Source organism: Prionailurus bengalensis, chromosome D4 (genome assembly GCF_016509475.1).
Source record: "Prionailurus bengalensis isolate Pbe53 chromosome D4, Fcat_Pben_1.1_paternal_pri, whole genome shotgun sequence".
In the NCBI taxonomy this organism is placed as follows: Eukaryota; Metazoa; Chordata; class Mammalia; order Carnivora; family Felidae; genus Prionailurus; species Prionailurus bengalensis.
In genome coordinates, this window is record NC_057359.1 from 68,474,272 (window position 1) to 68,618,450 (window position 144,179).

A 144,179-nucleotide genomic window follows, 5' to 3' on the forward strand; every position below is an offset into this window, starting at 1 on the left:
ATCTGGCTCAGGGTATGTGTCTAGAATACAAACTATTTGTGAAGCAGGTATGATGCTGGTACCTGGTAAAAGCAGAACTTCTTTTCTTCTCTTTTCTTTCTCTTCTTCCTTCCTTCCTCCCTCCCTCCCCTCTTTTTCTTTCTTTCTTTCTTTCTTTCTTTCTTTCTTTCTTTCTTTCTTTCTTTCTTTTTCTTTCTTTCTTTCTTTCTTTCTTTCTTTCTTTCTTTCTTTCTTTTCTTTCTTTCTTTCTTTCTTTCTTTCTTTCCTTTCTTTCTTTTCCTGGAACTGCCATTGGGAGGTTACTGGCAACTTTTAGTTTGGGGAAGTTGAGAAAGCTCTCAGAGTCTTTGGAACAGAGTCCTTTTGTCTTTGGAAGTTTTCCAGGATTGGCCCTGTAGTTATGTAAACACGAAGCAAGTACCCACCCACTGTCCTTGGCGATAGCAGTGAGGTCACCATAAATCTCAATGCTGATGCTGCAGAGCAAGATGCCAAGTGCTCTGCCCAGTGATGTAAGTGGGGTATCTTCCGCCAGAACCATGCCCTTGAAGAGGGTGAGAAATGTTTTGCCTAAATGTGAATCTAGACCAGGACCACTGGTATACATAGTATTTAAAGAGTAAATGACACCAACTTTGTGAAATGTATTTTCAACTATTTGAGTGTTTTCAACACCGTAAAAAAAAAAGAAAGAAAGAAAAAGAAAAAAAAAAGCAACCACCCACACACATACACATACACACAAGACATTTTAAATTTTAAAAGATATTGTACACTTTACAGAGTTTACCAGTAAACACATACCACAAATATTTAACATAGAGTTTCAGAAACAATACTTACCCTTATTGTGTTTAATGCTGACATTTCTATATATTCTATGTCGCTGTTTTAAGGTTGGCTGTGTTCCACTGAATTCATATTATGACCTTTTAATGGATCATGATTTGCAGTTTGAAAAACTTCCAACTATTGTGATTGCTTTATATGGGTCCAGTGATCAATCTGTGGAATCCAAGAGATTTGGGGCCTTAGACTTTGAGGTTCAGGGACCTACAGAGATGACAACAATTTGCTTTAAAACACATCAACACAGCCAGTTAGTTTTAGCTTTTGCCCTGGGAGTAGCTGGGGCAGTCAGCTGGCATTCTGATGTGCACTCGATCCACCAATGCGTTTGCCATCTGTACCTCAATAGTCAAAGCTTTGCTAATTTGCACATGGAATGTCAAAAATGGGTTTTTATTGTGCAAAATGGTGTCCTGTTGATCAGCATTACAAATGTCAGAAATGGGCTCTCATTAATGAAAAGTATTCTTTGTCAAATATATTTCAATTTAAAAAAGGTTTTTAAAAGTTAAAAAAAAAAAACATTTGTAATAAAGCTATTTCCAGGAATGTGGAAACATGTATTCTTAATATGTAGACTGGATAAAATATCTCCACCCTTGCGCAGCTATCAGAATCCAGACAGCCCAGTAACTACACTAGGGACACTTGATTGCTAAAAGGCATGCACTCCAGTGTGTGGCCATCGATGTGGAATATCCTTGTTGTCTGATATTGACTGAAAGGGTGACAGAATCCTGCCTCTGCAGTCTTGGCTTTTGTCTCCAGTGAACAGAAGTTCATGCAAGGTGTTCATCAGACCATCCAAAAGGCCAGACAGAGGCTGTGACTTCATCAAGCTTCCAGAATAGATAGCCGTGACCTGTTTTGTGCCTGCCTGCTAGTGAATGTGTGTTTAGCAAATGTCTGCTTGTGTGGCAGAATCTGGGCTGAGACTTGTTCCATTATAATATGGTAGCAAGGTTATGTGGGAGTGGCAAACTGTTACCCACCTCAAACTTCTTTGTCTGACTAGTGTTATCTTTTAAAAAAATTTTTTTTTACATTTATTTATTTTTGAGAAACAGAGTGAGACAAAGCATGAGTGGGGGAGGGGCAAAGAGAGAAAGAGACAGAATCTGAAGCAGGCTCCAGGCTCTGAGCAAGCGGTCGGCATGGAGCCTGATGCGGGGCTCGAACCCACAAACTGTGAGATCATGATCTGATCCGAAGTTGGACGCTCAACCGACTGAGCCACCCAGGTGCCCCTGAGTAGTGTTATCTTTAAAAAAAAAAAAGAAAAAAGGAGGGGGGGCGCCTGGGTGGTTTAGTCATTTGAGTGCCCAACTTCAACTCAGGTCATGATCTCACAGCTTGTGGGTTCGAGCCCTGCATCAGGCTCTGTGCTGACAGCTCAGAGCCTGGAGCCTTCTTCGAATTCTGTGTCTCCCACTCTCTCTGCCCCACTCCTAATTGACTCTGTCTCTCAAAAATGAATAAACGTTAAAAATTTTTTTTGAAGCAACTTTAAAAAACAAAACAAAACCCCCAAAAGGGGTGCCTTCGTGGCTCAGATGGTTAAGTGTCTGACTCTTGATTACGGCTCAGGTCATGATCTCACAGTTTGTGAGACTGAGCCTCCCATCAGGTTCTGCACAGATAGTGTGGAGCCTGCTTGGGACTATCTCTCTCTCTCTCTCTCTCTGCCCCTCTCCCACTCGTGCTCTCTCTCTCTCTCTCTCTCTCTCTTAAAATAAATATATAAACTTAAAAAAAAAGCCCTGAGAGCTGTGATTACCAATTGATTAAATCCATCCAGTTCATAGGGCCCTTCCATAATTGCAAATCTATGTGAAGCATGAGGGACCCTCAGAAACAGGTTACTTTGGGGGAGAATGGTTGACAAATGTGACCAGCAGAACAGATCTATAGAGCATGTGAGTATTCTCTTGACTCAGAATTCAGCTGGTGACAAAGACTCAGCAGAGGAAGGGTCTTCAAAGGATGGAAACATATGATAATTTTACCTTATTTTTAAATTTTCATTTCAGAAGTCTGGGAGGAGATAATTTTATTTTTTTAATTTATTTTTATTTAAAAAATTTTTTTAATGTTTATTTTTTCAGAGAGAGAGACAGAGTGCAAGCAGGGGAGGAGCAGAGAGAGAGACACACACAAGAATCTGAAGCAGGCTCCAGGCTCTGAACTGTCAGCACAGAGCCTGATGCAGGGCTTGAACCCACAAACTAAGAGATCATGACCTGAGCCAACTGGGCCACCTAGGCACCCCATGATCATTTTACTTTAGATCACAAAAGGAAATAAGGCCTTATTTGGTAATCAGAGGCTGGGGAGGCCTGGAAATTCATAAGCCACATTTAAAATCGTAGTAAACAGTAAGAATGATTTTGTTGACATTCTACTCTATTTAAACCCTGGTGTTTTAGTTATGAAGTTTGCTTTCTCAGGATAATATTGTGGGAGGAAAAGTGGCAGGACCCCCTATGAGCCTCAGATATATTCATGCTGAGTTTCAGACCTTCCTGACAAACAAAGGGATAGGCCATAACTGAGGAGCAGTGAGGTAAGGGCTTTCTGAATTACAGGACTATTTGGAAGGAAGCTAGTGGGAGAAGGTCTGAAAAGTGTCCAGGAGAGATAAAGACGAAATGAAGGATTTGTGATCTCCCTTGTGTATCACTTGCTGGGCCAGCCCATGAACTAGGTCTGAGCTCTCTGGGCTGCGGGCAGGACTAAAAGGAGATGGGGGGATATTGCTCCCAGTGTCCTGGACCTGGGGAATTAAGTGTAACCCAGAGGGGAAGAGGGATCTTCTCTCCATCGCCATATGGATCCAACACAGAGAAGGTTCAAGGGATTACAGGGCCACTTAGAAGCTAGAGAGTCTGGGTCTGCATCTTGGGTATCACTTAGAGACCACAGACAACAGTGTTGTCACCCAAAGCCCTGCCATCAGCGATAGTGCCGAGACATGACCACTGAAGGGCTTTTCTGTTGGTGGACATGGACTGTATAAGCCAGAGAGAAAGAAATTGAGATCAGTTTCATAGGCTCCTTCAGTTTGGGACAAGAGCCAGAATTATTTGGTTATTGCCCACACTGAGCTCCATGATACCTATTTATACAAGACTTGAGGAAACTTGAGATAAATTTGAGGATCTCATTAGGATTGCAGTGATTATAGATTCTCCTTCAAAAATCGAGCCTGAGACAAGGGCTTGTGTATAAGCAGTTTATTTGGGAAGTGATCCAGGAAAGTAGGCCAAGAGGAAATGGCAGCACAGGAGTATATTATCCAGTTGGTCACTGCTGGGTTACTAGGGCTCGACCCACTAAGACCTTTTAAGGAGCCATATATATAATATGCCTCCATTATCCACCAGCTCTCATCCCCCATTAGAAAAGGGATGCCCCATTGGGCTTTAACTCCCCTGCCCTTTTAGGTTGTGCATGCCTGAGTGGGTCTCCATAGCCATCTCACAACACAGCATTAAAGAAGTCCCAGGGCAGAAGGCCATGATGCAGATGAAGTGAGGCGCTGTCAGAATATGTTTGCACAAAGCTAGCTGCTGCAGCAGGGGCTGGAGTAAAAAGGGGGCTGAGAAGATGTGAGGATGGTAAGTGGTTCATACCAAGTGTCTGATATTGTACATCTCTTGCACTGCTCACATCCACTCTGCCCTACATTAAGTCCCATTCAGCAGGCAGCATTCAATGTGGGGAGACTTCCACAGTCTCCACAAGGGACTTAATACAGGAAGCTTCCTGGAAAAAGCTACAGTCCCTAGTGCTGTAACTGGTGTTGCAGGAAGGGGTCTGATAGTGTCCATCTGCTACCAAGTGCCTGGCTCATACTTTCCCCATACCTTCATAAGAAACGGGTACCTTTATAAGAAAGGGAAATTGTCAATTATGTGAATTGGAATTCAATTTCAAGTAATAGACAACTGACACCAAATGGCTTAAACTGGAAAAGTGAACTTATTCAGTCATATAACCGAGCAGTCCAGGAGTAGATATGGATTCAGATGGGGCCCGAGGCAAAATGTATGTGGTATTGTTGCCATGGAAGAGAAGGGCGGGGGGGTGGGGGGTGGGAAATAGGTGTGTATTTCATCAATATTTAAAATGTTTGAGGGGCGCCTGGGTGGCGCAGTCGGTTAAGCGTCTGACTTCAGCCAGGTCACGATCTCGCGGTCCGGGAGTTCGAGCCCCGCGTCAGGCTCTGGGCTGATGGCTCAGAGCCTGGAGCCTGTTTCCGATTCTGTGTCTCCCTCTCTCTCTGTCCCTCCCCCGTTCATGCTCTGTCTCTCTCTGTCCCAAAAAAATAAATAAAAACGTTGAAGAAAAAAAAATTTTTTAATGTTTGCCAATATGATAAATGAAAAAAAAGTTATTTGCATTTCCCTAACCAATGCTGGTCTAGTGGTTGAAGTGGGATTTGAACACAAGCCAGCTAACCCAGAAATGCATATTCTTTTACCAATACCCTACGCTATACCTTTCACATAGGCTTCATTTGGAATCCTGAACTAGAAAAAGTCAAGAAAGAAATAAAACACTGTCTCTAATATCTATGAAGATGATAAAAGATTTAGAAACTTTACCTGGGAAAACTTAATGGAAATGGGAACTGTTTTTCTTATGGCTAAGTTTATAAAGGCTATGAAATAATGCAACGTCTTAAGAACTTTTAAGGGCCTTTTATTGAATGAAAATCATGAAAAGATTCAGACCCACTGGCAGAAGAGGCAAGGGACTGAACTGGGGCCAGAGGGAATCTACGTAGTCACAACAATCACATCTCTTAACAGAAAAGGTACAACACAGGGACAGGTGTAGTGGATGGGTAACTTGTTTGTCTACCCTCAAGATCCCAGTTCATGTGGTCCTGATGGAACTGTGAATAATGATGCCACCCTCCTCCCAACTCAACAGTGGTCACAATGACCAATGACTAATCAATATGCTTACTTCCCGGCTCATGGTGGATGGTTCCAAGATGAACAGGTGATATAAGCAGAGCTGGCGTGAGTGAAATAGAAACAGGAAACGTATATTTAAGGATATTTAAACATATACACCCAGGCCACCAAAAAAAGGTGGGCAAGAAAGAGAAAGGCAGAAAACAAAACAGAAGTATTATCAGTTAGCACATGGTTTTGCAGCGAATAGAAAATAGGATACCCAATAGTGCACGTTTTTTTTGCTAGTCCAGCAATGCAAGTCTGAGTGGAGTCCTCCCTAGGAGTTTGCTGCTAGAGTAATCGGAATACCTCTTTTCCATTAGGATTGATAACCTGGCAACTGAGGCCAGCAGCATCCCTAAATTTCCAAGTCATGTGAGCCAATAAATTTCCTATATTGCCTGAGCATGATTTGTTCAGATTTCTGTTTTCCAACAAGAAGTCCTCAACCAATATATTAGCTCACTCTCTCTCAAGTCTATTGGAGTTCATTCTTCTGAGTCTATCTATATGAAATGCCCTGTCTGCAAAAGGAGGATGGCCAGTTGCCTCCTCTCGAGATGGGTCCCCTCTCACCAGAGATCCATGGTAAGTATAATGGAAAGAGAATGCAGGATGAGTGTGATTCTCACTTCATAGTCTGGGAAGTACATTCATTGCTCCCACATTCCTTAAATATGATTCCAGAACACGTAGGTAAGAGGCATTTAAGTGATTTACAGTGTGTAACAGATAAAGCTATAATCCTTCCTCCTTTGTTACATGAGAAATGAAAAGTTGATTCCTTCTTACAATCATTCACACAAGCCAGATTCTGGACCAAGTTGTCAGCCGTCGTGTGATCAGCCAAAACACTGGGCTTTTTAAACAGTCCTTTCTAAGCCTCGTCCAGTAGAGCCAATTTATCAATCAGGATGTGAGCTGGAAGCAAGGCTGTGACGAATAAAGACCGACTGCAGCCAAATTTCTGAGAGCCTTTGTAACTTGGGCTTCAAGGGAGCAGAAAAAGGAGCTGAACTGAGTCTCTGATGCTCAGGTGTTTGGGGTCCATGGGGAAGGGGAGTAACATCAAGCCACAGTAAGAACGGCCACCATTTGTGGAGCTGCTTCTACATGCCAGGCAGGCTGCTCGTTTTATCCCACTTGATCCCCGCAAGTATGCTGTGAAGGAGGTATTTTTAATCCACAGATATTCACATGGAGACACTGAGGCTCATAGAAAAAAGGTCTGTCCAAGGTTGCATAACAGCACATGGAGGATCCAGAAGTCAAGCTCAGTTCCAGCTTGTCCAACAAGTGTTGGACACTTGTCCTGTGTGCTGCTCAAAAGCTTGTATTTTCCCTACACCATTATATGGCCAACTATGGTAGTGTTCATTAAACAGCTTTGTATTTAAGACATTCCTTCAAGAACTGGACTTCTAGGCAAGCCCTCCGAAGGAATCAAACCACACACACAATTATTACAGTATTGCTTGATCTTCTCTTCTAAAAGAATCCTCTTCTAGAACAATTGTTTACTACCTTGAAATGTTGCCTTATAAAATCTCAGTTCAAAGGCTGTGTATGTCCCAGAAAATAGACAGCTTTCTTTTTTGTTTTTGTTTTGGGTTTTGGTTTTTTTTTTTTTTTTTTTTTTTTTGCCACTGGCTTAACAGCACATTACTGTCACTCACAAGAAATGGCATCTTGATCTATGGTAAATCACATGATACACTCGTTTTGTATTCTAGCTCTTGCCCTAATTATATGTATCCTTAATTGAAATGTTTAGATGGTTGAGATGGAATCAGTTTATTAATTTTACAGCGTCCACAGATTTCCCCTCTCCCCTAGCCTGCCAAAGAGATCCTGTAATTAATTACTTGCCCAGTCTTTCTCTTCAGGAGACTTGAGAAAATAAAAGAATCCCTCTAATTATTTTGTACTTATTTGTGCTTCTGTAAACCTGACTCATCTCCAAGACAAAACCGCCTGGGACATAGCTTCTAGAGAGCTGCACAATAACACCTGTGAAAAGTTAGCAGGACACCAGGTACAGAAAGCACGTGTGCCTGGTGGCATGGCAAGGTGGGATGATTCCTGGAGCCACACCGTCCCTTATGTGCTCTTCACAGTGCTATCGGGGGATTACATGAAACAGTACACGTGAAAATTCTTTCTGAACTAGAAACACTGTGTAAATGTGAGCTGTTACAACCAGGCGGTGCGTGCAATGGAGATTACCTTTTGCCAGGGGTAAGCATTTCAGCTTATATAACACATTTCATTCCAGGAGCCCTGAGCCCTTGTAAATATTATCCCAAGAAATATCATTTGAAATAAAATGCACATAAACAAACAGAATCTAGCAAATGAAAGCATCCTTGATGATGAAACGATGAAGGTCTTCAATGAGAACATCAACATTTTGACATGCCAACACTCAAGGATGTCGCCACTCACAACACCTTCTGAGGGGAAAATCAATTCTCAACATGACTGTTTCCCGTCAGGGCTGTTTGGGTGAGCGGCGAGGAAGAGGGACACAGAAGGGCAAGACATTTTAAAAATATGAATTTTATTCCCATAGCAGTACATCGGAAAACTCAAATATAACTCCACAACTCTTTCAAGAGTTTCCTTTTTGTTTTCCGATGGTAAAGAGAGAGAGAGAGAAAATAAGCTGTCATTATCAGAATGATCAAACGCAGAGAGAAGAGAGGCAGAGGTAAGTAAAACACCAATTACAGTGCTGCCAATCTGTGTGAGTTGGGCCCCTTCCAAACAACAGTGCAAATGGATCTGAGGACACGAGGAAGGGGACGGAGGGGGTAGGGAAGAGAGAGCTGCCAAAATACAAGCCGGGGAGGCAGGAGGCGGATAGAAATCGCCCCCTGGTGCTCTGGCAACAGTTCAATCGGGCAGAGCCCTGTACATTCCCATGCACCAATTCCATTGTGTGTGTTCACTTGCGGATTTGGCTTCTGGCTTACTCTCTTTGTTTGGGTAGCTAGGCATGAAAAAGAATCATCCGCAACTAGAGCTCAACTTAATTCCCAATTCCTCTCTGGAAACTATCTGTTGGCGTCGTGAAATGTTCTGTGTAAAAGGCCATGCTTCGGCTGGTCAAAAGAGGAATTTCAGACCCTCCATCAGGGTCTTTGTGGATAAAGGTAATTCTTGGGGATTGACAGAGGAGTCTGTACCTCTGGAATAAACTGTGTTGCCCCAGCACCTCACTGTTCTTGCCAATGACAAACAGGAACCCCTGACAATTTTTCCTCTCTCCTGGCAAATGGGATGATGGCACAGCTGTTTTCTCTCTATAAAAAGACAGTCACTCTTCTCTGTCCCTCCAGCTTATAACAAAAGGTCAACTTATGTTAGTGATTGAACTACCATGTAGCATATGAAGAAACACAAAAGAAATTCACCAGGAGAGACGCTAAGATTTCTAATCATTTTATCCACATCCCAGCACCTAAATCTGAGTGTGATGCTCACCAGGTTTTGAATGAATGTAGGAATAGAAATTTGGATGAAATATTGTATTATCTGCTGTTTTCAGAAATCTTCAGGCAGGGTATTTTTTTCCCCCAAACTTATTTATTCATGGCACCATTTTTCTAAGAACATCCTCTGAACACACTAGATTATAATTTTTTTAAGTTTAAACATTTTATTTATTTCTTTGTTATTTTTAATTTACATCCAAGTTACTTAGCATATAGTGCAACAACGATTTCAGGAGTAGAATCCAGCGATTCATCCATGCAGGGTAATTTTAACCCCTGCCCTTTTTCCCCCTTTGGGTCAGGGAAGCTACCTTATCATATTATAACTGCTTTGATTTGTATCAAGTCCCTGTCGGGTTCAAGACACATTCAGAATTTCTCTGTGAGACATGTTAAAAACTGGAAGAAAGATCAAGTGAATGGATTTCTGGTAAACATGAAAGATTATACATGCAAATTTGTCTTTCCCTTCCCAAACTCTTCTAAAATAACAATAAAACATAAGAGAAAAAATAAAATATGAACCCACAAGGGAAGAAAAAAGGAGATGATAGCAGATTGTAAACAGTCACAGTATTTTGGGAATGGAAATCCAAGGAAAGGAAGGAAACGGGGCACAGGAGGAGGAGTCAACCAGAAGCAAACCAGTTCATGCTCAGAATCCCCAGAGTCATGGGAATTAAGGATGCCAGGGTGCCTCCAACGGCAGACATGCTGAATGGGTTTGAACACAGGACAATCAATTGCAAGGTAACTAGAAAACTGGGACCTGTGCTCAGGTGATCAATTAAGTTTGTTTCAGTAAATTTGGAATTCGCTTAATTAGAGGATAAAGTTAAAGTCATAATTAAATGCTCTACCCCAGAAGTGACAGATATTGCTCCTGCACGTAATATTAAGACCAGAACTCGTCACACAGCTCCACCTAACAACAAAGAAGGCAGAATGTGTCGTTCAACTGTGTGTCTGGAAGGGGAAGAGTGTTAACAGCAGAGCCACATGAATGACTACCCCAGTGCCCAGGAGAAAATTTGTATACATGTTATTCCAGAGATGCAAGAATTAAGAGTCAGCATGGAAAGAAGATGGAGGAAAAACAATTAGACATAGGAGGAGAGCCAAGAAAGCAGGAGTCATGGATGACCAGGAGGAAGGAGAGAGAGTGAAGAAGGAAGCAGGTGGTCAATGCAGAAGTTTCTGATAAAAGATGGACCATGCACAGGAAGGCAGACGGATTTAACACAAGAGGCACTTGAAGGCAGCACTCATTCCCTTGATGAATTTCTCAGGGTCACAATTACTGTCCCTCGGCCTAACTCTAACCCCACATCTAACCTTAATTATAATGATGCATACATAAGTCTGCCTTAGCCTGATATCACCGAACATTCTACATGTCTAATCAATTTGAAACCCCTTCCTCTGATTTCATTCTTAAAGGCAAACTTCTCCTTATGATTCAGCTTTCTTTGAAGGTCTTCCTTCAGTAAGGGAATGTGTTAGTCATAGCAGAGCATTTCAGACCACAGGTCAACTCCATTGCTCAACGGGGAAATCCAAAAACCGGCATTCTGCTTTTATACATCAGTGGGATAAACTTGGTATATATGAATCTCTCACCAGATGGTTCTACCCTTGATATGCAAGTAAATGTATATTTACAAATGTAAATATACAAATGTAAGGCCTATGAGTCTTATGTACAATATCTGAATTTTTCTACAGTGAGCATTAAGAAGGAAAAATCCAGGGGTGCCTGGGTGGCTCTGGTTAAGCCTCCAACTTTGGCTCAGGTCATGATCTCGCGGTCCATGTGTTCAAGTCTCATGTTGGGCTCTGTGCTGACAGCTCAGAGCCTGGAGCCTGCTTCGGATTCTATGTCTCCCTCTCTCTCTCTCTCTCTCTCTCTGCCCCTCTCATGCTCGCTCGCTCTCTCTCTCTCTGTCTCAAAAACAAAAAGAAACATTAAAAAAAAAAAGAATTTAAAGAAGGGAAAATCCAAGGAAACAAACTCCATGGGGTGCCTGGGTGGCTCAGTCAATTAAGCATCTGACTCTTGATTTTGGCTCAGATCATGATCTGAGGTCATATGATCGAGCCCCATGTCAGGCTCTGTACTGTCAGCACGAAGCCTGCTTTGGACTCTCTCTCTCCCTCTCTCTCTGCCCCTCCCCTGCTCACATGCATTCACACACTTTCTCTAAAAATAAATAAATATTTTAAAAAATAAATAAAACAAACTCCACGTTGAAGGAAGAGGAAGGAGTTAAAAGAATTCAAAGGAGGGCAAAATCAGAATAACAGGGGATTAGGAAGTAACAGAAACAGGGAAAGAGATACCATGAACAGAGGCCGCAATTTCAGAAACCTAAAGAGCTTGGTGGCCTCCTTATTTTTGCTGAATTTAAAATAATTGTTTACTAGGGGCACCTGAGTGGATCAGTTGGTTAAGTGTCAGATTTCGACTCAGGTCATGATCTCATGGTTCATGAGTTCGAGCCCCACGTTAGGCTCTGTCCTGACAGTTCAGAGCCTGGAGCCTGCTTTGGATTCTGTGTCTCCCTCTCTCTCTCTCTGCCCCTCCCCACTCACACCGTGTCTCTCTCTCAAAAATAAACATTAAAAAAACTTTTTTAAAGAAATAAAACAATTGTTTACTAGGCTAGGAAGTACGCGATTTGGCAAAATCTAAGTTAAGGTATTTGATGGTGGAGTGAAAATACGAAACTGAATATGTACCAGAAGCCAACGAGATACTAGATTTTTCTACTTCTAAAAATAGTTATGCTGGGGTTGTTAAAGAAATTATAAAACCAGATTATATATTGCATGACAATAGTATAATAAATTACAACATTATATTATGATGGAATACAACTCAGTCACCAAAAACAGATTGCTGGAGAGTATTCAATAGCACAGAAAAAAGATGGCCTCAATATAATGTACCATTGGAAAACAGCAGGGTTTTAAAATGTGTTCACATTCTCCTATGTTTATTGCAGCATTATTTACAATAGTCAAATTATGGGAACAACCCAAGTGTCCAAATTATGGAAACAACCCAAGAATCCATTGATAGGTACATAAAGAAGATGTGACACATAGAAATATATATATATATATATATATATATATACACATAATATGTATATATGTATTATATATATATATAAAATACATACATATATATATATATAATGGAATATTACTCAGCCATAAAAAGAATGAAATCCTGCCATTTGTAACAAAATGGATGGATCTAGATGGTATAACACTAAGTGAAATAAATCAGAGAAAGAAAAATACCATATGATTTTACTCATATGTGGGATTTAAGAAACAAAACAAGGAGAAAAAAAGGAACAAACTAAAAATCAGAATCACTACAGAAAACAGACAGATGGTTACCTGAGGGGAGGCACATAGAGGGATGGGTGAAATAAGTGATGGGGATTAAGAGTTTATCAAGATGAGCACTGAGTAATGTATAGAATTGCTGAATCACTGTATGTTAACACTGTATGTTAATCACCTGAAACTAATAGAACACTGTATGTTAACTACACTGGAATTAAAATAAAATAATAAAATGTGTGTGCATTATTATACCAAGTTTGAAAAATAAAGACTGGAAGATCTCAAAAATGAGTATAGAAGTGGTGGTGTGGTTATGGCTGATTTTTATTTTACTCTTTATACTTCCCTGTGAGTTTCAAAATTTTCTATAATGAACTTAGAATTCTTTTAGATATCGTAAATTACTTTTATAGAGAAGCGTGTTTCCATTAGCAACTCTGTTTTTCAATTATTTTTGTTACTTATATTGGAATTAAAAACTCGTTACATATATTAAATGTAACATTTTTAAATGCTCAGGGTATATATGTTCCCGACTGCTTTTAAAATGAAATTGGAATTAGATGGAATAAGAGAATTGAGACTGGAAAAGCTCTCTGAGGGTGATGGCAAAGGCGTGAAACGCCCTATTCCACATATTGCAAAATACTCACCACACAAATGGTAATCTCGTGGACGTATTTTGCTGAATGCAATACAAATAAATTAAAACCTGACTTTAGATTCTCTCGTAGATTTTAATATACATGCAAAAAGTTTCCAAGTTTCAAATTGAGCTAAAAGTTTATTTTTACATTATATGGAAATGAAATAGGCAAATTGATATTGAGTAAGATCATGGAGGAAATAGTCTACCTGCCTAAGAGAGTATGCTATTGTCAAATAGTGGAAGCATCCTTCATAGACTTACAGTACATGTGTCAATTAACAATTAATAGTCTAAGAACAGCTCTAAGCTCCATTTAATGATAGAGAAGAAATGGAGAGAGACTCCCCCCATCTGACGGTTTCTACTTTCTCTGCAATGACTCAGGCAAGATCATCTGAGAGTGAGGGGCCAGTGTGAAGTTCCAACGTCAAGGAAGGTGGAGAAGCATAAGGTGACTTTGCAGAGAATAGGACAGTGTGTCTACCAGAAAAACGTTACATTGCCATGACTTGAAGGTTGACTGTGGACTCACATTATTTCAGTGATACAAACTGAGTGGTCTCACTGAGCAAGCTGGACACATAGGATGCAAAGAGAAACAATTTTATTCTTCACCCCCAACTGCCTGTTTGAATCCTCTTGGGTCTACTACTCTTTCCAACCCTTCAGATGAGACATTAGAAAGACTTTTTTTTTTTAATTTTTTTAAGTTTATTTATTTATTTTGAGGGAGAGAGAGAGTGGGGCAAGGGCAAAGAGAGAGATGGACAGAGAACCCCAAGCAGGCTCTGTGCCACCAGCTCTGTACTGGTGCCACAGAGGGCTCAAACTCATGAACCATGAGAACCATGACCTGAGCCGAAATCCAGAATCAGACCCTTAACTGACTAAGCCACCTAGACACCCCAAGGAAGGTCTTCTGACTGTGATCATTTCAGATAACAAGATGTCCTCTGGTCATTTCATCTTCAAATCACAACCTCAATGTATAAATTAACATGCGTGATAAAACTCCAAACTTCATTGCACGCTCAGATATGCTTTAGACCAAAGGGCCTGCAGTGGTGACTGGGATATTCATCTCTATTTCCCCGTTAGTGCTACTTCTCCCTGACCCGCCACTCTGTTCCTCCACCATTTGACTACTACTGGGCCGTCCAGGGGGGAGCAGAGACAACAGAAAGGTAGAAGGGGGGAAGGCCTTATTTGATGGACACAGATACAAGCTGGTGTAGTTTCCCTCTGGCTCTGACTGTCATATCCAGATAACTAATTTATTCTTTCACAGGAGCATCCGCAGCCTCCTCAGAAGCTCCTGTGCTGCACCCTTCCAACCAGAATTCCTTGGTCTCAGTTGGTGCCTCTCCTCTAGGCCACCTACAATTCCCTTCTGCTTCTCTCTCCAGTGGAACCCCTGACCTCTTTTTGCTGAGGACACCTCACTGACTGCAGGAAGCCCTCTGGATCAAGATTCCTTTCTAAACAAACCACGCTCACATTCTCACCATCAGTTTCACATTTGGTCCCTACAAAAAGGCAGCTTTGGCCTGGCATACGCCAGAATGTGGTTATTTCCTAAATGCAGCCCTCTGCTGTGCTGACACACACTTTAGCCAGCCTCTCATTAAAGACTTTTTTCCCTAGGCATGAGTCTAATGTCTGTCTGTACCCCCCCCCCCGAGCTTCAAAAGATACCTATCAACAATGATTATGAAGCTCCCTCATGGCTGGGGGGTAAGTATGAGCGAGTATCGGATAGGAAAAACTCACAGCTCAAGGTCAGTGAAAAATAAAGATCATAAAACCTGTTTTCATACATCTTCTTTAGGAGTCATGCATAGGGAGGGGCCAATAATTTGCTTTGGAATGTGATAGCATTTGGCACCCTTGGTCCTGGGGCCTCAGGGAAAACTGGAACAGAGGGCTCTATGTTAACTTTATCTTCCCTCTGTGCAATGTTTCTAATATTACTCAGCCTCCCAGTTGAAGAGCAAGATGGCTGGTTTCGAATTATGTCAAACAGGAATGATGAAAATAGAGTGGCAAGGGGACTTGGGTCCTGGCATGGGTGACTGAATTGATGCACCCTGGAATAAAAGCTGGATAAGGAAAACAGTAAAGAAGGTCAGTGAACTAAAAGGCTCAGGAGGTTGGAGAGTGTAGAAGGCATGGTTGAGCAAACATTCTGGAAAGATACTTTTAGCAGTTGATTGGCTAAAGGGAATGAAGATGAGAAAGGGTTGAAGAGTTTGGGGTTTGCAGCCTGGCAGACTGGCCAGTGGTTACAGAACTGTTGGCAGGTGTAGAGTATTGCAGAGGTGAGCTGATTTTCAGGGCATAGTGATGAACTCCACCTTGAACCAGCTGAACTTGAGAGGACAATGAGACATCCAAGTGGAAACGTCACGGGAGGGCAGATGCTCAGAACAACAAGGTTCAAGATGTACCTTTCAGAGCCAGGACTAGAGGTATTATTGGGAGCCAGAGGACTCAACGACTTCCCCAAAGGAGAAACTAGAAGGCAGAATGCAAAGGTTGAGGACCACTAGGGAAATGTACCTTGTTAAAAGGAAGGGGTTTAAAGAGGACCTGTTAACAGAGAGGAAACAGAGCTCTCTGTCATCCAAGAGAAAGAGCTGCATGTGAGAGTCAAGCTAATCTGTTCTGAAGAGTACTTCATCCAAAAATACCTCTTCTTCCTCTTCCTTCCTAATTACCTTTATTGCCTGGTTATGCAGCTAAATCTCCTCCTACCTCTCAAGCTTGGTTTCCACATCCATAAAAGGAAGGTAATAATTGTATTTGCCTTTTAGGGCTGCGGTAAGGAGACAGTGAGGCAATGGGTGATATGCCTGGTGCAGAGTACAAACCCAACAAGTGTGAACTATCCTGATTATTGTCATGATTTGTCATATTTGCCTCTAATCAATGGTCACTCTTTTACAAGATAAGTATATCAAACTTATTTCCAGAGGGTTTGTGTTTTGTTTTGTTTTGTTTTTGATTTTTTGCCTCTCACTTAGCTCTTCCCTCTGATAAAAATGGCACTGGGAAGAGAGACTAATTCAAACGCCGAGACCGCTAATAGTCTGGCACAGTTAAATAAATATGCTGTCATTGTAATACTGGTTTGATTTTCAAGTCCAAAGTTCAGAGGTCACTATTTTCTCTTAGGGACTATGCCTGTGGTTTAGAGACATTGCCACCAGCTGATTGATGCTTGCTGAATTACGACACTTGTTTACTGTATTAGTTTTCTATTGCTATCTAACAAATTACAACATATTTAATGGCTTACAACAATATCCCTGTACTAGCTCACAGTTCTGTAGGTCTGAAATCTGGGCACAGCGTGGTTAGGTTCTCTGCTCAGAGGTTCACAAGGCCGAAGTCAAAGTGTCAGGTACAGTTCTCATCTGGGATTCAGGGTGTTCTTACAGGCTCACCAGTTGCTGGTAGAATTCAGTTCTTTGTGGTTATAGAACTGAGGTTCTTGATTTCTCTCTAGTTGGTTGGCTGGGGATGTGTCTCAGTTTCTAGAAGCATATCCTTTCCTTTGGCAGGTCACTACATAGCTGTATGCTTTCTTCCAGGCCAGCAGGAATGTTTCTCTCTCCTAAAGGACTCACCTGATTAGAGCAGGCCCACCCAAATAATCTCCTTTTTGCCATATAACATACCATAATCAATAAATTGATATCACATCATACTCATATGCTCTTCCCACATTCAAAGAGGAAGAGATTATACAAAGGCAAGGATCGCTGGAGGTGAACTTAGAATTCTACCTACCATATTTACCTAGGGAACAGCACTTATGTTTCAGGCACTGAACAAAGCATTGTGGGTACAAGGATAGATTAGATACTGCCTCTGAGTTGCTCATGCTCTAGCCCCACACTATCCAATACAGGAGCCCCTAGCCACATGTGGCTATTGAGCACTGAAAATGTGGCTAATCCAAATTATGAAGTGTCGTAGGTGTAAAATGCACACTGGCTTTCAAAGAATTAGTACCCCCCCAAAATTGTGAAATATCTCATTAATACTCATATGTTAATTACATATCAAAATGATAATATTCAGGATATCTTGGTTTCAATGAACTACATTATTGAAATTAATTCCATCTTTTCTTATTCACTATATTTTAGTGTCTACTTAAAAAAAAGTAACAAATGTAGCTCCCACTATTGGGCAGTTCTGGTCTAGACCAAAAAAAAAAAAAAAAAAAACAAAAAAAACCCAAATAAAACCCCAAGCACTTCCACCCATACCAGATGTCATGAGAGGAGAAGCCAGTGGTGTTCTGGGTACAAAGGAGAGGTCAGCTTTGGGAATGACAGTGCGAACAGGAAAGGCTTTGACTGTGTGGTTTCACATTCACAGCTGTAGACGAGGGAGAGTGTGCTTTTGCCCCAATCCCTTCCCAATATGTGGAAATTCTTTACATCGATTGCAAAGCAACTACTGCTAGTGACTTGTTTATTTTATTTATTTATTTATTTATTTATTTATTTATTTATTTATTTATTTATTTATTTTTACTTTTTTATTTTAGAAGACACAATTCGGAGTACGATTCTGAAACAAATACAAATGCCCAAATCTAAGCTGACGCTTTCCTAACAAACCTTTAACTGTTCTCCATCCACCTGGACCTTCTCCTTCTTTCACTTGGACCCCCACAGACAGAGCAACTCTCCCTCTGAGCTACTCTGTAGGGTCCGAAACTTCAAGGCTGTCATTGAGAGCAGCCAGTCTTCAAAAGTCCTCCCAGGCAGTGTTTCTCTGGTCTTTGATCTCACCAATAGAGGGCAGCTATTACCAGCTTAATTAGAGAGTAGTTAATACCTTCTTGGCCCTCCCAATTAGTTCAAAGAGCTCTCTTTGGCTTCCTTGACTTTTGACAAATCACTAAAAGAAATGTTGAAATGTGATCTGTAAAAATTTTTTTCTGTAATGGCTTCTTTTTCCAGCGGGAGATTCCCTTTCAGTAATCATTTTAGACTAGATCCCGCTTCTCAAAAAGACCCATGTAAATAATGTTTACTTTTGAGACAAATAGTTTTATGTGTAAATAGTTAATACCTGTTATGAATATGCTATGCATTAGATGTTGTACTAAGCATTTATATCATCTCATTTAATCTTTACAACTCAAAAAGGTAATAATAGTAACAATTATTGAGAGCTTGCTACGTGCTAGGTACTTTTCTAATCTTTATTTGTGATGAAGTTAATTTCAGGATTAAGTGAAATAAAATATGGTAAGTGCTAAGAACAATGCCCGGCACTGGGAGATGTGCTGAGTAAATGTTAACTAATTTTTAATCCTCACAGGGATCCTGTCTCTTAAGTATTATTATTATTATTTCTATTTTACAGAGAAATAAACTGAAGCTTGTAGGGCTTAAATTTGTTGCTTTAGATCAGTTGTTAAACTTTAGTGGGCACCAGAATCAACTGGAGGGCTAATTAAAACAGATTGCTGAGGGCCACCCTTGAACTTCTGCTTTAGGGGCTCTGGGGTGGGAGCCAGGAATGTGCATTTCCAACAAGTTCCCCAGTGATGCCATGACACTGCTCAGGGACTGCCTTGCTCTGGGTCATAGAGTTCAGAAAGACTTCACTCCAGCCATTCATGCTCTTTACCACAACTGAACACTCCCTCTTTGTCATCTTATATTAATGGAGCTTAAAGTATCTACAAATCAAGCTGATATCAGAATTTAGACAACTTCAAACAAATTATAAAATTACACCCTTTAAAAATTTTATAATCTGGGGCGCCTGGGTGGCTCAGTCGGTTGAGCGTCCGACTTCAGCCGGGTCACAATCTCACAGTCCGTAAATTCGAGCCCCGCGTCGGGCTCTGGGCTGATGGCTCAGAGCCTGGAGCCTGTTTCTGATTCTGTGTCTCCCTCTCTCTCTGACCCTCCCCCGTTCATGCTCTGTCTCTCTCTATCCCAAAAATAAATAAACATTTAAAAAAAAAAAAAAGAAAAAAAAATTTTATAATCTAACAACTGACCAAAGGCAAGAAATTTAAGCCATCCAACAGTATAAAATGGTTGACTCACACTACATATTGAGAAATCCTGACCTAAACAGGGCATCAACTCCCTTTCTAAGAAGCATGCCATTCATAAATCCTCATGAGGAAGGGTCTTTTGCTCACTTCCAGCCACCACATATGCTGGCAAAGATGAGTAATATCTTTTCTAAATATACACAGAGACCTTCCCAGGCAAATTATGGCTTCTTACAGTGGGTGAATACACAACACCTTCACATTCAGGGTTTTCTCCAGGGAGGAAAAGATGGCGATGGGATTGAGAAGAATTCACAAAGGATTTAGTCAGAATACCAATGTTTCTGTTCTTTAAGAAAAAAAAGTAAAACAATTCTGGCAAAATGTTGAGGTTAAAGCTGGTTGATAAGTACACAGATGCTTATTGCATTATTCTCCACATTTTTCAGAATCTTTGGACTATTTTCTAAATACATATTTTGAAAGGCCCTACGCTACTTTCTAGTTAGTAGGGAAAGCACACACAGGAAAACCAGACACAGCCCTACCTCCCATGATGACCACTGCCCCGTGAAGAAGGTGGTCCTGAATCAAACAATCATAGTGGGTGCAGAGGTACAGACAGGGCTGTTATGCAAGACTAAGGTTCAGAGTATGAGGAAGGCTTTCAACTCTCATACTTGACCTAGACATAGAGTCCAGGAATGCTACTCTGAGGAAGTGGAAATTCAGCGCTGTGCTGAAGGACATGGAGGTGTTACCTAGGAGCAGGTGGGTTGCAGCTCGGAGAAAACTGTGTGGGGAAGGAGCAAGGAGTTTTCAAAGGAATGAAGGCATGTCTGCGGGTCTGCAGAAAGGTGAGCATGCAAAAAGGATGACATGAGATGAAGCTCCAAACATGGACGAAGGCCAGACTATATTGAGGACTTCAGACTTGATCAGTGCGTTGTCAGAATGTGACGATGGTCATTTGGAAATAGGCTGAAACTGTAAATATTAGAGCCTTGGCTATTAAGCATCTGTAGTATAACAAGTGGTATACTGGCAAACTGGCTCTCCCGGTTAAAAAAAAAAAGTCCCGGTTGGAGTGTTTGCCAGTTTCTGTGGTGTAGATACTCCCACCATGCCTGATTTCAAGCCATCCACATGATGTTACAGAACACGGAGTTGGGAAGAGATGTGTAGACAGGCTCTCATGAGCTGATACAAGCCATTGTATTATATCTCAGTTCTAGACAAACTAAATAGAAATGATACTGTGTACTCTGGTATTAGTGAGAAGCAAGCCGGTGTTGGTGGCAGACAGAATGCAACCCATTTTTTCACAGAGAATATAAAACGTTCTCTTATTTTATGAAGGAAGTCACCAGACAAGTTTTGGATTTTGCCATTTGATGTAATCAAATCAGAACAAACTATGATTTCAATCTAACCTTGAGTTTATAAGCGTCATTCATCCTTTGTTTCCTTATGTGTAAAATGAAGAATCCCTTGAAGGGATAGAATCTTTATTTTATGAAATGAGGTCTTTTATAATCAAGATCTAATTTATGCTCATTAAGGGTTACAGCTTTCTTGTTTCATTGTCAGGGTATAGGGGAAGAAAAAATTAGCCATCTGCTTGCTAGTGGTTGCTGACTCATAAAATGAAATAGCCCCTCTTCTCTGTATGTCAGAGAATCACCACTGAGGCTGGTTAAGTGATTTCACTTTGCACTTTCAACACCTAGTCCTTAGACTACTAAGAGGAGGCATCTAATAGATCAGATACCTATATAACTAAACAAGCATTCTTTTTTTTTAAAGTTTTATTTATTTATTTTGAGACAGACAGAGAGAGAGAGAGAAAGCCCGAGTAGGGCAGGGGCAGAGAGAGAGGGACAGAGAGAATCCAAAGCAGGCCCTTTGCCATCAGTACAGAGCCTGATGCAGGGATAGATCCCATGAACTGTGAGATCATGACCTGAGCCAAGATCTAGTTGGACGCTTAACTGACTGAACCACCCACACCACCCCTATAAGCATTCTTTATATCTACAATATATTCCATCAGAACATGGGATTCATTCTACAATTAAAATTTTAGACACCTGATTTTCTAGAGCCACTCTAGGTGATGGCCTACTGTGTATGAGGTCCTTGGATGTGCCTGACTTTCTGAAGAAGTTTAAAAGAAAAAAATTCAGTGTTATCTCATGAATCCCAATTTGGTACACCATAGGTGTTTTCAGTACCTTTTATAAACCAGATTGTATAGAAAGTGAAATTTCCTGATTGTGAAGGTTTTTTTAAAGACTGCTCTGTAAGAGTGGTCTCCTTGACAGAGGATATAAGGCAGAACCCTCCAGTGTCATTGATGAGGCGCTACAATAATTTCCCTTGTAAAATATTCCTATATGATTCATTTATTGCATGAAATAAAAGTGAATGGTAGCACACGCTTGCATGGAATATCATTTGAAATCTCTCCAAGGACCTGTTATTACTTTAAAAACACCCCCATTACAATAATTTATCATGAAATCTTATTCGTTTGCTTCAAGGGCTGTACTTGGAGCCCCAAAGAACCACCCAGGGGCATAGGCCATGGACTGGCCATATTGCTCTGGGAGATCTTCTAAATTTTTATTATGGACATGAATTTTCACACATACTCCAAATTAGGGAAAATAGTAGAATGAATTACCATGTACCCATCACCTAGCTTCAATAATTGTCAGTTCACGGCTGATCTTGTTTATCTTTACCCCCATCCCCTTCCCGTTCATCCGACCCCACACTGAATTCCTGAGAGCTTTCAAAGGAAGTTAAGAATCTTATCCTGTGGCAATAACAACTACTCACTTTCCCTACTGGAGACTAGACTTTCTTGTAACCTCACAGTAAAAGTACAGCTAATCAAAGAAGGAATGAACACATTTTCCAAGGCATTCTATTGACATGCTCAGGGTTTTTCATCAATCTTATGAAAGAGGGTGACATCTTCAGTTCAAATTAAAGTGACTCATCAAGCCAGAGGGGTGGGTCACTGAGGACATATGGCACCTTCCAGTTTAACCAGCTTTTTGACTATGAACACCTGTATAGTCATCTTGCAATGAACCTCTTCCTGACCCATCTGTAATGAAAGACTCTGTTTACCTGAACCCTACCAGTGTAGAAAGAAATGGTTTCAATATTTATTGCAGGAATCCTCAATTTTTGGAGAGTTTGAGTTTAAATCAAATTCAAAAGCAAGTTCATACCTTTACTTTAGAAGTAAAGCAAACCATTGGAAAAAGCATTGGAAGAGAAAGAGAGACTGATTCTTTCAAACAGGAATTCTCTATCTATCAATTTTTCTTCAATAATCAAGCAGGTCTCCAAAGATGTATGTATTAGGGTGTTGTTCACAATAGATTGAGTATTAGGAAAACATTGAACACAATTATCCAACAATAGAAGACTGTGTAAATAAATCATGGAACACCCACACAATGGAATATTATGAAGCCTTAAAGAATGATGGGTAAATATTTGTGATTTTAATAGTAACAAAAATGTTTTCTTTAAAAAATAAATTGTAAAAAAAAAAGAAATGACAGGACAACCTACAGATGAAAAGACACTTAAGAGACATGTTAACCAACTGCAATATATCGTATCATCTTTATAAATTCAAGTGTGCACACACACACAAACACAAAAGTTGAGGAAATTAAACAATGACCATATATTGAATGATACTATGGAAATTTTTATGATGATTTTTTAAATGTGATAATAGTATATTATTACTTATTAAGTTTTGTATTCAGAGATGAAATGTTATATCAATGGTGTTGTAAAGCTATAGATGAAACAAGAGTCACAAAGTTTGAGGGTTCATTATACTCTACTCTCTAGTTATGCACATATTTAAAACTATGCATTATAAAACATATTTTAAGTTATAAAACAGGATATATTCTGTGATCCTATGCCTTAGTTGATTTTAGATATCTTTTCTCTTACTCTTCTACAATGAAACATGACTTAGCTTTTTAACACAGACATAACATACTTTTTGGAATAAATAATTTAACAACTTGAACTACTTTGTGTTAGACATTGATCACCCAAAATTTTCTGTTTTCCCACTGTTTCTAATATATCACTGAATATAATTGTTCATAAACTGTTAAAAATAACAATGTAAGACATTATTCTCTCAAACCAAAATTGTTGATCTTCTATTAATCTAAAGCCCTTATATCAGTTATGAACTCACTTTTCTCCCGTGGCCTGGGGGCAATTCATGCCTGAAGCAAGCAAAGAGCTAAACACAACTCTTTTGAAATCCTGGACTTACAAAGCTAGATCTTAATAAACAAAATAAGGAAGCAATTTCCTAACAGGTGAGTATAGAGAAAAAACAAAAACTTTATATAAATTATTTGGATAGCTTATTATTCTAGGGACAATTTTGCCTATATTAGTAAGAAAATGTGATTTTTCCAGGTACTAGTTTTGCTTTTGCTCTGATAGGGTGGCTAGATTTACTTTGGATACGGAAAAGTTAAGTCACCAAGAAACTACACTTTCAAAGTCCTACAAGAGGCATTTAAGCCTCAAGTGGGGCTTTTAGAAAGTGACTGTAAGCATACAAAATGGAATTAGGATAAATTAAATATGAAGTATTTATCAGTGTAGAGCCTCTGTTGAATAGCACGTTATGCTACATAACTTGCTCCTACTTTTAAAAACTAAACTACAGCTCCTGTGTGCAGGGAAGAAAGCAGTTTGGAAATTGGATTTTTATGATTCTGCTTGTGTCCCCCAAGGCTCCACATTCTTTAGCTGACTAGGAAATTCTGCTTTGCTTCTAGTGTTGATCTCCCCTCCCTGGCTCTCTCAACTACAGGCCCTGAACCCAATTTTAGGTAATTAAATTCTGTCTCACTCAAGCTCTTGAGCCCGAGAACATCTTCTGTCCAGAGTACATCTTCACATCACCAGAGAGCGGGGTCTGCAATGGGCCTTACTGCCCTGTCCTGTTGCCACATGGGTGCAGGGAGCAGGTGGACTGTCCCCTGACCCCTTCTCCACTAGCATTTCAGGTCATGTGTTTTGGTCTCCAGATTGTTCCTGGGTCAGCACCCAGAGAGAAGCCCTAAGTCTCAACCTTCTGACTATTCCTCTAGTAACTGCAGCCTGAGGGCTGGCTCCCTGCATAAGGGACCACCTGGAGCCACACTGCCCCCTGGTGGATGCTGTTCTCCTTAGGTGGGGGCTGAACATAATTCGGATTATGGGATATCCCTCAGTGGTGTGCTGACTGATAAGTTTTCAGGCATTTTACAAGTTGGACTGTTAAACACAGCCATTATTAAAATTTAAATTATATAAACATACAATTAATTTACATTAAAAGCAAAGGTCATAAATACACAAACTCATCACTTCTCAATAATCTTACTACATTTTACTATTGCCTGTGCTTGTGAGTTATTTACATCTTTTGTTATCCGGATGGTGGAAATTACTCCACTTATCAAATCATGGTTGAACTGTAACCACAGGTTGGCTATGGATACAAGAGTTCAGCAACAATCAGTGAAAACATTTAGTGAGAATCAATTGGCTATATGGAATTTAAAGGAGATTGTATGTTTTATTATTACTTATAAACTGTGTGCTACACAACCTTTGTATCAGTAAAACTTATAAATGGATATCATTTTGTTTTTTCCCCAGAGAGCTAATTGTTAACCATTTTGAAACATACTGCAGTAGCCTTTCCTCCCACTCAAGGCCAGCTCTATGGACTGATTAAATGCTGCCAGTTCTGTTACCTCCCATTACTAACTATGATCCAATAGAAGGTGGGACTCTCACATCCAACCCTCTCTTGTTTTATCTTGTCCAGGTTGAAGGACATCCACTGGCATAACACACCCGGACTCTTCGGTTCCTTTACACATTGCCCCCACTCCCACCCTGGGAGGTGAACTGACTTAGCCTGCTTGGTGAGTTTAGAAGGAGAAAGAAGTCACACGTGGCCTAGCTCTTGTTTCTGTTCCTTTTCTTAGGGAATATCCACAGAAGGCATCTTTCTGCACAAGGGGAAGACTGCCATGTTCTTGTGTGGCCTCAGGGTGATGAGTAAGTTGGTCAACTGCTAGAGTTTGGTGTGAGAATCCCACCTGCTCACAGATAGAAGCTCAGCTCTATAAAGCGGCATTGATCAGTAATGAGGGCCATAAACTGACCTCCACTGATGACTCCCTTGTCTTATTTCTCCTGGTTCAAAAATTGAATGGGGGTCCTTTCCCATCAGCTTTTGCTCCTGGAGTCCCAGAATGCCTCATGGCTGCGCCCATGTGTATTGGTATGCATAAGCCTTTTCTAAGATTTGAAAACTTGAATGGCAAATTTATTTGATTCCAATTCCTTTTATTACCAACATGTGTATGTGATAATAATAATGCTGACACACAATTGGGCACCTTTTACATGCCAGATATTGTGAGTACAAAGATAGACCCGGAAGAAGAAGTCTTTTACTGACCTAGAGTGTTTAAGTAACTTTCTCCCAAGGTCACAAAGTGACCAAGCTGGTTGTCTGATTGCAAAGCCCTTGTTCCTTCCATGATACTTTGTCTTCCTTTTCTCTCTCTCTCCTTCTCTCCTTCACCCATCCTTCTACTACCTTCCCTCATTTCCACATTTTCTAGCCCTTTGACACAGAAAACTAAGACGGCATTTGAAACCTCAGATTGCAGTATTTGTGTGTATATGTATGTATGTAGGTATGTGTGTGTGTGTGTGTGTGTGTGTATGTATGTAAAATCCTAGAAAATCTTACCCCAACAGCTGGCCTCAAGAACTTTGGCAGCAAGCAGAAGGAAAATTGTGGCTGTCTTTTTAGTATCCTCATCAGGTTTCTGATGAGGAATGTCCAGCATCTATTCAAGGTCCTGGGGGAAGAAGTCACAAAGAAAATCATGTGTGAGAGAGACCATAAGACTTCATCAAGCTGGGGTCTGTCCAGGCTTGACCTGGGGTGGGCTCTATGTGGAAAATGTAGCCTTTCCTTAAATGGAGTGTTTGCTGTTACTTCCAAATTAAGGTTTCTTTCCCTGGAGTCAATAGTTGTGTAATAGGTTCAGGGATTGAGCAAACAGTTTAAAAATTACTTGAGGAATGATTGAGAAAAGCAGGGGAATACACACACACACACACACACACACACACACACACACATTCTCAATGGCAGTAATATCACCCTCAAGAGGGTGAAAATTGGTTCTTGGGGGTCTCTTTAAATATAAATCACAGAAAATACCTATCTACATGCAGTACCTAACAAATACACAGTACATCTATGGTATTAACGTGTCATAGAAGGGATATCAAGAAAAACATGTCTAAAAAGTCTCCTTAGGGGAGCGACAATTTTTTCAATGGCTGAAAAGCACTGATGTATATAGAGCCTAGCAGAGTATGTGACGCAAGGTAGATATTCAATACGTGTGAATTGTAGTTGTTACTATCATGGTTAGTTGTTACTATGATTGTCCTACAAACTCACTAGAGAACTATGCTGTCCCATCATGGTCAAGGTGGAGAGGCGTGTGTACTGTGGCAAGATCCCAGACGAAGTTAGCTTAGGGTGGATCCTGAATAAGCTAGAGGGCCAGGGTTCTAGAAAATAAGCAGATTTTTGCACACCACTAGAGGACCTCTGGATGCCCCAAAACATCTGTTGAAGTGTTCAAATCCAAAGAACAAGGCATGGCACAGATGGCTGTAGGAAGTGTACAGGCTATCACAAAGCCCATTTAATCTTCTGGGGAAAGGAAATGCTCCCAAATTCCAATTCTTCCTGGCCACATACTCCACCACCAAGTTTTGTGCACTTGCCTTGTTGCTTCTTACAGAGGATCTGGCTTCCAGGAGACATTCAATAAATGAGTTAATATAGGGCTGGGGCAAATGTTGAGCAACTTGTCATGCATGCTCCATGCGCTCTGGATGATGGAGGAAAACTAAATAATGCAATGATTATTCTTAAAACCTATGTCTATGCTACTTTTAGCTTACAAAGTGGTTTCATACATAGTGTCTTATTAAACAACACAACTCTGTTGGGTCAGTAATCTATCCCCACTTGAAGGATAAAGCAGCTCAGGCTTGTAGAGGTCCCTTACTTGTCTTCTTTAGCTACCAAGAAACAAGTAACAGCAAGGTTCTTTTCTACTATACTACACCACTTCTAATAATCCTTTCCTACAGAGGAAGAGGACACATGAAATGGTAAAGCTATGGAGGAAAAGTCAAGCACTGGGACTTGGAGACCTCCTTATAAGGAATATGGTAATGTCTGTGAATTGACCCAATCAAGTCATGGAAGACAGGGTGTTATCTTCATGGAGTATAAATCTGGCCCATGGCAGAGCCTCCTGAGGCTGGTCAAAGTCATCAACTGCCAAGTTACAGGGAAATGAAAGCCCATCAAAATAGAGTATGGAAGCATCTCAAGATGATGTGAAATTTGGGATATAAAAGACTTAGGCACAAATGTTTAGAACAAAAATATGACATGAAAAGTAAATGACTAGGTACACACTTGGCACAAATTTTTATTTCAGGGCAATAGCTTCAAATGTAGGAATGATGGATATTTGACTAAGAATGAAGAGAATTTTTCAAAGACTGAAAAGAATGTGTTTAGTCAGATACCAATTCATCTGGCCAAAAGGGCTGTAAATGGAAAACAGATGGGAAGGGAGAAAAAAACACCTAGATAAAACTGAAATGTGTTTCCATGAATGACATTAAGGAGGGCTGGGAAGAATTTCAACAGTGAGGGAGGTGCCGAGTGATTCAATACGAAAACAATCAGGAAGGACATCAGAAACAAAATGTAGGTAGCAGATGTCCAGATATCATGCACAGAACATACATAAGCAAACAGCAACTTTGATATTAAGGCCCAGGGCAACCAACAAGACCTCACGGATACCACTGAGAGTTGGCGAGATGGAACAGATCCATGGGAACACAGTGATAGAAGGGTGTGCTGAGCACAAAGACCTGTTGGAAGTAGATGGGGCAGCACTGTAGGCTGTGACAACAATAGATTCAGAGGACTCCCTGAACACTTGGATGAAGATAAAAGAAGAGAGGGACAGAAGTGACATTTTCATGGAAGCAGAGCTGAGCCACATGGAGGAAATCCACAAAACTGGCAGAGCACACACAGTGGAGATAACATTTGGACCCTTGATTCAGATAAAAGCAGAGTTTTTCACTTTCCTTCCTACAATTTCATGTCCTACAGGGTATAGGAAAGAATAGAAATAATTGTGCTCTGATTCCAACCAATGGGAAGAAGCCATTCATCGGAATGGAAGGGATGGGAACCTGGAAAAATGTGGCCACATCATCTTCAAAGTGGGGCAAGACTGAGCTGGATAAAATGTGTACAGAGGATTTTAGGAAGCTAGACTTCAACACTTTCTTTTTTTTAAATATAGGCATAATTCCACAAGTTTTCAAAAGAAGACAAAACCAGGAAGTGCTCAGAAACATGACCCTGGGCAATTCCAATGAGGAGAAAAAAGGTGGGGAGATTCTTAAAAAAAAAAATCAAAGTGATGGCATAGAACTCTTTAAGCTACGATACAGATTAAATATTTAGAAACATGGAGGCAAATGGTAATGCTACAAGACTGACCTGGAATCACACAAATAGCAGGAATGTTAAAATCCTAGAAGAATCAAAGCACAAAGCATGCAAAAATGGTAAGGACCAGAGAATAGTGTTATGGGACCAAAGGAATTATGATGAGGGATGGCAGAAAGGTTGTATTGTTTCTCAAATGAGGTTATGTTCATTTAGGTTCTGATTAGCACTGTGATTTGAGGCTGAAAACACAAGTGTATGAGTATGGTGAAATCCAAGTCTGGGGAAAATGTTACTGATCCCTTTGGGAATCTAATCTGAGACCAGACGAGGTGGTCCACAGTCTGTGGATCAAGTGGCATACATTTGCCCATCTGCAAACTTTCTTCTTACTATTACTAACGGTATTTCAGCAAGTTGATCTTCAAATTATTGCAGAAGCTACAAGATATCATTCTTTTTGGTCAGAAGAATTTCCTCCAGTTCCATTCTCTCTTTTACTATCAGAGTTTTAAAACTGGATACATCGAGGGGCCCTTGGGTGGCTCCATTGGTTAAGTGTCCAACTCTTGATTATGGTTCAGGTCATGATTTCACCACTGTGAGCTTGAGCCCTGAGTTGGGCTTCCTGCTGGGTGCAGAGCCTGCTTAAGATTCTCCCTCTCCCCCTGCCCCTGTAAGTAAGTAAGTTACGTAAGTAAATTAATAAAACTAGAAACAACTAATTGAAGGCGTAACACTAACTAGCTACAGAAGGATAGTCCTCAGCAGGATCCTGTTTATTTCTGTAGGCCAAGGAATCTTAATTAAGGTACTCCACCTTTACCAATGAAAACTGAAATATTTGGAGTTTCTTAAAACTTGCCTGGAGTGGTTTCTCTTGAAAGGACTTGCAAAAATGAGTATCATCTTTTATAATAACTATGGAGTTAGCTCATAATCAATACACCATTTCTTTAAGCTTATTTATTTTGAGCGAGAGAGCGTACACACAAGTGGGGGAAGGGGCAGAAAGAAAGGGAGAGAGGGAATCCCAAGCAGGCTCCAAACTGTCAGCATGGAGCCCAACATGGGGTCCAATCTCACAAACAGTGAGACCATGACCTGAGCTGAAATCGAGTCAGGCGCTTAACCAACTGGCACCCCTCAATACACCATTTTATGAAGTTCAAGAAGAGGCAAAACTGATCTGTGAGGATATAAATTGTAATAGTGGTTGCCAAGATAGATGGAGCAAGGATAAGATGGAAAGGGACCCTAGTGAACTTGCTAGGATGATGGCATATTCTATTTTTCAACTGGAATGTTGATTACATGGATATATGCATTTGTCAAAACTCATCAAACTGTCACTGTATGTAATTACCCCTGTATAGAATACATAAAAAGAATATAATAAATCTGGGTAGTGAGATGAAGAGAAAAAAGAATGATTTTTCTATGATGACTTGACAGTGATTAAATGAAGTTAACACGGTCAAGGAATCAGAGAAAACTAGAGGCTCAGAACTTAAAACTTAGCAGTGCTCTTGAAGTGGACTTAGGGAAAAGCAAGTTTCACCAATGCCCGTGAGTTGTTAATTTCCCATTGGCAAAGTTTTCCAGATTGTGAAGAAATGGCATCACCACCTTTTGTCCAAGTACCAGTGGTTTACAAACTTCCATGCACATAAATATCACTGTGGGTGCTTGTTAAAAACGAAGTTTCTGGAGTGCCTGGGTGGCTCACAGTAGGTTACGCGTTCGACTTCAGCTCAGGTCATGATCTCATGGTTCATGAGTCTGAGCCCCACGTTGGGCTCTGTGCTGACAGCTAAGGAGCCTGCTTTGGACTCTGTCTCTCTCTCTCTCTCTCTCTCTCTCACACACACACACACACACACACACACACACACACACACAAATAAACATTACAAAAATTTTTTTTAAAATGTAGTTTCCAGGGGCGCCTGGGTGGTGCAGTCGGTTAAGCGTCCGACTTCAGCCAGGTCACGATCTCGCGGTCCGTGAGTTCGAGCCCCGCGTCAAGCTCTGGGCTGATGGCTCAGAGCCTGGAGCCTGTTTCCGATTCTGTGTCTCCCTCTCTCTCTGCCCCTCCCCCATTCATGCTCTGTCTCTCTCTGTCCCCCCCCAAAAAAAATAAATGTTGAAAAAAAAATGTAGTTTCTGGGTCCATACCTGGAAATTATGGCAAGGTAAATCTACGTTAGTGCCTAGGAACCTGCATTTAATAAATACCCTTGGTAAGGTTTTTCTTAATGTTTATTTATTTTTGAGGGAGGGAGGGGCAGAGAGGGATACATAAAACCCGAAACACTCTCCAGGTTCTGAGCTGTCAGCACAGAGCCCGACGTGGGGCTCAAACCTGAGTCGATCATGACCTGAGTCAAAGTCAGACACTCAACCGACTGAGCCACCTAGGCACCCCCCCCCCTTGATGAATCTGAACTACTCATGGACCTACACTTTGAAAAACACTTCATTTGATAATCAAATCATAAAACTGGCTACTACTTCCTCTAACTTCAGGCTCTCCAGGCAACATTCTGATAATAAGGCATTTTTCCATGCCTTCACAGAAAAAAATACGTTGCTTTACAGAAAACATGTATTCCAGCTCGTGTGACAGCACTCTTTCTCATTCTAAATAATAAATAGGCATTGGTTTTGTAGTTACAGTTTGGTGACCTTGGTAAATATTGACTTGCCCCTTATAAATGGATGTGCTTACCACGTGATACGGAAAAATTGTGCTTCTTGAATTGTGAGAAACAGAAATGTGATGTGTGCCAAATTTACTGAGATAAAGGGTATTTCCAAAAGTTCCTCTTTAAAGAATACCTATGCCTGACATCATTATGGCCGTTACGTTCTCTCTTTTTTTCTAATTAATAAACTTTATTCTTTTAGAGCAGTTTTAGGCACACAGCAAAATGAAGTAGGAAGTACAGAGAGTTCCCATATATCCCCTATCCTCCCCACCAACACAACGTTCCCACTGTGGACATTCTGTACCTCAGCTGTATATTTGTTATGTTCAATGATGCTACGCTGACACATCGTTATTACTCAAAGTTCATAGCATAAGTCAGGTTCACTCTGTGTCGTACATTTTAAGGGTTCTGACAAATGTTATGTTCTTTTAAGCCACTGAACTTAACAATAAGCATCTGTAAATTAATTTTTCATTCTAAACCTAATTCAATGGATTTTTCAATGATTTGTGTTGTGGTTTTCTGAGTCTAAATAAATGTTCATTACTGACATTTTGGAAAGTGGGAACATATAAAAAAAATTACCAGTTATTCTACCACTCTGGGCTCACCACTGTGAATATTCGAATTTTTTTCTTCAGGTCATTATTCTATCTTTATGTACACGTATTTTTTAATTTTTTAAATTTTTTAAAATTTTATTTATTTTGAGAGAGACAAGTCAGTGCGAGCTGGGAAGGGGCAGAGAGAGGGACAGAGAGGGAATCCCAAGCAGGCTCTGCACTGTCAGCACAGAGCCCAACGTGGAGCTCAAACTCGTGAACCGCAAGATCATGACCTGAGCTGAAACCAAGAGTCAGACGCTTAACTGACAGAGCCATCCAGGTGCCTCTAGATACATGTATTTATCATGGTGGTGGTAATGGTTGTTGTTTATTTATTTATAAAACTGGGATTATACTATATAAACATCTCCTAACATTGCATCATTGTATCATATTTTAATAATATTAACTCTCCTCTTATCTGATTTTCATCTTTCTTTTTGTATTTATCACCACCTTACATATTTGTTTGCCTATTTTTTGTCCCTTCCTGAATGAGTGTTCCAGGATAGTAGTTATTCCATGAGAGAGTTCTGCTCACTATGAAAAGCCAGTATCTATAATAGTATCTGACACACGTTATTCATATATATTTGCAGAATGAATGAATACATGAATGAGTGGCATTTTATTCTATCAGTAAATATGCTCCCAAATCATGATTTATAATGCTTAAGCAGTCATATACAATGTACCTTGTTGAATGCTCTCCTAGCATTCAACAGTAAGGCCACTTCCACCTTCCCATTTTTATTATTATAATTAATAATGATCTGTACATCTAACTTACAAAAGGGAGTTCTTTTTTCTGAATATTTTCCTAGGACAAATACCCAGAAATAGAGTTATTCTGTCAAAAGTTATTTAAAAATTTTTTTTAAGTTTATTCATTTATTTTTGAGGGAGAGAGAGAACAAGCAGGGAAGGGACAGAGACAGAGGAAGACACAGAATCTGAAGCAGGCTCCAGGCTCTGAGCTGACAGCAGAGAGCCTGATGCAGGGCTCAAACCCATGAACCACCAGATCATGACCTGAGCTGAAGTCAGATGCTTAACCAACTGAGCCACCCAGGCACCCCCCAAAATTATAAAAAAATCTCAAAGACCATTTCAAGTATTGCCAGCTTCCAAGAGTGTGTAGGGGACCAGAATATGCCACTCCAAAATACACCACTTTGGCATAAGGATTATTATGAGCTGGAGGCAAAACTGACAGAGGCAGAAAGAAGCCTACCTGGAGCTTCCCTTATCTAACTAAAAGCAGGAACTTCTGAGAAATGAGGACTGCCATAACTCACCTCTCCCAGGGAAGTTTTATAGCCATGAAAAGGACAGAAAGCCAACACTGAGATGGACCTCCACGAACAAACCTTACTCCATTAGTTTCCCCCAAATATTTACCTTCCCACAGTTGGTCACCCTTAGAAGCCTACAGCCCTTTTCCTTTTTCCTGTCACTTCTCTATGAATTTACTGTGCTTTGCTAAGATGCCATATAAGCCCAAGTTCTAACCACCTCTTTGAGTTATTTATCACTGAGTTCTCCTACATGTATGTGCAACGTATGTGTTAATAAAATTCTTTTGTTTTTCTCTTGTGAATTTGTCTTTAATTGGTCTAATCTGCAAGGGCCCAGCCAACGACCCTAAGATGGATAGAGGAGAAAAGCTCTTTTCCTTCCCTATAAGTGTAAAAGAGGAAACTGACACGACTTTTAAAGGCTTAGATCCAAATGGCACAGCATTACTCTCACTGATGTACTGGTTAAAGTCCAGCTTTGATATGGCAGGGACTATACAAGCACATGAGTGCCAACAAGCCTAGTTCACTGGGAACATTTATGTGCAACTATTACATCACCCTTTTTGGTTTCCCAGAGTTCTTACGGCTTTTCTTTTTTTTTTTTTTTAATATATGAAATGTATTGTCAAATTGGTTTTCATACAACACCCAGTGCTTATCCCTTATGGCTTTTCTTTTGATTGTATTATTTCAAAAAGATTTGGAGAAGTGAAAAAAAAGTATTCTTCATTTTAATTCACCATATTCAAAGTAGAAGTTGAGTATTTGCTTTGAAAATGGCTATGTACTTTATTTTTTGGTATTTATATTATTCTCTCTCTCTCTATATATATATATACATATATATATATATATATGTGTTATGTAATACATTTACAATACTCCTCATTCTTCAATCCCATCAGTATCACTTAATTGAAAAAGTAATTTTTCTTTGAGAATGAAATCCCTTAGAATAAGAATATATTAAATTCCATAATTTAAAAAAAAACATTTTTAAAATGCCTATTATGAGTTGGTCTTACAATTAAGATGCACAGTAATATTTTCAATTCAATAGTCAGTAACCACAAAGCATTTATTTTTTTTTAAAGCATATTGAGCTCTTATTAAATACATGGTATGTAAGGGATATAAACAATTATAAGATACAGTGCTGTCTTCAAGGGACCTTGCAATATGGAAAATTATCAAATGTAATAAAAATGAACATCTAGTATCCACATGCAAAAGAAGGAAATTGGCCCCTCTATAACACCGTATGCAAATGAGACTCAAAATGGATCAAAGACCTAAACATAAGATCCAAAACTACAAAACTTCTGGAAGAACACATAGGGGAAGCCTTCATGACATTGGATGTGACGATGATTTCTTGGACATGACACCAAGAGCACAAGCTACAAAAGGAAAAATACACTGGACTGCATGAAAATTAGAGTTTTGTGCATCAAAGTACACTGGTATGGTCTAAATGTTTGCGTTCCCTCAAAATTCACATGTTGAAATCCTGACCCCCAAGGTGATTGTATTAGGAGGTGGGGCCTCTGGGATATGATGAGATCATCAAGGCAGAGCCCTCATGAATGAGATTACTGTCCTGATTATAAAAGGGACTCCAGAGACAGCCCTCATCCCTACTGCCATGTAAGGACACTACAGAAAGACGGCCGGCCATCTATGTACCAGGAAGAGGGCTCTCACCATCCACTGAATCTGCCAGCACCTTGATCTTGGACTCCCCAGCCTCCAGAACTGTGAGAAATAAATTTCCTTTGTTTATGAACTACCTAGTTTGCAGTATTTTGTTATAGTGGCCTGAATAGACTAAGACAGACACTGTTAATAGAACTAAAAGGCAACTCACAGGAGAAAATATTTCTAGATCACTTATCTGATAAAGGATTAACATCAAGAATACATAAAGAATTCCTGTATATTGCTGTTGACAACAAAAAACACCCCAATTCAAAAATGGGCAAAGGAATTGAATAGATATTTCTCCAAAGAAGATATGCGAATGGCCATGAAGCAATGAAAAGACACTCATCACTAATCATTAAGGAAATGCATATCAAAACCACAATGTGATACCACCTCACACCTGTTAGAATGGTTATTATTAAAACAAACAAAACAAAACAGAAACAAAATGAAACAGAAAAAAAACAAGTGTTGGCAAGGATGTGGAACAATTGAAACCCTTGCGCGTGGCTGGCAGAAATGTAAAATGGTGCAGCCACCACAGAAAACGGTATGGCCGTTCTTCAAAAAATTCAACATAAAAGTATCACTTCACCCAGTAATTCTACTTCTGGTTATATACCCAAAAGGATTCAAAGCAGAGATTTGAATAGATATTGTACATCCATGTTCACAGCAGCATTATTCACAATAGCCAAAAGGTAGAAAAGAAAGCAAATGTCCATCAGATGAATGGAAAAACAAAATACGGTATATACCTACAAAGGAATATTTTTCAGCCTTGAAAAGGAGGGAAATTCTGGTGAACTTTGAAGAAATTATGCTAAATGAAATAAACGAGACACAAAAGGACAAATATTGTACGATCCCATTGATATTATATACCGAGAGTGGTCAAAGTCATAGAAGCACAAAGTAGAAGGGTGGTTCCAGGGACTGCGAAGGGAAGGAATGGAGAGTTGGTTACTGGGCACAGAGTTTCCATTTGGGAAAATGAAAAGGTTCTGGAGATAGATGGTGAAGATGGTTGCACACAATGTGAATGTGCCTAATGTCTCTGAACTGTACATTTAAAAATGGTTAAAATGGTAAATTTTGCTTTGCATATTTTACCACAATAAAAAAAATAAACATAGAATAGAAAGTGATAAATGCTAAAAAGGCACAAGTAACCTTTCCCTAGGGTTTTCTTCAGACATGGTATCTAAGATTTCAATCCTATTTCCACCCTGATTCTTCTTACCCGCCTGCCCACATCTGCTTTATTTGTCCTTATCACCATCTAATATTCTATAAATTTAACTTTATTTTTATTGTCTGCTTTCCTCCTTAGAATGTAAGCTCCATAAAGGTAGAAATCTTTGCCTAATTTATTCACTGCTTTATCTGCAGTGACTTGAACACACAGTAAATGTTCAGTAAACATTTGTTGAATGAGTAGACGAAGTGTTGAGGCAATTGAAAAGAGAGAAAAATAATTAACTGGGGCACCTGGTTGGCTCAGTCCATTGACCATCCGACTTAGGGTCAGGTCACGATCTCACGCCTCATGGGTTCAAGCCTCATGTGGGGCTATGTGCTGACAGCTCAGAGCCTGGAGCCTGCTTCGGATTCTGTGTGTCTCTCTCTGTCCCTCCCCCCGCTTGTGCTCTGTCTCTGTCTCTGTCTCTCTCTCTCAAAAATGAATAAACATTAAAAAAAAAAAAAGAAAAAGAATTTACTGAGCAGTTAAAGGAAATACTCGAAGAGAACAGGGAATTAAATGTACTTTTAAGGATGAGCAGGATTTGAATTCATGAAAGGCACAAGTGATTTGCCCATCACAATGGCAAAAAGAGAAAATAACAGAGCCTGTTAAGTGCTGGCTGGGGGCGGGGAACTAGTAATCTCAAACAGTGTTGATAGGAACATACGTTGACACAGCAATTTGGATAGAATTTTGGTAGGGTCTATTAAATTTAAAATACATAATGTCTAGGACCCAGCAACCTCACTTCTTTGCATCTTTCATAGAAAAATTCTTAGACATGTGCACAGAGGAGGAAAACTGAAGTACAGCAAGATTAAGTAACTTGATCAGGGTCATCTCATAATTGACATGAGGGTTAAAAGTTAATCTAGCAGGCATTTAGAAAAACACCTGGCACATAATAAGCACTATTAATTGTATTTTCCCATGCATTTTCTGTATAAACCTTGTATGCTTTTGCTTAATTGGATTATAATGCTTTGTTTTCCAATTTGTGAGTAATTTATACATTAAGGATATTAAATTTGTCACATGTTGGAAATATTTTTCAGTTGGTTGTATGCTTTTTATTCTGTTCACATTGTTACTGTATGATGACATCATAAAATCTTTATGTAGTCAATTCTATTAATTATTTATAATTTTATATATAGCTAGTTTATATATAAGGTAGAAACTATAAAACCAATTTCATGTAACAATAAATACTCAAGAAAAGAGGTATCAGTGGGACAACTGCTATATGAACTTCAAACACTTTGGGTCCTGGGGCTCTTCTTAATTAATATAGTGCAACAATTCTGCAAAAAACATAGGCAGGCATATATTACAAAACCACAAATAATAAACATGGGTCCAGGAGAAAGGAATGCACACTTCCCATTGAAAGATTTAAAAAACATGCTTTTTAAATGCTCTAAAGTTTCTTCAGAGAAGCTTGTAGAATTATATTAACTTACTCATGGTTTCCTTTAAAACAATATTCTAGTTCTCATACAATTTTCAGAACACTTGGCCAATATACAGATCAGATAACCAACTGTGAAAGAGAGAGAGAGAGAGCGAGAGAGAGAGAGAGAACTGAAAAGACACTGAGTCCCTGTGCCCATCTTTCCCACCCTACCTAGAGTCAATCAAGCCACACTGCCTTCCTGGAGCCTGCCCCAATCCCAGCACTCTACACAGTTACTTGTTTGTTTCCCCTAGTAACCTCCTAAGGGCAGAGACAGAGCCTTGCTAGACCTGTGTAGGGCCTGGCATATAATTGTTTCCCAATGAATACTGGAGAATAAATGATAATAAACTCATTAGCAAATAAACATGATTTCAACAAAAAGCCAGCTCTGATTTTTAGCTCCAAAGACAAGTCAGGTATATTTGAAATAAATCATAAATTAAAATCAACTTTAGCTAGAAATGAAAAAACCTGTTGAATGAGAAAAAAACAACGTTGAGCTGGGAAAAACGAGAAAACAAAAGAACCCAAACTGTTTAAACACACTGAACTTTAGCAAAAGATCTATTTCACAATTTATTGCTAACGGTTTTTCTAGTCTTGCAAAACTAATGGGAAAATCAGTTCAAATGAGAAAAAGGAATGTTGGGTTGTGTAAATAATACTGTTTAAACATAAAACATGTGAATGCCAGGCCTTTGCCCCACTGGTTGGCTGACTACACCGTTAAATCAACTTTTCAAGTCATAGTTAGATAGCTAAGCTGAGAAAAGTAGTTTTGGAGATAATGTGTATAAAAGTTGAAATTCTAGAGGTTAAAAACCACCTATATGGCTAAAGGCTTTCCAAAAGGTTGTTACAAATTGTAAACTCACTAGTAAACTATGGAAACACTTTTCCCATATACTTTTGATATTTTGGGAGGTTACTAAGTCTTAATTGTTAATTTTAACACAAAATGTCACCTTTGTTTTAATTTGCCTTTATTCCTGGGAGGCTCAGTTTTCTTCTTTTTCTGTTCCAGGTACTTTTCCTGATGTTTAAAGAATGTGAGTGACAAAACAAAGATCCCTGTCATCTAGCAGGGGAGACAGACACTACACAAGAAACACAACAGGTAAAGTTGCATGTAAGAAAACAGTTAATTTAATAGGGAAAAAAAGGAAAGCAGAGTAAGGGGCATGGGGAATGCTGGATGGGGAAGCGTGGGGCATTATCATTATGTCATATTAAATAAGATGATAAAAGGGACAGGGTAGGTTTCACTAAGAAGATGAAATTCGAACAAAGATTGTAGTAGGTGAAGGAGAGGGCAGATATCTACCTACAGAAGAGTGTTGCAGGGAGAGAACAAAAGACCCAGGTGGGAGTGGATCTGGCCAGTTCAAGGGATAGGAAGGGGGCCAGTGCAGCGGGAGCACAGTGAAGTCAGGGAATTATGTAGCTAATAAAGTCAGAAAAGTAATGAGGAGGAAGGAGGAAGGGCATTGTAAAGACTTGGGATTTGACTGACTGAAGTGGGGAGCCATTACAGAGTTTTGAGCGTAAACGAACTGACCTGGGTATTGTAGTTAAAATAGACTTTTAGGAGGTAAGAGTAGAAACATGATGGGCACATAAATGGGTGACTGTGGTGGCAGAGATGGAGACTAGGCATGACCTTGCAGTAGAACAGTAAGGCTGTTCTAGCTATCATCACCTCTGAATATCCAAACTGCCAGAAAGATTAGTGTTTAATTCTTGGTATGGTACTATTCTCTGAAGGATCAACCAGGCAGTTGGTGGCAAGTTGACTGTCTTGGGCCCTGTGCATACCGGGGGTCAATTTGTCCTCATAAGAATAAACATGTATTCTTGGTATACGTTTACATCTCCTGCCAGCAGAGCTTTAGCCTGTAGCACTGTACAGGAGTTTACAGAGCACCTGATCCATAAACACGGAACCTCCATGCATCATAGCATCCAACCAGTGACCCACTTCGTACTGGAGGTCTAGGAGTGATCTCATGATCATAGGACCCATTGGTCTTTTCATATACCACCCTCTGCAGAGGAGCCAACCCGAGAGAGCAATGGAATGACTTGCTGATGGTACAACTGAAGTAACATCTCAGACGGAATACTGTGCAAGAACAGGGTTTCATTCTCCAGAATGCAATCTATACACTGAATCAGAGAAGCCTATAGGGCACTGTTTCCCCAGTAGGAAGACTATTTGGGTCCAGGAACCAAGGTAGGGAAGCAGGAGTGGTCCCATTTACCAATCCCAGTGACCTACTGGGTACCTTTCTGCCTCCTGGAGGGCCACCCTACAGAAGCAATGACCTTGTAATAAAGAGCACTACCAACCACAAAGAATAAATTCCCTAACTTCACTCTCTTTGCTCACTCCTATCTCCTGCAGGGACTCCCCAGGAAGTCAGTTGTGGTAGTCCACATAGGTCAGCCTTCTTGGAGCCAATTGCTGAGGAAAGAAGAGGGAAGAAAGAATGATGGGAGGAAAAGGAATGAAAGGTATCTGGCACATTCTCTCTAGCAACTCTACTTTTCTGAACACTATTGATCCTCTTCATGTGCTTTTTGTTTTTATTTCTTTTAATTTTTTAAAGTTTATTTATTAATTTTGAAAGAGAGCATGCACGAGTAGGGGAGGCTCAGAGAGAGAAGGAGAAAATCCCAAGCAGGCTCCTCTGTCAGCGCACAGCCCAATGTGGGGCTCGAACACATGAACTGTGAGATCATGCCTGAGCCTAAATCAAGAGCTGGATACTTAACTGACTGAGCCACGCAGGTGCCCCAAACCTCTTCATGTGTTTTTTAAAAAATAGCACTTATCACCTGATTGTAGATATCTTTGATTTTTAGTTCTTTATTATCCCACTAGAATATAAACTCCATGAGGGCAGGGACTTTGTTTTGTTCCCTATTGTATCCACAGCACCCAGAACAGTTCCTGGCATGGAGAGAGTCTCAACAACTATTTGCTGAATGAATAGCTTGAAGTCTGGCATTTTTGCCCTAAGTCAGCAGTTGCTAAATCTCTGCTTGCTCATCTACTTCTCTGAAATCATTTGACTGATTTCCAAAAATGAAAGCAAAATTAACCACCTTGTTATCAAGTATTTGGAATTAACAACTCCTACCCATCTTTTTATCCTGCACAATAGCTCTTGAAGAAGGCCTTTATCCTACAAGGCCTTACTCATGAGCAAACTCACCTCAGTGGCCTTTGGAGGGACAGTTGGGGAGTGAGGTCCTATCATCTATCATGTGAACTGTGGGACTCTGAGTAAAGGCAACTACATCTTCCAAGGAGGCATACAGCCTGTCCAACCTGTGCTATTGGGCCAAGAGTGGTTATGCCTGGCATACAGTTTTTCCAGAAATTAAAAGAAAACAAAAGCAACATTTTATCTGAACACTGGACTTTAGAAAATGTATCAGGTGAATCTTTCAATTGGCATTTAAAATCTACTGCTGCCACAACTATTTGAAAGAATATATTCTCATATATGTATCTAGAAAATTTCTAAAGACCCTCAAAACGGTGGTTATTTCTAGATATTTCTAGAATATTTCTAAATCAGTATTTCTAGGGGCGCCTGGGTGGCGCAGTCGGTTAAGCGTCCGACTTCAGCCAGGTCACGATCTCACGGTCCGTGAGTTGGAGCTCCGCGTCAGGCTCTGGGCTGATGGCTCAGAGCCTGGAGCCTGTTTCCGATTCTGTGTCTCCCTCTCTCTGCCCCTCCCCCGTTCATGCTCTGTCTCTCTCTGTCCCAAAAATAAATAAACGTTGAAAAAAAAAATTAAAAAAAAATAATAAATAAATCAGTATTTCTAAATATCTATTTATTTTGCCACAAGCAAAAGATTTTTTAAAAAATATACTCCAATATATGGAGAGGCATTTCTCACTGCCCTTTTACTTCAGATGGATAACAGTAGTTGTAGCAGGAAAGGTTTTAATTATAACAAATAAATACAATAAATAAAAGTATATTAAATTTAATATAATAAAAGGTTATGTTATAATAACAGTAAATTATAACTTCATATTATAAGTGAATGAAATTTATAATAAAATATAAAAAAACTACAATAAATTATAAAATGTTTTCACAGGCTTTCTTACAACTATTTAAATTTCAACTAAAATGACTGTTAACTAAAGTTCCTTCACCATTTTTTCAGCCAACGCATATTGAGCATCCACATTGCACTATACTTTAAAGATACCATTATGAGCAAGATTGACACAACACCTGGCCTTATGGAGCTTACAAATCAGTTGGGAGTCAGTCAACATACACTATTGAGCACCTACTGTGCTCCAGGCACTGTTCTAGGTGCTTGGGAAAGACCATGAGTAAGGCAAATGAGTTCCTGCCCCTAAAATACAGAGATGGGAAGCGAGTAGTATTGTGAGACAGGCCATAAACAGGTTGAAAAATAATAATTTCAAGTAGGTCCATGAAAAAATTTAAGCCAGGGTAATGTTGCACCTATCTCACGTAGTTTTGTTGGGGCCCAAATGAAATTATCCATATAAACAGAGTAGGATGGAGCCTCACCTAGAGGGTTATTATACGTTTATTATAGAGCATTGCAGTTTTGGGAGAAATGCTCTCCAAGGAAGTAAAATAGGACCTGCAATCTGAATGATGAAAAGGAGTTAGCCATTCAAAGATGTAGGAAGACAGTTTCAGGCTGAAGTGACCATTACTGCAAACTGCAGCGGTGAGAACCAGCTTAGCCTGCTTGGAGCATGAGAGAAAGCTGGTACAGAGGGATGGCAGTGAATAAGCCAGAGACAGAAGAAAAGAGATGAGGCCAGAGAATCTGGCAGGACTCAGATCATGTGAATTCTTAAAAGCCAGGTAAAGAGTTTGAATTTTATTCTCAAGTGTAATTAGGTATTAAGAATAGATGTGAGGGGTGCCCGGGCGGCTCAGTTGGTTAAGCATCCGACTTTGGCTCAGGTCATGATCTCACAGTTCGTGAGTTCAAACCTCACATCAGGCTCTGTGCTGACAGCTCAGAGCCTGGAGCCTGCTTCGTATTGTGTCTCCCTCTCTCTGCCTCTCTCTCTCTCAAAAATAAATAAACATAAAAAAAGAATAGATGTGACATGATTTGATTTACGGTTGAAAAGACTACTCTGATTGCTGGGGAGGCTAATGGGGAAAAGAATAGAAGTGGAGAGACCAGTTGGGAGGCAGGTGAAAGATAATGATGGATTAGCCTAAGGCTGTACAATTAGAAATGGTAAAAATGGCTGACTTTGGGATATAATTTGGAGAATAAAGTTGACTGGACTCGATAATGGATTAGATATGGTAGATGGGAAGACAGGAACAAAGGAGAGATTTACCAGGGATGATGACTAGATTTTTGATCTGAGCACCTGGGTAGATACTAGTATCGTGAACTAAAATGGGGGAAGACTGGGAGAAAAGCAGGTTTCAGGGGGAAGAGAGGTCCAGACAAAAATCAATGGTTCTGTTTGGTTGTGATAGTCTTCAGAAGGTTGTTATACTCTAAGTGAAGATATTGTTTCGGCAATTGGCTAACTCTGTCTACACCGAAGGGGACAGGTCCAAGCTGGAGGTATTTCAAAACAAAGGACAAGATAAGATCACCTGGTGACCAACAGTGGATATACAGGAATACAGACGGCAGAGGATTAGATATTGAATTACAATACAAGGAGATACGTGCTGTGAAAGGGGAAATGCCAGGTCAGTGGAGAAGGAAGTTGGTCAGGGAAAGAAAGTTCCATGGAAGAATTATATCTGAGCGCTAAGATCCAAGAAAAACCAAGCAGGGACATTATATGAGAATCATGGCACAGAGATGTAATTTGCAACTGGCCACATAGTTAGTGGTATAACTGTTATTTTCCTTTATACTTGAACCACTTTATGTCAAATGTGTACCTTACTGAGAGCAGCCGGACACCTGGAGCAAGTTCTCTGGAGTTATTCTGCTTGGGTTCAAATGCTGCATCTGTCACTTACTAGGTGGGTGACTCCAGGCACATTACTCAGCATCTCTGCACTCCACTTTTCTTATCTGTAAATGAGCATACTACAAATAGCTAACTACTAAGGTGATGCTTACTATGTTCCTTGTACTAAGTTTTTACATACGTTATTCAACACCCCCCTCCAAAATCAATGGAGTTGAGTTATTATTATCTGTGCCTTACTGATGAGGGAATGGAAGCACATTTACCCATTCCAATATTTATCGTGTGCCTGCTGTCAGGCACGTTTCTTCACACATCGGTTAACACAACAAAATCCTCGCTTTTGTGCAGTTTCAGTCTGGGGTTTGAGGAAAAGAACGATGATAAACTTAATAAATATGTATATTATCTAGTAATTATAAGATGATAAATGCTATAGAGATAACAGAACAGGATAATAAAGCTAGTGTAGTTACGGTTTTCAGCCGAGTATTAGGGTAGACCTCACTGAGAAGGTGACTTTTGAGCAAAGGTTTGAAGGAGGCGAGACAGTGAGCCGCCACTCAAGCATCTGGGTAAAGAGGACTCAGGAGCGGGCACAAGTGCAAAGGCAGGCTCTCAGGCAGGAGCACGTGCCTAGTACCCACCAACCACCCGAGCGCAAGGGAGAGGAGGGAGACGTGGTGAAAGGCAAGGGCTATGTATCCAGTTGCAAGCAGTCTGACTTCTGGGTGACAGCAGCCACTGGACAGTTCCACCCAGAGGAGTGAAAGAACTTGACCTCCTATATCGGTCCTTCTATTTACGCCCAAGGTCCACCCAGGCAGTGTGGCACAGGGGTCTGCGCTCTCAGGAGTAAAGGATCAGAGTCGTCACCACAGTGGCTCATCCACACGGCAAGCGCCCAGTAAGCGCCGGCCCAGTACCGTGGTTAACACGATCCTTTCACTCAAACCCCGCCTCAACCTACCGCCCTCCTGTTCCCCAGCTCCAGAGCTCGGCTTCCACTTAGCGCGGTCTCCACGTAGCGCTTCCCCGGCTACGGATTGCGCAACTCAGGCAGCCGGGAGGAGCCTGGACGTAGGCGGAGCAGCGACCGGCGGGAGAACGCCCCGGGTGCAGACGCCACAAGGAAGCCCCGACGCCCTCGAGACGCCCACTGACTGCGCCTGCGCACGCTCGATCCAGGCCGCCGACATTCCAGAGCCGCAATCCGTCCAGCCCCAATTCCGGGGCGGAGTTCTTGGCTGCGCCTGCGCACAGCCTCGCCGCACCCTACGCCTGCGTGCTTAGCCAGCCCGGCCCCATCCCCCAGATTTTTTCGGGTGGGGGAGGGGGCGCGTCTCGGCGAGTCACGTTGATGGCGGCCACCAGCTTGTGGTGAGCTAGCGGATTCTCTGCTTGTCTCGCAGACCCCTCGTGCCTCTTGGACTCAGTGGCTGGCGCCGGGCGCGTGAGGAAGCACGGCGGCCCAAACTCTCGGGGAAGGCCGCAGTCGCGGAGGCAGCGGCGCGGCCCGGGCCCAGGGCTGGGGGAGAGGCCGCTCCGCAGGGCGAATGTGACAAGCCCCCACCCCCACCGCCTTCCTCCCGAGTGCGCTAGGAGCGCGGGCGACCCCGGGGCCCCGCCAGGCCACAGACCCCGCCCAGCGGCCAGCACCCGGAGCAGGCCCGGCAGCGGAGCTGCGCGGCGGCACCATGCTGGTCACCCTGAAGACCCTCCAGCAGCAGACCTTCAAGATCGACATAGACCCCGACGAGACGGTGCGAGCGGTGGGGAGCGCGGGGCCCGGGCAGGGCGGGGGCGGCCGCGCGCGGGCCTCGGGGGCCGCCGGGCCTGAGCTGGGGGCGGTGCGGCGGTTCTGTGCGCTGGGCCTGGGCTTCAGCTCCGAGCAGGGCCCGGCAGAGCGCCCGATCGAAGAGAGCCCTCAGCACACCCGGGAGTGCGCAGCGAGCGTGGGGCTCGAGCTCCGGGAGCTGGTTAAGGCCTGAGGACTCAGGGCCGCGGCGGCGTGCGGCCCACGCGAGCCTTCGGAGTTGGCCGCAGGCTTTGTGGCAGGAGTAAGGGGAAGCAGTGGCCGGACGCCGAGGCCCTGGTGGCAGATGGCGTGGAGCACACGGCCGCCGGGCACAGGAGGTCTGGGCCCGGGTGCTCTCGGTAGTTGGGCCAGAGGGGGAGGGGAGGTCAAGGCCTCCTCGGTGATGGAGCCGGGCTCTCTGGGTGCTTAGGTGCGGGAGGGAGTTGTAGGCGTCGCCACTACCCCTGCTCGGACCTGGTTAGGCGCTAAGGTCTAGGAGGTGGTAACTGAAGATAATGAGCCTTTTAAAAAAAGCTATCAGGTTCCGTCAGCCGCAGAGCGAAAGGTGAGTGGTGAAAATGAATTATTTGCCTCTTCTCCAGAACTGGTAATCCTTTTATTTGCATATACTATCGTGAATCGTTTAGCCGCAGTTCTCCCGCCACCAAGCCCGCACCCATACGTAATTCGCACTTCCAGGCCTGTGTGGTGGTGAAGATTTTTTGCGTTAGAGCCCTTCAAATCCAGGCTCACACTCAACTCCAGGTTAAGGACTCCTCTGTGGTAGAAGTCTTCTAATGTAGCTATTGGAAACCCTGCACCCTTCCCCCGGCCCCCAAATAACAGAATTTCAGGGAAGAAAAAAAGAAAATAAAAACTTTGAATCTCTTCTCTCGTCAAACCCACGAACACTTCGAAAGTCCACGTGGTAAATTCTCGTGCCATCGTCTGTATTTGTGACTGCAAGATGTCAGTACAACTTTATGCCAGGAATCTAAAAACGCCACCGGTGTAAATCTATTGCTTTTGTTTTTGAATTGTGGTTCCTTTACACCATTAAGATTGACATGTTAAGTTTAAACCAGCTACTTTTTAACAATCTGTATTTAAAAAAATAGTTGATTCTATTTTTGGTGGAGATCAGGGTTCTTGGTGTTAAATAGACCAGTGCCATTTGTGCCTCTAACTTATTTGCTATGTACCTGCCTTTCGGAGATGTGAGGATATAATGGTATTTAATTGGTGGTTAGTAAATGAAATCGATCATTAGCAATGGCTGTCTTTGGGTGAGGATATAGTGTTAAGTTTTACCTGTCTCACTTAACGTGAAGTTTTCTGCATCTTCAATTATTTAAGAAACATAGTTTCCAATCTTTATGGAATTGTGGCACAAAATAATTTTATTTCAATAATATGTAGAAGTATGCTTTGTGATAAATTCTTAAAGTACAGGAGATAGCAATTATAGATGAGTAACTTTTCAGTATCCTGAGTAACTGACAACACCCTGTGGATTGATATTACTAATATAGTCAGATTTTTCTTGAATGTTTCTTTATGGCTTAGTGTGTACTAGTAAGTTAAAGGATGAAAGTTAAAGTGCAGCTGTCTGTTTAACGCTTTCAGACAAAACTTTTTATAAAATGTCTATTTGAATTTGGTTCTTTGCAGTAATACTGGTGCCACAGGAACTTTACCAGTTTGTAATGTTCTGAATTAGTTCCAGAATTATTGAAGCCTCAAGGAGGTTTTTGTAAATATCTGTGGATTAATTGAAGTTATGCCCTGACTTTCTATAGCTCTACTGGCTGTTCTGTAAGATTTGTAGGCATTTTGTGCATTAATTATTTTAGAGCCAATATTGTTTTTGTATATATTCTTAACTATATTTGCTGTTTACCAGTTTATTTACAAGGGAATGTCTTATGTTACACGAATTATAAATACGCTTCTAAAAGCGTATTTTTAGAAAGTTCATTGTCATGGAGATTGGCTTTTTCAGCTTTTTGTTGCTATTTTTCTAAATATAATTGTGTTACTATTTATATAAATATAAAAACTAGCATTGTTTGGAGCAAGAAATGAAAACATTTAATCGTTGATATGGAGCATTTACATTAACATGATTTGTAGGATTTCTTTTCTTTTTTTTTAAGATTTCATTTTTAGGTAATCTTTACACCCAGTGTGAAGCTTGAACTTACAACCCCAAGATCAAGAGTCCTGTGCTCCACCAATTGAGCCAGCCAGGAACCCCTTGTAGGATTTCATTTTAGTGGATTTAAATTTCAGAAATGTTTATAGTGATTTTTTTTAATATCTATATATTTTTAATTTTTTTTAATGTTTATTTTTGAGAAAGAGAGTACAACCAGGGGAAGAGCAGAGAGAGGGAGACACAGAATCCAAAGCAGGCTCCAGGCTCTAGGCTCTGAGCTGTCAGCACAGAGCCTATACCGGCTTGAACAAACCTTGAGATCACTTGAGCCAAAGTCGGCTGCCTAACCACCCAGATGCCCCTGATATCTATTTTTGATACAGTATTTGAGTAGAATTACTGTAAGGAAAGAAAGGATGAATGTTCTATTAATATAGGGAGACTCTAAGTGTCCTGTTTCTAATTTGTGGTGAAAACTAGGTAACCGGGGATATTAGAAATAGATTTTTTAATAAAGCAGAGAAAACAGGATTTTAGTGAGACCTGTAAGGAGATCCACATAAAATGAACAGTTTTTGCTCTCTGAGACTTGTGTTTTGGCTATTCAAAGGTTTGCCCTTGTTTGATGTTTACCTAGAAGGAATTAAGAAAATTAAGTAACTTCAAGTGGCCAATATAGAAAGTCTTAAGAGTTTGAGATGTGCAAGAGCAAAAATAAAGGAAAAAAAAGGACTGGGATATAGGAATCATGAGAGTGATTCATTTGTTGAATATCTATATGTTTAGCGGTCTTTGAGTGGCAGCATTGGAGGAATACAGGCACGTTGGGACAGGGTCTGTCTGGGTCTTCTGGGAGCCTTGCTGACCTAGTGGCTCAATAGCTAAGAGTAGGAGATGTACAAAGTGGAAAAAGGAACAGGATTTGTTTTTAAATTGTTTGTGTTTGCTTTAGTTTTTGAATGCTGAAACTCCTCTCCCTCTTTTTATTTTAATTAAAAAAATTTTTTTTAACATTTATTTATTATTGAGAGACAGACACAGAGTGTGAGCAGGGGAGGGGCAGAGAGAGGGGGAGACAGAATCTGAAGCAGGTTCCAGGCTCTGAGCTGTCAGCACAGAGCCCAAACCTGGGCTTGAAGTCACAAACTGCGGGATCATGACCTGAGCAGAAGTCGGATGCTTAACCGACTTAGCCACCCAGGCGTTCCTCCTCTCCATCTTTTTTAACCGCCAAAATTTTCTTGACACTTAATCAGCCATTTTGTACCATTTGTTTGACCGTTACCATGCACTGCCTTTAGTGTTAACCAATGCAAAACAATCTTTTTATTATCATGATAGTAATGCATCCCTTATAAAATATTCAGACAAGATAGAAACAAAATGAGTAGGTTGGATGAGAAGACCATTGCTAAAAGAGAATATTCTTAATTATGTGAAGTTTTGTTTTAAAGAGATGATTTACTGTAAAAAAAAAAATAGAAATTAGCATTCTGAGATGTCTAATAGACTGCTACTTGTATAAAATTCTTTAAAATTTTGAAAGTTGGTGGGGCGCCTGGATGGCTCAGTTGGTTAAGTGTCCGAATTTGGCTCAGGTCATGAGCTCACGGTTTGTGGGTTCTAGCCCCATGTCGGACTCTCTGCTGTCAGTGCGGAGCCTGCTTCAGATCCTCTGTCTCCCTCTCTCTCTGCCCCTTCCCCACTTGGGCTCTATCTGTCAAAAATAAATAAACGTTAGAAAACAACTTCTTTTGAAATTTGGTCATGTGATGGACATTTAGAGGAAAATGGAATACAGTTTTTTTTTTAAAGCACAGATCCAAAGTCACTTAGTTTTTTCTGTTTCGCTATTACTTCAACCCATTGCTTTAACTTGAAAAACCCTTTTGCTATTACTTCAACCCAACCCGGAACAGGTAGATTAGAACAAAACTTGAAATGATTGTAATACGTTGCAGATCTTATTGTATCTGTGAAAATGATGACAAGAAAGAATATGTGATATACAGATTTAATCCTTCAATATGCTAACCCTGTCACTGTTTGTGTGCTTTGAATAACTGGAAAAAAAAATAATAAGTCTGACATGAAACTTTAAATGAAGAAGCTAAAATGCGATATTAACACATCAAAGCTGTGTATATATGTTGGAAGTTTTGGACAAGAAAATTGTAAAGATAAAACAGTTTTAATTACTGTAGACTGCACACTTAGCGTATTGTACAGTAATCTACAAAGAATTACCTTGCTTTGTGGTTTATTTGTATAATGTTGGTGATTATGCTGTAAAATGCTGTTTTGTACTTGTATAGTATATGGTATTTGTTAGACATCATTTATTAGCAACTTGTTCCTATTGCAGTTTATTACATTTTAATATGGTTGTGCTGGAGATAGTACTTTATTATAGACGTTTCCTAGATTATTAAAACAAGAAGAATAAATGTATTAAAATACTGTATCACAGAGATGAAATTAAGATTTGTTGGCATATTGGTAAATCACAGTACTGGAAGTACCTGGGAAATCTGGTATGGTTTCTGCCAGAATTTTGCTCTTCCTATACCTAGCACATAGTAGGCATTTAGTAAACATCTTTTGAATGAGCTGAATACATTCTTCTAGTGAACTATCAAGTTAGTGATCCCCCAATGTTTGTATGTTGATTTATCTAATATTTGTTGAGCACTTTAAATATCTTGTCCTACTGTTACAGTACATATTTTATAATGGAACAAATCCATTTAAAAACAAATTTTAATAACCAGATAATGCTAAGAGCTATATAGAGAATTGAAATAGGATGAGGTAATATGATAGTACATGACTGGGTGGCTACTTTTAAATTGACTAGTCACAGAAGGCCTTTTTGAATACAGTGACATTTAAACTGAGATCTGAATAATAATTACTCCCATGGAGAAGAGAGTTTTCTGTGGGGAAAGACCTTTTAAGAGTGTGTTTTGGGAATCAAAAAAGGCCTGTATGCTGATCTGGTAGGTGAGGGGAAGGGAGGTAATAGATCTGAGTTAGGCAAGGGGCCAGAGCCTGTAGGACTTTGTCCTAAGGCAGGGGTTTTCAAGGTAAAATAGGAAGAAGCCTTTAGGGGATTGTAGGCAGAGGAGAAAAATTATTTCTTTTATGATTTTAAAGGTTACTTTGCTGTATGGAAAATGGATAGTAGGATGAGCAAGAGTGAAAGCACGGAGATCAGTTAGGCTTGTACAGTAGTCTTAAACAGGGTTTTGACCTGTTTAAGATATGATGAAAAGTGAATGGATTTGAGATATGTTTGGGAGAGTAGATATGAAAGAATTTTTGATGGGTTGGAATGGGGAAAATTGAGGATTAAACTTAGATTTAGGTTGTATAAATTGTGTGAATACTTGTGTTCTTTTCTCACATGTGGAGGGCTGGGAGAGGAGCAGGTTTGGGGTTGCGGTGGGAATTTAAGATTTAAGTTTAAGATGCTTATTAAACATTAAAGAAGAAGGGTGCCTGTGTGGCTCAGTCGGTTAAACATCCTACTCTTGATTTTGGCTTAGGTCGTGATCTTTCACAGTTGTTGGGATTGAACCCCACAACGGGCTCTGCACTGAGTGTGGAGCCTCCTTGGGGTTCTCTCTCTCTCTCTCTCTCTCTCTCTCTCTCTGCCCCTCTTCCAGTTGCGCGAGCGCATTCTCTCTCTTGCTCTCTCTCTTTCTCAAATAACATTTAAACATTAAAAAAAAAAAAAAAAAAAACTTTCAAGTAGAGATGGCAAGGAGATTTGTAATGAACCTCTGTCCCAGAGAAAAGTTTTGGTTAGAGATAGACACCTGACAATAGGCAGCATATGTGGTTGACTTCAATCCGTGGGACTGGATGAGATTATCTAGCAGTCTTTTTCAATGCCTATTCCTTCTGAAAAATGAACCCTAAATTATCCACTATATGTAATTAGTAGTATGCTTCTAGAATTGAAGAACCATGGTGAGAAGGTTGCTAGGTAATAGGATGGGTCCTGGGGTTGAAGTCGGTTTAGAATTGAAGATTTCACGTGGAGATTGGATAGTGAAGAGTCAGTCAAGGAGCAATCTTTGAGGTAGGAAGAATCCAAGAAAAAATGTTTCAAGAAGGAGGAAAGGATCAAATGTGTCTGATGCTTGAGAATTCAAAAGAGACATGCCCTTTGGTTTTGGCAGCTTGTAGTTCATTAATGACCCTGACAAATAATCTCCATGCAGTGTTGGAGCCAAAACTTATGTTTGAGTAGATTGAGAAATGAATGGGAGATGAGGAAGTGTAGATAGTAGCTATGGACATATATTGTTATTTTGACATTGTCATTTTTCCTGATGTAGCTGCTTTTATCTCTGTGTTAAAAACGTGTGAAAGTTATCATAGTTCTGAGCTCCACAGCATATGGTAGACATATTTTAAAACCCCACACTAGAATTGTGGAAAATATGTAACAGTGTATGATTTAAAAAGAAGAAATGAAGGCCAATGTGATTAGTAACTTGCTGCCATCACACAGTCAATGGCTCTGGTAGTTTCAGTATATATGTATCTTGCCTGTACCCTGGTCTTGTGATCCGTAATGTCTCATCTGGGTGATCTTTCCTTCTGCTCCCTCAATTATTCAGTCCCATGACTGGTAATTAGATCTTATTACCAGTAACAAACTTCCTCCATCCCCAGTAATCTGTTTTTAGTATCCTACTTTACCTTTCCTCTGATTCTAGTTCTAATGAGACCTATAATTCATTTGATCCATACTTCTCTTTGCTGGCCTTCCCTTCATGTTATTGCTTCCACTCTTGCCCAGCTAAAATAGGGTCAATGATTATAATCACTTTCTTGCAAGGATCAGCATAGCATATCTCTGGAACCAGACTGCCTGAATTTCAATCCTGGCTGTACCACTTGCTCTGTGACCTTGGGCAAGTTACCCAGTTATGTGCCTGTTTCCTCAGCTTAAAATGAGGGTACTGCCACTGGAAGTACTAACCTCATATGGTTGTTTGGAAGGTTTTATGATTTTGAGATCATACACAGAGTGCTTAGAACTGTGGCTGTGCCTGGCAACGTGGTCCCACTCTCACTTCATTGTTTCTGCTCGGAAAACCCCAGATGTGATTAAATTCAGTTCTGTTGTGCTTACACCTGTGTAGCTGGAAGACACATAGCCACATTGATTTGTCTCACCTAAAATTCATGAACATTAACCTCCGTTGGGCCCTTTTACTGCCTGGTAGTACTCTCCACTAGTCCGTCCATTCACTCTTCTGCTGTCATAGGCAGATTTCATATACTATCCATATTTTCAGCTGATGACCCCAGATTTAAGATTTTGTTGAGAATATAGAAACAATTGGAACAGAAGAACTTTTGCAGAATCCTACCAGAACTACCTACTTCTTCTAGTCTCCTTTTGTTGTGGGCAGCTATCTATGGTGGATGGTGCTGAGGCTAGTCCTACTTTTCCACAGCATTTTGGTTGCTCTACTTCGCCTGTGAAGGGCCCACTCCCATTTCAGCTTTTCTCTTCTGCCTCATTGATTTTTCCATTGTAGAATGTTTTCCCAATTTTAATAAAACTCTCCCTTGTCTCCACATCCCTCTTTAGCTACTGCCTCATTTCCCTGCTGCTCTTTATAGCAAAAACTTAATGGTAACTCTTGAGTCTGTTTACTTGTTTTTACATTTTGCTCTCTTTCAAATACATCACAGCACTGCTAGTCTAGGGAAGAGTTTTTTCCCCCCCACTTTGTAGTTATCCTGTGTCCTTGAGCACTTAAATCTCTTTTCTCATTAGTAAAATAGAAGTAATAACTTCCCTGCCTTCCTTGTAGAGTTGATGTGAAAATCAAAAGAGATCATGGATCTGAAAATTTTTAGCGAATTGTGAAATTAGAAATAAATGCATGCAATTTTTTTTTCAACAAATTGTGCTTTCATCGGTTTTCCATTATTTTGATCACTGTTTTTACTATCTTTTTTTACAAAAAGTTTGTGTGAATGTGGTATCCTCGGACTGGGTCAGCTTGATGTGATCGGCAGTTTCGAACAGTTTTTAAGAGCAGTGTTCTGCTTTCTTTAGTTTGGAAATTATGAGATGGTTTGATAGGTAATGTATAAAATTTCTGTTGCTTTTGGAAAGAAATGTGCTAAATTTGAGCTTGCCGTAGCACAGTGAATTCTGCTGAAGGACACCACACCATCTGTTCCCTATAAGTTTCCCTATGTAGTTTCTCCAAGAGCTAATTTTATACTGAATGAACTTTATAAACCTTTTATACATTACATAAACCTTTTCTAGGAGAGGAGGTAGACTGGCCACAAATGACTAATACGTATGAACAGATCCTAAATACTTCAAACAGGTAGATAAAAATTGTCACTCCCTCCTCTCCCCCTCACACTTTTGGGTAAATTAGGTAGGTGACTTTTTTGTAGTGTATTAGATTCATTCTCTGCCTATATAGAAACTTTAAAAGTTTACAGGTATCTTGAGAGTTTCTATTTTTCTACTTAATCAGTTTTCAGAGTGTGTCGGTTTTAATCTCGTTGAAATCATATTGTTAGGAATATATTTTAGAATAGATTAATTAAATTGGCATGAATAGTTGGAGTAGCTTAAATATCATAGTTTGTATGGGAAGAATAGGTTCTGAACTTCAAATTATATTTAAAATCATAGCCTTTTGGATCATAACCCTATTTGAGAATTGATTGCCTTTATATACTGTCTGTTCATACATTATTTTATTTTATTTTTTATTTTTTTAAATTTACATCCAAATTAGTTAGCATATAGTGCAACAATGATTTCAGGGGTAGATTCCTTAGTGGCCCTTACCCATTTAGCCCATCCCCCCTCCCACAACCCCTCCAGTAACCCTCTGTTTGTTCTCCATATTTATGAGGCTCTTCTGTTTTGTCCCCTCCCTGTTTTTATATTATTTTTGTTTCCCTTCCCTTATGTTCATCTGTTTTGTCTCTTAAAGTCCTCATATGAGTGAAGTCATAGGATTTTTGTCTTACTCTGACTAATTTCACTTAGCATAATACCCTCCAGTTCCATCCACGTAGTTGCAAACGGCAAGGTTTCATTCTTTTTCATTGCCGGTAATACTCCAGTGTGTGTGTGTGTGTGTGTGTGTGTGTGTGTGTGTGTGCGCCACATCTTCTTTATCCATTCATTCATCAATGGACATTTGAGCCGTTTCCATACTTTGGCTATTGTTGATAGTATGGCTATAAACATGGGGGTGCATGTGTCCCTTCGAAACAGCACACCTGTATCCCTTGGATAAATGCCTAGTAGTGCAATTGCTGGGTCATAGGGTAGTTCTAGTTTTAGTTTTTTGAGGAGTCTCCATACTGTTTTCTAGAGTGGCTGCACCAATTGCATTCCCATGTTCATACATTATTAAGACTGTACTCTCAGTAATAAAAAAAAAAATCTCTTTACTTTTGCTACATTCTTTTATTCCTTGGGTCCAGTGGGAAGATTTTTCCTATTGCACTAGTCAGCTGACTTTTTTATCATCAAATCTATCTTTAGAATTCGCAGAAATATACTTTGGGGAGAGGAATCCAGAAAATACTCCTTGGTGCCTATGCTAGTTTCCCAAATGGAAGGATACCACTTAAGGAATCAAAAGGAAAAAGAAAACCAAAAACATTGCCCACATAGATGCACACAATCTATGAAATCCTTTTGTAAACATATTTAGGTTTGGGACTCTTTCCTTTTGCTCATGTTAATTGCCAAATTTTGGTTGCTCTTATTTTTCGAAATTTAAGTAGGTATTAGAGTACCGCCTTAGACTTTTTTTTTTTTTTTAAGTAATCTCTACACCCAGCGTGGGGTTCAAACTCAAGACATCAATATCACGAGTTGCATGCTCTACCAACTGAGCTGGCTGGGCACTCTAGAATTTTCTTTTTTAGTGCAGACTCCTCAAAATTGCAGTATATTCTTCTGTGATATTAGTAAGCAGTGGTTGTTTCCCTTAAATTACTAACATAATCTAGGCTTGTTATAGTTACTAAAGTATATAAAAAAGTAGAAGCCTTTATGCCCCTGGTCCAAATAACCACTATAGACTCTATTTGCTGCTAGACAGTTTTTTTTTACCTATGTGTAATATATAAACATAATTTCACTATGTTCTTAAAAATCACTTGCTTAGCAACTAGCTTTTGCCCTTTATAGATAATTATAAATACGTCATTCATTCATATATGCATGTATTCAGTGAATACCTTGCACGTATAGCATTGTTCTTGTATTGCATTGTATTTAGATGAATGCATCTGCAGTAATATATTTTACCATTGATGAATGTTTAGGGTTGTTTTCAGTGTTAGGAACAGTAGTGTAGAACACATAACTTGTTCGTGTATCTTTAAAGTGTTTTTGTAAACATCTCTTCAGCATTGATTTCCAGATGCAGAGCTGCTGGATCAAAGGAACTCAAATTTGCCTGCATTAGCTCTCACAAATATCAACATTTGTTGTTGTTCTCAAACATCAGCTTCCACAGTAGCACTAGCCAGGATTCAAATAGGAGATGAGGCACAGATTAAATTGAGTTAAATATTGGGAAGCTCTTGATATACTGCCTGGCATGTGCTAAGTACATAGCATCCATGAGCTGTTGTTATTCATTCAGCCTCTGTACTTCAGGGCTACCCATTAAAGCTTGCATAAGTCTTTTTACGGTATATGTAATTATAACAGTAATAAGGAAAATATATTGTAATATTGAGGAAACTGGATTATAATAAATATTCAGTTGCTAACCCAATCAACAAGCTACAGTCCTAGAAATCTTGTGCGAAAGTGCCATGTAAGAAGACTGACATGCCAAAAAAAAAAAAAAAAGACTGACATGCAAAACGACATTTACTATCATGGGGATATAATTTATAAAACATTATTTTTATATTTGAAACCTACAACTTAAGTTTGTTGAATGAAAATGACTACTTTTAATGGTTGTTGGCCTGAACTAAGGTAGTACCATGGGATGCAAAGTAATGTTCACACTGGGAAATAATTAGATGGTAAGTTGGAACCACTGGATGAATGATTTGATGTGAGGAACGTGGAAGAAGAGACAAGCATCTCATGGGGATGGGATGAAACAGGATAATTGATCAGATTTTATGTTGGCACTTTTTAATAGACTATTGTGATTGTCAACCATGTTTAATGTTAGATACAGAGTATGTTTTTCCTTTAAAATGCACACAATTTCATAAGAGAAAAAGAAGTATGTGGCTAGGAAAAAAGTTTGATTTCTTGATTGTCAACCATGCTTTGTTGATAGTTGAGTTGATGATAAACTTCCATTCATTTTTTTTTAATGTTTATTTATTTTTGAGAGAGAGCGCGAGCAGGGGAGGGGCAAAGAGAGAGGAAGACACAGAATCCTAAGCAGGCTCCAGGCTCTGAGCTGTCAGCACAGCCAGGCGGGGCTCGAACTCATGGACCACGAGATTATGACCTGAGCCAAAGTTGGCTGCTTAACTGACTGAGCCACCCAGCCGCCCCAATAAATTCCCATTCTTTATTTAGGGAGAAATAAACATCAAAATGAAAGTTTAGTCCCTCCTTCTTGTTTATTATTAGCCTTGGATAGGGTGGCCTTGGTTATTTATTGGAACTGTAGTGCTCCATTATAGATCCATCTTGTTTACTGCTTATTGAAACAAGAGCATTGGCATGGGACTCAGCACAGTTAGTAGAGGAGTCACAACTGCATCTGTTGCTTGCCATAACCTTCCCAAGAGAAACCATGTAGAGAGGTGCTGCCTCCTCTTTTTGTTTGTTTGTTTTTGGTAATATCCAGAAAGAAGGCCTTTCTTTATAAGCTGTTTTAAAGTGTGTTCCATTTGATTGGGTTAGGGAAGGTTTAGACAAACTAGATGTCTAGAAGCCATCTGCAGTAAACACATTATGGTTGAAATGCCTATACTAGGATATCTAGTAAAAGTATCCAGTAGAGAGTTGGGTCTGTATGACTAAAGATAAGGAGAGGATTTCACAAATTAGTGAACAGAGAGATTGGAGGAAATCCTGAGGAGTATGGCCTTATGGAAGCCAAAGGAAGACAGTGTGAAGAGGAGAGACAGGTCAGGTAAGGTAGTGAAGGACTAAGAGGTATCTAGTTATGGTTTTGCTGAATTTAGAGATACTGGTAAGAACAGTCTTTTTTTTTTTTTTTTCTCAACGTTTATTTATATTTGGGACAGAGACAGAGCATGAACGGGGGAGGGGCAGAGAGAGAGGGAGACACAGAATCGGAAACAGGCTCCAGGCTCTGAGCCATCAGCCCAGAGCCTGACGCGGGGCTTGAACTCATGGACCGCGAGATCGTGACCTGGCTGAAGTCGGACGCTTAACCGACTGCGCCACCCAGGCGCCCCGGTAAGAACAGTCTTAATGGAATCTTGAGCATAGGGAGAAAAACAAGTAGCAGAATTGGGAATAAAGTCCATGCTTCTGTCAGCACTACATTGCATTCTTGAGTAATCGGTGTGGGGTTACTAGTATTACAATGTGTGTAGTTAATTTTTTTTTTTTTTTTGAAAAATGCCTGAGACTAAGGGGAGGAGACTATAGCTAGCAAGAAATAATGGCAGGTTGTGAAGTTTTTGTTTTGTTTTAAAGATGATAGAAAATTGGGTCTGTTTAAGTGTGAATGGAAGTGACTGGCCTTGAAGGAGAGGGTGAAAATACAGCTGGGGGAGGGTGGGAAACAAAGAATCTAGCAAGGTATTGAAGAACACTGGATGGAGAACCAAGGAACAAGTGAAAAGGATTAGATTTGAAAGTGAGGGATGCCTCTTTCATTTAATAGGAAGAAAGGAGGGACACCTGGGTGGCTCAGTCTGTTAAGCAGCCGACTTCGGCTCAGGTCATGATCTCGCGGTCCGTGAGTTCGAGTCCCGCGTCGGGCTCTGTGTTGACAGCTCAGTGCTGGAGCCTCCTTCAGAGTCTGTGTCTCCCTCTCTATCTACCCCTCCTCCACTCACACTCTGTCTCTGTCTCTCTCAAAAATGAATAGATGTTCAAAAAAGTTTTTAATAGGAAGGAAGGAGATTAGGTGGATCTGGATGCAGAAAAAGAAAGTATGTCGCTTTGGTGGCAGAAGGTGGAGGATGGGTCCCTCTGATATCTGCTGATTTTTGTCTTTGTTTTTAATTTGGGGAGGAGGGGCAGAGAGAGAGTCCCCAGCATACTCCTGCATGGAGCCCAAAGTGGGGTTTGATCTCATGAACTGTGAGATCATGACCTGATCCAAAATCAAGAGTCAGAAGTTTAACTGACCGAGCCACCTGGGCGCCCTTGATATATTTTGAATGAAGTAGAAGGTCATCTGTGGGGAGGGAGGAAGTTTTGGCAATCAAATTTAGAGAAGAGTGCAGGTTTGAAATATCCTCTTGGAGAATGGAGGAGAACCAAAAGAAGTGAGGATTTAGGGTATCTTTAATTTTCTCCAGCATGTAGAAGATTGGATGTAAATGGATAGGTAGGGGTTGGATAGTTAAGGTAAGATTTGTTAGCTGAGTGAGGTAGGAGGCAGCACAGAGTGGTCAAAGTGAATTTTTTGTTGAGTACAGATGGAAATAATTTCAGTTGTGTGGGTCCAAATGTGGAATTTTGCCTGGGGGAAGCAGCAGAAAGACAAGAAAGTCTGATAATAGGAAGGAAGTGATAGAAGCAGTGGAATTATTGTCTTTGCCAAATAGAACTGGCAATAAAGATCAGAGTGAAAGGCACTCTGGGGACCAAATGCAAGACCAGGTGTAGTGAATAGTTACTGAGAGCTGGTAGGGATAGGTGATTGATGTTTACAATTTCAAAGATGGAGAAGTTTGGGCATAACAGGATTCAGCCTGTGTTGTGTGGGTAGGTGACTTAAGTAGATTGGAAAGTAAAGATCGTGTTGAGGTTAAGGAACAACGCCAGAATTTTGGACAGGTCGGTGCACCCAGAACTAAAGTCTAGTTCTAGTAGATGTGTGTGTATTCACATATATGTTTATATATAAATATATAAAGTTGATTTTATGTTCTGAAGTGGTATTGCTAGATTGAATGGCCACCGCCCCAAAAATGTTGCACTTTGACATATTGCCTTCAAATATTTTATTGTTTGACACTCCCATTCTGAGAGTGTTGTCTCTTCACACTTAACACCAAGAATTGTTCAACACTGTCTTTTCCAGTATGATGGTGTATTGAACTAATGACATCTGACACTAAAATTTGTGATTCTGGTTACTAATAAGGTTGAACTTTTTATTGACTGTACTTATGAATTGTTGCCCTGTTATTTGTCCCTTATTTCTCTTGGCACAAGAAGTATTTTCTACCATTTCTCTCTCCTTAATTTTTTTGCGTTTTTCCTTTTGGTATTTGTCCTATTTCTGTCTGAAATGCATGCTTAGTTTATTAATTTTTCTTTAAGAAACGGTTTTAATGTTAGTCTATGATTACTTTTTTAGTCAAATCATATAGGTACCGATGTCTGTAGAGTTCTCATTGTTATGTACTTAATATTTTTTAATCACCCGTTTTTGGTTTTTTTGGAGCAAAATGATTGGAGGTGTTCTTGTTGTTTGTCCTGCTTTTTTTTTTTTTTTTTAAACTTACAAGGGTTTTGGGGTTTTGTCCCTTCCTCACTCTTTTGACATACAAAGCTAGAGAGTAGGTCCGTTATTTGTTTGGGCTTATGAAAATACAGTGGGATAGTCTTTATGGCTAAACTTTTAAAGTGTATATTCTATGGGTGCTGGAAATAAAAGTATAATTTCCATTGGTTAGAAACTATGTATACATATCAATTAAGTCTAAATTGGCTACACATTCTTGTCTGTCAGGAATGAGATTCCTGCTTATTTCTTTCATTCTTTATTTTTTGCTTCATATATTTCTTTATTTTCCTTTCCTTACATATATTTATGCTATATTAATTTCCTCATTCAGCAAGTGTTAATTGAGCAATTACTGTGTACTCCACCACTGTGTACTGTTCTGAGAACTAGAATCACTCATAGTAACACATGTGGTCTATCATTCATTTGTGAGTTTTTTTTTAACCAACCACAGTTGCAAATATTGCATCTCTTCTCTGAACAAAGAAGTATGGAAGGAAATTATTCACCACAGAGTGCTCTGAGCGCTATGCTGTTGCTCAGCTGACTTCGGGCAAGTCATTTAGCATGTAAAGTAGCAGTTCTTAGGCAGTCCTCTGTTTTTGTTTTCAAGACCCTTTACATTTAAAATTTGTTGAGGACCCCAAAATAACTTTTATCAATGTACTTGTATTTACTGTATTAGAAATTAAGCAGAGGAATTTTCTAAATGTTCATTTAAATATAATAAATTTAAATAATTATATTCATTTAAATATAATAAACCTATTAAATGTTACGAAAACAGTAAGACTGGCATTATCTTACTTGCTTTGCAAAACTTGTTTTTAGTGTTTATTTATTTAAAAAAAAATTTAAGTTTATTTATTTTGAGAGAGAGAGCATGCACAAGCAAGGGAGGGGTAGAGAGAGATGGAGATAGAGGATCCGAAGCAGGCTCTGTGCTGACAGCAGAGAGCCTGATACAGGGCTTGAACCCCACGAACCATGAGACCATGACCTGAGCTGAAGTCTGACCCTTAACTGACTGAGTCACCCAGGCACCTTAAAATGTTTTACTTTTGAGAGAGAAGAGTGTGCAAGCTTGAGAGGGCGAGGGGGAGGGGATGACTTGATCGGAAGTCGGCTCTGCACTGATAGCAGAGAGCAGGATGCAGGGCTCAAACTCTTGAACCATGAGATTCTGACCTGAGCAGAAATCAGACGTTTAACCACCCAGGTGCCCCTTGTTTTGCAAAACTTTTTAATGTTTGGCTTAATAGAAAAAGATAGATTCTCATCTGCTTCTGCACTCAGTCTTTTGTGAAGTCACATGTTTTGTAGCCTCTGGAAAACTCAAGTATATACTTGTGAGAAAATGAGAGTACAAAAAGCAAATAATATCTTTTGACCTGGTAGACCTCCTGATAAGTAAGGTCTTATGAATGTTTATGGCTCCTTCATCACACCTAGAGAATCATTGCTCTTGGCAATACAGAGTTTAAATAAATGGGTCTTTAAAAGTTACTTTATCTTAGAAATTTGGATAGTATCTTTTGTTTCCTGCACTTATCATGACATGCTAACTGAATGTATAGGTAAAATCAGAACTGCCAACATAAATTATAGAACAAGGGCCAACTGTAGAGTTGTTAGACTTGTGAATCCTTGTACTTTTTTATTCTGACCCACACATAGCATAGAATTTACTATCTTGTGGAATTTATATCCTGAGTTTACTGATGTTGACGTCAGATTCTCTGAGTCCTTTTTTATTTTTTAATTTTTATTAAAAAAAATTTTTTTTTAACATTTATTTATTTTTGAGACACAGAGAGAGAGAGCATGAACAGGGGAGGGTCAAAGAAAGAGGGAGACACAGAATCTGAAACAGGCTCCAGGTTCTGAGCAGTCAGCACAGAGCCCGACGCGGGGCTCGAACCCACGGACTGCGAGATCATGACCTGAGCCGAAGTCGGGCGCTTAACTGACTGAGCCACCCAGGAGCCCCCCCTGAGTGCTTTTTTAAAAAGCTGTTACTTATGGGGCATCTGGGTGGCTCAGTTGGTTAAGCATTTGACTCTTGGTCACGATCTGTGGGTTAAAGCCCTGCATCAGGCTCTGCGCTGGCATTAGTTTTTCACCTTAAGCTTAGAACTATCAACTTAGACAGTTTTCAGAAGTATTCTGGGGAATTGAAGGAAATGGAATTTTCCCCCTTGATTCTTGTATCTTTAATTTTTTTTTTTTTTTAACGTTTATTTGTTTTTGAGAAAGACAGAGACAGAATGCAAATGGGTTAGGGGCAGAGAGAGAGGGAGACACAGAATCCGAACCAGGCTCCAGGCTCCAGGTTCCAAGCCGTCAGCACAGAGCCTGATGCGGGGCTTAAACTCACAGAGCTGTGAGATCATGACCTGAGCCGAAGTCAGACGCTCAACCCACTGAACCACCCATGCGCCCCTGATTCTTGTATCTTTAAAGTAATGAAAGTAGTGCTCTCTCTGTGTATCCCTATCAAGCAGTCTTTCACCTAAAGCTCAGAACTATCAACTTAGACAATTTTTCGAAGTATTCTGAGAGATAGAAGGAATGGAATTTTTCCTCTTGATTTTTGTGCCTTTAATGAAACTAATTCCATTATATCTTCTTGCCTTTTTTACTCCTCTGCCACCGTGCTTTTTGATTAGTTTCAAAAATTGGACTCGTTTTCAAAATATCTCATAATGAGCCTGTTGTCATGTAATTTTACAAGACAGAGATCATAAAGATCATCTGTTACAGTACCTCTTTGTAGATGAGACAACAGATAGTAGTCCTTGGCCAAGGGTGAAATTTGGAGCCACCTGTAAAGCTTTTAAAAAAGTACAGGTGTTCAGGGGCACCTGGGTGGCTCAGTCGGTTAAGCATATGACTTCAGCTCAGGTCATGATCTCCCAGTTCATGAGTTCGAGCCCCACATCCAGGCTCTATGCAGACATCCCAGAGCTTGGAACTTGCTTCGGATTCTGTGTCTCCCCCTCTCTCTGCCCCTTCCCTGCTCACTCTCTCTCAACAATAAATAAATGTTTAAAAAAAATTTTTAAAAATAAAGGTGTTCAGGCCCCATCTCTAGAAATTATGTTCTAATTGATCTTTATGAAGCCCCCTCAGATGACAATGATGAAACATATCCCACTTTTAAAGTGAATCATTTGCATCGGGCTCTGTGCTGACAGCTCAGAGCCTGGAGGCTGCTTCAGATTCTGTCTCCCTCTCTGCCCCTCCCCTTCTCACATTCTGTCTCTCAAAAATAAACATTAAAAAAATGTTTTTAAGTGAATCATATGCCTTTCTTTTGTGTGTTTATTTATTTATTTTTGAGAGAGAGTGACAGAGCACAGTTAGTGGAGGGGCAGAGAGAGAGGGGATCCCACGCAGGCTCTCCACTGTCAGCACAGAGCCTGACACAGGGCTTGAACTCTCAAACCGTGAGATCACGACCTGAGCTGAAATCAAGATTTGGACACTTAACAAACTGAGTCACCCAGGCGCCCCTGAATCATTTGCTTTTTAACATTCTTATTTAACTTTTATTTTTATTGTAGATGGGACTGTTTTATTTCTTAGACTTTTTAGGTTAGAGAGCTTTTCTTTTTTACTCTGTGGGAAATAAGCCCGTAAGCTTTATAATGAGAATCAAGACTTCTGATGTTGCAATTTTTATTTTGAATAGATTTATCAAGTCAACTGGTAAAAGTTTTTTCTTTTAATCTGTGTATGTGTAGCAGCTGGTGGTAAAGTTTATACCTATACCTAATAATACGCATTAAGAACGAGTCTTTTTTAATATAATATTGTGAAGACATGATCTTTAAGTTTTTGCAAGTATTAATGATTAATATACGTATAAAAGTTTTACCTTGCATTTCTCAGATTCTGGATAGTCATTTGTTGTTTAGACCTGTTAGAAAAAAATGTTTATTTTTCCTTTAGGTGAAGGCACTGAAAGAGAAGATTGAATCTGAAAAAGGGAAAGATGCCTTTCCTGTAGCAGGTCAAAAATTAATTTATGCAGGTATGAATTAAATATTGAAAGTAATGCTATCTTTCAGATTGTGTAGACAAACTCGTTCTGTCAGACACATACACAGTGTTTGTGTTTGGTATCTTTAAATGTTAGTGCCTTTTTACCTGATTATATTTCCAATTATATTTTTCTTTATCTTGACTGATCACTTAATGATTTTCTTTGGGGAAAGTATTAATTGATAGAATTGACATTGGTAATTGTTTTAACTTCAGTTATGTGTAAGACAAAGGTTATGGGCTTCAAATAATGTATTCTTTTTTTCTTAATGTACTAGGCAAAATCCTCAATGATGATACTGCTCTAAAAGAATATAAAATTGATGAAAAAAACTTTGTGGTGGTTATGGTGACAAAAGTAAGTTTTAGCCTTGTTCTGTATATTTTTATGCATGCAAGGTTTTTTAAAAAAAATAAAGATCCCAAGTCCAGCCTTTATACTTTAGTGAATACAGTTTATGCACATCCATAGTGGCAGGCACTTGGCTGTTTTTTTAAAAATTTTAAGTTTACTTTGTGTGAACCATAAAGTTAATTTTATACATTTATAGCTTAAACATTTTTAAATAAATTAAAACAGTTGATAAAATATCATGTGAAAATTGTTAGATTTTGCTGGAGTAGTAAAATTGCTAATTATTTAAAGATTTTTTTTTTTTTTTAAGGTTTTTTTTTTTCAACGTTTATTTATTTTTGGGACAGAGAGAGACAGAGCATGAATGGGGAAGGGGCAGAGAGAGAGGGAGCCACAGAATCAGAAGCAGGCTCCAGGCTCTTAGCCATCAGCCCAGAGCCCGACGCGGGGCTCGAACTCACGGACCGCGAGATCGTGACCTGGCTGAAGTCGGACGCTTAACCGACTGCGCCACCCAGGCGCCCCAATTATTTAAAGATTTAAAGATGTGATTCTTAGAATAAATATTTCTTATTTTGTGGTTTTAATAAGGGTGCCTTAGAGAGACTTGTTAAATTATGTGCTAGATCTGATAAGCTCAAGCAGAAAAGACATGTAGACTCCTAAATTCAATGATATTTCTTAGTTGATGGGGTAGATTTTTAGAAACTAAAAAAGAAAAAGGCAGTTAAAGAAATGAAGGAAAGATTGTTGTGAGGAAGTTTTTTAAAGGGAATTTTTTGTGATTTATTGGACTGAAATATACTTGGGACAGTTTATCAAAGTCAAAGTTTTTCTCTAAAACAGAATGGATATGGGTTCTGTCAGGATTCTGTAATATTTTTATTTAAAGATGCATAAGCATGCAGTAGAGAGTTAAAACAGAGAAGTGGTGTACTCGTGACATGAATTTTTAGGATTGCATTATCATAATCTGAGAACAGTGATACTTGTAACCCTGAAAATAGGTTTAAATAAGTAATTGGAAACCAAGTTTATTAAGGACTATAAACCATTTATTAAAATAAATGTGAGGATTTTTTTTTACGTTTAAGGTAATATATGCAGTAGAAATACAGAGAGTTGAGCAAGTAAATTTTATTTATTTTAACTTTTAAATTTTATTTAAATCCAAGTTAGTTAACATAGTGTAATAATGATTTCAGGAGTAGAATTTAGTGATTCATCACATACATACAACACCCAGTGCTCATCCCAACAAATGCCCTCCTTAGTGTCTGTCACCCATTAGCCCTTCCCCACACCCAGCACCCTACCAGCAACCCTCAGTTTTTTTCTATATTTAAGAGTCAAAGAGGGGCGCCTGGGTGGCTCAGTCGGTTAAGTGTCCGACTTCGGCTCAGGTCATGATCTCATAGTTCGTGGGTTCGAGCCCTGCATTGGGCTCTGTGCTGACAGCTCAGAGCCTGGATCTTGCTTTGGAATCTGTGTCTCCCTCCCTCCCTCCTTTTTCTCTCTCAAAAATAAACATTAAAAAAATAATTTAAAAAAAAAGAGTCAAAGAAAAAAAGTCTCTTCTGGTTAGCAAGTCAGTTTTAATTACTGCATATTTTTGTCCTGAGTAAAAGCAGCTAAACGGTTTACATGTGTTGGACTTAAAAGTTTGTATAATCCATTAAGAGAACCATTGTGATTTTGCTATGTTAAAGCACTTACTCATTAAATGTTTGGGTTTTTTTAATATAATTTATTGTCAAATTGGTTTCCATACAACACCCAGTGCTTATTCCAACAAGTGCCCTCCTCAGTTTCCATCACCCACTTTCCCGTCTCCCCAACCCCGCATCAACCCTATTTGTTCTTAGTATCCAAGAGTCTCTTATGGTTTGCCTCCCTCTCTGTGATTTTTTTCCCCCTTCCCCTCCTCCATGGTCTTCCGTTAAGTTCTCAAGATCCACATATGAGTGAAAATATATGGTGTCTTTCTCTGACTTATTTCACTTAGCCATTAAATGTTAAACTTTACATACAAGAAACAGAATCATGAGGAAACTTTGTCTCAATTGAGTACTTTTTAATTGTGTTAAAATATACGTAACACAAAATTTACCAGTTTAACCATTTTTAATTGTACAGTTCAGTGGTATTAAGTGCATTCACATTGTTGTGCAACCATCTCCGGTACTCTGTACCCACTAAATAGTAACTCCCCATTCTGCCCCCACCCCCCCCCCCCAGGCCTTGGTAACCACCATTCTACTTTCCATGAATTTAACTACTCTATACATCTCATATAAATGGAATCATAAAGTATTTTCCTTGTGTGACTGGCTTATTTCCCTTAGCGTAGTGTCTTCTAGGTTCATCCATGTTATAGCATGTGCCAGAATTTCTGTCCTTTTAGGGCTGAATAATACTCCATTGTCTTATCTAGTTTTATCATGAATAGTATGCAAAATGTGGTAGCCACATATTTGGATATGTGTATGTTTGGGGTCTTATTTCCTTTAGTATTGTAATAACCTTGACTGTTTAGAACGTAACTAAGAATTAAGCAGGATAGGTCTCAGAATAGATGGATGTGTTTGAAGAATAGCTACTTAGAGCCAAGCTTTTTCTTATTTTACACAGGACTCTACTGATAATTTGTGGTTATTTTATTTTCAAGTTAATAATAGAAGCCATCTATTAGAAGGGGAAGTAGTAGGCATTATAGAGGCAAAGAGAAATGACCTTATTATAAAGAGCCAGGAAAACTGTTTAGATCAGAAGTAAGCAGCAAAACTTCAAAAAGCAGATGGGTTTGCTACCATTTAGAAGGAGGCTTAAATAGCACTGTGGCAACAGAGACTTTGCGAGGGCATGAAATGTTATATTATTATAATCATCATAAATAATCTTAAGGGAAATACTAAATTAGCATAATACATTTAAATTACATTTTAATCTCAATCAGAGTTTAGAACATTAATAATTTGCAGAGTATTATATTGGCAGTTTGAAAAGGTATAGGGCTAAACACAAGGCTCTTAGAACAAAGAAAAGAGGGAGTGAATGCTCCTAGTATTATTTTTTTTCAGTCCCCTGTCCTACCTTGCACAGCAAGTCTTTCCAGTGTATGCTGAACTAGCTCAGATCAAACGAGAGTTATTTTGGTGATGCTTTTATTATTATTATTTTATTTTATTTTATTATTATTATTATTATTATTATTTTTTGGTGATGCTTTTAAATGACAATAAATACCTTGAAGTTATAACCTTGGAACTTAAACTGTAAAGTTTGGTAGGGGTTAATTAAATGGTCCTTTTTTTTTTTAGTACACATTCTGTATATCTCTGAATAGTGGCTTCTATTGGTTCTTTTTTGTAGTGACTTGGTAACATAACAAAGACAAACTGTTAGCTAAAAGCTAATTAAGGTTGTTAGTTAATATATCAGCTTTGAAAGAGTAACATAGTGATTCAGATTGCTAATACTGATCATTTATTAAGTTACTTTACAAAATTATTTTCAAGTTACAAGTTTATATTAGTGTTATGTTTGTAGCCTCCTATAATGATAGTCTACTTAGAGATCAGGTAATAATGTGGTATTTTATCATGATTCATTATTTTTCTTTTTTAATGTGTTTAGCCCAAAGCAGTGACTACACCAGCACCAGCTACAACCCAGCAGTCAAATCCTGCCACCACCACCACAGTTAGCTCCACCACAGCTCCAGCTGTGGTCCAGGTCCCAACCTCTCCTCCCGCTTTGGCTCCCACTCCTACCCCCGCATCCATCACTCCAGCATCAACAACAGCATCTTCTGAACCTGCGCCTGCTAGTGCAACGAAACAAGAGAAACCTGCAGAAAAGCCAGCAGAAACACCAGTGGCTACTAGTCCAACATCAACTGACAGGTAAGAACTGTATTCTAGGAAATTGTATCCCAAAACACATTCATATTAGGAACTTCATGCATGTAGGGGTGCCTGGGTGGCTCAGTCAGTTAAGCGTCCGACTTCGGCTCAGGTCACAGTCTCATAGTTTGTGAGTTCAAGCCCCACGTCGGGCTCTGTGCTGAACAGTTCAGAGTCTAGAGATTCTGTGTGTCCCTCTCTCTCTGCCCCTCCCTGCCTGATCTCTGTCTCTCTCTCAAGAATGAATATGAATAAACATTAAAAAAAAAAGAACTTCATGTGTTTGTTTTGATTATTGTTTTGATCAAACTAACTTTGTTTCTACTCTGTTAAACTTTTCTGAACATTGAACTCTCACTAAAACTAATTTTTGTGCCTGTTTAAATTTTCGTGATCCAGTTTTGTACACTCCATTATTTTTTTTCCCAGGGGGAAGGGAAAGAGGGTCAGAGTTATTCTTCATTTTGTGTAGAAAAATTAGGAAATACAAATGCCCAGAAAGAATTATAAAAATAAATTCATATTTTATTATAGTTTGACATATTATAAATAACTTGACACTGCCCCAGTCATTATTTATATTATTTTCTGATTGTTGTCATTTCTATTGTAAACATCTTTCATTCCATTAAATATTTCCATTTGCTGCATAGCATTGTGTTTGGATCTGACGTTTGTTCACGCTCAGCCTTAGAAAAGTAACATCTTTGGGTATTTTCCTCATCTGAAAATTTGTGGATGACAACCTATCTCCTAGAGTTGTTATAAGGATTAAATGGAATAATGAATATAAAAGGTGTAAAATAGCACACGGTACACAGCAATACGTATCAGCTGTTGTGGGTACTTCACCTACCACCTTTTGTTGAACATATGGATTGTTTCAGTTTTCCACTGTTTTATCTATATTTTTGTGAACTTTTGTAGACATTTAAGTTTTGCCTGTGTAGATCTTTAAAACCAAAGAAAAAGCACTGGGATATTTGTGGAGCAAGAAATAATTTCTTGTGAGAAGTTGACAAGATAACTGAGTAATTTATGACAAAAGTTTTTTCCCCCAATGGTAAATAAAAGAACCAAAGCAAGTGCTTTATTTTGCTTGGCTGGAGCTTGTACGCAGAATTTCTGCTTTATCTGACAGCATGGGTTGTATTAAGTCCAGTGTGCATTGGCACTGGAGCTGTTTGTGTTTTGTGACTTTAATATAACTTGGGACCTCAGTGGCAATAGTTAGAGTCCTTGGAATCAAAACCAGACAGAATGGAGATCTGTACAGGAGTTGGAAACACGTACTGAAAGGGAAGCATGTTTGTGATAAATACAGCAATGATCAGAAAAAAAATTAGTTACGATTATTTTAGTGTTTTACCTATGTGTTCAGTTTCTATGTCTGATCGAAGTCAACCATGTTTGGAGGGGTTTGAGTCATCTGGTTTATTGCTCACTTTGGGCCTCTTTACAAGGAATTAAATATTTCCTCTATGCCTGCCTGCTGCACTTCGCCTTAGTTTAGGCCTTCTGAGACACTGTCACCTAACTTGATGCTTCTCCCACGTACATTTAGAAATGCATTCAACACTCTTACCTAGTGGGAGACAACCAGACTCAGGTTAAGCTGTTCTATCAAAAGGTTGTTGGTCCATTCTGTGTGAAGGAGGGAAGTTAACAAATTAACACATTGTTTCCCAGACCATTTAAACATTGTAAATGTAATTAAATATATGTTCATCAGTACAGGATAGCCTATTTTCTTACATGTTTTCAGCTCTTCGAAAAGCTTATAGTGAGAATTTCAAAATTGATCGGTACAATCTCTTTTTTTAAAATTTTCTTCCTGGAGGTACAGTTTCACTTACCAATTCTTAAGATTCAGGATTACCTTTTCAGACCTACAGAGGCTGCATAAATCAGTAGATGATCAGTGATCCACAGAGCAGATACTAGAGTTACTTACTTGGTTGGGCTTTGTACACCATTTCCCCAAATTATCACCACCTTCGAGAAGGGTAACAGAAGGATGAGGGAAGCTCAGAAAACTGGCTGCTTAAATGTGCCTTACTCCTTTCATCTGCTCTAAAACATTTAGTGTCCTGTTAAGCACAAAACTTACCTAGTGGGCTAATTATCAGGAGATACACTGGTACCAATTCGAGGGACATCAGAAAGTTTATTCATCACCCTGGCCTGACATTTCGTTATTAGTCATTTGTGTCTTTAGGCCAGTTTTGTTCCTTAAAAACTACCGATTGCAATGCAAATCCTATTTGTATATATCTACCTCAGAGAAACTGCCTGTGTGCACAAAGACTGCGTTAATTTGTAATTAAAGACAAATTGGAACCAACCTAAATATCCATTAATAAGGGAATGACTTGACCTGCAATTTATTCATATTGGAGAGCAATGCTGCTTGAAGGTGGTAGTAAGTAGGCAGCATCAGCGTCACTGGGAGTATGTTCGAAATTAAACCCCTGACCTAAGTCAGAATTCTCTGGGGGCAGATCACAGAAATCTGTATTTTAACAAGCTCTCCTGGTGAATTTTTAGGCTTCCTAAAGTTTGAGAAGCCCTAATATCCAATAGTACAGGCCAGTTAAAGTATGTAATATATATGCATATTGAGTGAATATGGTTTCAAAGCTTTGTTATCAAGTGAGAAAAAGAGATTACAAAATAATATGGGCAGTAACCGTAAACCAAACAAAAGCCACAAAACGACATCATATATTTTCTTTGGGTATATATAGTAACGTGTAGTAACAAAGGAACAGCACACTAACTGATAAGTGGTTTCCTCTGCAGATGGGGAAGGAGAAGCAATGAGGCAGAGTCAAGGTTGAAGAATGGCAGTCCAACCTCACCTCATTGTGGTCTGTGATATGTAAAAGGAAATTTTAAAGCCGTATGCAAAACAGCACAAACTGTTCTGTAAAAGAACTGCAGGAAAAAACACTAGTCCTACCAGGTAGTAGAATGTACTCTACATGGTAACATTTGCGACAATTTAGAGTGACTCTTACTAGAAATACGGCTCAGTTAAATAGATAGTATTCTAGAAACAGACCAGAATACATACCAGAGACTTCATGCAAGATAAAGATGTGATTTCAGACCACTGAGGAAAATGCTGTTGGGATTAATGTCTAGCCAAATGGAAGGGGAAAGATGGATCACTCTAGACAGATCACGATTCAACATAAAAGTGAAACCATAAACAAGAGAACATGGAAAAATAAAAATCTTTAAAAAGTTATAAAAGGAATAATTGATAAATTTGTCCATAGAAAGAATTTAGTAAGAGCTTGATTTGGCCAATTAAATGGAGTACTGTGCGCCTGGGGAAAAACAGGTAGTTGTAGTTATGCTGACTGAGATAAGCAAGTTAAGTGAAACACATTCAAAAGCAAGACACAACTGCTTGTTACATAGAAACTGCTAGTGGTGGTTGTTCCCTAGGTTGGGGTCTTGGGCAAAATTAGTTTTCTTGTATACTTTTCAGAACTTTTTTCCTTCTGTACATGTTAGCCTATCGAGTTAATGAAGATACTTTAAAAATTATACCAAACAAGTAGTTTAATCATGATAATCATATCGGATGTTAGGATGCCAGGCACTTTGCTAAACACTTTACCAGCAGTAACTCCACATACATACATACATACATACATACATACATACAACTTAGCGATACATGGATATTATTGTTGACCCCATTGTATTGATGAACAAACTGAGGCTTAGAAAGTAATTTATGAATTCAAACTTAGATATTCTACTTGCTCTTGCTATGCTATAGGATTTTCTCAGAACTGAAGTCCACTGTGTTCTCTTTTTAAAATTGGGAATAAGTGTGTTGTATGTATGTTTTAATCTAACTGCTCCCTTTACTACTTTTGTAAACTTGAATTTATTTTTCTTTGGCCTACTCTTCCTGGTCTTTCATAATCTTGTTTTTGTCTACCTTGTTTTCCAGACTCATCTTCTGCAATTGCCCAACAGAAACTTAGTGCTTTTAACTGATTAACTTTCGGTTACAACTTGCATTTTGTCACACGTCTCCCCATTTTTTGCTTATGCTGTGTTCCTTGATTTAAATACGTTCCTTCAGTTTCGTATAAGATCTGACTGAAATTCTGTTATGTAAAGATTTCCCAGGCCTTTCCAGCCTAATGTGGTTTCTACTTTGGCTATTTATCATGTACACGTTTTTCTCCACTATTTGAAAGTAGAGCGTTCCTTTGAAACCTTTTGTAAAAGCAGAAATAGCATAAAGCAATGAAGCAATTACCATTAATTTATATGGAAAAAGTTTTGATCATTCCCAGACCCAAAAAATAACCTCCCAGGCTTAGGACACACCTTGCTAGTGGGTGCACAAAGTAAATTAAGACAAAGCACAAATGCACACACACACGGTTCAGAATTAACAGTGACTTGATACTGTGATGCTGAGTCTAGTTCCAGTTGAAGGAGCTTGGTGGCGCCACTCACTTCTTGGGGTGTACGCCTCTAGAAAGGCTTGCTGCAAAGCAAATGAAACACTGTTTTCACTTTTCTTGTAAAAGCAGAAATCCTCTTCAGAGACCATCCTCTGGATTTCTTATAGTTAGTGAAAACAGGTATTAATGTAGATCTTTTGTAAAAACAAAGCAGTGGACTGTGAACTATGGAAAAGTGGGGATACTTGCATTGTTTGTATTTCTTCCACTGTGACTTGACTTATTTAACTTCTCATGTAAATTCTTTCAGGGAAATGGTTGTGCATTCTCTTTTTTGTATTCCTTAAGTAGTAAGCAGTCTGGTTATTTTACATCTTTGGACATTTAAAATGATGCATTTGCAGAAGAATGAGTATTAAGATTGGAAATGTTATGGATAAAGGCTTTAGGGATTAATCTAGAGGACAGTTTAAACACTGTAGCCAGACTTTTACTTTTAATTAAAATAAAATAATCTCTTTATATATTGGACAGTTACTAAACTTTAAGTTTATATACTTTCTGAAGTATGATTTTTTTAAAAACCTTTTGCAGTACATCAGGAGATTCTTCTCGGTCAAACCTTTTTGAAGATGCAACAAGTGCACTTGGTAAGTGTCTACGTTGTAAATGACCTTATCAGAGGGATCATTTCTTTAGGTCATGTGTTCATCTTCATGGTTACTTCTAATCGAGTTGCTAAATTCGATAATTCGATAATTTAGAGTGACTAAATTTAGAGTGACTAGATAATTCGATAATTTAGAGTGACTAAATTTAGAGTGACTAGATAATTCCTTGTGACCAGGAAGATAAGACTCTTGATGACACATCAAACATTGTTTGATAACTTGACTAATTAGGAGGCGTAATTGTTTGATTAATGTTTCTAAAGACTTTGTAAATTAATGTGTTATATATTGAATCCTTAGAATTGTACTGTTGTTATTCGAGGTAAGCATATTCTTTTAGTTAAAGCAGATCATTTTCCAAATGTGAATTCTAAATATGGTCTTAACAGAGTTTGAACTGTGTACAGGTGCATTACAAAATGTTTTTGAAGTCGGTACAGAATGTTACTAAATCTGTCTCACACCTCATCTTATTCTCCTTCAGCCTTTATTCCAGTTTGTAGCCCTGTCGGGTCCCGTCTGTATTTCATTGCTTATATCATGCTTGTAGTGAACATACCTTTCTATCCCAACTTTTTTTTTTTTTTTAAGTTTATTTATTTTGAGAGAGAGGGAGAGAGAAAATCCCAAGCAGGCCCCGAGCTCTGTCTCACCAATCGTGACATCATGACCTGAGCCAGAATCAAGAGTTGGCTGCTTAATCAGCTGAGCCACCCAGACACCCCATCCCAACTTTAAATTTAACTATGCTGGATGACGCTCTTTCATCTCCCCTTCACACTTAATATGTCAAAATCAGTTTTGTTTTTTGCCCCTGTTTTTCCATTATAACACTTTGGTATGTTTCCTCCTGTGCCTGCTGATTATTGGTCAGTTGGCTGGGAACCCATTCCTCCCCTTTGGTACTATTCTGTGTTACTGGAAATGGTAGGGAGGTAGAAGACTGGGAACAGGTGGGAACAGCAGCTTCAGTGGTATGGGCTTCTAGTTTCTTTGCTTACTTAGTTGCTGCAGCAGCAGGGTTCTAACAGCAGTAGTACCTCATGAGATGTAGGGTGGCCTCTGACCTGATTGGACTTGAACTCCATGAACCTCTCATTGCCATGGAAACGGCATCTTGGCTGCCCATAGCATGTAGGGGCAAAATGTTACTAAGGTCACCGCATGTACCACACCCACATCTTTACATTTACTGTTGTCTGGGACTGCTCTGCTACCAAGTAAGTATAAGTTAGTGTCCAATCAGCAAAATAGAAATCACTCTGTTTCATACAGGGACACGCTTAATCCTCAGAAGTCCTTACAGAGATACCGAAAGGACTAGAGATGAGCCAGAAATCGGTAATGTGCTCTCCACTTGCAGAGCTGGAACCCACTGACACTTGTCCGTGGGACTGCCGAACTGTCTGCTGCCACCACTGCTATCTCAGTCGGAAAGCGTGGTGCCTCCAAGCTCTAGCTGCTGCTACTACGCGTGCACCTCTGAAGACGGTGTCTTACCTTTATGTCTTCTGTCAACCTGTACGGCTTAGGTCATGGGACCCCTTTATTCTTTAATTCACCCAGTCTTTATGTAGATACCCTGCTGCTTTAAGCTTTTCTTTTATAGCTTGTGACACTACTCTTTTCTTGATCCATGCCTCTGACTACTCCTTTTCAGGCCTTCTAGTTAATTCTTTTTATTTTACCTGACCCTTAAATATACGGATCTTCTGCGGTTCTGCTCTAGCCCATAGTTCAAAGTTCAAACTCTGGAAATACTATAATGATTCCCAAAATTATAACCCCAGTACACATCTCCTTCTGAGCCTCCAGATTCAGATGTGAACTGATTCATTCTTTAAACTGCCACCTGGAAGATGTCCAACCTCCATAAACTCTATAGGTTCCAGACAGAGTCCTGTTTTATTCCCCCATCCAATTCTTCTCCTTTGTTCCTCATTGCTTGCACCATCATCTCTAGCAAACATTGGCATCATCCTTGATCCCCCTGCCTCTCTTGGCCTGTTGAGCCCAGGGTACTGATGGCCCTCCTTTCTAATGTCTCCGGAATACTTGTTTCCACTGCCACTTGCCTGCCTTAGTTCACGCCCTTACCTCACTAATACTCCTGCATTATTCTCTCCTTCATGTCAGTGCTCTGTTATAGTGGGTTTTATAAAAGGCTGATCTAATGAGGTTATTGTTAGTTCCTTGTGCAGTTTCTTGTGACCAGGAAGATAAGACTCTTGATGACACATAAAGGTTCTTCGTCACTACTACTTTTAGTCTCATTAGCTCTCTCTCTTGTGTTGTCCATTGTCCCTAGTTTTCCTATGAGTAGCAAACTGTTTATAAGCATTTATTTTTGAGTTTTGATAACTTGACTAATTAGGAGGCGTGATTTTAGGAGGTGTAACATGATGACTTGGTTTGGGGGCTCAGGAATCTGACAGCCTGTGTTGGTCTCTGCACCATGACTTACCAGCCATTGATCCCATGATCAAAATAAACCTTTCTTATGGAGTTACTGCGAGACTTAAGTGAGAAACACCATGTTAAAATCGTTTAGTTCAGGTAGTCCACAGCTCCTAATTTCTTTTATCTTGATGCTGAATTCTGAATCTGGGAACTAAATTACTCAGAGTATATTGGCACTTAAGTAGCTTTGTGCCAGAAGTATATGAATAGGTGATTAAGAAAAAAAATATCTTAACAAGTCCTCTATGGAAGCAGAAAGGAAAAGTCCTTAACTCTAGATATCAAATGCCACCTTAGCTCAGTGATATTTAGGGTTTTTTTTTTTTAACTATACTTTTATAGGTAACAAATGCCTTTTGAAAATTCTGCAGAAAATCATTAAACTGGTAAGAGTATCACTGTGCCAGGGAAACGGTGATGCAGAATGACAGGGTCCCTTGCACAGTTGAACTTTTCATTCAGATGGGGTAAAGAAAGAAGGGTGAAACGTAAAGTAAATTGCAAATTATGATTAATGATTTTAAGGAAACAAACGGCTTCCTTAAAGAAAAACAGAAGGTGCTTATACATAGGATAGGCAGTACATCTGTGAGACTGTAACATTTAAATTGAGAACTAGAGCCTGCAGAGGAACTGGCCCTCACACAAGCCTGGTATGTGTGTAGAGGTTCTGCGGCAGGTTTTAGAAGGTACGACTTATGAACTGGAAAATATCAGTGTGGTTGGAGAATGGTGTTTGAAGATGGTTGGGAGGTTTTCTTTTTAAAGGCTCGCGTTTGCAGCCATGTGAAGAAAGAATTGTAGGCTTGAGGGAGGCGGTGGGGAGGGGCAGGAGAGGAAGCAGGGTGTAATCCAGAGACTTTTGTGGTCTGGTCTTGAGTGAAGGCAGTGGAGAAAGGGGGAACCTAGGTAGTTTTGCACTGTAATTCAGAGGGAGGATTTGCAGATAACACTGCTAGATGAGATGTGAAAGACAAGGGGAAGGGAACTGTAATCACCAGTTTTCTGGTTCTTGTACTTGTGTGGAAGGATGTGCCGTTTATTGAAACGGAGAAGGTAGATAGGTAGTGGAGGGGCACATTTAAGGGAGAAACCTTTAGAGATCCAAAGTCACATGTCAGTATTGGTTGAGGAGTGAGTGGAATGTGAGAAGTGGACACAGCCTGTGCAAACAGCTGTGGCTGGAAAGGGAAGGGAGCGGACATTTCTGAAAGAGAAATTGAGATGTGGCCATGGGGGCATGCTTCTGTTTTTAGGATGACATTCTAGGATATAGTTAACTGCTGATCAGGATAATTAAGTGGAGAGTGAAGGGTGGGAGTTGGAAAAGAGAGAAGATAACTAAAGGGTACAGTTCCTTGAGGAGACAAGAAGGGATGAATAGCACCCAGAACACAAGGAGAAGAAAAGATGGCTTAAGTGAGGTGAGTTTAGTGTAGAGAGTTGGCTTTCTTTCAGAGTGTGGTCTGTTGTCTGACATTTCCATGAAGAGCAAGTTTGGGTCAGAGACAGCCTGTGGGAAGTGATTTCCTGGAATAGCAGTGCTTGGTTCATTGCCCCAGCTCTGTATGGTATGAGAAAGTCTAACTTTCTGATTTCTAACCTCCTTTTTCCCTCTGCTTTGATAATAAAAGGTGTCAAGGGAAAACTGAACTTGTTATAGCCGAATCGATTGCTTGAAATGTCCCTCCTACTTGTTTCAGAAATTAGTTCATCTGTCTCTTCTAGGTTGCCTTCCCTGACCTGCTAATTCTGTCCCATATTTGTGCTACATTTGTACCTGATATTTTTATTGTACTTACAAGTTACCACAAACTTCCTGGTATGAAACAACACAGATTTATTATTATGGTACAGTAGGTTAGAAGTCTAACATGGTACTCACTGGTCTAAAATCAAGGGGTTAAATCACTGGGCTACTGTCAGAGCTGCATTCCTTTCTGGATACTCTAGGGGAGAATTTGTTCTGTGTCTTTTCCAGGCTTCTGGAGGCTACCCACATTCCTTGGCTTATAGCCCCTTCCTCTTTTCATCAAAGACAACAGCATAGCATTTGTGACCTTGCTTCTTCTCTCTTGTCTTTATATCTGTTTCTCTGACCCTCTCCTCTGTTTTCCTTCACTTTTAAGGACTCTTGTGATTACATTGGACCCACCCAGATAATCCGGGATAATTTCCCCATCTTGAGAGTCAGTTGATAAACAACCTTAATTCTGCTTTGCCTCGTAAACCTAAGGTATTACAGATTTCCATGGATTCGCAGGGGGCATTATTCTGCCTGCCACATATGTGTAGTTTGTGCTGTTGTGCCTCTTTGTATTCCTAGCCCTGCAGTGCCTGAAACACTGTATACACATGAAGCCCCAAGAAATATGTGGAAAATGTGTATTTATTAAATGTTTCCTTTCTTTCCTCTCCCCCCACCCCACATACCTTTTCTTAGTGACAGGTCAGTCTTATGAGAATATGGTAACCGAGATCATGTCAATGGGATATGAGCGAGAGCAAGTAATTGCAGCCCTGAGAGCCAGTTTCAACAACCCTGACAGAGCAGTGGAGTATCTTTTAATGGTGAGAAATATTTCACTTCATTCTACTTTAAAACTGAAAGCTCACAGATCTTAAAGGAACAATAACAGTTCTCAGAAAAATGATAATATATGCTAATAATTTATATAATGCGTTTTTATTAGTGTGTTAACGCTTTGTGTTGAAAAGATGTAGTCTCTTTTAAAGATTTTGATGTGATTTTTAGTTAGGAAACAACGTGACTAAATGAGTTGTAAAATTGGCTATCCACTTGGAGCAGTACCTTCTAGCCTATTCATGTCATAATGACAGCTTGTGTGTTTGGAGAGTGGAGACAGATTTTTTTAAATCTAATCTTCCATTTTTAGTAGCTTTTTGACAGCCAGCATACTTACTCCTGGGTATACTGTTTAAGGCAAAAATATCAAAGTGGAAGCCCATGCCCAATTGTATTTGTCTTGTACTATGTACATTTTTGTAATTCGTTGGCCATCTTTTAAAAATTGAGAGATTTCACTTATAAATTCAGATAGCTGGTTTGTCTGGACAACTTGGATCCAGATTTTTGCAAGGGTTTAGATCGTAGACTCTTTAATTTACTATATTCCCATCCATTCCCTGTTACCTGACATAGCATTATACATTTAATTTAATATATAATGTTATATTATTTGCCTGGTTCCATTTGCATTTGAATTGTCAGCTTGTTTATAGTCAGTGGTAGTCAAGGGGATTTTGAATAAGTTCTTGTCTTTTACTAGCATAAAATTTTGAGAAATAGATTGTTGTGGACATGGTATTTATGACAGTGAATGTCTGTTATTTACAGATATGGCATGGGCTAAGATAATAGCATAGAATTTTGGAGCAACATTTAATTAGCTTTTTAAAAATCTGGGACGCCTGGGTGGCTCAGTCGATTAAGCGGCTAAATCTTCATTTCAGCTCAGGTCATGATCTCACGGTTCGTAACTTCAAGCCCCACATTGGGCTCTGCGCTCACAGCGCGGAGCCTGCTTTGGATCCTCTGTCTCCCTCTCTCTGCCCCTCCCCAATTCTCTCTCCCTCTCTTTCTCTCTCTCTCTCCCTCCCCCTCTCTCTCTCAAAAATAAAAAAATGAAAAAAAATTTTTAAATCTTAACATTTTATTCCATAATTGTCTTCGGTGTTTTACAGTATTACCAAGTTCTGAATTGCCCTAAATATCATCTTAGAAATCCAGAATCCTAACTCTTGTGGGGAATATAGTTCACAGTTTAACCCATTCATTTGTTTCCAGGTTGTACTTTTGTTAGAAACTCCTTTTCAGATAATAGTTTCAGGAGAGTCAAAGTCAAGAATGAGTAACTGTGCTGCCTCCACCAGTTATTTGCCTACTCATTTGTATGTGAGATTCACAAAACCTTTTATCATTTCCTCTTCTGAATTCTCTTTTCCATTGTCCTCTTGATGAGAGTCTTTAAAATGATGGTAGTCCATTTATCAGTTTGTAATTTAGGAATCATTTTGGATTGGTAACTATTGTGAGTTTGTTTGTGGTACCCTTCCACCCACCCCCCCCACCCCCCCCAGAAAACAAACCCCATATTCTATTAAAGTATTACCTTTCCTTTTATGGAGTGACTTAAATGTATACCTGTGTGGAATTCTGCATTAGTTTAATGGAAGCAGGTATTTTAATCTAATCTGAAGTTTTAAGGTATAAAAAATAGATCACTGTTTTCAAAGTTACTACTTTTTAGCACAAATGCAAATGAATAGATACAAGTTCATGAAACACTTTACTTTCATTTTAATATTCATTTACTTTTGAGAGAGAAAGAGAGTGCAAGGGCGGGGGGGGGGGGGGGGGAGTCAGAGAGAGAGAGAGAGGGAGAGAGAATCCCAAGTAGGCTCCACTCTCAGCACAGAGCCCGATGCGGGGCTTCGATCCCACAGACCATGAGATCATGACCTGAGCCGGAATCAAGAGTTGGATGCTGAGGGGCGCCTGGGTGGCGCAGTCGGTTAAGCGTCCGACTTCAGCCAGGTCACGATCTCGCGGTCCGTGAGTTCGAGCCCCGCGTCAGGCTCTGGGCTGATGGCTCAGAGCCTGGAGCCTGTTTCCAATTCTGTGTCTCCCTCTCTCTCTGCCCCTCCCCCATTCATGCTCTGTCTCTCTCTGTCCCAAAAATAAATAAACGTTAAAAAAAAAAAAAAAGAGTTGGATGCTGAACTGACTGAGCCACCTAGGCGCCCCATTTCATGAAATAGTTTAAAGTGTTTTTGATATATTTAGTGTTCAATTCATAGACTGAAAAGAAAAGGGCCACCTTTAACTGTCACTAATTTTTGAGACTTCTATAGCAGTGATTAACTTTTTAGTTTAACAAACCTGTTTGAGATTTTGATGGAGGCTTTGGATCCTCAATCTGCATATAATCTGTCAGCACTTACGGATTTGAATTGGTGGAATGTCCGAAATGTTTGTTTCTAATAGCTGGAGGGACAGCTAACTCGGGCAGCCATTACCCGTAATGCTATTCATTAAGCTTATTTTTTCATATGTTTATGATCTTGGCCTCTGATTTTTACTGGGAAATGGAAGAATTTACCATTACCATCTCTTACCCAAATGTTATATTTCCTTCTTCATTCTCCTTTCACAATCTGTGTGGATTTCATAAAGACTTTTAGTATGTTGTTATGAAAAGTCTTGTAAATCATGCATCAGAATAGTGTTCCAAAGTCTCAGTGCAGTTTTAAGTTACAACTTCAGAAGACGAATGGTACAAACTTAGAATAAGCATCACTTAAATACTGAAATATTTAAGGTTCTTTGGTAACTACTTCTGTGAATTTTGAATAATCCATTTTAGTTTTTTCTACGTGATACTTTCCGGATGACACTTTCTTAGAACCATGGATCAATAGAGGAGATCCTCCTTCCTCGGCCACTATTGGCCACCTGCCCTGTCTCCATTAGGCTTTTATTCCAGGGTTCATTTCAGAGCTGCACGTGTGCATCAAAACCTGTTTCTTTGGATGATTTTAAGGCTAGGTTTACAAATATAAACCTTTTTGTCACTGAGCTGGTGAACGTTTCTATGAAGTTTAAAAATTAACTAGGGCAATGTATAGCATTAAAACCAGATGTGTCCAATTTTAATAAAATTTGTATTGATATTTTAAGTTTTTTAATAGTTGGCCTTATAAAACTGTACATTATTACTTAATATGCAAGTTTTGGATCTTTGGTGTTAGGTGTAACCTATGTTGCTATATGTAAACATCATTTTATGACTTCAGTTTTAAATTACAAATCTCCACAACTTAGTAAAATAGCTATTAAGTACAAGTAGCTATTTAAATTTAATAAAATTGGAAGTATATTAAAAAGTTAGTTTCTTTAGTAACCTTAGCCACATTTCAAGTTCTCAGAAGTTACACGTGATTAATGAGTATCTTTTTAAGTTTATATATTTTGAGGGAGAGCATGTCGCATGGGCATGAGTGTGGGAAAGGTAGAGAGGCAGAGAGAGAATTCCAAGCAGGCTTTGTACTGTCCGTGCAGAGCCTGACATGGAGCTTTATCTCATGAACTGTGAGATCATGACCTGAGCTAAAATCAAGAGTTGGGGGCTTAACTGAGCCATCCAGGTGCCCTGTGATTAATGAGTATTTTATTGGACAGCACAGATTCTGTTGGACAGTGCTGCCTTATAGCAGTATGGGTTCTTCTACACCACACTCAGGTCATTTCTAATCTAACTCGGACATATACAGCTTCCAGATCAGTCTTAATCCTTTACTTTTATTTCTGTTTTTGTTTATTTGTTGAGAGGGAGAGAGGCAAAGGGAGAGAGGGAGAAAATCCCGATGCAGGGCCTCAATCTCACAACTATGAGATGACAACCTGCGCTGACATCAAGAGTCGGTCGCTAGACCAGCTGAGCCAGCCAGGTGCCTCATCCCTATACTTTTAATTGACGCAGGCACCTGTTTGATGCTTTGAACAATTAGACAAGCACATTAAATAGATGAATAAATCTTTGACTTTGTGTAATATTTAACTAACTTTGAATGTGACAGGATATTTTAAAGCTGGGAAATTGTATTATAGGGGATCCCGGGAGATAGAGAAAGTCAGGCTGTGGTCGACACCCCTCCAGCGGTTAGTACCGGGGCTCCTCAGTCTTCAGTGGCTGCCGCTGCAGCAACTACAACAGCATCGACCACAACAGCAAGTCCTGGAGGTAAAGTGGGGTGTTTGGATGGGGAGGAAACGGTCCTGAATTTTTAGTGTAAAATGAATCTGAAATACCTTTGAGGTGAGGTTCTTTCCTGGAGCATTTGGATAACTCTTCAAACAAGTTCTCTATCCATTAATGTTAGAGAAGGGCCCAAAACAAGTTCTTCCAAGTAGATATTTAATACGTTCTTGATGAAACATTAGCGCTCTAATTTTGGCAAAGGGTACATCCTGTTTAGCCTATGCCACGAAGAGATGCTTCCCAGTTTGCATTTCGTGTTACATTCTGAAGCCATTCAGAATGTTTGCTCACCTTGTCTCTTTTCTCTCCCTATAAATGTCATAAAGTGTGTATAATTTCAAAGCCAGTAGGATCTTAGTGGTTATTATACAACCAAAGAAATAAAACACTGGGAGGTTGGAAGACTTCTATCTAAAGGTGAAACCCAAGCTTGAATTCAACTCTCTTTACTGGCCAGAACCCACCCTTCCATTGCCAAAGGCATGACTACAGAGGAAAGCCTGGAGCCTGTGGTGGACCCAAGAGTTACTTCATTCTCTTTCATTCCTCATTCTCTATACAGTACTGATGAAGTAATTTAAACTGTTAATTTTGAGGTGGCCCTGCTTAGATGCTTCATAGAGCTTTTAGCTCTACATAGGACATTAAGCTCTGGTTGACAAAAAGCCCTGAATGCTTTGTATGCAGTCTCCCAGAGGACAGGCGTTTCATTTCTGCAGAGTTGGCCTAAGAATGGAAAGAAGAGGCCCCAGCTTTGGTTCAGATTTGGGCTGCTGTCCCAATTAGCAGCGCTTACTGGGTTAACTTAACTTTCTGAGTCTCATTTTCTTCATCTGTGCAACCAGTGTCAACACAAAGAAGGATGAGCATGTTATGTGGCCATTTTAATTTGAATGATTCTTCTTGAATAATTTAGGAAATAACATCTAAAAAATTTTCCGTAATTCATCGCTAATCTCAAAAACATAATTATATGCAGTTTTTGGTCTCTTGTAGTATAATCAGACAACCACCACTACCCCAAAAAAGTTACAGTTCTGTATTTTATTTGGTATCCTTAATATTTATTATTGCCATGGGATTTAGGACTAAAGAGTTCTAGATGTATTAGTTAGTACTAGGTTGTCTCACAGCTTATTTATCTCAAGCTTTTGTAGATTGTAAATGTTTGAAGTTCAGTGATAATAACCAAAGTCATCTTTCTAATTGTAATTTAAGTTTACTGATCTGCATATCTGAACTCTTAACTTCTAAGTATCAAATTGTCTTTCATTTACTTGGTTTAGAATTTCCCAGGAATTCAAACTCAGATTGTTTTTTCCTTGACGGTTTAGGTTGTATTATAAAGTAAGCGGCTTTTTTGGTTTTGTTAGTCCTAGGTATGTATTTTTCTTAGGAACAATTTTAATATTTTTTATTTTGATAGAGTACATGCAAGTCATAAATTCTCATTATTTGATAATATCGAGTGCTCAGGACAATTGTAGGAAAACTTTGTTCTTTCAGTTTTCCATACTCTATCTATGCTAATAGGAGTAATTTCTGTAGTATGAGACTTGGAAGTTGGTGCCGTTGAAAGATTTTTTGACATTATTTACTTCCTTTTGCACACATCTGAGAACTCATCATATTTACTTGTCAGTGTTTGCTGTCTAAAATTATGATTGAAATCAACTCTTTGTATGTGTGTAATTGCTACTTTGATTTAAAAATGTTTGTGTATTTTAGGACATCCTCTTGAATTTTTACGGAATCAGCCTCAGTTTCAACAGATGAGACAAATTATTCAACAGAATCCTTCCCTGCTTCCAGCATTGCTACAACAGATAGGTCGAGAAAACCCTCAATTACTGCAGGTAACTGTTGAATCAATTTCAAAAATGGGTTTGCAGAGTATATCATTTTTTAAAAGTCCATGAGAACTCCCTTCCCCTCCACATGCTCTAGAAACTGTTTTTCTGAGGTGCCCTCAATAGAATATGCTATAGATCAGATACACTAACAAAAGAGTCCAGGAGGGTGGAGGTTGGGTTAATTTAAGTTGGTCAAATAATAAGTTTGGAACCACTTTATTAAAGAATCTGAGAAGCTCTGTAGCAAAGAAACTGTTCATGAATCTTTTTTCCCAAACTTACTGTTAATGAAGCACTGCTTCTTAGAAACACACCCATGGGCTTACGAATGCCCAAGTCATGAAGTATTTGGGCTTTATACAGCATTGTACTGCGTGCTAGTGTGGAAGATATGTGAGTTCTGTTTCTTTTTATAGACCCCCCCCCCCCCCAAGCAATTTTTTAAAATTGATTTGGGGGCCGGGAGACGTTTATGAAAGAGAATTTGAATTCTCTTAATTCCCTAATTTCTTTAATACAAGAAGTCACATCCTTCCAAGGATTACATAATCCAGAATCATTCTAAAATATGGCAGTTGTAAAGTTCTAGCTCTCTCTTTTACTTGTATTTAGAATTTTTGGTTTCCTGAAGATACTTCTATCATTGTCTTGTTTTTTTCTGTCCTTTCATATCACCACAGCAAATTAGCCAACACCAGGAGCATTTTATTCAGATGTTAAATGAACCAGTCCAGGAAGCCGGCGGGCAAGGAGGAGGGGGCGGAGGTGGCAGTGGAGGGATTGCCGAAGCTGGAAGTGGTCACATGAACTACATTCAAGTGACGCCTCAGGAAAAAGAAGCTATAGAAAGGGTGAGTCGAAGTAAAACTGAAAGTTGAGTTCCTCAGTCACACTAGCTGCATTTCAAATGCTCGGTGGTCACATGGAGCTAGTGGCTGCTGCATTGGATTGCACAGGTGTAGATTATTTCTGCTGCTAGAGGTTGTTCTATTGGACAGAGCCAGATAGCATTGTCCTAAGGATTGCAGCAAAGACCGTCTATTTTCGTCCCTGCTCTCATATCTTGTCCTTTGTGAAGCCAAGGGACTAGCACTGACTACTGCTTTAGCTTTCTAAAATCGTTATAAATATATTTAAAAATTAAAGATTTCCTTTAGGTGTTAGCATTCATGAAGAAAATGATCTTAAAGTGTATGCTTAATGCAAGATTATCCATTTTTTTATATTCTAGGTTTTACTTCACAACTGCCCTTAAAATGTACAATAGATATGTATATGAATTATGTATAAAAAAACATGTATATTAAACATCAGCGCCTGATACTGTTTTTCTGTTTCCATCCTTACTAGGTCATCCAGTTCATATTGAGGCACTGCAATAACTTAGTTTATGCGATACTATAAGTCATTCATTTTTCTTTGGGCTCCATGGTTAACATTTGTAAATAGGGACACAGTACTTGCCCTGCCTTATTTTACAAAGTGTTTTGAGATGGAAGTCTGATAAAGTGCATTTTAACTTAATACTTAGAAAAATCATCTGGGAGATAATTTGCCCGTATTTATGATAAAAACATATCAAGTGTTCAAGGTTTATAATTACATGTTTCTTAAAAGGTACTTTATATATATCATGCTAGTATTTTCCTCCCTCAAATAACATAAGTGAGTGAATGATACTTGCCTCAATTGTTCTATAGCAAATTTTGTTTTGTTTTAATAGTTAGGGTTAGTTACCAATTCTTGATTTCTGTTTTGGAGAAGAAATTTTTTCTTGTGTTGCTTGTGCTTTTGGTGTCATACTAAGAGAAGTTGCCTAATCCAAGGTCAAAAGATTTACTCCTATCTTGTTTCTGAAGAGTTGTACAGCTCTTACTGTATTTAGGTCTGATTTATTTTGTGTTCCTTTTTGTTTATAGAGTGAGGTGTAGGAGTCTGGTTTCTTTTTTTTTTTTCCTTTGGCATGTGGATATCCAGTTGCCTCTGCACCATTTACTAAAAATTCCACTCTCCTCCATTAAATTGTCTTGGCATCCTTGTTGAAAATCAACTGGCCATCATTGTGAGGGTTTACTGGGCTTTCATTTATGTTCCATTGATTTATGTGTTTCTTCTTATGCCAGTACCTCACAGTCTTGATTACTGTGACTTTTTGTAGTAAGTTTTGAAATCTCTGATTTTCTTCTTTCTCAAGATTGTTTTGGCTCTTTTGGATCCCTTGCATTCTGTATGAATTTTAGGATCAGCTTGTCTGATTTCTATAAGAAAAGTGAAAAAAATTAAAAAAAAAACAGGCTGGGGGTTTGATACTGTTTTTTCTGCAGATCAGTTTGGAGAGTATTGCCATCTTAGCAGTATTAAGTCTCACCAAGCCTTGAATGTGAGATGCCTTTCTGTTTATTAGATTTTCTATAATTTCAGAAATATTCTTTGGTCTTGAGCTTGTATTTCTTTTGTTAAATTTATTCCTGAGTATTTTTATTCTTTTTGCTGCTGTTTTTATAAATGGAATCGTTTTCTTGATTTCATTTTTGGATTGTTCATGCTAGCTATATAGAAATACAGCTTAATTTTGTGTATTGATTTTATATCTTACAACCTTCCTGAACTCATTTATTGTGTTTCTTAAGATTCCTGTTTGCAGAATATCATTTGCACATAGGCATAGTTTTACTTCTTTTCCAGTATGGATGCCCTTTGTTTCTTTTTCTTTCTTACTGTGTGTGTGTGTGTGTGTGTGTGTGTATGTGTGTGTATGCATGCGTGTGTCTGAATGCCCTATCTACAGACTCCTGTGTATTGTTGAATAGAGGTGGTGAGAGCCAACATCTTTGTCTTGTTCCTGATCTTAGCAACCTGATCTTAGGAGAAGGCAGTCATTCTTTCACCATTAAGTATGATGTTAGCTAAGGGTTTTATTAGATTCCTTTTCTATTGGGTTGAGTAAGTTCCTTTCTATTCTAGTTAATATTGAGTGTTTTTATCACAAAAGGATTTTGTCAGATGGTTTTTATGTGTTTATCGAGATGATCATATGTAATTTTGTTTCTTTTCTATTAGTATGCTTTAATATATTGATTTTTGTATGTTGGACCAACCTTGCATTCTTAGGATAACTCCCACTGGTCATAGTGTATAATCTTTTTTATATTTTGGTCTGATAGTGTTTTGTTGAAGATTTCCGATAAGGAACATTGGTCTGTAGTTTTCTGTGTGTGTGATGATTTTGTCTGGTTGAGTGTCAGAGTAATACTGGCCTTAGAGAATGAGTTAGGAAGTATTCCCTTTTTCTGTTGGTTGGAAGAGTTAATGAACAATTGGCGTTAATTCATTTGGTGGTTGGTAGAATTTACCAGTAAAATTATTTGGGCCTTGCTTTTCTTTTTGGGAAATTTTGTAATTACTAATTTAATCTCTTTATTTGTTATAGGGCTATTCAGATTTTCTGTTTCTTGAGTCAGTTTTGGTGGTTTTTGTATTTCTAGGAATTGTGTGTTTCATCAAGAGTTATCTAATTTGTTGGCATAGAATTGTTCACAGCATTTTCCTTTGGTAGTTTTATTTCTATAAAAAGTAGTAGTGTTCCCACATCCCTGATTTTTATAGTAATTTGAATCCTCAGATTTCTTGTTTTCCCTGTTAGTTTAGCTAAAACATTTGTCAGTGTTGTTAATCTGAAGAAAAAAAGAGCCAACTTCTGCTTTTATTGATTCTGTTTTTCTAGTCTTTATTTACTTTCTCTCTGATCTTCATTATTTTTCTCCTTCTGCTTGCTTTGGATTTAATTTTCTCTTCCTCTTTTCCAGTTTCTTAAGGTAGATCCTTAGATTATCTATTTAAGATCTTTCTGAATAGGTAGCTACAGCTATAAACTTCCCTCTAGGCACTGCTACAGCAGCATCCCGTAAGTTTTAGTGTGTTTGGTGTTGTTTTCATTCATTAGAGTATTTTCTAACTTTCTTTGTGGTTCCTTCTCTCATCTATTGGTGAAGGATTAGGTTAATTTCTACATATTTTGAACTTCCTAAATTTCTTTCTGTTACTGATTTCAGTATTCATGCTATTGTGGTCAGAGAATGTACTGTGAACACTTTTAATCTTCTAAAATTTTTTGAGGCTAGTTTTATGGCCTAACATGGTCTTCATGGAGGATGTTTGATATATACTTAAAAAGGGCATGCAATCTTCTGTTGTTAAGTATTCCATAAATGTCTGTTAGGTCTGTTTGGTGTATGATGTTGTTCACATCTCTGTTTCCTTGTCAGTCTTCTGCCTTGCCTGGTTGTTGTGTCCAGCATTGAACATGATGATACTGACATTTCCAGCTATTCTTGAATCATTTCTCCCTACAGTTCTGTCAGTTTTGTTTCCTGTATCTTGGGGCTCTGTTATTACATGTATTTATAACCAAAGCCCTCCTATAGTTTATCATCCTATAATGTCTTTGTTTTTAGTAACAATTTTCTGTGTTAATGTATTTTGTCTGATATTAATAGAATCGCTCCAGCTCTCTTTTTGTAACTGTTTGCATGGTGCATCTTTTTCCATCCTTTTACTTTCAGCATATTTGTGTCTTTGAATCTATAGTGTGTGTCTTATAGAAGCACATAGTTGGATCGTGCCCTATCTACCTTTTACTTCAGCTAGCCCAGCTTTAATCTGGACAAGAACTAGGTAACAATTATTTTTGAGTTATTTCTTCTCCTTTCATGGATGAGTAGTTAATCGTGCTGAATTGAGACTTCTCTTTTTTTTTTTAATTTTTTTTAAACATTTATTCATTTTTGAGAGACAGAACATGAGCGGGGGAGGGGCAGAGATAGAGGGAGACACAGAATCTGAAGCAGGCTCCAGGCTCCGAGCTGTCAGCACAGAGCCTGACGCAGGGCTCGAACCCACAAACCGTGAGATTGTGACCTGAGCCGAAGTTGGACGCTTAATTGACTGAGCCACCCAGGCGCCCCTTTCATTTTTTTTTTAAAGGTCATTTCTTGATATAGTCTAACACAAGGTGATTTAGACGGTTGAGGAGAGGGTTCATAAAAAATATTTGACAAATATATAGTCTCTAGTGAATTAGATAATTATTAAGTCACAAGTGATTTTTAATAGACTAGGAAAACAAAATTAAGTGGCTGGTGTCACCATTTAAAATGCTGTAAAATTTAAGCAGATGTAAACAGGACACGATATGTCTTGATCTCAAAATATATCATGTGATATTTGTTATATTGATCACCCATTTCTTTTAGTATGAAGTGTTTGATATGGCAAGGAGCTTGAGAGTGATAGTTGAAGTGATGATGAAGGACATGACCTTCTTTACAAATAATGAAGTAGTTAAGACTCCTCTCCAGTTGCTTTCATCTATATCTTTACCTCTTATGTATTCAAAGCTGATTTACAAATTTCTGTAGGATCATTTATTTTTAAATAATCACAGCAACTAATTTTGAATATTAATGCCAATGAGTGTTAGCAGAATATCTAATAGCTTTAAGTAGGAAGAGAGAATTTTGTAGGTGGTTGAGCAAGGGTCTAGATTCCATCTAGCTGCTTGGGTTGAACGGTGAACCCACACTTAGATAGGTAGGCATTCATGTAACATTTTCAAGAGCTTTTTCGTGTCTTTCATGTTTTCGGGTCATGATCTGTCAGTACTGCTGTGCTGGAACCCACAGTGTGTTTTCTTTCTTTTCTTCCAGTTAAAGGCACTAGGATTTCCTGAAGGACTTGTCATACAAGCATATTTTGCTTGTGAGAAGAATGAGAACTTGGCTGCCAATTTTCTTCTACAGCAAAACTTTGATGAAGATTGAAAGGGACTTTTTTTTATCTCACACTTCACACCAGTGCATTACACTAACTTTGTTCACTGGATTGTCTGGGATGACTTGGGCTCATATCCACAATACTTGGTATAAGGTAGTAGATTGTTGGGGGTGGGGAGGGAGGGATCTAGGATACAGGGCAGGGATACATACAGTGCATGTCTGCTTCAAATAGCAGGTGCCGCAAATCCACACAGTGTGTAAAATATTATACAACCAAAAATCAGCTTTTGCAGGTCTTTATTTCTTCTATAAAACAGTAGGTAACTTTTCCTAGGTTTCACTCTTTTTAGTGTACTAGATCCAGAAATTTAGTGTAATGCCCTGCTTTATATTTCTTTGACTTAACATTGGTTTCAGAAAGAATCTTTGCTACCTAGAATTTACAGTCTCTATTTCATGGCAACACTGGATAATGGCTTTGTGAAACTGAAAAAATTTTGGAGCAATTGTAAACAGAAATGCCAAATTATTGATGGTTTTTGTTGCTGCTTCAAATACGTATTGAATTAATGTGTAAGAAAGCCCATTCTTTCATGTTAAATACTTGGGGTTGGGGAGGGGAGAAGGGGAACCTTTTCTTAAAATGAAAATAATTACTGCTATTTTAAAATTTCTTGATCATCAAATGTGAGACCCTTCTAACATGATTTGAGAAGCTGTACAAGTATAGGCAGAGTTATTTTCCTGTTTACATTTTTTTTTTTTTGGTTTGTTTTGGGAAAAAATTGGTAGGTGTCTAATTACTGTTTACTTCATTGTTATATTGCAGTAAAAGTTTTAAAACCACCATCGCATGTTTGCTTTTGATGTATCCCTTTGTGAAATTAGCACTTTGGGGCCAATGGAGAAATGCAGCATTCGTTTCCCTCTCTTCCCCTTCCCTCTGCAGAAATGTGTTTGTCAATAAGTCGTGAGTTCAAATTGCTGCCTTTTTTTTTAAAACCCACAAGATGCTGATTCAGTTCAAAATTAGCTAATGTTTCAAAGCTGGGTTTCTGATATTTATAAGTGTTTTTCCTTATTAGATAAGAATATATGACCATTAAAGTCATTAGGATTATATTACTTTCAAAAAAGAAGGTGGACAAAAGTATAAATCCAGCATCTCTTATTGCGTTGGAAAGACTGGCATAATCTTTTGGAAGGGTTGGGAGATGCAGCTGGAAAAGTACTTTGGAAAATATACAATCAAAAATATCTCATGGCATATTAAAAGAAAATCTTAATAGCAGTGTTGGCTTTTATTTGGATTTTTTTCAGCTCTGTTTTTTATTAGACTCTCCTTCATTGGCATATTATTGGATCATAAAGAGGGGGAAAATACCTCCTTGTTTAGTTTTTCAAATCTTTTCTTCTGAATATAAACAAGACTGTTTAAAGAAATAATTTTTTTCCCCTACCATCTGATACTGAGTAAAGAAAATGAATTTGCACAGATGTCTCCCTGCATAATCTCTTGCAATAATCCTTAGCAAGGTTTGGAGGTGACTTTGAAGCTTTTACGTCATGCACTCGTACCTGTCTCTTATGAAAATAAATGAAGCCATGACTTCTCCCCACAGTGTTATCATGTAGTTTAATCTTCATGCTTATACCTTAAATACAGCAGACCTTTGGACTTTGTATTGCCTGTATGTTTTATAATGGATCATGCAAAATGTCTCAGGAGAATAAAATGAGGATTTGTAAATATGTTCATCTTTCAAGGCAGAGCATTGAGTTGGGAAGAGGGTGGCATTTCTGGTCGGAGGATGGAATATTTTCATTTATTTTATGCCATTTTATCTGCTACCTAATTGCTCAGCATAGCGAAAACTGGAAAAAAGAAAAGCAAAAACAAACCAAAACCCCAGCAGCAGACTCTTCTTTTCTCTGGAAAGTGACAGCAGAAGTTGGTGGCACGGAGTTTTTGTCCTTGGACAACAAAACCACAAATAGTGGGATTAATAATTACAAGAAGACAGTTTCAGGCCAAGTTTTGACCATTCTTTACAGTACCTTGTTTTATCTGCTTAAAGAATTAGCCAAGATGCTGTGAAAGAAATAGGCTTTTTGTGACCTTTTGCTGTTACCTTTAATTAACAGTTCTGGTAAATCTTTTAATGTAAGTGGCTCTTTGACTTTGGAATTTTTTTGCATTTGAGGTATTCTGTCATCTATTTCTTGAAATATTTTTATTGTTTAGTTTATGGAAATGTGAGGAAGCTTAAGTTTATATTTGTTAAATTCTTATTGCCATCCTCTAGTCAAATATGTCTTTTGCATTGTTTAAAAATACTGAAGTGTTCCACCATATAAATTTTTCCTGTACCATGGCTAGGATTCTAGAGAATTAATTATAAAATATTTTCAATACATTCACCATTGCATTTCTCATTTTTTAAAATAATTTTGCCATATAGAATCTTAGATTGAAAGTTGACAATGCCCCTGTCACTGTTTTCTTCAGTAATTGGTGAACATGTAGGGGGGCCAGGTCCTAGTTTAATTTTCTTGGGTCTCCTCTGTTTTTCTCAACCAAAACATCAACACAAAGATGGGATACTTGATGTACTTAAATCAAGCTTCATGATGGCTTTTAGAAATTTTAGTTAAATTCCCATTTTTCCCGGGCACCTGGGTGGTTCATTTGGTTAAGTGTCTAACTCTTGATTTCGGCTCGGGTCATGATCTCAGTTTGTGAGATCAAGCCTCACATTGGGCTCTGTGCTGACAGCATGGAGCCTGCTTGGGATATATTCATATTCATTCTCTGCCTCTCCCCGCCCCCCCCTTCCCCCTCTTTCTATCCCCCTTCCCCTCTCTCTACCCCTCCCCTGCCACACTCTTGCAAAAATGAATTTAAAAAATGAGTAAATTCCCGTTTTTCCCATGCTCTTGTCTTCTAGCAGCCAGCCTCAAACTGCTACAAAATATTCAACCAAAATTAAGCAATTTCAGGGAGTAAGTGCTTCCTGACCGAGTCCATTCTGGTGCGTTCCCTGGCTCTGAGGCTTGGCTACAACATGTCCTTTTAGTTGATCTCCCATGTCCATCTTGTTCCACTTTGTTCTTCTAAGCCAGGAGCTGGCAAACTGCAGTCCCATGAGGTAAGGTTTTCTTTTCTTTCTTTCTTTTTTTAAGGATTTTATGGTGTAAAAATTATTAAAATTTTAGTGTCTATAAATAGTTTTATTGAAATACAACCGTGCTCATTTGTTTACATATTGCCTGTGGCTACTTGTGCTACAGAGGTTTGCTGTTGAATACTTGAAACTGAGACTAAGGCCTGCAAGGCCTAAATAATTACCATCTGGCCCTTTACAGCGGAAGTTGGCCACCACTGTTCTGTGTGACTAGCCCATCATACATTAAAGTATATGATGCTTCCCATTGCTTTGACATCCTTGGCTTCTTGACTTTGGGTCTTACCTTTGGTTTGGGTTGCCTGTGACTGTCACGGGTCCTTTCCAGAGTAGTAGTATCAAGCATCGTGTGCCTTACGTGCTAGCCTAGCCTGTATGTGGTGTCTTCGGGTACTACTCTGAAATTACTCTCTGCTGTTGCTGCGCTATTCCTTGCTCTCACGGTCAAATAATGAAATTTAGCACACAGTCTGAAGCTGAACCTGGCATAGCGATGAATTCACCAGAACAAAGAAGTGCGATGCATGCATCTGGGAATCCTTAGGCCCTAGGATCAGACAACTGGAGGAAGCACCTGACCACAGCTGGAAGAAGAGAGTACGTGGAACCACCAGATGGGGGAGTGTAGCCATTGGACCTAGTTGGGTGGCAAACTAGTTTCCAGAACAGAGTGCAGGGAGTTTGGGAATGGAGGGGCGGGGTGGGGAGGAGGGCAGGCAGTGACAAGGAGGGAGAGTGAAGGTCTAAGCTTGCTAGGAGAAAGATCCAGCACGGCAGCAGTGATGAGGGCACCACAGGGACAATGGTGCTGACAAGTTGGCTGTAAAAGGTTTTTTCTCTATTGTGATACTTGATTGCGAAAGCAGTGGTCCCTCGGGTAGAGCTTTCACTGAGAGGAGGCTGGGACGACTATTGAGTTTGAACTACCATGACAACATTTGAATAGTAAAGGATCCTTCACCAGGTAGAGCGTGCATGATTTGTCTTCCAAGAGTACAGATTAGAAAACAGCCATCCCAGACTCACAACTCCTGTCTCTGACACTCAGCTTGCCGTTCTTCATGATGTACGCCCTCATCTTTTCCCAGCTGGTTAGGCATGAGTTATTGATGTTAAGAGGTTGTAATCCTCCTCAGACAGTGAAATGGTCTTCAGAGCACCTGGGGCAGCTGTTCTCAATGCTGGCCTCGTCTCAAGCAGACTCCTCTCTTTCCCCCCAGTATTTTGGGCAGCTATTACATTTGCTGTGCCAAGAACATTGGGAGGCTTTGTCCTACACTTGTGCTGGCTCTCTAGATGGGCCTTCCACATGGAAGCCTGTGTCTCCTGCAGCTGGTTACTGCCTATGGAATTGACAGCTTCTATAACAAAGTCCAAAGCTGTCTCAAAACTCATAAAAATCCAGCGGTGAGTTTTAGTCTGGGTTTTATTTGCCTGCAATCACGGATTAGAAGAATACTTGATAAATTACTCGAAAGTGATTGGTTAGAAACTAGATGAGAATGAATGGGGTTGGTGCAGGTATGCCTTGGAACAGCTCGAGGATGAGTTATTTTCAAGTAATTCTGTGTACTTTGAGGTGATTTTTGAAACTTTAGTATTTCAGTCCTTTAGGGTTTTGGGTTTTTTTTTGGCAGGGCTGGAGTTTCAAATTTCTTTTTGGTCAGTTAGGCCTGGTTTGACAGCAGTTTGTCTAATTTTTATTTTGTCTCCAGTTCTAAGGAAATTAAAAGTTTAATAGTTTCACTAATTAAGTTATTTGATTGTAATTTTTTTTTTTTTTTTTTTTTAAGAGAGAGCCAGGGAGAGAGGGAGAGAGAATCTTAAGCAGGCTCCATGGTCAGCGCAGAGCCTGACGAAGGGCTTGATCCCACAACCTCGGGATCATGACCTGAGCCAAAATCAAGAGTCAGATGCTCGACCTACTACGCCACCCAAGCACCCCGTAAGATATTTTCATATCTTTAACTTTGGTGTTATAATTTTTATACCGTGTTTACATTTTTTGCAAAGAGCGTTAACAACTTTTCACCTCTAAACAATTGCAGACTTACAGAAAAGTTACAGGGACAGTGCACAGCACTCCCCTTTACCAGCACCATCCCACCCCAAACCCGTTTCCGTTGTGCAGTTGTCCCAGTTAATGTCCTCGTAGCAAAGGGACCTGATTGATACAGGGTAGCACACCATGCTTATAGTTTGCTTCAGTCCATATTCCTCAGTCCGTCCTTAGTCTTTATGACCTTAATTAACAGTTTTTTGTTTTAAGATTACAGGACCGTTGCCTTTTTTTTTTTTTTTAATGTTTATTTCTGAGACAGAGACAGAGCATGAGTGGGGGAGGGGCAGAGAGAGAAAGGAAGACACAGAACCCAAAGCGGCCTCCAGGCTCCGAGCTGTCAGCACAGAGCCCGATGCAGGGCTCGAACTCACAAACTCTGAGATCATGACCTGGGCTGAAGTCGGACGCTCAACCAACTGAGCCACCCAGGCGCCCCGAGGACCGTTGCCTTCTAGAATGACCCTCAATTTATGTTTGGTGTTTCCTCATGACTAGACTCCAGTTAAGGTGGTTTTGGAAGAAACACAGAAGTGCCACTGTGCTCTTTTTCACTGCATCCCATGAGGGGGGCCAGGGCGTCAGTTTGGCCCACTGCTGGTTCACTCTGATTGTCCAAGGCAGGTGGTAACTGCCAGGCTTCTCCGCTGAACAGTTACTCGTTGTCCCTTTGCATTTAGTAAATGTTGTATGATAAGATATTTGAGACAGAATATCCTATTTCTCATGAAACCTTGGCCCATTAGTTTTAGTATCCACTGGTGTTTCTTGCCTGAGTTCGTAGCACTAAGGTAGTTGCCAAGTGGTGATTTTCAAGTTGCATAGTTTCTTCTGCATTTATTAGCAGTCTCCCGTATTCTGGTATTCTCGTTCCTCTGCATTCGTGTGGGCTGAGTCCCGTTTTATTGAGTGGCATGTAGTCCATCGCTGCTGCGGTTTTGATGCGTGCATTGTCCCGGGTTCTGCAGTTGTGTTCATTCTGAAGGCTGGCTTCTGTGTTTCTCACCCCTCTTCCTGACTTCTGGCACAATACTGTGCTCCAGGCTCTTGTACTTGTTGTGCTCCAGCGCCTCTTCAAGGAGCTCTGGTTCCCTTCTGCAGAGACTGTTTAGAAACCAAAACTTGGTGCTAGATATGCTCACTGCTTCTGGAGTCTCACTGCTCCATCTATATATAAATACTGATGAGTTCACCTCGTGCCTTCCGTTCCGGTCCAATGCCACCAGGTTCATCCCAGCTTCTCACCATCCAGGCTTCTGACCCCTTTCTTGGACGGTGAGATACTTGGCTGCCGTTAATGGTCCGTGTGTTTACTCATTTGTCACCTCCAGTGTGTGTGACCGGTCTTCTTAGGCACTCAAGCTGCCCTTGTTGTTTGAGTGCTGAGCTGTTACCCTGTTCAGCCACTTTGCACAGCTGCAACTTTCATGCTTCAGTTGTTACTTTTCACTGGGCTTAAATGGAGGTGAAAATGTGTTTAGATGGGTTCTCCTGAATTCAGCACTCCAGAAATAGCATTTCTGTGAGGAGAAGGCCTTGTTTGTTCCCCTTGCTGTGCCACCAGATCAGTCTCTAGGTGCCCTGGGTCCTAGCACATGGAGTTTAAGTGCTGGGTGAGTTTCCCCAGTTTCTTCTACTTGGGACCAATGTGTGTTTTAGGTGCTAGAAGTGGTTATGGAGACGGCACGAAGGGCAGACTAGGGGAGGTGGATACAGCCCCCGCGCTGGGCTCTTTGTGATCTCCAGTGGGCCCCCAACCCCAAATTCTGCTCTATCATGTCTTTTGTCTTGGCACATGGCTGCTTCCTTGATTCATACATTCAGCAAATGATGAAGTCACCCAGGGCCAGGCACTTGGTTTGGGATTGTTCCCACCTCCTTAGTCTTGCTAATTCCTCAGTGTCCAAAACCATACAAGGCCCCTCTTCCTGGAAACCTGTGCCTTTCCTCTCTATCCCCAGAACCTAGTGAAGGGCTAGACAAGAGGATATGCCCAGTCAATATTGATGACACGTGGGCAGTGAACATATGGTTGGGGTGTTTGCATCCCTCCTGGGCATCTAGGCTTTCCTATCCCTTCTGTCACCCCCCAGTTCAGAGAGCTAAGAAGTTGAAGGATGAACAGTATCCTGAAGGCTGCTCTGTTTTTGCTTCCTCACCCCAGGGACCTTTGCACTAGCTTCTGAAAGACTGACAATCTAGTGAGCTGGCTGGTTGTAGAGACAGCGGTAGCTGGCGACAAATTCCAGGTGGGTCTCCATCTGAGACCTCGGTGGAGAGCATACCAACAACAGCTGCACTCCTGAGAATTCCAAGCGGAGGCCAGACCAGAGGGGCTTGGGGGGTCAGCACTTGGACTAACCAGGCCTGGATTTCTGCCTTCACACCCCACACCAGCTACGTGACATCAGCCATGCCTCTCTACCTCTGTGCCTGGTTTCCTCATCCATCCATTGAGCCTGCCTCCAGTGAGAGGCTGGATGGGAGGGCGTCCTTACCAAGGCCAGGCCCGTGTTCAGGCAGAGACTCTGGGAGCAGATGTGGCCAGCCAGCAGCCCTCTAGTGAGCCAGACGACAAAGATTTGCAAAAACTGGGTCTAATACCATGCTTCTCAGTCATTTTTTAAAATAATTATTTTTCATAAAGACTAAAAATAATAACGTGGGTTTACTTAATATTTTTTTTAGATTTCTCATTTTGAATCAAATACATACTGATCGATGTAACCCAACATGAACAAAAAGTCTTGGGCGTCTCAACAATTTTTAAGAGGGAAAAGAGGTCCTGAGAGCAGACAGTGTGAGAGCTGCTTTAGATGATGCTATAGGAAAGGTTTTTCCACTTTGGACCAGTCAAGTGACCCAGAACACACTGCTTGGGAAGGTCACGGGGGCGCTGGTGAAGGGATGCCTCTTGTCTGCTGGGGACATGTTGGAATATCAGACCCCTGGAGCTTTTTTCAGGCCCCTCTGCCATACTGCTCTCTGTTCCCGCATTCAGGATAACAAACACGACTCCGCTTGGCTTTCAACACCCTTTACAGACCTGCTCCAGCTCATGCCTTCCGCCTGTCTCCCTCCCTCTTTGCCACATACAGCAGGACGTCATTACCCAGGCCTTTCCACACCTCTGGCCTCTGCATATGCTGGTTTCTGCTTAGAAATCCTCCCATACTCCTCTCTCCTCGTGTGAACTCCTATTCAACCTTTAAAACCCACTTTAATGTTGCATGCTTTGCGAAGGCTTTCCTGCCCAGGTGCCAGCAGAGGACTGCTCCCTTGTTCTACTCTCTGAACACATAACTCAGGAACTGTGCCTATCCGAGCACAACTATTTTTTTTTTGCGTATTTGTGTTCTGGACATTGTGTCAAAGCCAAAGACAAAATTTGCCATATCTACCAGCGGCACTAGGAGCTCAGCACCCACGGCTAACAAGGCACCAGTTAGGAGTTGTGCTTTGAAGGCTTGCCTGTGGGGCTGGGGTGAGAGGAGGGTTGGTCTGACACTGTCAACAATAGTAAGTGAAAAGCCCAAGTGAGGGATGGGGAAATGCCAGGACCTGACAGAGAACAGGCTGGAAAGGTGAGTGCCCTTCGCTGTGCCCTGACACGCCCCCTTGTGGGGAGAGAGAGCCATGCTGTGGCTCAGGTGGGAGGGCACCTCAGGGCCAGGCCTGGGAGGAAGAACCAGCACCTCTGGGTCACGGAAGACTTGAAGTCAGCCGTGGGGAATAGGCTAGGGAGAGGAAGGGAATATGCCAGCCGAGAAAACCCAGCCCACACTGGACTGCAGTTGCCCACGCCGAGCAGGGGAAAGGAGGGAAGGACGCTAAACCCACAACACCGTGGGCACTGAGCTTCGCCGGCATTGACTCATTTAATCCTTGTCGTGAAGTGCCTCGCAGAGGAGGAAGCTGAGGCTCAAGAGAGGGTGAGCCGGCTGCCAAGTTCTCATCGCAATGTAGCCGAGGGAGAATGGAACCTCACACTTGGCCCCAGGCCATGCCCAAGTACCTCTGTATGCCAGTTCTCTGTCTGTACCAGTGTTGGGGGTGGGGAGACAGTGGGATCGTCCTGGTCTGCGGAGGTCTTGGACCTTTGCCCTCCTATGACATGGCTAGAAGGAGGGGCACAGGGAAAACTCAGAGGATTTGGAGTCAGATGAGGATTTTTATTTCTTCTTCAGATTTGTATCACTGTACATGGAGTGGGTTGGGGGTGGAGAATTCCCTCTCTTTAGAAAAATCAACCTGTTCGGCTTCAGAACCCATCCAGACAGTTCGTGCAGACAAGAGGGCTGAGTCTTCCGGCCCCCTCCGAGAAGCTCCCTGCTCCTTGCTGTCTGTCCCTGACCCACTCCAGGGGCCACCTTCCTGCTGGAGCAATGGCCCTTGCTTGACTGTGTGGATTCTTCAACCAGAGGCCCCTATAGCCGCAGGCAGAGGAAGGTGCCTGGGAGGAGTGAACCGTTTCCAAAGGGCCATTCTTCCTTTCCTGTCGCCTGGAATGCCTTTTACAACCTTTTGTGTCCGTTTTGTGTTCCTTATGACTTCACAAAACTATAATCTCAATTCTCAATGCAATTCTGAGCAATAATGGACTCGTACTAATCCAGGAATTGACTTAGGCCTCATGAATTTCCCACTGTGGGCTTGGAACATACACACACATACTGATGGCTGTCTGTCAACCTGTTCTCTGGGCCTCCAGAAAAAGTTCGCCTCCAGACCTTTGCGCATACTGCTCTAGGGTCTTTCTGGACACTTCTTTTCCTTGCTCTCCCATTCAGTCTTCTAGACTCAACCCAGGTATCTCCTCCTCCCCAAGCCTCGCAAAATCTCCTGCACTGGACCAGGAATTTCTCATGGTGTCCACACTGGCTGGAGAGCTTCTCATGATCCTCCACACTGGACCAGGAATTTCCCACAATCCCCACACTGTAGTAGGAGCTTCCTATGATCTCCCATACTGGATAGAGAGCCTTCTATGACTCCCCAGCCCCATGCTGAATGGATGGCCTCCCATGGACTCTCCTGTCACACTTGCCACTGACACAAGGTTTCCTTTGTGTTTTTGTTTTTTTTTTTTTCTTTTTATGTCACTATGGAAATCACTGTGCTTCTTCAGGGAAGGTCTGTATCTTATTCTATGTTTTCTTAGTGCCTGGCATCTAATAGCGCTCAGTACATTTTGGCTGAATAAATGAACCAGTGTTAAGCGGTTTCAGGGCCCAGGTTAATGATCAAACCTATAAAGCCCTCCCGGATGCTTCCTCCCCCCCCCCCCCCCCCACCATGGAAAAAACAACAGGGAATGGCTTTTATTTTCTATGTTCCTACAGCACAGGGATGTGGGTTCTCACTGCAGCTCTGATATTCATTTAACTGTGAAACTTTGAGCAAATCATCTTACTTCTGTAAGTCTTAGTTTCCTCATCTAAAAAAATGGGGATCTTTTTTTTTTTTTTAACAGACCTAAAGAAAAATTTTTTTTTAGCGTAATTTATTGTCAAATTGGCTAACATACAACGTGTAAAGTGTGCTCTTAGCTTTTGGGGTAGATTCCTGTGGTTCATTGCTTCCATACAACACCCAGTGCTCATCCCAACAAGTGCCCTCCTCAATGCCCATCACCCATTTTCCCCTCTCCCCCTCTCCCCTATCCACCCTCAGTTTGTTCTCTGTATTTAAGAGTCTCTTATCGTTTGCCTCCCTCTCTGTTAACTATTTTCTCCCCTTCCCTTCCCCCATGGTCTTCTGTTAAGTTTCTCAAGTTCCACATATGAGTGAAAATATATGAGATCTGTCTCTGACTGACTTATTTCACTCAGCATAATACCTTCCAGTTCCATCCACATTGCTGCAAATGGCATGATTTCATTCTTTCTCATTGCCAAGTAGTATTCCATTGTATATATAAGCCACATCTTCTTATCCATTCATCAGTTGATGGACATTTGGGCTCTTTCCATAATTTGGCTATTGTTGAAAGCACTGCTGTAAACATTGGGGCACATGTGCCCCTATGAATCAGCACTCCTGTATCCTTTGGATAAATTCCTAGTAGTGCTATTGCGGGCCGTAGGGTAATTCCATTTTTAATTTTTTGAGGAACCTCCACACTTTTCCAGAGTGGCTGCACCAGTTTGCATTCCCACCAACAGTGCAAGAGGGTTCCAGTTTCTCCACATCCTCACCAACATCTGTTGTTGCCTGAGTTGTTCATTTTTGCCACTCTCACCGGTGTGAGGTGGTATCTCATTGTAGTTTTGATGTGTGTTTCCCTGATGATGAGTGACGTTGAGCATGTTTTCATGTGTCTGTTGGCCATCTGGGTGTCTTCTTTGGAAAAGTGTCTATTCATGTCTTCTGCCCATTTCTTCACTGCATTATTTGTTTTTTGGGTGTTCGAGTTTGGTAAGTTCCTTATAGATTTTGGGAACTAACCCTTTATCTGATAACGTCATTTGCAAATATCTTTTCCCATTCCATTGGCTGCCTTTTAGTTTCGTTGGTTGTCTCTTTGCAGTGCAGAAGTTTTTTTATCTTGATGAGGTCCCAGTAGTTCATTTTTGCTTTTAATTCCCTTGTCTTTGGGGATGTGTCGAGCAAGAAATTGCCACGGCTGAGGTCAAAGAGGTTGTTGCCTGCTTTCTCCTCTAGGGCTTTGATGGTTTCCTGTCTCACATTTAGGTCTTTCATCCAAAAAATGGGGATCTTTATACTTGCTCTTCCACAATCCTATAAGCAAGCCCTTACCATATATGATAGCAACTAGTGTCTGGCGTGCAGTTGGTGCTTACTGAAAGCATATCCATGTATATAGCCGACCACACTGTCACTGTCTGTTTACCATGTCTCCCCTTAGAGCAGAATTCTTCATGGCTCTGCCCCTGCTCCAGACCAGGCTAGAGCTTGTTGATGGTTTTGGTGACCTTTCTGTTCCCACAGATCTGCTGGGTATTTAATATTCATTGAGCCTCTAAGACAAAGCCCAGCACTAGGCACCTCCATGGGCCAGCAGAGAAAATGATTAATGAGGCAGGACCCAAGACCTCCAAAAGGATCACCATCTGGGAAGGAGGCTCAGGCAAGTTCTCCGAGATGACAAGGGCCATTGGTATCTGCCCATGAAGAGCCAACTGCAAGATTCCAAAGGAAACTTGGGACTTAGGATGTGGAAGGGGCTCTTCCCCAGGGCTGTCCACAGGCTATGGAGGTAGGAACAGTTTCTTAAGGCCCAGGTCTTAGGGAGGGAACAGAGAGGGAAGGGTGGGTGCTGGAAGAGAGGAGTCCTTGGGCAGGAAGAGGCTCCTACCTCTCCAAGAACAGACTCTTGATTGGCTCCCACTTATAAGCTATAGATGGTCAGAATCCAGCCTCATAGATTCCTACCTCTTCCAGCCTATGACATAGATACAGCCACCTTCTTGGGGCTTGACACACATTGCTAGGTGTTTACCATTGCTGGTCCATCTGGGAGGGCTGTCCTGGGCTAGATCCTTCAATGACAGACCTCCAACGGGTTGACTAGTGTCTCCATATTCATGTATTGATTCACTTCTTCATTCATTTATTCACATAATATTTATTGAGCACTAAGAGCTAGACCAAGTACTAGACTGAGGATGAAGACTAAGGGCCCAAGCCCTTCCTCAAAGAGTTCTGTGACAGAGCTTTACGAGGCCAGGACAAGTCTGATAGCAGGTGCATAATCAGCATAAAGGTGGGGCATACAAGGTAGTTGGCAAGATGGAGGCTTCCTGGAGCAGGGGATATATGAGCTGGGCTACAAAGGTTTGGTGGTTCACACAGCAGGGGATGGGAGGAAAAGACAATCTCGACTGAGAGACTACGTCTTGCAAAGGCACAGGTGCAAGAAAGGACCAGGCAAATTTGGGAATGATGAGATGGTTAGTGTGGCTTGAGCCTCAGTCTAAGAGGTGGGAGGTGAAGTTAGGACTAGGCCAAGTTTAGGCTCTTAAGTGCCATAATGGAGGCTCACACTTGACCTCAAGGGCAGTGGGTGTCAAATGGGTTCAATGGGCAGGCCCCCAAGTGTACATCATGAAATCCGTAAGTATTTACTGAACACCTACTGGGTGCCAGGCACAGAAGGAAACTGAACAGATCTACACTTAGACTTTGAAAGCTACATGTTAATAAAGCTACACTTTATTGGGGATTCTGCATATGATTGTATTACAGGGAAAAAAAGAGATTTCTTGACTCAAAAGAAACACAAACAACAACAGTCTTCAGCCTATTGCTTCACTGTGAACCCACTGCAGGTTTTGTTTTTTCTTGGTGGCTGGTTGGGGGGCGGGTGTGTAGTGTCATTTCTTTATTTTGTTTTAAGCAACGGAGACAGATACGGTCAGATCTATTTTCAAAAAGAGAAAGATAATTACGTGGTTTCTCATATGGTGTTTGCAGCCACCATACAGGAAGCATGAAGCCCACTAACCAGAGGGCTGTTTCTCTGGGCCCTGAGCTCAAGGCTGGCTTTCTCTACCATACTGGGTGCTCCCAAGGATAAGGCAACAGTGGCAGATAATGTGGCTTCTCCCTCAGTTCCAGGAGCCAAAAAGAAATGTCAGCTGCTCCTGAGAAGAACATGACCTCCTTTGATGCTGGACGAACAAAGCCAAAGAAATCAAAATACCCTCCCAACCTTTTCTCAGGAAAGAGACAACTCTGAGGATAGCCTGGTGGAGTGAAAGAGCCCAGTCTTTTAAATAATGCAGACTTGGGTTCAAATTCTGGTTTGGCTGTGTGATCTTGGAGACACACACTTAAATTTTCTGAGCTTGAGTGTCCTCATCTGTAATGATAATAGTTATCATTTACACTTACCTTACTCGCCAGTTATTAAGATGTATTACAAAGCCATAGCAAAGAAGCGGGCACAAGACAAAGCAGAAAAATGGAAGAAAACATCCTGAAACAGATCTAGGAATACTTTAGAGTTTGACATATGAAAGAAGTGACATCGAGAATCAATGGAGGGGCACCTGGGTGGCTCAGTTGGTTGAACTTTCAGCTCTTGATTTCTGCTCAGGTCATGATCCCAGGGTCATAGAATCGAACCCTGCACTGGAGTTTGGGATTCTCTCTTTCTCTTTCTCTCCCTCTGACCCTCTCCCCTGCTGGTGCACTTACTCTCGCTCTCTCCCAAAAATAAAATATTAAAATAAAAAATTTTTTAAAAGATCAGAGGAAAAGGATGGAATCTTTAATAAATAGGGTTGGGGGAAATTGGCTTCTAACCAGACAAAAATAAAATCACCTTTTTATGTGTGTGTGTGTCTTCAGTTATCTTCAGTTGGCTAAAGACCTAAATGTGAAAGGTAAAACTGTACAGACTTATAAAAGTTCTTTACGGACCTGGTTGAGAAGGAGGCACCATCATGGGAGGTCACCTCCACCACAACAAGGACCGAAACATTTGGCACAAGGAGCCCAAGAGTCAGGACATCCACCTAAGACTGTTGGTCAATCTGTACAGATCTCTGGCTGGACAAACAGCTCTACCTTCAACCAACTTTTGCTAAAGAGGTTGTTCATGAGTTGCACCAATTGGTGGCCTCTGTCCCTTTCCTCGATGACCAAGAAGATGAAGCTTTCTGCCAGGAGGACAAAACAGCTGTGCTGGTAGGGACCATAACAGATGACATGTGCATCCAGGTGGCCCCCAAATGGAAGGTGTGCACACTGCACGTGAGCCACATCCTCAGGGCCAGGAGCAAGATTTTCACCTTCAACAAGTTGGCACTGGACTCCTTCCAGGGCTGTGGCCCCATCTTGTTCTCTGATCCTCAAAAAGGCCCAGAGGTGTACAGGCATATCAACAAGGCCCTGTGAACCACACGCAGCCCCACCAAACCCTATCAGTGCTGCAAGGGCTGGAGGTCCACATGCACCAGAGGCCATCTGGTCCACCATCACTACAAAAACTAACTTCAGATCCTGCCTTGTTATTGTAAAGATTTGGGGGTGGCTCAGTTGGTTGAGTGTCCAATTCTTGATTTCCGCTCAGGTCATGATCCAAGGGTCATGGGATCGAGACCTACATCAAGCTTCGTGCTGGGTGTGGAGACTGCTTGGGATTCTTTCTCCTTCTCTCTCCCTCTGCTCCTCTCCCATGCTTGCACTCTTTCTCTAAAGTAAAAAAGTAAATAAATAAATAAATAAATAAGATTTTGGATGCTGGGAAAAAACTAATAAAAGGAATATTAACAGCTCTCTTTGCCACATCTACTGCAAGAGATGAAGAATGAAGACCATTCTCAGCAATCAGACTGTTGACGTTGCAGAGAATGTCAACATCACTCTGAAGGGACACACTGTTATTGGGAAGGGCCCCAGAGGAACCCTGCAGAGGGACTGAAATCACATCAATATAGAACTCACTCTCCCCGGAAAGAAAAAGAAGAGGCTCCGAGTTGACAAGTGGTGGGGAAACAAAAGAACTGGCTACCATTTGCACCATCTGTAGTCACGTACAGAACATGGTCAAGGGCATTACGCTAGGCTTCCATTACAAAATGAGGTCTGTGAACGCTCACTTCCCCATCAACGTTGTTATTCAACAAAATGGTTCTCTTGCAGAAATCCAAAATATCTAGGGTTTGGATGAGGCCAGGTGTTTCTTGTTCAGTATCCCAAGCCCAGTAAGAGGAGTTGATTCTTGAGGGAAATGATGTTGAACTTGTATCACACTCAGCTGTTTTGACTCAGTAAGTCACAACAGTTGAAAACAAGAATATCAGAAACGTTTTGGATGATATCTATGTTTCTGAGAAACGAATGGTGCAGGAGGCTAATGAATAAGATCTAAGTTGTTCCGCTACAAAAACAGCAAGATGCCGGATGATTTTTCAGACTTATTTGTGATATTTTAAAGACACAATAAAAGCTGTATTGATTTGAGGGAGGGGGGAGCAGGGAGTGGAAAGGAATACGAACATTCTTTTAGCCTCAGGGAAGGTAAGGATTTCTTAAAGAAGATTCCAAACGGGGAAGAGGAGGTTGAGGTGGGCCCTGCGGGTAGGGAAGTACATGTTGCTTTGCAGGTAGAGGCCTCCATATTGTCTTGAGGGGAGGCGAAGACTGGACCATGCTTCTGGTTCAGAAGGTTCAGAGGAGTCTGGGAAATTGAAACATTCAGAGGCATCCACCCCGATGTCCCTATCCCATTGCCGGGATCCCAAGCCTTGAGCTTGGCCTTGGCCTAACAGACTTGCTTTGGTTGGGTAGTCAACTGCCTTTGAAGTTTGGACACTGAGACTATTTCAGGCTTGTCTTGAATTCATTCCCCTTTCCTTCTGTGGAGTATGGAAGTTTCCTTGGATGCAATTAAAGAGGCCCTGTGGCTTCCATTTCTAGCTTTCTGTTACCTGCTTCTATGCCTCAGCTGTTCATTATCTTTCTGTAGGAGCCTCCATAGTGCTTACCATGGCCATCTAATATTGTGATCTTTAGAGCCACTATTACTCCCCCCACTGACCCCCAAGTCTCAAATGCCTGATGCACTCACTGCCTGCTAACACACTCCATCTGCAGGTGCACCATTCAGTTCAGCACTGGGACAAGTTTTAACAGTTGGAAGCCACCTTGCACCAGGACCTGCCTGTGCTTCACCCCCACCAGTGATGGGGTCCTCCTTGCCAGCCGAGAGGGATTAGCACAGCTCCCAAGCCCCCATCGAACCACCTGCTTTCTTGGACCACTCCCAGCAAGCACCAACTGCTGCAGGTAAGGTTCTTACAAGCAAACAATGAAATGGGTTTCAGGGCTGGGCGGCAAGATGTGGATCAGGAAATCAATGCCTGTGAGGGATTGAGCAAGGGAAATCAACTGTGACCAGGCCTGACACAGCCTGGGCCGGCCCACGGGGAGGCCTGCAGCAAACCTCCTCCCCAGGGCAGAGCTATCCCGCATCTGGGTGAAGTGACAGGGTCTTTATACCACACCCCTCGCCCCATCACTCTAGTCTGGAAAGGGCATGACCTCAGGCAGGGCTGCCCTGGCAAGTGCTTCCATGAAGGGGGCTCTGGAAGCCGTCCCCATGTCTACCACAACCTGGGAAAGCAGTCATTGAGTATTTACAGTGTCAGATGAGGCTAAATGTCATACATACTCAAAGGCAGGGACCATCATTATCCCCATGTTTGCGTGCAAGATGAAGAAACTGAGGCACGGAGTGCTTAAATGACTTAGTCAGGGTTGCACAGCATGTGACGGAATTGAGATTCCATCTAGAGATGTAAAAAAAAAAAAAAAAAAGTTGAATAAGGGGCACCTGGGGGGTTCAGTCGGTTAAGCATCTGACCTCAGGCTCAGGTCACAATCCCACGGTTTGTGAGTTCTAGCCCCACATCGGGCTCTCTGCTGTCAGCACAGAGCCTGCTTCGGATCCTCTGTCTCCCTCTCTCTGCCCCTCCCCTGCTTGTGTACTCTCTCTCTCTCTCTCAAAAATAAGTAAACATTTTAAAAAATGTTAATGAAATTCTTTGGGAAGTTTAAACTTTCAGGAAAAGGTAATGCGGAGATCCCTGTGCACCCTTCGCCCAGTGTCCCCAACTGTTAACATATTGCACAAGCATGGTACATTTGCCATAACTGAGAAAATAACGCTGGGTTATGCCACTATTAACTAAACCACAGACTTTACGTGGATTTCCACTGATATCCTTTTACTGTTCCAAGATCAAATCCAAGATACTACCTTGCATTTAGCATCCCACAGATTTAGACTCTTAGGTGTAAACTTTTGACCTGTCTGCCTCACTGCCTGCCGTTCCCAAAAGTTTCTGTGGCTGGGAGGCCCTCGGGTGCCATTCACTGCCCCAGGTGTGTGTGGGCAGCCCCAGAATGTGGCATGCCGACTGGCTCACTGTTTTCTCTGTGTCTCCTCTCTGCTGGCATGTGGAGAAAACTCCCACCGGGTCCAACTCAGTAATGTGCTTGTTTTGATTTCGCCCATCAGACATTTCCTGGTGCTTTCCTGTGTGTCTGGGGGCGGGGTGCTGTCTCGGGGCACCCAGAGCGTCTTCAGGCTTGGCCCTGCCCGCTAGCTTACCTCTCCTCTCTGACCTGCCCACCACCCAGGTTCCCTGGCCCTGCAGGTTTGCTGTGAAGAAAAGAGTTCAGTAGGGGATTCCTGTTCTTGCCCCCACACCACTCAGCTGCCTCATTGATCCCTGCTGTGTGTCCGCTCTGGGTCCCAAGCCTGTCCACTGAAAACTGTGGCTCTCTGAGCACATGATCTATATACTATGGAATGAGAGAGACCAAGCTTTACTGGCTGGAACGCAGAAAAGATCCGGATTATTGCTTTCCGTTCCCACCTTTGCCACTTTCCAGTTACTTGTGAGACTTTTGCATTATTCCACGTCCAGTTTTCTCATGGAACCAGTGAGAACAGCATCTTGCTTAGTGGTTAAAAGAAGGCATGCTGAAGCCAGATGATTTGGGTCTCTGCTGTTTATCTGCTATGTGACCACCATCATGTTATTTAACCTCCCATTGCCTCCGTTTCCTCATTTGTAACATGGGGAGACTAACACCTACTTTTTAGGGCTCTTGTGAAGATGAAGGGAATCAATAAAGACAAAGCATCCAGGACTGTATCTGGCATGGACGAGCTCTCAACTAGCATTAATTATCATATGATTACCATGGATGTTTAGAGAGATTCAAATGAGATCATTATTGTAAAGGTGCATTGTAAATGGCGACGTATGCTAAAAATGGTTAGCGTTATTATTTTTAAAAACTACTTTATTATCTTGGGGGACACAAGTAATCCACAGGCAACTATTGTCTGTCTGGGTTGATTACCATGGTCAAGTATGGCTGGAAAAGGGATGAGTTCATGAAGTCTACGGTCCTTTATGGAGCCCCTATTAAGTGTGACCTATAATTTTAGGCATGTGTACTTCTATTTTCTCATTTAATCATCCCAACCAAACTGGGCTGGCTATTTTTATCCACATTTAATGGCTGTCCACCCAAAGCCTCAAGTATGTTCCATCCATCCAGAAGCAGGAATCAGCCTATTTATTTGAAAGCCTCTCATGTTCAGATACTCCTAGATGCTGGGGAGTAAACACCAGCGGCCCCTGCCTTAAACGAACCTACGTTCCAGGGGCAGAGTCCGTGACTGTTGGCCTGTCTGCTCTCAGATCCTTCCCTACCTTCCCTTGCTCTGTTGTGTGTCACAGAGGGGCTGCCCTGGAGAGGCAGCTTTCCCTGCTTGTCCAATCCAAGTGACCCTCAGGCCTCTGGCAGTTGATCTCAGACTGTTCCCCCCTGAAACTGTGTGAGGGTGCACTTCACTGGAGAAAAAATGAGTCTCGATGACATCACTCACACCCTGAATCCAGCTGGGCCTGAAGCGAAGCCTCTTCCTGGCCTATCGGTCTCCTTTTGGCCACACAGTGGCCGGAAACAGGCCTTGCTGATGGCCCCTCTCCTGGGACCGCAGTGAGGATTAGTGAGAAATCCCATCTGGAGAAGAAAGCCTGATGATCACACCAAAGCACCCAACAGAAGCCAGCTCCGATGATTGGCTTAAGGGAAAGTACGCCCGACTGTTACTGCTGCCATTGCTGTTGTTGTCAGCTGCGCCTGGGTGCAGCCTGGCTTGCAGCTGTGGCCCAGGCAGCCTTCCAGCTGCAGGGATGGGGTAGACCACGGGCGGGGACTCCCCTAGGGCCATTTGTTTGGAAGCTGCCTCTCAGTGTGCGCTCTCCGTGGCTTCCCTGCTCGCGTGTAATACGGTAATTGCAGCCTTCCCAGCTGTCGGCCATGCAGACAGCCCAGAAAATGAGGTTGGCTCAGTAAATATTGAACCAAATTATGCAAATGAGCTCCACAAGAGACTCAGCTGCAGAGACGGGGTCTGATTGGTGAGCCCAGCTTGCAGGAGACCCCTCCTCTTCCTGGGACTGCTCTATCGGCCAAAACAGCCATCTGGGGCCCCGCCAGAGAGACTGGAGCTGGGATGGGGCCCAGGGTCACTCCTGCCTGTTCCTGAGGCCCATCTGGGATGAGGGTTGAACAGCTTTGCAGGTGAGGTTAATGGGGAGTGGTATAATGGCAGGGGGTGGGGCTGGCAATGATATTTAGTTCCCGCCACGCGTTCACCTCTCCCCAAAAAAGGCTGCTTGGCGAATAAGTCTCTGAGGGCACATGGGGGTAAGATGCTGAGGTCTCAATGCTCTGTGTGCCCAGCTGCAGAGGGAGTGATGGGATCCGCCTTCTCCAGAGCAAAGCATTTCAGTGGCTCTTCCCTACTGGCACAGCCAAGGTGCTCAAACCCCATGGTGGCTGAGGAAATGAAGATTCTAGAAACATGGCTTAGGGAGCGGGATGGGGCAAGTAAAACCCTAAAGCTCTTCTGTGGCCCTGGCAGGGCATCCCTGTGGCTTAGCAGGGATGAAAATGTATCTGGCATGTCTGGCGAGAGTGGATGTTGGGGAGAAGGGGGGTTCATGTACGTGAGGGCATCTGGCTGAGGGAGCCCGACAAGTCACAGCAAGAGTGTCGTCGGTGAGAGCGGGGATGGGATAGCTCCCACTCTTTCCCCAGAGGAGATGGGATGCAGGCTGCCCATGTTGTACAGAGATACGAACAGCCGCCCCTTGAGACCAGATGCCCCAGTGAAGCATGAGGTGTGGGAAGCAATCTCTTTCCGGTTCCTTCAGGGACAATGGTGAAGTTTAAAGTGATGATGGCAGGGACGGTGCCACTTTGGAAACCCCAGCATGTGATGCTCTGTGTCGTATAAGATGATCCCCTGGGGATGGGCCTGGGTGCTCCCAAGAGATCCCTGCCCCAGTGACAAAACATGGTCAAAGGCAACGTGGGCATCACAGGTCACTGAAGGAGCTGGAGTGGAAGAATGTGGGGGAAGTGTTTGTGAGTTACATGAGTCAGCCCAGGATCGTCTGTCCAGAATAAGCACGAGACTCCCAGTGGGTGGAAAGGGCTCAGCTCCTGCATCAGCAAGTAAGGGCATTATATTAGTTTCCCATTTCTGCTGCGACAAATCACTCTGCAAAAAAAATCATTTGCAAAGCCACAAATCAGTGGCTTAAAATAACAAAGATTTATTATCATACAGATCTGGAAGTCAGAGGGTCTCATGGGGCTAAAATCAAGGTGTCACAGAGCTGCGCTCCTTTCTGGAGAGTTCCAAGGAGAATCCTTTTTTCCTTGCTTTTTCCATCTTCTAAAAGCCACCCAAATCCCTTGGCTTGTGGCCACATTATTCAGGCCTCTGTTTCCATTTTCACAAATCCTTCAGCTCTGATACTCCTGTCTCCCTCTTATCAAGACCCTCATGATTACATTGGGCCTTCCTGGATTATCCCCTAATGTTCTGACCAGTGATTGGCAATCTTAATTCCATCCCCAACCTTAATTCCCATTTGCCATGTAACCTAACATAGTCACAGGTTCTGCGGATTAGGAGGTGGACCTCTTTGGGGGGACCATTATTCTGTCTGCCATAGGCATAGACTAAAAACACTGTATTTTCAGGATAACCCCAAGACCACCTGCAGGTTGGCAAGGCCTGGGGATACTAGGTTATGCTTAGGAATATTTTTACCTGCATGAGAATAACCTAATGAACGTGGCAAAAACAAAGTAAGTGCTGTCGACTTGGTCTATATGTAAAATTAGAAACCATGGTAGCGGCTGGGTGGCTGAGTCAGTTAAGTGTCCGACTTCAGCTCAGGTCATGATCTCACGGTTCTGTGCTGACAGTCAGAGCCTGGAGCCTGCTTGGGATCCTGTGTGTCCCTCTCTCTCTCTCTGCCCTTCCCCTGTGCGTGCTGTCTCTGTCAAAAATAAACAATAAAAAAAAAAAAATCATGAGCACTTTGTTGTTATGTTCTAAATACCATCTCTTGTTCAATATAAACTTTAGAGAATTTCCCTCCTCTGGTTTTAGGAAGAAATTTACACATTTGTATTGCCGTGTTACACACAGACCAAGCAGAGGCAGCTTTTGGTTAGTTTCCTTGTTTTTGGTTGTTTCAGTGTGATCTTTCTCCTCAACAATCAAAACCTTTCTGATTTTACAGCTGAATGTTCCTAAGTATTCTTACTCCTAAATTCAGAAGAGATCATCTTTATCTGGAATTATCCTAGCAGTGGGAAGAGTAGACCGGAAAATTTAGGGAAATCAGAAAGATCCATAAGGAAACTTGTAATTGGGAAGAGAAACAGATGAGTTCTTCCAACAACAACAAAAATTCTGTTCTTTCCAATCAGTTGTGGGGTAGCTGGGGGCCCCCGGGAAGTTCTATTTCTTTTCCATCTTGCCTAAAAAAAAAATAGTCTTAGACGTAGAGGTCTGGTTTGATCCCCATCCTGGACCCGCTAGGCCACAAGCTAATTTTTTTCTCCTTTTTACCCCCCTGGTATGGGTCTGGTTCCTCTTTACTTCTCCAGGCTTATCTCTCTCCACACCCCCTCCAGCCACCTGTGAGGTCCAAGCACATGGGAAGAGCCATCATTCTGAGAAAATGCCAGCACCCTCACACCTACTGGCCTTGGCAGCCTCTCCCTTGTTTTTTTGACTCATCACCCTTTGAGTTCCAGCTCAAAATATCAGCCATTCTGTGCAAAACACTGCACCGTGCTCAAAGATTGGCGAGTAGGCCTCTGTCTGCCAAGCACAAGGAAGGAGAACTGGAGCTAATGAGTCAGTTTTTAAAATCCTCAGAGAAAGCCTTTACTGCTCACATCCAACCAAAGCCTGTGATGAGAGCGCTGTGTACATGGTCTCGTTTTCTCGCTGTGCCTCACATGGACCTTATGAGTCAAATCTTACCATCTCTGCTTTTTGGCTGGCCAACGTTTAGAGAAATTGGGAACATGTCCTGAGCTATGGAGCTGGCAAGTGTCAAAGCCAGGCCCCGACCCCAGTCTGCTAATCCCCAAATCCATGACCTTAACCTCTATATAGTACTGCCTGTGCACCAGAGCCAGAAGCAAAGGGCATGGGCGGTCCATAGAGGTGGCCAGTACAGTAGATCGAGCAGGGAACTGGCCTGAGAAAACTTTGGTTTCAGTCCTAATGGGGCCACTTGCATGCTGTGGAGTCCTGAGGGGGTCCCTTGGCCTCTCTGAGCCTCAGTTTCCTCATGCCTGTCTCATAAGCTTGTTGTGAGGATCAGATGGAAGAAGCCCATGAAAGCCTAGGTGATCTTTCTCAACTGAGCATCAGGGGATTATCAAGGGGCATTGGGAAAGGCTTCTTGGCAGAGGTAGGCAAACAGATGCAGGAACAGACGGCCTCTATCCTGAGCCCTCAGGGCAAACACCAGGCAGATAGAGAGAAGACACAAGGGACCCAGCTGCACAAGCACCGGCTTTCTCCAGAAGCTCCAGATGCTGCAAAACGTAGGTGGGACAGTCCTTGGCTTGGTCACATCCCACTGCTCAGGGAGTCAGCTCTGCTCTTGTGGTAGGAAAAAAAGAAAAACAAGAAGACTCGGAGGAGAAAAATCCAGGCCTGCTAAAGTGATGAATCAGTGGGACAGATGAGCACTCACTCCAGACCCGGACTTATGATCGGCTTCCTTTCATGGAGCCACACCGTGAGCTCATTCGATGAGAAGAAAACCCGGCCCAGTGGGCCTGGGGTCTGATAGACTGGGGATCTCCATCCAGGTTGTGCTTAATGTCTGAAACTTGGAGTCTCAGCTTCCTCATTTGTAACATAGAATGATAACTGTTCTACTACCTACTTTACTCTGGGTGGATGAGTAAATGGAATAAAGAAAATTTAAATTCTTTTTTTTAACGTTTATTTATTTTGAGAGAGAGAGAGCGAGGGAGAGGCAGAGAGAGAGAGGGAGAGAGAATCCCAAGCAGGCTCCATGCAGCCAGCACAGAGCCTGGCGTGGGGCTCAAACTCACAAACCATGTGATGGTGACCTGAGCCAAAATCCAGAAGTGAACGCTTAACTGACTGAGCCACCCAGGCACCCCAAGAAAATCAAAATTCTTAATAATGTAGAAAGTGCCCACTAATGGTACTTTTGTGGGGTGGGGAGCCACGCAGCTGGGAGACAGGAGTGTGAAGGGATCTTTTCACTGTGTACCCTTTGTACGTTTGGGGATTTTGAACCATGGGAAGGCATTACTTATGGAAAAAGTAAACTTAGAAAAAAAAAAAAAAAGTCCGCAAGAAAGTCAAAACCAATAAATGCAACTATTAGTCACTGTCAGCAGCAGCATCCCCATCAATGTTATTTAAAAGGCGTTTCCCCCATAATCTTCCAAGTTTGTGCTTACCAGGTACTAAGGAGAGTAGGTCCTCAGTCTGGGCGATTCCTGGTCTCCCGCTGCACCACCACGTGGGTTCAGATTTCTTCTGCATCTGCGAGGGTCAGACTCCTTGGGGAAAGTGGGTGGAGAAATGCCAACTTAACGTCACTTGCCACAGACCATGCAGGAGCCATCGAAGAGGAGCTGGAGGCCTTTCGGGTGACCTTGGAGGGATTTCCAGGAGTGCTGCTGACCGAGAAAAGCCAGATGCGAGGAAACAGGTGGGCTCATTTGACAAAACAAAGACCAATAGCAGATAGCTACAAACAGCAAAGCACAGGTTCGTGCCAGACTGTGAACAGTTGCTGACTGCGGGGTGCAGATAGGGTCGGGGAATGAGAGCGGAAGGTTGGTGATTGATTAAAAAAGTGAATAATGCCCTCTCATTTATGAAATTTATACGTTTATGAATTTGTGAAATGTATATGCATGTATGTATATAAATGCACAACGAGGTGCAAGAGAAGGTGATAACCCACATTGATGGTGACTAGCTTAGGGTGGTGCCATTTTAGATGACTCTTTTTGTTCAGATATTTATATGAATACACTTGACCCTTGAACAACACAGGGGTTAAGGGGCACCAAACCCTGCACAGTCAAAATCTACATCTCACTTTTGACTCCCCCAAAATAAACTACTAACAGCCTGCAGTTGACTGGAAGCCTTACCAATAATATAAACAGTTGATTAACATGTATTTTGTATATTATATGTATTATATGCTGCCTTCGTACAATAAAGAAGTGAGAGGGAAGAAAATCTTATTAACAAAATCACAAGGAGAGGCACCTGGGTGGCTCAGATGGTTGAGCGTCTGACTCTTGATTTTCAGCTCAGGTCATGATCCTAGGGTCGTGGGATCAAGCTCAACCTAAGCATAGAGACTGCTTAAGATTCTCTCTCTCTCTCTCTCTCTCTCTCTCTCTCTCTCTCTCTCTCTCTCATTCTCTCTCTCTCTTTTGCTCTCTCTTCCCACCCCCACGTGTGCACTCTCTCTCTCTTAAAAAAAAAAATCATAAGGAAGAGAGGAAGAGAAAACACATTTGCAGTACTGTACTGTATTTATCAAAAAAATCCACGTATAAGTGTGCCCATGCAGTTCAAACCTGCACTGTTCAAGGGTAAACTGTAGTCCTCATTATCAAAAATCGTTATGTATTATTTATGCAATCAGAAAAAAAATCGAATTTCAATGTGAAAGATAAGCAAAACAAACTAAGCACCTGCTATGTACCACTGTAACAGCTGGCATTACAAATAAGGTCAGATTTCTTTTAAAATTCAAATGGGATGATTCTAAGACTGTTTACAAAGGAGTCCTTCCCCCGCCCCCCTCCTTCCCCTACCTACTCTGGTAAATCCCAAAAGCCCAGAAGGGTGGTGTTGACCCCCGGGCCCCACCTGTGCCTGCCTCTCTGGCCACAGGGAAGACTGGCTGCTGAAGGTGGCCACCATGCCACCATGAGCACTGCCCCCTGCCATCGCCCTCCCCCTCTGGATCCCCGCAGCACCTCCAAGTTCTCAGTGTAGGTTGAGGCGCCGTGTCTTCTGATTGCCGCCGCAGATGCTCACCCTCCTGTTCCTCACGATGGTGGGTGTTCTCCCTTTAATGTCACCCTCGGGGAGCCTGGACCCACTGCAGAAATGAGTGCCAGGGGACAGTGCTTTAGTGCCAGCACTCTTCTAGTTCGCACGAACGTGCACACGCGGACATGCACACACACACGGCTACTTCCTGCCGGCCACCCTGCAATGCCACAGCATCGGTGCTCCCAGGCCAGCCTGTCCTGCGTCCTAGGAGGAATGCCCACCCTCCGTCCTCAGCGCCAGTCCTGTGGCTGTTGTGCTTGTTGCTTGGGGTTGAACCTGGAATCCACCTTGGGACCTGCGCCCCTAGGGGCTGGAGGCCCCACAGCTCTGGCGGAGCCACAGTGATGAGGGGACAGAAGGCTGGGAGTGCTGTCAGGGAGGATGCCACAGTCCCTCTCCGGACACAGGGGCCAGGGGGCTGCACCCTCCACCTTCCAGCTTCCTCCCCACAGAGGGCAGTCTCGTAGACAAGAATGAAGTCACCCTGCCCTCCTTGGCTCGCTCTCCCTCCAGACTGCACCGGGACACAGTGCTGTCCTCTCCCTTGTGGGCCCAGTAGCCAGGCCTGTCCTGGAGCCTGACAGTTGTCTCAGGCCGGGCGGGGAAAGGGTTATGATTAGAATTGTGGTTACAGTTGCAGTTAAGGTCATGGTTCAGGCTCACCTGGGTGGAAGGGGAGAAGGAGTGAGCAGATCCAAATTACAGCCTCCAGTCCAGCTTTACAGCAAAAAAACTGGCATTTTGATCCCTTAGCTGACTCTTCTCAAGTGGCTTAGCTCTCATGGAACGGAGGCATGTGACTAGTTAGCCAGAACCCAATAAGGAACCACAACTTGACATGAGAACCCTCTTCGTGGTTGCGCCGTGTCTCACCGTCAGGTTCCCTAGAGAAAGTCCCTGCTTTGTCTGGTACCAAGGGCCACTTCATCATTTGCCCCAGGATAAATGGCAGCCAGGATACCTGCTGCTTTGTCACTTTGACCCCGCAAATAGGGAAATCAAGTAATGTGACGGTTGACATTTCCCAAGCTGTTTGTTGTGTAGTCATATTCCTGTAGATTGAACAACTAAATTGATCTTCAGTCAGCTGGTTGCCCTACCCTTTTAGGGAAGGGAGTGTTTTGCTTATGGTGCCTGATTTAGCCTTTCAGCAGCCCTACAGAGTCAGCATCATTATTTCTCCATTACAAGTGACAGAATGGAGTCTGAGAGGTAACACACCTTTGGTTAGGGCAGAGTCTCAGCCCAAGTCTTTATGAGCCACCTCAGATGTAGGGGCACCAGCCCAGTCAAAAAAAGACTCAGAGATCTGAGTTTCGGCTCCATGGGGCCCCTCTTCTAAGTTTTAATAATTACACCATCTCCGTTTGGTTCCTTGTTTCCTGTAGAAATTGTAGCAGATCAAAACACAATGAGATACCACCTCACGCATGGTGGAATGGCTGTCATCAAAAATGTGAGACATAACAAGTGTTGGTGAGGATGTGGAGGAAAGGGAAGGCTTGGGCACTCTGGGTGGGGAGGTGAAGTGGTGCAGCCGCAGTGGAAAACAGTATGGAAGTTTCTCAAGAAATTAAAAACAGAACCACCATAGGATCCAGCAATTCCACTACTGGGTGTATATATTCAAAGGAAATGAAAACAAGATATCAAAAACTTATTTGAACTCTCACGTTTATTGCAGCATTTTCATAGTAGCCAAGATATAGAAATAACCTAAATGTCTATTAATGGATGAATGGATAAATAAGATACACAAACACACACACACACACACACACACACACACACACAGAATATTATTCGGCCATGAGAAAGAAGGATATTCTGCCATTTTTGACAGTATGAATGGATCTTGAGGACATTGTGTTAAGTCAGAAATAAGTCAGATGTAGAAAGACAAATACGATATGATATTACTTTTTCAAAGACAGGAAGAGTAACAGCATCTTTGTGTGCCAATGGGAATGACTATGTAGAGCAGAGGGGGGAAGCGTTGCTAGAATACTATTCCTATGGTGCATGAATGAGAGACTACACATCAGTCATTCCTCACCCTCGATCCTCGGTGTTGGATGGTTGGATTGTTTTCATTTATTCAGTGTTGTGGAGCCATGTGTCTCTTTTGTGGATATCTCCACCCTGATAGGAAGGATTCTGGGAACTTGGAAGACAGTTTGAAGAGATGAAAGACAATGCAAATTTCCTGTTGTACTTGCTTGAGCACCTGGACACACAATCTTCAGCTCCTTAGGCACCTCTGTCCTTGTTTGCCAAGTTCTTGGTTAACAATTGGTGAGATCCTCTGTAGCTCCCAGAAAGCAGCATCACTGGGGCCCCAAGTTTCACATCCTACTTCTAATTACTGGTGTTCTCTTTCTGCCACCATCAAGACTGAGGATGATATGACCAGGAAAAAGAGTGAGATGCCAAGAAGGTAGGAGGAAAACTTGAGAGGAAGGTGTGGAGACCCAGAGAAGTGAGCCTCGTGAAGAATGGGGTGATTAACATGAGACTCACACAGAGGCCAAGGGAGATAAGCACTGGAACGCACCCACTGGGTTTGGCAAAAGGAGGCTATTGACCTTTGTCAGAGTGGTTTCAGTGGAGAGGTTGGGAGCAAACCAGATTGCTGTGGGTTGAGGATGTGTGGAGGCGAGGAAGTAGAGACCAAGTGTGAGGGATATTTGCTCAAGTTATTTGGCAGTGAAGCAAAGGCAAGAGATGTGATGATGACCCGAGGGCAAGTTGGGGTGAAGGGAAAGTTGTTTCAGGCTGGGAGATATTTGGTGGGTTCAGGTGCAGGAACGAGATACCCAGAAGAAGGATTGGAGATCAAAGACAGAAAGGGAGGGGAGTCTGTGGAACAGAGTGTTGAAGGAGATGGAAGGGATTCTGAGTACAACCCAAGGAGAAGAAGGAAAATAAGCAAAAATACAACGATGATTTGAGAAGAAGTTGGGTGTTCAGTTGGTGTACAAGTTTGTGTAGGAGACAAAATTCTGTAGGATGAGGGCCTTTGGGAAATGCGAAATGAGGCAAAATATTTTTGAAGGGCTAGATCAGCAAGCAGGCAAGAACTAAGTAGAGGATTTGGGAGCGACATCATGGGCCCACTTACTCCACCAGCATGAATTTAGAGAATTTAGAGTGATGTTCCCTGCTCCCCCAGATAGGAGGCAAGTAAATGTGACCAAAGGACAAGGGGCAGTAACATGACATCCCCAGATCAGGAATAATCGACACTATAAGTAAGGATTCTGTCAAGTATTACAGATGCATTCCTACCCACCCAGTGATAACATCTAAGAATCAGGCTTACCATCCTTGCTCTCTCTGGCCCATTGCAATGTGGTGGGATGACAGAAACTCAACTTCCTCTTTCTATCAAAGAAAAAAAAATGGAGAATCAGAGAGGAGCTATTTAGAAAAGTTCCAGGGGTTCCTGGGTGGCTCAGTTGTTCGAGCCTCCAACTCTTGATCCCAGGGTTATGGGATCAGGTCATGATCCTAGAGTCATGGGATTGAGCCCTGCATCGGGCTCCGGGCTGAGTGTGGAGCCTGCTTGGGATTTTCTGTCTCTGTCTATGTCTGTCTGTCTGTCTCTCTCTCTCTCTACCTCTGCCCCTGTCCCCCATTCGTACGCTCTCCCTCTCTCTCTCTCTCTCTCAAATGAAAAGGAAGAATAGAAAAGAAAAGAGAAAAGAAAAGAAAAGAAAAGAAAAGAAAAGAAAAGAAAAGAAAAGAAAAGAAAAGAAGAAGAAAAAGAAAAAGAAAAAGAAAACTTCCAGACAGCTTGGTCAGAAAGGAAATCAGCTAATGTGGGCTCTCTGTAGTAAAAACAGGATAAAGAAGCTTCTTTGAGCATAATAATGCTAGGGCTGTGGTGTTATGAGGAAAAGGGTTGATATTTTTCTCCTAGAAGAAATATGTATTCATCCTATGAGAGGAGACTGTTCCCTTTGGAAGAAGGCTAATGGCTTCAGTGGTAAGGGCTGTTGCCCTCGGCTGGTTCAGAAGGAACGAGCTGCAGAGCTCAAACTGAAATTAGAGCACACCAACCCTCCACACCCCCTCCTCATCCCAATCCATGGGAGTGATTGGAAAACAGGTAGGGCAGCATTTCCCATAACAACTAGTGAAACAGGGTTCCAGAGTTTGCGAGATGCAAAAACTGAGTCAGAGCTCGGAGGTGGGGACAGTGGGTTGAGGAAGTGGCTTAAGGAGAGTACGTGGGAAGAATAGGACAATGAGAGATGGAGGAGTCAGAGAAAGATGGGGGGTGAGTCTGTATTGATGTGGATGGCAGAGTGGCTTCCCAGGCTGAGAAGTCGTGCGGAGACTCCTGCCTAGAGGTCCCCAGTGTGTGACTTACTCCTCTGATGTCACCTTCTTGAAATGCTTCATATTATTTTGAACAAGGGGTCTTACATTTTCATTTTGCACTGGGACCTGCAGGTGATACGGCTGACCTTGTGGGAAAGTTTTTAAGAACCTAAACACGGTGATTGAAGTCATTGCTACCACTTTGGGTTGATGTTTGATGTGTTAGTATTAAGGCCAGTTGTATACTGCCAGGCAGAAAACACCACAAATCAGCCAACATCTCCAAGACAAGAGCCCCTCAGCCTTCGTATTCCTCCTCACAATAATAGGGGATGACACTTTACCCACACCTGCTACCGCCATCATGACATAGAAGGGAATGGCTCAACTACACCCTGGCAGCCAAGATAATGCCCTCGTCCTTAATCCCCATGGGATGGCATTGTGTGGTTGCCATTACCAGAGATCTGTGTACCTCTTGGCTCCTTTGAAGTAAGCCAAGTACCTCTTGGCTCCTTCAGTTTCTCTTACTGCTCTCTGTCCTTCATTCAGCAACCATCTACTGGTAGTTATTAGATGACACATGGAGTGTTCCATCTCCAACCCACCCACCAAGAGCTCAGCATGTCTTAGCTACCCTTCAAAATAAAGGATTCGAGCTCTGCGCTGACAGCATGGAGCCTGCTTGGGATTCTCTCTCTCTCCCTCTCTCTTGCCCCTCTCCTGCTCATGCTCTCTCTTTCTCTCTCAACATAAATAAATAAATAAACAAAAAAAAAATAATAAAGGAGCCCAGTAGAGAAAGGCCTGGAATGAACAGGAAGGAAGGAGTGGCCACTTTCTCCACCCACTTTTCAAGTCAAATTCAAATTCAAAATCCTCTCTTCTCCTGTTGCAAGTTCACAATTTGAAAAGTAGCAATTTATCTTGCAGTATGAGGGGAGACTGGTTGGCTCAGTTGGTTAAGCATTTGGCTAAGGCCATGCTTAGGCCGACTTTGGCTCAGGCCATGATCTCATGGTTCATGAGTTTGAGCTCCGCAATCGGGCTCTGTGCTGACAGCTCGGAGCCTGGAGCCTGTTTCGGGTTCTGTGTCTCCCTCTCTCTCTCTGTCCCTTCCCCCCTGTGCTCTCTCTCTCTCAAAAGTAAATATGTAAACATTAAAAAAAAAGTCTATCTTGCAGTACGAATTTAAAACCCTATCATAAATTTCCAAGGGTGCCTGATTGGCTCAGTTGGTGGCTCAGTCAGTTAAGTGTCAGACCCTTGATTTTGGCTCAAGTCACAATCTCAGGGTTTGTGAGTTCGAGCCCCATGTCAGGCTCTGTGTTGACAGTGTGGAGCCTGCTCGGGATTCTCTCTCCCTCTCTCTCTGCACTACCCCCGCCCCGCCCCCCCGCCTTTGCTCATGCACTCTGTCTCTCTCTCAAAATAAATAAACATTTTTTTTTTGGTTTTTGTTTTTGTTTTTGTTTTTTCATTTTCTTTTTTTTTTCAATATATGAAATTTATTGTCAAATTGGTTTCCATGCAACACCCAGTGCTCATCCCAAAAGGTGCCCTCCTCAATACCCATCACCCACCCTCCCCTCCCTCCCACCCCCCATCAACCCTCAGTTTGTTCTCAGTTTTTAAGAGTCTCTGATGCTTTGGCTCTCTCCCACTCTAACCTCTTTCTTTTTTCCTTCCCCTCCCCCATGGGTTTCTGTTAAGTTTCTCAGGATCCACATAAGAGTGAAACCATATGGTATCTGTCTTTCTCTGTATGGCTTATTTCACTTAGCATCACACTCTCCAGTTCCATCCACATTGCTACAAAGGGCCATATTTCGTTCTTTCTCATTGCCCTGTAGTACTCCATTGTGTATATAAACCACCATTTCTTTATCCATTCATCAGTTGATGGACATTTAGGCTCTTTCCATAATTTGGCTATTGTTGAGAGTGCTGCTATAAACATTGGGGTACAAGTGCCCCTATGCATCAGTACTCCTGTATCCCTTGGGTAAATTCCTAGCAGTGCTATTGCTGGGTCATAGGGTAGGTCTATTTTTAATTTTCTGAGGAACCTCCACACTGTTTTCCAGAGTGGCTGCACCAATTTGCATTCCCACCAACAGTGCAAGAGGGTTCCCGTTTCTCCACATCCTCTCCAGCATCTATAGTCTCCTGATTTGTTCATTTTGGCCACTCTGACTGGCGTGAGGTGATATCTGAGTGTGGTTTTGATTTGTATTTCCCTGATGAGGAACGACATTGAGCATCTTTTCATGTGCCTTTTGGCCATCCGAATGTCTTCTTTAGAGAAGAGTCTATTCATGTTTTCTGCCCATTTCTTCACTGGGTTATTTGTTTTTCGGGTGTGGAGTTTGGTGAGCTCTTTATAGATTTTGGATACTAGCCCTTTGTCCGATATGTCATTTGCAAATATCTTTTCCCATTCTGTTGGTTGTCTTTTAGTTTTGTTGGTTGTTTCCTTTGCTGTGCAGAAGCTTTTTATCTTCATAAGGCCCCAGTAATTCATTTTTGCTTTTAATTCCCTTGCCTTTGGGGATGTGTGAAGTAAGAGATTGCTACGGCTGAGGTCAGAGAGGTCTTTTCCTACTTTCTCCTCTAGGGTTTTGATGGTTTCCTGTCTCACATTCAGGTCCTTTATCCATTTTGAGTTTATTTTTGTGAATGGTGTGAGAAAGTGGTCTAGTTTCAATCTTCTGCATGTTGCTGTCCAGTTCTCCCAGCACCATTTGTTAAAGAGACTGTCTTTTTTCCATTGGATATTCTTTCCTGCTTTGTCAAAGATTAGTTGGCCATACGTTTGTGGGTCTAGTTCTGGGGTTTCTATTCTATTCCATTGGTCTATGTGTCTGTTTTTGTGCCAATAAGTAAACATTTTTAAAACAAATTTCCACACTGGAGTCTAGAGAGAAGTAGGCCTTCTAGGCACTGGTGAAGGAGGGAGGTACAAAAACAAGTGAGATAATCACTCAACATAGTCGAAGACAGAAGGAATCCTTGTCTGAACGTCCATTTCTAGCACGTTCTCCATGGGAACACGTGGAATGAAAATGACTTTCCCCCTTTACACTGCATTTCCACTTCTCTCCTCAACCACTGGCAACAGCTTTGTGTATATTCTCCTAGACCCCCTCTCTTCACATGTCATATGTGTGTGTGTATATTTTACAACTAATTTTATACTGTATAATGTAAATTTTTCTCTCTCAACCATGTTTAAGTGTGCGGTTCTGTGGCATTAAGTACATTCCTATTGTGCAACTATCATCACTGTCCATCTCCAGGACTCTTCCCATCCTGCAGATTGAAACCTTATATCCATTAAACAATAGCTCCCCACTCCTCCCTCCCCCAGGCCCTGGTGAGCACAGCTCTACTTTCTGTCTTGATGATTTTGACCTTTCTGAGGGCCTGCTATGTCTCGGTTCATTTGAGCTACTATAATGTGACACCATAGACTGGGGAGCTTATAAGCACTAGAAATTCATGTCTCATAGTTCTGGAAGTTGGCAGTCCAAGAGCAAGACGCCAGGAGACTAGGTACCTAGAGACGGCCTGCTTCCTGGCTTATGGACGGCTCTCTTCTCCCTGTGTCCTCACATGGTGGAAGGGGCAAGGGAACTCTCTGGGGTCTCTTTTATAAGGGCATTAATCCCTCATTCATGAGGACTCTACCCTTATGACCTAATCCAAAGGCCCCACCTCCAAACACCATCACGTTTGGGGGTTAAGTCTCAACATATGAATTTAGGAGAGACACAAACATCAGCCTATAGTATATAAATGGAATCCCATGGTATTCATCTTTTTGTGACTGGTTTGTTTCACTTAGCATAATGTCTTGGAGGTTTTTTCCGTGTAGGACACATCAGAATTCCTTTCCTTTGTAAGACTGCATAGTAGTCCATTGTATGTCTATACCACATTTTGCTTAACTATTCACATAGAATTTTTTTTTTTTAACTTCACACACTTCATCCAAAAAACAACAACGTTACAAGGGAGGTACCATTATTGCCCCCATTCTACAGACAAATATCCAGAAATACAGATGAATATCCAATAACCAGAGAATGATGAAGTAACTTCCACTTGACATAGTGAAGCATAATGGTAAGAGTTCCGTCTCTGGAAACAGAATGTCACTTCTTGGCTGTGTTACCTCGGGCAAATTACCTAGCCTCTCTGCTTCAGTCTCCTCTTCTCTTCTGCAGAATGCAAATACTAATAGTACCTATCTTACAAGATTATTGTGAGGATGAAACAAGACAAGCTATGATAATGTTTGAATAGCAGCTGGCATATCATGGACACTCAATATATGCCAAGTATTATTAATATTATTTAAAAAAACATGCCGATCTGTGAGTGGCTTGGAAAATCTTTATGACACAATAGCCAAAGCAAAAAAAAGAAAAAGAAAAAATCCACTAAATACTGTATCTCCTATGATTGCAATTCTGTGAAAACTCTGTTCATTTATGGAAAAAGGACTTCAGGGAAATACACATATGTGAAAAGAATTTCTCTGTTAGGGTTAGAGATTATGTATAGCTCTTAAAAAATTAATTCTTGGGGTGCGTGGGTGGCTCAGTCGATTAAGCGTCCTACTCTGGATCTTGGCTCAGGTCATTATCTATGATTCGTGAGCTCAAGCCCCATGTCAGGTTTCATGCTTCGGGTTTTATCTCTCCCTCTCTCTGCCCCTTCCCCGCCTGCACTGTCTCTCTCTCAAAATAGATAAATAAACTTATAAATAAACTTATAAATAAATAAATAAATAAATAAAATTCATTCTCTGAAATCTTGTAATTTGCAACAACGTGGATGGAACTAGAGTGTATTATGCTAAGCGAAATTAGTCAGAGAAAGACAAATATCATTTGACTTCACTCATATGTGGAATTTAAGATACAAAACAGATGAACATAGGGAAGGGAAGCAAAAATAATATAAAAACAGGGAGGGGGACAAAACATAAGAGACTCCTAAATATAGAGAACAAACAGGGTTGCTGGAGGGGTTAGAGGTGGGGGGATGGGCTAAATGGGCAAGGGGCATTAAGGAAGACACTTGCTGGGATGAGCACTGGGTGTTATATGTAGGGGATGAATCACTGGATTCTACTCCTAAAGTCATTACTGCACTAAATGCTAACTAACTTGGATATAAATTAAAAAAATAAAATAAAATAAAATAAACAAATAAATAAAAGAGAAAAAATAAAATAAAATTCATTCTCTAAGGGGCGCCTGGGTGGCTCAATCGGTTAAGCTTCCAACTCTTGATTTCGGCTCAGGTCATGATCTCGTGGTTCGTGAGATGGAGCCCCACTGAGAGCACGGAGCCTGCTTGGGATTCTCTCTCTCCCTCTCTCTCTGCCCCCCCCCCCCAATAAATAAATAAACATTAAAAAAAATAAAAATAAATAAAACTCATTCTCTAATAAGAAAGGGAGAGAAGAAAGGAAGTAAATTCCAACTATGGACTTTGTCCTTGAAGATGCAAAGGAGGTTCTCAAGCACCCCCCCTCGCCCCCCCCCCCCAACCAAACATATGCCTGAGCCATGCTGGGCTAGCCCACCATGCTCTCTTCTCTCCAAAAGCTGCCTTGTGGCTTTGTCCTTCCGAATTACAAACATCAGTGATTTGTCTCCATGGTCATTCATTTACCTATTCATTTAATAGATATTTACAGAGAGCCTCCTATGTGCTAGACACCATTGTGGGCACTATATATTTGGTGGTGAACAAGACAGGGAAGGCTTTGGAGGCTGACTTATAATGAGGAACTTAAGACAATAAGTCAACAAATTCATGAATAAAAAAGATCAGATAGTGCTATGCAGAGAACTAAAATACGGGATTGTGACAGTGGCTGATGGTGTGGGTACTTTTGATGGATGGTTAAGGAAGGCTTCTCTGAGGAGGTGGCACTTCAGCTGATGGCCAGAAGGTACCAACCTGGGAATACCAGGAGAAGAATATTCTGGAGAGTGGACAGCATATTCAAAGGCCCTCAGACAGAAACCTGCTGGTGAGTCTGGGGGAGGAAGAAGAGCTAGTGTGATGGGGGAGGGTATAAGCAGGGTGAGATGAGGCCAGATTGGGTCAGGCTTTGTGAGGGAGGGCAAGGATTTTGAATATTATTCAAAGCAAGATGGCAAGCCATTGAAAGGTTTTTATTTTTTAATTCTTTAAGTTTATTTATTAATTTTGAGAAAGAGTGAGCAGCAGAGGGGCAGAGAGAGAGGGAGAGAGAGAGAGAATCCAAAGCAGTGCCCCACTGTCAGCGTGGAACCTGACGTGGGGCTCGAGCCCATGAACCGTGACATCATGACGTGAGCTGAAACCAAGAGTAGAACGTTTAACCACCTGAGTCACCCAGATGCCCCAAAAGGTTTTTAAATAAGGAAGTCATTTGATCTGACTTATGTTTTTAGAAAGATCCTTTGGCTGCCATGTGGCAAATGGATTGCAGGGAGGGCACTGCAGCGACCCAGTCGAGGGCTGCTCACAGATTAAGGTGTTGGCATTGGAGGACAGAAATGGATGTTGGGATATCTTTTGGAGGCAGAGATTCTAGGACTTGCTGAAGGCCAGGGAAACAGAGGAATTAGAGAAAATTCCTAGATTTTGGCTTGGGTAATTGGATGCTAATAACTTTTATGGGGAAAATTGAAGAAGCAAATATTTCAGGGGGAAAAAAATCAATAATCCCATTAGTGATTTTAGTAGAAATATCAAACAGAAAGTTCGTTATGCGAGTCTGGGTTTCCAGAGAAATATCAGAGCAAGAATCACAGGTTTGGAAACCTCCATATGTGGATGGTATTTAAACCAGGAGATTGGCGGGATCATCCAGAAGAGTGTAGATGGAGAAGAAAAAAAGCCGAGGACTGAGTCCTGAGTTTTTTGAAGCTGAGAAATTAAACAGAAAATGGAGAATCTGAAAAGGAGACTGAGGAGGACCAGCCAGTGAGGTTGGAGGAATATCAGCAAATAAGATTGCCTAAAGCCAAGAGAAGAAAGTGTTTCAAGAAGGAGGGCACCAGTCAGCTGTGTCGAATGTTGCTAAAACATGAAGTAAGATGAGGAGTAAACACAAGGTACTGGCAGCAAGGAGGTCACTGAATTTCATTGCAGACATAATGAACATGGAAGCCATACCAGTTCGTGAGCCCGGTAGGAAGGGTTTGAATTTTAGTTCCACCACCTACCAGCTGTGTGACTGGACATGTTATTTAATTTGTCTATAAATTTGGATGATGACAATTACCTGATGGGATTGTGTGAAGTGTAAAGGAGGTAAAATACACAAAATTGCATAGCACTTAGTACATATTGGTTCCCATTTGGGGAGCAGCTGTGGAAAGGCGGGAAACTTAGGACAGCCCCAGGGCAGAGGTCTTGGTGTCCTCAGGTTCTGTTTTTGAAACCTTAGCAGTGCTTGTTTTCCAGTAAAAGAAAAGGGTTATTGACCAAGAAGCAGAAAGTTTGGGTGGCTGACTTTGTCAAAGAGGGAGATGAGGGCAGGTTTCTACCATTGGATCCCAGGCTGAGCTCTTAGCTTCTTGGCGTGGCCTCAGGCGTCTTCTCTAATGAAATTTGAGGTCATATGTTTTCATACCAGTTGGTGACTATCCTCACTCCTATTATGTTCTGGACTGAGCAGAATGGATTGAGGCTAAAGGTGACTGACTTGGTGTCTAAAACCTTGAATGGTATGTTCTGAGCAAAAGTGGTATTAGGGGTAATGCTCCTGTTACTTGGACAAGTTTCCAGGACTTACAAAAAATTCCAAGGGGTGCCTGGATGGCTCAATCAATTAAGCATCCAACTTCAGCTCAGGTCATGATCTCAAGGTCAGGAGTTCAAGCCCCGTATCAGGCTTTATACCTGCATACCAGCATGGAACCCGCTTTGGATCCTCTGTCTCCCTCTCTCTCTGCTCCTCCCCTGCTTGCTCTCTCTCTCTCTCTCTCAAAAAGAAAGAAAAGAAAAAAGAAGTTCTAGACCCTGCAGTTAGAAGACCATGGTTCCCCTAGCCCTTGCATGGAGAGAAGTGGATCAGACATAGAAGCGGATCCCATTTCAGGGTATATTTGTGCTTTCTTCATGTAGAGAGGTAGCTGTGACTATGGAGTAGAAAATGTCCAGAACGAGTGGTCACTGAACAGCAGTGAGCAGGTGTTGGAGTTAGTGCTTATGGTCAGGTCTGGAGTCATCCAGTTCTTAGTCCCAGGAGTTACTGGGAAATGTCAGGGCCTGAGTAGGGAAACTGCCAAGAGATGTAAATGAGAATGAGTGCCAGGAAAGCAGGTAGTGCCTAGGATAGGGAAGGCATCCATTCTACACCCCTTGGTCCATGACAGACACCACTAATCCATCCCAACTCATTCCCACTAAACCTGAATTCAGCCTCTAATCTAACCCAAACCTAAACACATTCTCAACATAGAGTTCTATGCCACCACTACCAGTACTTTGACCTTTGCCTACAAGACAGACCTAGTAAATATTCTCGAATTAGGACAATTTTACCAATCTAACTGGCGCTCAAATAACTTTGTACAGCCTGGGTAGAGGAGTGAGTCTGGAGTGTAATAGTATCTTGTAGCACCTGACCATCATCTTCAATCCTTCATTATATGAGACTGATTTCAGGAGATGATGGAATTTTGGAATTGAACTTTCCTGGGCATCTAAGAGCAGTTATTTTCAAATGTTATGATCTTGGTAAATGCAGACTCTGACTCAGTAAGTCTAGAGTGGGAGGTGAGATTGTGCATGGCTAACAAGCTCCCAGGTGGTGCCGATGCAATTGAATGAACTACGGTCTACACTTTGAGTAACAAGGGAATTGACCATGTTAAGCAATGACTCACCAGAGAGGAGAGGAAAATTTCAGACAAACAGGAACCTAATAGGGCTCACAGTGTTCTAGAGAAAACTTGGCAAGATCCTGCAGCCACCTGGACAAGCAATCCAGGATGAGGTAACTCTACCATGTAGACTCATGTTATGAAATATATGAGTAGCTTGAAGAGAATACATGCTCCAAACTCCCATTGCCTTGTGTGCAAGTTGCCACTCATGAGCGGAGAAAGGTGATGGCCACTGGGCACCTCACCTTGTCACTTGGGAAGAGAGGCAGTGAGCATGCTTCCAGGAGATTCCTTGGACTTAGCTGGGATTAGGACAGGATAGGGGGAAACTGCAGTGTCCCAGGAGTAGAGAAAGTGGCCAGGGGCTATGCCCTTTACAATAGTAGATCCAGCTTTTTCAGGACCAGAGATAGTCCTGGAGCATAAGCAACCAACCTGAGATAACCTCTCTAACTCACTTCTTTACCTTCTCCCTCAGTTTCTACAGAGAATACTCGTTCAAGCAGCCTTCCTGTCAGAGGAGAGCTGAGTTAAAGATGGTTTGCTTATGGGATCTTTAAATGCATGTATTTCATATTGAGTACAACCCTGGCTAGTCTCAAAGCATATTCAGATAGGTGACTGAAGGCTAAAGTAATTGGTTATGAAAGAGGGCACAGAAGAATATTGGGGAATGGCTACCACCACCAGACATAGGTCTTCTTGAGGGCCTCCATGCTAAATGTACCAATGTGCCACACCAGGCAGCATAGTGTGATGGAAAAGGTACTGGTTTGAATTCGAATCTCAACTCCTCACTTAATACCTCTGGATGTTGGATAAGTTACTTCGTTTCTCTGAACCTTGTTTTCCTCATTGGCAAAATATTATCTCCTTGCAGGGCTAATGTCAGATAAATGAGGCAATGAATGGATACATGCTGAAGGCAAGACTTGCCTCATCCTAAGCACTCATGCATGGGGGTTCCCTTCCCAGCTCCACTTCTAAGAACACAACCCCTGCTGCCCATGAGGAGCTTTGGCAAGGTTGTTGATTACCCCACCTTGTCTCTGCTGGACCATCTTCCTCTTCCGTCCAACTGGCAGCATGCCACTGGGAAACACATGCTTCTCTTCAATCGTAAAATGAAAATGTGAGGGATTAATGAACCACTGTATTTGGACATATCTAGAATGACCATACATCACAGCACATCCAGAACAAGGATCCAGCTTATACCTGATGTCCTGTCCTGTTCAGCAATGTAATACTCTCAAGGGTCCCGGTTTGGGTGATAAAGTATAAACTCTAAGGGGCTGTGCAAATACTAGGCAGTGTACATTGTATTTTTGGTTGGAAGTTACTGCTGCTAAGCCTACATTAGGGCTGGAAAGACAAGAGTTGAAATGGTTCTTTTTACCTTCCTTATTTGACCTTATTTGACCCCCTTATTCCTACCTTTTCCCTTGGTCTGAGGGGAGGGACAAGAGGAAACCTGAGGAGTTTTGATGACTGGAGAGAGCCTCAGGAGCAGGAAAATCTCCCTGGCCAGGAGAGTACCCTCCCGGCTCCCCCTCCACCCATGCCCACCATCAGCCACCAGGCTCCCTTCCAGCCCCACCCAAGACCAGTGACTCACCCCCATCCAGGCCTAGACCTGTCTTCAAACAGTGCATGAAGCGTCTCTGCTCTCCCTCTGCCAGTGAGGGTGGCAGATATTGTCCTGAGAATGTTAAACCCACATGCACTCTGGGAGGCCAGATCCTGGCTGGGCCACCTGGATGGATTGTTCCAACATCTCTCTTCATCCTCCTCCTCTCCTCCCCCTCCCCTTACTCCTCCTCTGCCTCCTCCTTCTCCTTCTCCTCCTCCTCCTCTTCCTCCTCCTTTTTTCTCTTTCTCTTTCTCTCTCTCTCTCTCTCTCTCTCTCTCTCTCTCTCTCTCTTGCCTCTTAAGGGAGCTAAAATGAAATTGAGCAATACTCTGGAATAACTGGGTCAAGTCAGCCATGTGTGGGGAGGAAGAGACAATTGACTGTGTAGGTGACTTTGGATCAGGCAGATGCACCATCAGCCAAACAGGAAAATCTGGAAAGTCTATGCACTGACTATCCAAGGACCCCTCACTTACTGGGTCAAGGCCAGCTCCGCTCAGAAAGCTAGAGAGCTTTTACCACCAAGCCCCTAACCATCAGCTTCATCTCCCTGCATGCTCAAAACATACCTTAGTCTTGAGCCACACTGGACTTTGCTGTATCTCCTGAATATGTCAACTATTCATGCCTCTGTGCCTTTACCCATGCTGTTCCTTTTCCTTATGGTGCTCTCTCCCTTCTTTATAGCTCTGAAAACTCCTACTCCAGCATCTGTTTCTCTGAGGTTTCCCCAGGCAGAGCTAGTTTCCTTCTCCTCTCTCCTCCCAAAGCACAGCACCTGTATTTCCATCAATGCTGTGGAGATCTGCCTCCCAGCTCATTAGATTGTTAGTTCCTCAAGAGAGGGAACTTGTCTTACTCATCTTTGTACTTCCAGAGCCCGTCACCATTTTTGGCTCATGTGAGGTACTTACTAAGTGTATGTCAAATTGATGAATGAATGAATGAATGAATGAGTGAGTAATGGTAAGAGGGTTGGCTACGGGGTCAGGATTGGTGTCCCAGCTCTGCCAGCGGCCACTGTGTGATCTTGGCCAAGTCACTTAACCTCTCCTAACCTCAGATGCCTCACCAATAAGATGGTAATAATAACACCCACACTACCTACCTCATAGGTCAGCAGTGAGGGCCCAGTGACATAAAGTATGGGAAAGCACCTTGTAAGCCAGAAAGGGAGATGAAGGCACTCCAACCCCATGAAGTCTGCTACATTAATTGGGCTTCAAAGCCCTCACTCCCGGGTGAGGTGTGCACTGGGAACAGAGGCCTCTAGTCTCTGAACTCTCCAAGAAACTGTCAACAGAAGTATCTTTCAGTGCAAGCACAGAGACAGATGGATGTGCTTATATGGAAATGTGTTTTTAACAAATATAACATGAGAATGGAATTCTTTTTTCCCCACATCAAGCCTTGATAGCTAATTAATTCCACCTGGAGGAGAGAGCCAGGGTTTGGGCAAGGAAGAGTCCTTATTCCATGTTTGGGAAAGAAGTTACGGTAGCTATCTCATGAGGATCTGGGGAAAGGCAACGGATAAACCAAGTCATTTCATTTGAAGGATCTCAAAGATTATTTAGTCTGACCTCATTGTTTTACAGGCAACCCAGAGAGGGGACATGATTAGCGTAAGACACTGGGAATTGTAAGCGTAAGAACTGGGCATGACCTCCACTGCTTTTTCTCCTACATAGCCAATTCTGCTGACCCCAGACTGGGATGACATTTCTTAGCCAGAGTCTGTTGATGGTTGTTAGACCAGCCTGTAGACAATGTTAATGATCCAAGGAAATACTCTTCATAGCAGACTTCATTTTTTTCATGGCAAATATTGTGCCCAAAAGAATGCTTTCAAATTGATGACCCTTGTTACCCTCTTGCCTTCTCTCTAATAATCTCCATTTTGTCAGGTCACACATAGTTTTGAAATATTTATCCCTTTAATATGCCTTTGATGTGTGGAGTGCCTGAGTAGATGCCAATGGCTGTGCTTTGGGACAGTGACACAGGGTCCAACGGGGGTGCTGTGGATTGGCCCCCAGGTGACCTGGATTTCCACTCCCTGACCCTGACACTGTGGCACCTTAACAAGACATTTCCATCCTTTGAACCTTTGTTTTCAAATCCATGAAATAAGGCTGAATTCCTTCCTGATTTCAGATCTATGAGATGAACATGGATTCTTGATGCTCACCTGATAAGAACAGGATGTTGCATTCAGATTTATTTTCTTAACTCAGGTGTCATCCCTAGTCGGGCTAGGAGCACATGGTAGGGTGGGGTCCAAAATGGTGTTCCTCAAAATATTTGAGCAGGATGTTAGGTAAAATTTCAGCTGCGGCTGGTAGTTGAGTCTGGGTAGCAATTATCTCTTCTCTGTCTTGCTCTCTAGGACACAGAGGGATAAGAACTCTTGGCCTTAGCCACAGTCACAAATTTTTTGTTTGTTTACCATTACTAAATTATTAATTATTTGAGCTAATGTTCTTGACTTTGTTCCTACCTTCTCTCCTGGCCATCTCTTCAACCCCTATAGCTTCGACTACCACCTAGATGCTGAGGATTTCTCAAACTATTCTCTTGATCCAGGGCAGAACCATATACTCTTTCCTTTGGGCATCACCCCTAAGCTTTAGACTATATATTGAATATCTCCTCCTGAGTGTCCTGCAGTCCCACCACATTCAGCATCTCCTCCATTCCCTTGTTGCTGCTCTCTGCCTTCCCCATCTTAGTAACGATGCCATATTCAACCAGCTGGCCAAGAAGAGCCCTGTAAATCATTTTGATGCCTCCCTTGTCTTGCCTATCCCAGGTAACTCCTTCCCTAACCCAGCTCACATTCTTCTTTTCCTATTTCCACCACATTTGCCCTGGTTCCTGCCTTATCATCTGTCACCTGGACCACTGTATCAATCTCTTAATCTACCTTCCTGCTTCTTCCTTAGAACCTTGTCTTCCAATCTATCCTTCACACTGCAGCTGTGAGTGCTTTTCATCCCTGATGTAATTTGAATCACCCAGGATGCTTTAACACACTGATCCTTGGTTCCACCCCCAGAAACTCTAATGTCATTGGTGTGGGCTGTGACCCAGTATGAAGAGTCTTAAATATTCTTCAGCTGATTTTAAAATAAAGTGAAGGTTGAGGGCTACTGTGCTAAAATAATTTTCTTAAACAACTTACAGGGTGAAGTCTGAATCCTATAACTGGCATTACTTAACCATTCCCAGCCAGCCTTCCTCATCTATTGCCTTATCTGCCCAGGTGATTCCAGGATGTGGGCAAGGATTCCAGGATATTAGCTACAGCATGGAGGGATCCAGGTAAGGGATGATAAACAAAAATTGAGAGCAGGATGAAAATGATGAATTCTACTAACCCTTTTGTCCTTTCTCAAACCCAGATGCATAATTAGTAAAAAATGTTCTTGGATACAAAATCTAATCCATCTTCCTCCAGTTCCTTTTCATTGTACGTCCTTCCAGCATGAGAGTGAATTTGGCTAAGCAAGCAAAGGAACCTAACTATTCTCCTAGTGAACAGGAGGGTGGGAAGGGACAGACTAATACCAGAAAGGCCCCTAGCAAATTATTGTACATATCTGCTAAGTCCCAAAGATGACATAAAACAGTTCTGTGCTTTCCCTTGGAGTAGCCTCTGCCCTTCTTAACCCACCTAAACTAGACATCGAGCTTGTCTCTCTGTTTGCCTATCTTTTCTTTACATCAAACAGTCCTCTTGGTTTTTTGTCTGTTTGTTAATGTCTTTGCCCCCCACCTCCACCCCCCCCCAACCCCTAGGGTTCTGCTTCTCCTTTTCTTGGCTCTAACTCATGCTCAGCCAATTGGGTACATCTGGTTTCCCCTTGACTGAGCTGGTAGAAGTGAGGTTTAGGGACCCTTGGAATCCAATTCTGTAGGACTCCACTGTCCATGTCCTTTCCACTGTACCAACCATCTTTTAGTAACTTTTGTTTTCTGATAAATCCAGACTCTTCTGAGAGCAATCTAATCTAAACAGTATGAGGTCAGAAAGCAGATGTGACCTCAAGAACGAGCATTTCCAAAGGCTTGCGTTTTCCAGATTAACGTTTTGCAATGAGGGGTCACAGTTCTCATGGGATTTCTTAGAGGAGCACTCTGGAGTTGGCATTGGGGTGGGGGTGGGGGGTAGAAAGTTCAGGGTTAAGAATCAGTAAAACTTCAAGAGTCCTGAATAACAGGTCAGGTTGGACTGAAAAAGTCATTTTTCTTGTCAATAAGTGAGAACAACATATTTGCTTTTGTTTGGTTTACTGTGAAGATCCTATGAAAGAATGTCTGAGGAAGTGCTTTCATGGATGGCTGAGCAGAACTCCAACTGCATAAAGTATTGTTATTCTGCATGCAAATGCAAACAATTGATGCCTGGAAGTGAATCATGGAATAGAGGCATTAAATTGAAATGGCAAAACCAACCAGGTGTTGGATTCGTCAAGTGGTTCATATGGTTTTCTAACAAGGGATCATAATTTGTCTTGGGACATTCAAAAACTCCAATGAAACAACACTATGCAGGATGTAACATATTGAAGATTAAGACGTATGGGCATGATACCCAGATTTACAATACACTGGCTGTTTTGCAATTGAAAATCGAAAAACAGATTTGGGGAAGAAATGCTTCTCTAACATCCAAGAAGCACACCAAGGCCAGAATCTAAGGAAGAAGGTCCAGTGGGGGCTTCTAGAGTCTAATCCAGGTTAGCAAAGCTACATGTCCACAGGGTAAGACAATAATGAAGGGTGAGTGGACTGAGCTTCTGAAGGGCCATTACAGGGGGCAATAGCTACTCCACGTCTGCCCATGGTGGCCTTGTAGGAATCAGACTGAGTGCACCAGATTTTCTGATTTTTCAGGAAAAGCTGGAAATGTAGGCTTCTGTTTGTGCATGTACATGAAATTTCCATTTTTAAGTGCTGTCAGTGGAACAAGTTTAAAATACTGGGTGGGCCAAACCAAACAGATGAGATGATTGGACTTGGCCGCAAGGCCACCCACTTATAACTTCTGCTCTGGGCCAACTGGCCACCCGTTAGAACTACCTTGCAGAGGCTTTAGAAATCTCACTGCTTGGGCCTTACCCTGAACCAATTAAATCAGAATTTCTGAGGGTGAGACTTAAGTATGTATGTAAGTTAAAGCTAGCCAAGTGATTCCAGTTTTCAGCCAAGTTTGAGAACCAGTGTTTAAGAGCCTTGATACTCAAAATCTGGTCCTCATCCTGAAAACTGTGACACTGAAGAAAGTATTGAAGAAGACACAAATACATGGAAAGATACTTCATGTTCATGGGTCAGAATAATTAATGTTATTAAAATATCCACACTACCCAAATCTATAGAGTCAATGCAATTCCAATAAAAAATCTAATGACACTTTGCACAGAAATAGAACAAACAATCCTAAAATTTGTATGGAGCCACAAAAGACCCTGAATAGCAAAGCCGTCTTGAGAAAGAAGAACAAAGTGGAGGTATCACACTTTCTATTTTCAAACTATACTGCAAAGCTACTGTCATCAAAATACTATGGTACTAGGGTCCTTGGGTGGCTCTGGGGTGCCTGGGTGGCTCAGCTGGTTGAACATCTGACTTTGGCTTGGGTCATGATCTCAGGATTTGTGAATCTGAGCCCCACGTCAGGCTGTCTGCTGTTAGCACAGAGCCTGCTTTGGATCCTCTGCCCTCCTCTCTCTCTCTGCCCCTCCCCTGCTTACTCTTTCTCTCTCTCTCAAAAATAATAAATAAAAATTTTAAATAAAAATAATAAATAAATATAGTACTGGCATAAAAATAGACACATAGACCAAGGGAACTGAATCAAGAGCCCAGAAAAATCCCCACACATATACAGTCAACGAACATTCAACAAGGGAGCCAAGAATACTCAATGGGGGAAAGGACAGTCTCTTTAGTAAATAATATTTAGAAAACTAGATATCCACGTGCAAAAGAATGAAACTGGACCTCTATCTTACACCATTTACAAAAATTAACTCGAGATGGGTTAAAGACTTGAGACCTGAGACTATGAAACTCCTAGAAGAAAACATACAACAAAAAGTTCCTTGACATGGGTCTTGGCAATGATTGTCTGGATATGACAACAAAAGCAGAAGCAACAAAAATATACAAATGGGACTACATCAAACTAAAAAACTTCTACCAAAAAAAAAAAATCAGCAAAATGAAAAAGTAACCAATGGAATGGAAGAACATATTTGCAAATTATGTATCTAGTAAAGGGTTAATATCCAAAATATATAAAGAACTTACAAATGCAACAGCAAAATGAAACCACAAAAACAAACATAATCTGATTAAAATGGGCAAAGGACCTGAATAGACATTTTTCTAAAAATACATACAAATGACCAACATGTACATGAAAAGATGCTCAACATCATGAATCATAAGGGAAATGCAAATAAAAAACAAAATGAGCTGTCACCTTACACCTGTTAGAAAGGCTAGCATCAGAAAGACAAGAAATAAAAAATGCTGGCGAGGATATGGGGTAAGGGAACCCTCGTGCTCTGTTGGTGGGAATAAATTGGTGTAAATTGGAAAACAGTGTGGAGATTCCTCAAAAAATTAAGAATATAGCTACTGTGTGACCCAACAATCGCACTTCTGGGGATGTATCTGAAAGAAAGAAAATCAGGATCTCAAAGAGAAATCTGCAACCCCATGTTCATGGCAGCATTTACCACAGCCAAGACGTGGAAACTACCTAAGTGTTTGTCAATGGATGAATTGATAAGTATGCACACACACACACACACACACACACACACACACACACACAAGAATATTATTCAGCCATAAAAAGAAAGAAAATACTACCATTTGCAACATGGATGAAACTTGAGGCATTATGCTAAGTGAAATAAGTCAGAGAAAGACAAATGTATGATCTCATTTATATATGGAATAAGAAAAAAAGTAACTATGTGAGGTACTAGGTATGTTAACTAACCTTATTGTGGTAATCATTTCACAATATATATGTATATCAAATCATCACATCAAGTTTCAAAAATTAGCTAGACTAAATCTTGGGGTGCACATGTGAGGGGTAACACTATTAAAAAATACATGTCTTCCACTAGGAGGCTACTCGTATTGACTGACTCTACCCACCTGCACCTTCTGGTAACGTTTTTTTGCCACCTGGAAGGCTCTTCCTTTGCACTAACTTGTGACATGTTTGTTTGCCTCCAGTAGGTTGCATAATCCTGTGGCAGCCATGGACTCTCCAAAAGGGTTTGAATCTCACAAGAAGGTGAGGGTGAAAGGGAACCTTCTAAGTGCTGGATTCCTTGAGATTCAAATGCCACTCTGAACCCCACTTCTTGACTTCTCCCTGCAGAGCAAATGGGGCCCTAACTCCTGAGCTAAGCATTCAAGGCCTTGGCAATCTAATGTCATCTTGCTTTGCAAAATTCGGCTCCTGTTACTCCCCATCACATTATGACTCTTGACCTCAAGGTTGTAAGTTCAAGCCCCACCTTGGGTATAGAGATCACTTAAACATAAAATCTTTAAAACATATGATAAAATAATATTTGCATTCCTCTAAAGCATATAACACAGACCCCTGAACATAACAGGTATTCACTAAAAAAATTGTTGGAGAAAAAAAAAAGAGAGACTTCAAAAATTTTATGGCACTTTAAAAAAAAATTTTTTTAATGTTTATTTGTGCGCGCGAGAGAGAGATAGTAAGGAAGGGAGAGAGAAACAGGGAGACACAGAATCTGAAGCAGGCTCCAGGCTCTGAGCTGTCAACACAGAGCCCGATGCGGGGCTTGAAAACTCACAAACCGTGAGATCATGACCTGAGCCGAAGTCAGATACTTAACAGACTGAGCCACCCAGGAGACCCCAAAATTTTTTAAACCCATCTTTAAAAACTTTTAAACCCATCTTTGTTCTAGAGCAGACATGGCCAAACATCACTAGTCTTGCTTCCTTAGCTAGTCAATTAGAAGTGGTTGCTTGAAGTGCTGTGTGGAGATAAAGCCACATCTGGCCTTGGGGGAAAAGAGTACATGATTGATTAGTAATGTCTGTCATGAGTGAAGGATTGGCAATGGCAACAAGCACAAAGTGGATTTGACATTCCTGTTCTAGGTGCCTGGCTGAACAAATTATGATTCCTTTGGAATATATGCACAAAGCAAAGTAGAATTTCAGGATCGGCAAAGATAGATATTCCACAACCACCCCCCCCCCCCCCCAAGGAAAATGTAGCTTCTTTGTTGCTCTATGAATCCTTTGTAAGGTTCACACTCCTAATTGGTAATGGAACAATTTACATTGTAGCCCCAGCTTATAAACTCAGTTCTGCCCATCAGATTTTATCTAATCTATTTGTATCAGTATGAATTCAGCTGTAGAAGGAAATACCCTCACTATTTCAAGTAAAAAGCAATATGATACAGAGAATTCAGTGCTGTAAAAAGAATTGACAGGGTTGAAGGGCAAACTCTGGGCTGAATCTCTGGAAATGGAACAGCATCACAGAACAGAACTGGGCTTCCAGTAGAGATGCTATTTCTCTCACAACCAGGAAGGGTGGTAATGTTCATCCATCTTCTTTTTTATTTAAGCTTTATTTATTTTTGAGAGAGCACAAGAACGTGAGAGGGACCCAAAAAAAAGGAGGGACAGAGGATCCGAAGTGGGTTCCGTGCTGACAGCAGAGAGCCGGATGCAGGGCTGTAACTCATGAGCCATGAGATCAGGACCTGAGCTGAAGTCGGACGCTCAACCGACTGAGCCACCCAGGCGCCCCTTCATTCATTCGTCTTCAAGAACATCATCGCAAGCACTGTTCACGGTGCCAGGTAAGCTCACTTTTTGCATGTTCTCTCTCCCCAGATTGCTTCCCTGCTCCTCCCATCAGAGTCTGTGCCCTAGAGGGCCTTATTCTCATCCTTTCCCAGCCACGGGGCAGCAGGGGAGCGGGAGGGTCAGGGCCCACAGAAAGGAGAGGATATTGCTTGCCTGTCTGGCTTCCGTCCCCATTGTCCTGACCCAGGTGGTGATGCTGCAGGGCTCCCTTGTGGCCAGGTGCTATCAGGGCGAGGGGTGGAGCGAGCCCTTGGCCTTCATCTCCTTTCACCCATTATCAGAGGACTTTGCTGATGAAATGGCCTTGGCATAGGTGGCGAGTGTGGTTTTCTTAACCAGCGCTCAGTGTCAAAAGACTCAGATGTGTCAGGACATGGCCACAGAAGCAGCTGCGTCTGTCTTCGACAACACCCAGTTTCCAGCCTGCCCCCTTCCCTGCGTGTGTTCCATCGTCTGGCATTGCAGTGACTCCCGACGCCTCACGTATGCAGACTCCAGCCAGTGAGTGGGTTCCGCCTTCACCCGCCAGGACCTGAGTAACACGAGAGGTGGGCATCCACCCCAAGCCCACCTCACCAGCACAGGGGCCTCGGAAACCTCCAGAGGAAACACGGGAGCCCATCCTTTTGCACAAGCACATTCCCAAACTTCCGGGGTTAGGAGCCCAGCCTCCCCTGGGAGAAAGGAGACAGGAAGATGTAGATACCGAGAAGCTTTCGTCACTACAGAGTCCACATTTCTCCTTTAAAACGGAAAGAAAATGTGAATATCAATGGGTGCTAAGACCACAAAAAGAAACACCAGATACCGCCTGCCTCCCATAGTCTTAACAAACACCGCTGATAAACCTTGTCAAAAGGATGAAGCTTGATCCCGCGTCTGGACCCAACTGCAAATTTCCAGGAACTACAAATAAAGAAGTACAACAAGAATGTGCAGTCAGCACAACTGACCGTGGAAACTCTGTAGGTCAAAAAGGCTGGTTCATCCACTCATGGGTTGCAATGAAATAAAGGAGCTGGAGGAGAAACCTATAGATTAGAACATACTGAAAAGACACAACGAAGGTTTAAAGTGAGCTAGATTAAACTCAATCTTGAATCGCACCTGTGGATGGTAACACTAAAAAACAAAAACAAAAACAAATACCAACACCAAATACCTGGGAGTGGTATGAAAGCATGAAATTTTTTACGGGGGTCTGTAGGGAGTGTTGCGACAAAGTTCTTTCCTTGACCCAGGCCGGGTTCATCTTATTATAATTCATTAGACCATAATTTGGTTTGTGTGGCTTCCTGTCTTTGTGGGTTTTGTTACAATAAAAATATTTTTGAAAAATAAAAAATTAGAAAGCAGAGAGGGGACTTGTTTCAGAGAGGGGGGGGCCCTGCGGGTGGCAGAACACTGCACCAGAATGAGTCATGGGTTGAATACTGTCCCCCGCTGTCTCTGAAAAACCCCTGCAGCCGCTCGTGCCTGCGTTCCTCACCTCTGTAATAATGCACCAGCATGGCTAACCCCACCATCCTTTATGTTCTGTGGATTCTGTGTCAGGTTGAACCCTTCGACTGCTTCAGGTTTCAAGCTGACAAGACCCTGGACGATTGCTAAAGTTCAAAACACATTTTGTAAACAAATATGTTATGATCTGGTAAAAGAACACGTTTAATATGGCAGACACTGCTGGGAGCCTACCCCACGTCCATCTGGTCTCCTCATCTTCTTACGAACAGACCCCTAACTATGAGGGGTAGGAATGTGCCAGCTAAAACAAACTCTATTTCCCATGTTTTCATGTCGGAGAGATGGCCCATGAGGCCAGTAGGTAGGGCTTCCAGAGAACTGTTTGTTTTCCTGATAAAAAAAACTGGCTCAACCAGCTTATGATTTTTACCTTTTATCCTTCCTCCACATTTCCTCTGAAACAGGACAAAGGTCTAGATGAGCCTGTGAAAGAGGGCTGTGTGCTAAGTATGGCCGAGCAGGATGACGGAAAAGTCTGAGTTCCTGGGGCCCCACTGACTCCCTGCTCATCCCTGGCTGCTATGCTTCTAGACTTCCTGGTATGTTAAAAAATGAAACCTCTTGGTTGGTAAACCTCTGTGATTGATTTCTGTTACCTGCAGCCAATAGCCTGCTATAGAACTGAGTGCTTCTATCTGCCACAGTAGGGATTTCTCTGAAAACTAAAACTGACATTGCAGTTGTCACCTCTCTACCGTTAGGGCATCTGAGAGCCAGTTTTGAGATGATCTTTGCTCTGGCTCAGAAGTAGAATGGCACCGGTGTAGGTAAGTAGGTCTCCCTTGGTTTTGGGGACTGATGGTAAGGAGCAAATGTTTCAGAAAAACAGAGATGCAGGCAGGAGATTCTGAGGCTTTCAACGGAGTTCATTAAGAACATGCTGAAGTGAATGCAGAAGAGCTTTGTAGGTGGCAGAGCACTGTGCACCTGGATGGGCTGGTTACCATGATCTTCAACTCTTTCTTACATGGTACGAATAGAGACCTCACAGATGTAAAGAACCACAATGGGAAGAATACTAAATTGTGTTTTATTTATTTTTATTTTTTAAAGTTTATTTATTTATTTTGAGAGAGTGTGTGTGTAAGCAGGAGAGGGGCAGAAAGAGAGGGAGAGAGAGAGAATCCCAAGAAGTCTCCCCACTGTCGGCGTAGAGCCCGATGTGGGGCTTGAACCCACGAATTGTGAGGTCATGACCTGAGCCAAAGTCGGATGCTCAACTAACTGAGCTACCCAGGTGGCCCTAATTTTTTTTTTCAAGTAAGAGTGTACTTATGTATAGTTTGGGCTCTTAAAATCAAATTAAAAGTACAGTCCCTGCTCTGTGCAGAAGCATGTTCCTAAGATCAAGACTGAATGTGGAGCAATCAATCACCCTGAATCACATTCTGCTTGCAAGCTTAGTTAGTATGCCATGGGCTTCTAAGGAGTCCATACCTATGGGTTTTTGTGGTAGAGTTCCAATTTTAAACGTGCTGTCTTCCTATAAATACACTCATTCTTGCCAGTCTTAGTCTTCTGATTTTAGGTTTGGAAAACACAGTCACTGTATGCCTCATACAAATTGCTGTTTCGAAGCAACTACATATCGAGGATACATCCAATTTACCAAAACTATACCCTGGAAGCCTCCAGGTCCCCCCAACAGGGCTCTGTAATGTATCACTTATGACCAGCATAAATTCTTGTGGGCTCAGAGCAGGAGGGAAATTCATCCAAGGGTTCCATCTCAGCTCCAAAGGGGGTAATGGCAGCCCAGATGAAAATAGCTCTCAGGGTATTGCTCTGCAGGCTG

The 144,179-nt window shown here is 41.4% G+C and overlaps 1 protein-coding gene, 1 long non-coding RNA gene and 2 pseudogenes across 2 annotated transcripts; 3 read left to right on the top strand and 1 right to left on the bottom strand.

Moving 5' to 3' along the window:
* Window positions 1-23,211: 23,211 nt before the first annotated feature.
* LOC122474913 lies at window positions 23,212-45,083 on the bottom strand. Its single transcript, XR_006295043.1, has 2 exons — window positions 44,973-45,083; window positions 23,212-26,294 (listed from the first exon to the last, which is right to left on the bottom strand). It is a non-coding gene; the product is annotated as an uncharacterized LOC122474913 (long non-coding RNA).
* Window positions 45,084-45,165: 82 nt separating this feature from the next.
* Window positions 45,166-93,323, top strand: RAD23B (RAD23 homolog B, nucleotide excision repair protein). The gene is made up of 10 exons (XM_043566261.1): window positions 45,166-45,765; window positions 64,575-64,656; window positions 64,946-65,025; window positions 68,659-68,927; window positions 73,961-74,016; window positions 78,941-79,068; window positions 83,129-83,261; window positions 85,008-85,135; window positions 85,813-85,983; window positions 90,838-93,323. Exons 1-10 carry the CDS (start codon window positions 45,700-45,702, stop codon window positions 90,949-90,951), a joined length of 1,227 nt encoding a protein of 408 aa, XP_043422196.1. The 5' UTR covers window positions 45,166-45,699; the 3' UTR covers window positions 90,952-93,323.
* A 12,237-nt stretch (window positions 93,324-105,560) lies between these two features.
* LOC122474912 lies at window positions 105,561-106,014 on the top strand (annotated as a pseudogene).
* A 164-nt stretch (window positions 106,015-106,178) lies between these two features.
* On the top strand, window positions 106,179-107,081 carry LOC122474911 (annotated as a pseudogene).
* Window positions 107,082-144,179: the final 37,098 nt, after the last annotated feature.

Coding starts and splice junctions, on each gene's coding strand:
- RAD23B (XM_043566261.1), top strand. CDS start 45,700: ATGCTGGTCACCCTGAAGACCCTCCAGCAGCAGACCTTCAAGATCGAC. Junction 64,657..64,945: donor TCAAAAATTAATTTATGCAG/GTATGAATTAAA, acceptor TTAATGTACTAG/GCAAAATCCTCAATGATGAT. Junction 83,262..85,007: donor CACAACAGCAAGTCCTGGAG/GTAAAGTGGGGT, acceptor TGTGTATTTTAG/GACATCCTCTTGAATTTTTA.